Below are 144,179 nucleotides of genomic sequence, written 5' to 3'. Positions count from 1 at the left end.
CCACATCCACCAAATGGGAAGCGTAGCTGTGGAATGAGAAACACATCGGACTGTCCTTGTATCGGACTCACTCAAGCCCTCCTCTCAGCTCTTTCTCCGATACACTGATTGACCATAAGGCATTGCTTCCCATGCCAGACTCAAAGGTTTCATTGCCTTTGCTGCCAACTTCCACTCTGCTCTCTCTTCTTGACAGTTTGTCTCTTATCAACTGCTCCAGCTCAGAGGATAAGTTAGTAACTGCTTTCAATAGCAGCCTGGAGCATCAGAGACTGAGGGAGGTTTGATAGAGGTTTTTTAAATAATGAGAACCATTGATGGGATAGACAGTCAGAACCCTTTTCCCAGCATGGAAATATCAAGCGGTTGGAGGACACAGCTTTATGACGAGAAGGGCAAAGTTTAAAAGAGATGTGTGGGGCAAGTTTTTTTACACAGAGGATGGTGAGTGCCTGGAACACACTTCCAGGGAGGCAGATACAAAAGTGGCATTTAAGAGCGTTTTGGATCAGCACATAGATATGCAGGGAATGCAGGGATATGAATCATGTGCAGGCATGGGAGATTAGTCCAACTTGGTATCATGTTTGTTGCAGATATTGTGGGCTGAAGGGCCTGTTACTGTGCTGCACACTGTTCGATGTTTGATGTATAAGCCCAAAGCTAATTCCTGTAATGGGACGCCATGTGACTGGAGGAATGTCAATGGTTGACGGTGAATGGGGGGTAGTTGGAGAGGTTAAAAACAAAATGGTGGAAATGTGAGATGCACATATCAGTTGTTGGTAATCGAAATAAAAGAGAATGTTGAAGTATTCAGGGGACCAGGCGGCATCAGTGGAGAGAGAAAAGCAGGAAACTAAATTTGATGTCTCATGGATAGGCAGCCCCTCTGACAAATCAACACTCCCTCAGTATTGCATTGAAGAGTCAGGTCAGACTTTAAGTTCAAGAGTCTGGTATCTCATGGGTGACCCCACAACTTTCTGAGTCAGTAAATTCACCATGAAGCCACAGTTGGCCATTGACCCTGGGACCTTCCCAGTTATATGGGGGAGATTTCTCTTCAGTCTCTTAAAAAATAAAAGAGTTCATCTTATTTCCACTAGAACCCACCCCATTACATCTTAGATCAATTCAACCAAGAAATTAATCCTTTTCAGATTATGAGATTTTAAAGACTGTCAGTAGCCCAGGAACAATTGGAGGCAGCAACAGTGAGAAGATTTCACAAGCCATAAAAATGAGGAGTACTGTAGTAGATTAGTTTCACCCGTTATTAGTTTTATCTCTCTCAGGAGGAAATGGGAGTCTTAAAAACCACTCCATGAAATCTTTTAATTATGACACAGAGGTTCAGTTCAAAGTATAAATTGCAGTGAGCTCTGTGATAAAATAACATATAATTTACATTAAAGAATCAGGCTATCCAGCTCAGGTAGTGTATTCTGTTTCATGCAAGCCTCTCTTGCTCAATTTCAGCTAAACTTACATTCATAGAGTCATATAGCATATCAATCATGCATTTAAACTAATCCTACTTTAATCCCATGTTTTAAATTCTTCCCACATTTCCATCAAATTCCCCCAGGTTTTACCACTGCCCTCCGCAGTAGTGGTAACGTACAATTGTCAAATAGTCTACCAACCCACTTGTCTTAGAGAAACTGAGCACTCGGAGAAAGCCAACGTGGTTTCAGAGAGCACGTGCAAACTCTACACTGACAGCACCTGACGCCTGGATTGAACCTGGTTCATTTGTACCTGTGAAAATGAAGATTGCATGCATCCTATATGTAACTCTTACCCCTCTTTAAAAAAAGGCCATTGGCACAAAGGATGCATTTGGAAAACAAGTACATGGCAGTGCAAGAGGTGGTCCACAGTGTTCTGTTGCCGAAGTAGGATAAGGGTTTTGTAGGCCAGCTCAGGAACTAATAAGCCCGAGTAAAATAATTTCGTAAATAAATCACAAATAGGTAAATGGTTGCATCTGCCGCCTTTTCTCAGCACAGTGGCGCAGCGGTAGAGTTGCTGCCTTACAGCGCCAGAGACCCAGGTTCAATCCTGCCCATGGGTACTGTCTGTACGGAGTTTATAAGGGGTTGGATGCGGGAAGATTGTTCCCGATGTTGGGGGAGTCCAGAACCAGGGGTCACAGGTCACAGCTTAAGGATAAGGGGGAAGTCTTTTAGGACCGAGATGAGAAAACATTTCTTCACACAGAGAGTGGTGAGTCTGTGGAATTCTCTGCCACAGAAGGTAGTTGAGGCCAGTTCATGGGCTATATTTACGAGGGAGTTAGATGTGGCCCTTTTTGCTAAAGGGATCAGGGGGTATGGAGAGAAGGCAGGTACAGGTTACTGAGCTGGATGATCAGCCATGATCATATTGAATGGCGGTGCAGGCTCGAAGGGCCGAATGGCCTACTCCTGCACCTATCTTCTATGTTTCTATGTTCTCCCGTGACCGTGTGGGTTTTCTCTGGGATCTCTGGTTTCCTCCCACACTTTGTAGGTTAATTGGCTTCAGTTGGAATTGTAAATTGTCCCCAGTGTGTAGAATAGTGCTAGTGTACGGGGTGATCTCCGGTCAGCGCGGACTGGGTGGGCCGAAGGGCCTGCTTCTGTGCTGTATCGCTAAACTAACCTGAAGCTTAGGAAAGTTCCAAGAAAAACCTCTGGCTGAGTTTTGAGTGCTCCAGGTCAATCTGGCATGTGTTGCCCGATATTAGGATTCCACTACACTTTCTCCAGCACAATACAACTCCCATCCACACCCCCATTGTGAGTGTGGGACACTGTTCACCACTGGAAGCACGAGCTTGCCCTCTTGCTGTGGATCTACATATCATTGATTGTAAAGTGTCTGGGCTCATACTGTAGATAGGATAGACAGTCAGAATCGTTTTCCCAGGATGGAAAAAAAATCAAATACTAGAAGGCATAGCTTTAAGGTGAGAGGGGCAAAGTTTAAACAAAAGTTTAAAACAAAACAGAGGGCTGTGAGTCCCTGGAATGTACACATAGGTTAGTGAGTTAAAAGACTTTTGCACAGACATATGGATATGCAGGGAATGGAGGGATGTGGGTTATGTGCAGGTAGATAAGTGATGGGCATGACAGACATTGTGGGCCGAAGGGCCTGTTCTTTTGCCGTACTCTTCTATGTTTTACGTTTTACCCCTAGAACCTTGAGAATGAAGCCAAGGTCTTTGTTAAAGGAAGTGAAGCATGAATTTATAGAATGAACTAACACTGAACACGTTTCTGCAGTTCATGTTTATTTTAGAAACTCATTCATTCCATCATGGAAGGAAGTGGAGATGCCACATTTCAATGCAATTTCTCTGTTATTGAGAGCTGCCCTTGACACTCAGCATTATTCTGCTTTGCTATTAAACCTTGTTAGATTTGCGCTTTCACAGAGGGTTCACTGGCAAGACAAAGTACATCAAAGTACATCAAAGTACATCAAAATCATGACTCAGAACAAGGAAAATCAGTTTATGCTCTGTTCACTCTGAATCTACATTATTCATGTACACCACTTGAGAAGTTTTTTTGCCTTTCCCTAAAAATGAAACTTTCTAATGGACAATGTATTCAGAAAAAAAAAGTAAATTAATCTTCTTCTGCTTCACCCACACACAGACCTATCGTAAGACCTGATCGATTAAAAATTAATTTCATCCACATAAAACTTTATTCCTTTCTTTGTTGCGTGCTCATTCAGATCTCTCTCAAATATAACTACGGCAAGGACCCTCAAATGAAGCAACAGGATCAAGCTCAAGGCCAGCCTGTAGGAAGGGAGCCTAGTCAAGTTGCAGAGGAGACCGAGTAGAAGGAAACTTGCACACAGACCTTGCTGTGGAAATTCCCTCCATTCGAGAGTGGAGAATATTTTAGAGAATGGTTTGGTGAAGAGCATGGAGATGGAGGCAATAGACAATAGACAATAGACAATAGGTGCAGGAGTAGGCCATTCAGCCCTTCGAGCCAGCACCGCCATTCAATGCGATCATGGCTGATCACTCTCAATCAGTACCCCGTTCCTGCCTTCTCCCCATACCCCCTCACTCCGCTATCCTTAAGAGCTCTATCCAGCTCTCTCTTGAAAGCATCCAACGAACTGGCCTCCACTGCCTTCTGAGGCAGAGAATTCCACACCTTCACCACTCTCTGACTGAAAAAGTTCTTCCTCATCTCCGTTCTAAATGGCCTACCCCTTATTCTTAAACTGTGGCCCCTTGTTCTGGACTCCCCCAACATTGGGAACATGTTTCCTGCCTCTAATGTGTCCAATCCCCTAATTATCTTATATGTTTCAATAAGATCCCCCCTCATCCTTCTAAATTCCAGTGTAGGCAGGATAGGGCTATCAGAGAGAAGGCGCAAGAACGTCGCCAAAGAAAGGATTCTGGAGGTTATCAGGAGTTTGGTGGGGTGTCAGATTACTGGGGGGGGTCTGCATATAAAGTGGGTTGGTAACATTGGAAGGGAGGGAAGATGGTAAGTCAAGTCAAGTCAAGTCAATTTATTTGTATAGCACATTTAAAAACAACCCACGTTGACCAAAGTGCTGCACATCTGACTAGGAAAAAAAGAAACATACAGTGGCAGTAAGGTAATGATGCAGAGTTAAAGAAGAGTTGGACAGCCCTGTGGTGGCTAGATCCACATTTACACTTGTGGTAAAAGAGTTTCTTCTAAGTTATCAATCTACATTCTAGGTAGCCACCTTATATTGACGACCTCCAGATTTGTTCTTCATCACAAGTATCACTCGTGGAAAAAAAGCTGTTTTTATGTCTGTTTTTAAATCAAAAGCAAAGCAATGAAGTTGCTGGAAATGTAATGAGATGGAATGTCTGGTTTTCTCTTTGATAGGAAGAATTGAAAATTAGTATATTCTTCAAATGGCGTGTGACCAAAACTGAACACAATACTCCCAATGCAGCCTTACCTACGTCTCGTACAGCTGTAACATAACATCCCAACTTCTATAGTCAGTACTCTAACTAATGAATACCAATGTACCAAAAGCCTTATTGACCACACCATCTACCTGTGATGCCACTTTCAGGTAACAATGTCGTTAGTCAAGCTGAGAAAGTTGGGGATATGTTATTACCTAGTCTGCCTTTCAGCAGCCGAGCACTAAAGATCATGTCAACATTTCTGCAAAATTACACTGGCTGAAATATTAATCTTGAATGTTATATTCAAAGTATGACTGGTGTGAGAATCCGCTGTTTATCTGCACGTTTATAATGAGCTCATTACTATTTCTCAGCACATAGCTTATATCCCCTCACTTCTGCTCATACGGGGAATGTCAGGCTCATACGAGGAATGCCTGAAGTAACCTGATAACACTTCTTCCTTACCCAAGTCATGCTTCTGGGCCCAGCAGGTACAGCTACCAACGGATTTGAAATGCTCTTCTGCCAAGAAATTTGCACCTCAGTTTATTAACTGGAAAGTTTCGAATTTAGATCCAAATGAAAAAAACTATTTCAATTCTAACATGTAGAACCAAAGAACTGAAGATGCTGGTTCATACCAAAGATAGACACAATCACCCATCCTGGGGGAGTCCAGAACAAGGGGCCACAGTTTAAGAATAAGGGGTAGGCCATTTAGAACGGAGATGAGGAAGAACTTTTTCAGTCAGAGGGTGGTGAAGGTGTGGAATTCTCTGCCTCAGAAGGCAGTGGAGGCCAGTTCGTTGGATGCTTTCAAGAGAGAGCTGGATAGAGCTCTTAAGGATAGCGGAGTGAGGGGGTATGGGGAGAAGGCAGGAACGGGGTACTGATTGAGAGTGATCAGCCATGATCGCATTGAATGGCAGTGCTGGCTCGAAGGGCTGAATGGCCTACTCCTGCACCTATTGTCTATTGTCTATTGTCTATTATCCTTCTTCACCAGAAATGCTGTGTGACCCGCTGAGTTACTCCAGCACTTTGTGCCAATCTTTCATTTCTGAAATACTGTTCATGCCCTTGGATCACTCCATGGCTTAAAACTAACTGAATTGGTCCGTTTTTAATTGCAGAGTTGTTACTCTGAAAGAACTGCAGCCAATTTGCGCAGAACAACAACAATGAGGTAAAGAGTAGCCAACCCGTTTCAGTGAATTTGTTTGGGGGAAAATGTTGACCATGAAGTTGTTACCTGATCTTCTTGGATTAATAGCTCGGCAGAAGTTAATGGGCAGGTCTTCAGTCCAACATTTCGTCCAGAGGACAGTACGTCCAACAGTACAGTACCATCTGCATGCTATAATGGTGTATGGTCACATTTGTTCAGTTTAGAGATACAGCGTGGAAACACGCCCTTCGGCCCATCGAGTCCACGCCGACCAGTGATCCGGCACACTAACACTATCCTACGAACACTAGTGACGTTTTTACAATTTACCAAGCCATTTAGCCTACAAACCTTTACGTCTTTGGAGTGCGAGAGGAAACCGGAGATCCTGGAGAAAACCCATGCAGATCACGGGGAGAACGTATAAACTCCATTAAGACAGTACCCATAGTCAGGATCGAACTTGGGTCTCTGGCGCTGCAAGGCAGCAATTCTACTGTGGTGACACTATGCCACCCTATTTACTAGAGTAATCTTCACCCTCGCCCTTCCAATTTTACCGCTAAACCAAGGTTGACACCTGTCGCTCGGGGAGGCAAGTTTAGAAATTGGGGGACACAAAGTAATTCAACAGGTCAGATAGCATCTCTGCAGAACTTGGATAGGTAATGTTTTGGGTCGAGACCCTGCTTCAGACCGATTTAGAATTTGGGGATTTAGCAAACCCACCATCCACCCATTTTCCCCATTGGAATTGCCCCCTATCAAAGAGATCCCCCTCCTCATACAGTCTGATCCCACTTCGCAGACCAGAATGCCTTTTTATTTAAGCAACCAACTTGTTTTCTTGGAGAAGAATGAATTGAACCTTGTTCAATGATAATCCAAACTGGCAGCACCTCGGAAGGAATGTGGCTTAGTGGCTGAAATCACTCGAGCAGAATGTGGTTGGGCAAGGGTTACAGTAACCGAATTAGGCAGAACATTCTGTACATCAAAGCTATGCTGCATTCTGTACATTCTGTACATCAAAGCTATGCTGGAAGCATCCATGCTGAAGACAGGTATTCATTAACTTTTACATGTTGCTGCTGCAGAGGAATTACATCAGCGTAAACCAGTTCAAGAATAAAAATGAAGAACCAAGTGTCTGTTTTGGCCATCATGAATTGAAAGATGAATCATATTATTATGATATTTAATAGTTTACAATATGCAAACTAATCCACAACAGGGCAATTGCTCTTCAAGTAAAGGCAATGATTCTCAAACATATTTGCTCAAAGAAATAATATTATGTTGTATTCATAATAAGTGAGTGATAACTGTTTTATTTGCCACGAGTGGAGAGGGATGAGGAGACTGGGAATTATCTGGAAGCTCCCAAATGCGTTGGGGACACAAAGAACTGCAGATGCTGTTTACAAATAAAGAAACAAAGTGCCGGAGTAATTCAACATGTCAGGCAGCATTTCTGGAGAGCGTGGGTCGGTGACTTTTCAGGTCGGTACCTTTCTTCAGACTGATCGCCCAAATGTATTGAGAGGCACACTGGATCAGCGATAGAACTGCTGCCTTACAGTGCCAGAGACCTGGGTTCAGGCTCTGTCTGTATGGTGTTTGTACGTTCTCCCAGTGACTGCGTGGGTTTTCTACGGGTGTTCTGGCTTCCTCCCACACTCAGATTTATAGGTTGATAGACGTCAGTAAAATTACAAATTGTCCCGAGTGTGTAGGATAGTTTAGTTTAGTTTAGAGATACAGCGCGGAAATAGGCCCTTCGGCCCACCGAGTCCACATCAACCAGCGATCCCCACAAATTAACACTACCATGCACACACTAGGGACGTTTACAATTATACCAAGCCAATTAACTTACAAACCTGTACATCTTTGGAGTGTGGGAGGAAACCGACGAACTCGTAAACCAATGCAGGTCACGGGGAGAATGTATAGACAGCACCTGTAGTTGGGATCGAACCCGGGTCTTTGGAGCTGCAAGCTCTGTAAGGTAGCAACTCTACTGTTGCGCCACCGTGCCGATAGACAATAGACAATAGACAATAGACAATAGGTGCAGGAGTACGCCATTCAGCCCTTCGAGCCAGCACCGCCATTCAATGCGATCATGGCTGATCACTCTCAATCAGTACCCTGTTCCTGCCTTCTCCCCATACCCCCTCACTCCGCTATCCTTAAGAGCTCTATCCAGCTCTCTCTTGAAAGCATCCATCGAACTGGCCTCCACTGCCTTCTGAGGCAGAGAATTCCACACCTTCACCACTCTCTGACTGAAAAAGTTCTTCCTCATCTCCGTTCTAAATGGCCTACCCCTTATTCTTAAACTGTGGCCCCTTGTTCTGGACTCCCCCAACATGGGGAACATGTTTCCTGCCTCTAATGTGTCCAATCCCCTAATTATCTTATATGTTTCAATAAGATCCCCCCTCATCCTTCTAAATTCCAGTGTATACAAGCCTAATTGCTCCAGCCTTTCAACATACGACAGTCCCGCCATTCCGGGAATCAACCTAGTGAACCTACGCTGCACGCCCTCAATAGCAAGAATATCCTTCCTCAAATTTGGAGACCAAAACTGCACACAGTACTCCAGGTGCGGTCTCACCAGGGCCCAGTACAACTGTAGAAGGACCTCTTTGCTCCTATACTCAACTCCTCTTGTTACGAAGGCCAACATTCCATTGGCTTTCTTCACTGCCTGCTGTACCTGCATGCTTCCTTTCAGTGACTGATGCACTAGGACACCCAGATCTCGTTGAACATCCCCTCTTCCTAACTTGACACCATTCAGATAATAATCTGTCTTTCTATTCTTACTTCCAAAGTGAATAACCTCACACTTATCTACATTAAACTGCATCTGCCATGTATCCGCCCACTCACCTGTCCAAGTCACCCTGCAGCCTTATTGCATCTTCCTCACAATTCACACTACCCCCCAGCTTAGTATCATCTGCAAATTTGCTAATGGTACTTTTAATCCCTTCATCTAAGTCATTAATGTATATGGTAAATAGCTGGGGTCCCAGCACCGAACCTTGCGGTACCCCACTGGTCACTGCCTGACATTCCAAAAGGGACCCATTTATCCCCACTCTTTGCTTTCTGTCTGTCAACCAATTTTCTATCCATGTCAGTACCCTACGATAGTGTTAGTGTATGGGGTGAGCACTGGTCGGCAGAGACTCGATGGGGCAAAGGGCCTGTTTCCACACTGTATCTCTAAAGTCTAAAAAAATCTAAAGTGGATTCAGAAAAAATGCTTGACAAGTAGAAAGGATTTGATTGAGCGACACAGGGTGAAATGTACCAGAAGATACCACAGTGATAAAATACCTTTTACACCTGGGATTTTATTGCACGGTGCCATTTGAACTACAGGAAAGCAGACAATATCGCAGGACTGTGCAAGGGAATCCACACCTTGCCCATAGCATTAATCTTTGGCTTGTGATTTCTGGACAAGTTCTCTGAGCAGAATCGTTCACCTGAGTGAAAAGCTAATTAACTTCCACAACTGTATTTTAATCATCCAGCTTCCTTGCTAGGCTTTAGTTTAGTTTAGAGATACAGCATGGAAACAGGCCCTACAGCCACCAAGTCCACGACGACCATCGATCACCCATTCACACCAGCTCTATGTTATTCCACTTTTTCATCATTAGGGCAAGTTTACAAAGATCAATTACTGTACAAACCCACACGCCTTTGGCATGCAGGAAGAAGAAACTGAAGTGAAACCTGGTGAAACAGTCACAGGGAGAACGTGCAAACTCCACACGGACAGCACCCGAGGTCAGGATCAAACCTGTGTCTCTGGCAGTTTGAGCCAGCAAACCTTGGATGCAAACCAAAGGATTGATCAGAGGTAAGAGAAAGCTTATGACAGGTACAGACAACCTGAGGCGGGTGAGAAATATTGAGGGTATAGACGAGAACTTAAGGAGTGAAAAAAGTTGCCATGAAACATGCTGGGCAAATAAGATTAGGGAAAATCTCAAGGCACTCTATAAGAATATAAGGAACAAGATGGTAGCCAGGGAAACAGTGGGACAAAATGGTCATCTATCTGTGGAGGCAAGGGTTGTGGGCGATCCTAAATGTATATTCCTCATCTGTATTCACCAAGGAGAAAGATGTAGAAAACAGTGAAGGAAGGGGTATGTGAAAAATCTGAGGCATGTCGGTATTAAGACGTTCGAGGCATTAGAGGTCATGGAATGTACAGGGGTGGATAAATCCCCAGGGTAGGATGAGTGGGGAAAGCTGGAGGCAATGGAGGTACACAGGGTGATGAAGACGGTGTATGGGAAGCTTGCCTTCACAGGTTGAGGCAGAGAATAGAACAATTGGAACGTTATGGTGCAACTTTACAAGGCATTGGTTACTGCACTTGGAGCATCATGGACAGTTCTGATTGCACACTATAGGAAGGATTTGATTGTGCTGGACAGAGTGCAGAGGATGATGCCTGAATTGGAGGACTTTATTTACGGGGAGATTGCGTAGGCTGGGCTTGTTTTCCCTGGAGTGAAGGGGGCTGGGGACTGCCTGGAAGAGGTATATAGATAGAGGTATATTAATTTCTAAGAGACACAGATAGAGTAGATAGTACAGGTATGTAGGTTAATTGGCTGGGTAAATGTAAAAATTGTCCCTAGTGGGTGTAGGATAGTGTTAATGTACGGGGATCGCTGGGCGGCACGGACTTGGAGGGCCGAAAAGGCCTGTTTCCGGCTGTATATATATGATATGATATATATATGATATAGTCTAAATCTTTTCCCCATGGTTAGGCTATCAAAGACAAGAGGGCAAAGGCCTATGGGAAAGGCCTAAGGTGAAGGTGAGGAATTTTAAAGGGTATTTGAGGGAAAGCTTTTTTCTACACAGAGAGTGGTTGATATCTGGAACATGCTGCTAGTGGAATCAGAATCAATAACTATGTTTAAGAGGCATTTAAACAAAAATGTAAATAGGTAAGGCATGTGAGGATACAGTTCTTATGTGGGCAAATGGGATCAGTGCGAAAGGGCAAAATGGTTAGCAAGGATATGATGGGCCAAAGGGCCTGTTTATGTGCAGAACTACTCCATGAGTCTGTAAATGGGGAAGTAGGCACAAGGGGCTAAATGGCCTACTCGCATCTATTTCTAACACTCTGATGTTCTGAAGTGTTATGACAAATATCAAATCACTCACAGTATGAAGCACTAATGTCCGTAACATATTAATCTCTCATAAATACCACAATAATCAAGTCCATTGTCCAATGGTGATTTATAGTCAGGCAGCTAAGATAGACTAATACAAATGGAGTTATTTCCAGAAATGAAATACTGAGGATATTTGATACAGATCAAAAATAAAAATACAATATCTAAAAGAAATAAAGATGGCATGAGACCATAAGGGATTAGAATAATATAATTTTAAATAGATTGCTTACATGTCAAGTTTTGCAACAACAGGGGCGATGGGCACTTTGTGATATACGGGGGCTACATAGTCAAGTCCATGGAGTCCAGCTGTCAGCTCAGAACTGGGCTTGAATGAGGAAGGTGCTGATTTGTATCAGAAATAAATTCCAGGTTAGTTTATTGTCACGTATGTCAGGTACAGTGAAATGCTTTTTTGTTACGTGCTAACCAGTCAGCAGAAAGACAATACATGATTACAATCAATCTATATACAGTGTATAGATACATGATAAGGGAATAACGTTTAGTGCAAGGTAAAGCCAGCAAAGTCCAGTGAAGTATAATCCGAGGGACATCAAAGAGGTAGATAGTAGTTCAGCACTGCTCTCTGGTTGAGGTAGGATGATTCAGTTGCCTGATAACAGCTGGGAAGAAACGGTCCCTGAATCTGGAGGTGTGCGTTTTCACACTTCTATACATTTTGCCTGATTAGAGAGAGGGGAGAAGAGGGAGTAGCCAGGGTGCGATTCATCCTTGATTATGCTGCTGGCCTTGCCGAGGCAGCGTGAGGAATAAATGGAATTGATAGAAGGGAGGTTGGTTTGTGTGATGGCCTGGGCTGCGTCCACAATTCGCTGCCGTTTATTATGGTCCTGGATGGAGCTGTTCCCAAATCAAGTTGTGATGCATCCTGATAAAATATTTCATGCAACATATTACGGGACATTTCCAGGACCTACTCAAATGGTGGACCTCTATCCCATCACTCAGAACTGGCCAGCCCAGGATAACAGTGACCATTCAGGGCAATCAAGTGCGTTGCTTCCAGCTCGATTCTAACTAAGAACTAACTCGAACTAGGGTTCTAACTCAATGATGTCAAGCTTTGCTGTTAGAGCTTCCTTCATCCAATGAAGTGAGGATGTTCCATCACTCCCCACGAAGGCCACGAGGAATCAGTCGCCACAGGATACACAACTCCTGACCAATTTGTTTCACCCACACAATCAAGAAGCACGTTGGTCTATGTTGACCCTAAGACTTTGATGTGAGGGGATTTGGTGATGGTGATAGGAAAATGATTAGATTCATTTTAGTTGAAGCTGGTCTGTGTCAGGCACTAGACTGTCACAAATGTTATTCTGCATTGAACTGGTGCAAACTTCGATACTTAGAATAACATCATGATGCTCTATACAGGATGGCATCTAACATTAAGCAGCATGTATAATAGCACCGAACAAAAACTACAAATGCTTTCAAGGCTAATGGAAAATAGTCATTCAATTAGCTAGGGAAAACAAACATCAAAACTTGTTTTTTAAATTAAAATAAGAAGATGTACGTGAACAGCATAAAAATAGCTTCCTTAAAAACTGCAGAAACAGTTGTGTTGGTCACTGCCCTGCTGCTGATTATACATTTATGCATCACTGACCTTCACTACTCCTTATCTACTTAGCTCTTCCCCAGCCAGCACCTCCATCCTTATCCTTGGCAACCACCTGAAATCAAACCACATTGCCTGTCTGTCACCTTGGAGTCACATGATAACTCAGGCTGAGTTTTACATCACATTTCATGGCCATTTCTAATTCTGTTTCCTCCCCACCCTTCATATTGTGCTGCATCTGTCTCCGCCTGAATATTTTTGCTGGTGAAATCATTATCCATATTTTTGCAACCTCTGGACAGACTTTTCCAACACCATCTGCCCCCCCCCCCCCCCCCCACCACCTCATTCTACTCTCCTTAAACTTAAAGTCACCCAAAACTCGGCCCATCCAAACTCACATGAAATTCCAAGCATGCTCTGCCCCTCTTACTAACTAACCACACTCACCCGATTAAACAAAGGCTGGATTTTAAAATTCCTTAGTAGACACTCAGAACCCTTTTCCCAAGTTGGAAGAATCAAATACAGCGCTGGAGGACATATCTGTAGTTTTAAGGTGACTGGGGCAAAGTTTAAAGATGATGTGCAGGACAACATTTTTACACAGAGGGTGGTGCGTGAATGGAAGGTGTTGCCAGGGTTGGTGGTTATATCATATCATATATCATATATATACAGCCGGAAACAGGCCTTTTCGGCCCTCCAAGTCCGTGCCGCCCAGTGATCCCCGCACATTAACACTATCCTACACCCACTAGGGACAATTTTTACATTTACCCAGCCAATTAACGTCTTTGGAGTGTGGGAGGAAACCGAAGATCTCGGAGAAAACCCACGCAGGTCACGGGGAGAACGTACAAACTCCTTACAGTGCAGCACCCGTAGTCAGGATCGAACCTGAGTCTCCGGCGCTGCATTCGCTGTAAAGCAGCAACTCTACCGCTGCGCTACCGTGCAGTTGGGGCAGATAAGACAGCAACTTAATGAGGCTTTTCGATAGGTACATGAACATGCAGGGAATGGAGGGACATTGATCACATGCGAGTAGATAAGAGATGGTCATAGTATCATGTTCAGCATGGACATGTAGGCCAAAGGGTCTGTTCTTGTGCATACTATTCTGTTTTTCACGGGTTCAACACCTCCCCGTCTCTGTAATCTCCTCTGGTTCTATAACATATACCTGCACTCATCTCATTTTATTCTGTTGAGCACCTCCTGATTTAATTACTCCAACCATCATGTGTCAAAGCACAAAATAGCCAAATTCTCTTCTTGAACCCTTGAACACAGCTGCTTTGCAATTGCATCCTTTAGCTCACACGCTCTGCAACCAACCTGCGGACTACCGATCTGTCAATTCTTCTCTGATTATAGTCCTCAGGAGGTGGTGGGATTATTTTATTGTGTTACCAGCGCTGCGAAATATGTTGCTATTTTATTTATTAAATGTTCAATTCACAGCAGTTTGCTCTGACAATCTTGGATTTTGCTACTGGGTCAGATGAACTGAGAAACTGTAGGATAAGCTAAATGAGCCAAATTACATTCATCAGCCCTGAATTGTTTTCTAGTATCTTCACAGCTTAACTGAGTGCTTATTGAATAAAGTGGCACATGAGTGGAAAGCCACAGGTATGGACACACTGGTATGGGAGTGGTTGGGAATTTCGATATATAATAGTGAGCATTCTAAGAGAGCATGTTCATCAGAAGGCAATGGCTCAGTGAATAACCAGGTGCTTGTGTTCATGTTAGTCCCTACACTCTCCAGAGCATCTGACGTACCCACTGACCTCTGGGACATGCATCACTGCGGAGGTGACATCCCCTATTGCCTGCATCCACCTTGCTGAGCTTGGAATGCGCTGCCCCTCTGTGGCACACTGCCCTGCATCACCTTGTTCACTGGTGATGAGTTCGATACCTTGTTCACTGAGACTGAAACTGACCTCCCCCCCCCCCCCCCCCCCCCCCACCCTCTCCAACCTTCCCCAACACATCCCCAATCCTTTCCACTCGTCACTTTAATTTCATGTTTCATGTATTTGGGGTTTTGGGGTTTTTATGACTGTTGGCAGATCAATTTCCCTCCTGGGATAAATAGAGTTCTATCGTATCGTGTTGTACCGCATGCATGAGTCAGCAGCTGAGAACTTGACTCACTTACCATGGACGTGCGAGTAGCTGAGCTGGGGAAAAGGGCTCAGGTGTTGTGTGACGGTGCAGCCTCAGTGTGCAGCTACACGATAGGTCTGACAGATGAAGATCCTGGATGAAGTATGTACTTAAATCATAATTATTGAACTAAAGTTATTATCATCCACAAGATTACTTTTTATTCCCTACCGACTTTAAATCCAGGTGTGAGTGCAGTAAGTGGGACAATATTAAATGTAGAACCATCCTCCCATTTCCCCTTGTAACATTGCCTTGCACTCCAATCCGAAGTTGCCTCCAGGCCTCCAGGTGTAAGAGGTGCAGAGACATCAACAGTTCCCACTGCCTGGTTGTTGTTGTTCGACTCTCGTGTCCTGTGAGAAACAAATTAAAATACTCTTGCCGATAAATTCATTGTCACAGCACCCAACGAAACGATGCTGAGCAACTGAGAGTAGGACTAAGGAAGCCCACTCTGTGGGTTTCCCTGCCTGCCCAGAAAAACCTTGTTTTCCACCAGAACCATTCCCCCAGCAAGAGCATTCGCCACCTCCCCTCCCCGATTCAATGCATCCAAACGCTCCAGCAAACCCTTCAATCTCACTGGTCGAATCTCAATTCCCGATTCAATGCTCCAGCAAACCCTTCAATCTCACTGGTCGAATAAATGTTGGTTCTTATTTACTCTGAGAATAATCAGGCTTCACCAACCTTGATTCCCTGAAACTGTCATCTAAAGTATCATAAAGCAAACAATTGTTTTGCCAGGATGCTCCAAAGCATTATGTAGCTCACTACTCACTCTACACACTGCTCACATTTATCACTGAACTTTCCTGGTGTCTTCAACAACTCTCCATCTCCATCTCCAAACTGACCCAATGTCCCAACACATCTCTTGCTGGAAAGCATTAAAATGGACCACGGCCATCAGAGACATCACATGCAGCAATGGGAGCAGAGAGGGAGGAAGGGAATTATTACTGAAAGCCTATCCATCCTGAGTTAATGTCTAAGTTCCAAAAGCTCCACCGGAAAGGTAGAGGTTAACTGGGTCTCTCTCCACAGAGACTGGTGAGGGCCTGGAACCCACTGCCAGGGGTGGTGGTGGAGGCAGATTTCACAGTGGTGTTTAAATGGCAAAGTGGCACAGCGGTAGAGTTGCTGCTTTACAGCACCAGAGACCCAAGTTCAATCCTGACCTTGGGTGCTGTCTGTAGGGAGTTTGCACGTTCTTCCTGTGACCACATGGGCTTTCTCCGAGGCTCAGGTTTCCTCACACATTCTACAGACACGTGGTTTCGTATGTTAATTGGCATGTGTAAATTGTTCCTAGTGTGGAGGATATAACTAGTGTAAGGGGATCATTGGTCGGCACGGATTCATGGTTTCATGGTGATTGCCACTGGAGCTATCTTTCTTAATTCCAGATTAGTTTAATTAGCAATTTAAATTCTGGAGCCAACACAGTTAGATTGATCAGGACTGACCTCTGGTTTATTCAGCCAGTAACACAACCAGCAGACTACTGTTTTTGTGCCTACAGCCACTGCCATTCAACGTTACAAAGAGCATATTACTGTTTGCATCATTCAGTCTCTGAGGTGTTTGGATGTCATTGCCGATAGCATTGTGTAAATGCTTTAGTTATTAATGTCAATCGTTTCAGGTGGCTGGCTGGTCTTTGTCACTGACAAATATCAGAATGATACTGTGTCTTTTACCCTTTCCAAGTACCATCTATCTCCTGCTCATCTGAATGTCAGGGCATCTTGACTCATTCTCCATTAAACGGGCTATTTGAATCAAAGTTAATGTAAACATCAGTTATTTGACTTCAGTGTCGAACGTCGAAATCATGGCACAAAACTAACGTTCGCTGCCAGCAAGGCATGCGGTTTCCTCCAATGAATGCAGGAAAAGATAAAAAGGTCCAAATGAAAATTAACATTCCCATTAGCATTTCTGAGGTTGTCTCAGGTAGGTGTGGAGACTTCATCATTGCCCCAGTCCCACAGATTGTTGATGTTGAGACCGATGTCTGCTTGCAACAATATAAACTAAAGCTGAAGAGAACCACGTAATGGCCATTGGGGAACAATCTCAGTGGAGCTTGGAGCTGGTGGCTTTTCTCATCATTTGAAGGGATGGGGTTTGACATCAGGGCAGCTGCAGAACTGGCTGTGGGCTGATCAAACACCTCCTGAAGGTGACAGAGTGAGCCAACTTACCAGTGAGTACTTTCGCAAGCATTTAACTGCTAGAATTTAACAGGGAAGCTGGGACCGGAGACAAAGACAAGGTCATCCATGAAGAGCCTGCTCCTGAGCCTGTTCAATGAGCAACGGATTCAACATTTACCGAGAGTATAATCAAAGAGGTATTTGATAGAAGGTGGACACAAAATGCTGGAGTAACTCAGCGGGACAGGCAGCATCTCTGGAGAGAAGGAATGGATGACATTTTGGGTCGAGACCTTTCTTCAGACTGAGAGTCGGAGGAGAGGGAAACTAGAGATTTGGAAGGTTTCAAAGAGAATGTAAGGTGTGTCTGTGGGACAATCTCTGAGCCTACTTTCATGCTCCAACTTGTTCTCTCAATGGAGGTCAAGGTCACGTTGATTCTCTGCATCTTGGCTACTGGATCATTCCAGGCAGCCATAGAAGGTCTCTGCCTCATTTTCTAATCTGTTGCTCAACACAGAATTATAGAGGACACCAAAGGAAGGGCTTTCATCTTTCTCAAGATCACCAAGGAGAAAGTGGCATCTCAAGCATTGGTATTACCAATGTTAATGGCTCCCCATTGCTCCCACCATTAGCTGCACTCCTTTCCAAAGGCATGGAACTAGGAACTAGGAACCTCATGAGGAACTAGGACCTCGTTACCAACAGAAAATGTTTTCACTCCCTGAATGTCCAGCTAGTTGTGGATCATGAGAAGATCTTGAAGATAAATACCATGTTCTCATGACCCGTACCTCCATGGTGAGTTCACTCTGCTGGACAGATTCAGCAAGGGGTACCTGGGAAGTGTCTTCTGGTGAATGCAGGTAGGTGTGGAGACTTCATCATTGCCCCAGTCCCACAGATTGTTGATAGCATCTGGCCTCAGAGGAAGAGTAGCAAGGAGACCCAAAGGCTAAGGCCCAAGGTGCAGAACCAAGTGACTAGCTGGAGAAAGAGGTGCAGGAAGACAATGAAGACTATACCAAGGGTCATCCCTGGCTTTGCACCATCAACCTCGTCTCTCAGATCAGCAGAGGAAGCAACCATTGCTTAGTTGGGAACGTTGGGCTTACCGACAAGAGACACTTGTCCAAAGCCTTCCTCAGAGTCATTGACCCAAGGCTGAAGGTGGGCTGTGAACATTTTAGAGTAGGCGGATGAATGTTGGTCAGGGTCTCTGTGTGATGTTGGAGGGGAGGTGGTGAGGGAGTGGGGGGGTGGGGGAAAATAGTTGAGTTATGGTCGGTGTCCACAAGAGAGCGTTGAAGGGAGGGGATGAATGGCAGGCAGTGACCCAGTAAAGTGGTGGGTAAGGTGAATGAATGTGAAAGGGCCCAGATCTGGTTGAGGTGAAGCATCTCTCTATTCAGAGGTGGTGCCAGCCATGCAGATGGCATTATTAATTGGTCAGTCATAGAGTCATAAAGTCATACAGCATGGAAACAAGCCCTTCTGCCCAACTTGCCCACATCGACTAAAATCACAAATCTACACTAGTCCCACCTGCTTGCATTTGTCCCATATCCCTCTAAACATGTTATATTAATGTACCTGTCTAATTGTTTCTTAAATGTTACCTCAACTACCTCCACTGGCTGCTCGAAGGTATCACAAAATGATGGAGTAACTCAGCGGGTCAGGCAGCATCTCAGGAGAGAAGGAATGGGTGACATTTCGGGTCGATACCCTGCTTCAGACTGATGTCAGGGGAGGGGGCGGGACAAAGAAAGGATGTAGTTGGAGACAGGAAGACAGTGGGAGAACTGGGAAGGGGAGGGAAAAGAGAGGGACAGAGGAACTATCTGAAGTTAGAGAAGTCAATGTTCATACCGCTGGTGTGTAAGCTGCCCAAGTGAAATATGAGATGCTGTTCCTCTCGTTCCATATGCCCATCACCCTTTGTGTGAAAAATGTTAACCCTCAGATTCCTATTAAATCTTTTCCCTTTCACCTTAAACCTATGTCCTCTGGTTCTTGGTCAATGGTCCCTTGCACTGTTTCCCCAAGGGAGGAGTAAAGGTAGAAAGCAGCACCAAGAACGATGCATCTGACAGCACAGGGCAGCCCAGGGAGCTCTGGAACAGGCCCCACTCCCTCCTGTGGGAGCAAAGCCTGCAAAATCTCAGCTTTGGCCACCCGCGCCACGTGCTGTCGACACACCATCATGAACGTGGAGTGCAAACAAAGACCAAACTCGTGAAAACTCCCTTTGCAAAGGATGTCAGACTTATCAAGGTGATTGGCATCTTCTGCAGCTGCTCACCCAAGCCTGCAAGGCCCAGTTTTCAGGCCTGGGAGCTGGCAGCACGGCACCTAGTCTAAATTTCCATTAGAAGTTTGTTTGGATAAATATGAATTGTTAATATGCTAACCTATTAAATTTGAGGATGAATCCAAGATCAACCAACGATTGTGTTCACTGCATCAAACCCCCTAGAGTCATAGAGTGATACAGTGAGGAAACAGGCCCTACGGCCCAACATGCCCACACAGGCCAACATGTCCCAGCTACATTAGTCCCACTTGCCTGTGCTTGGTCCATATCCCTCCAAACCTGTCCTATCCACGTACCTGTCTAACTGTTTCTTAAATGATGGGATAGTCAACCAACCCTCCTTCCTCACTCTCTGCCTTTCTCCTGCCTATTCTGTCCACTAACCTTTCCCACACCACCCTCCATACCAACTTCTAACCTCTCACGTGCCTCTGTCCTGTATGAGATCCCACCCCCCTGCCAATCAAGTTTAAACCCTCCCGTGTAGCATTAGCAAACCTGCCCGCTAGGATGTTGGTTCCCCTCCGGTTAAGGTGCAACCCGTCCCTTTTGTGCAGGTCGCCCCTGCCCCAGAAGACATCCCAGTGATCCAGAATTGTAAATCTCTGTCCCCTGCACCAACTCTTCCTGTTCTTACCTTCACTAGCACGAGGTACTGGAAGCAATCCTGAGATCACTACCCTGCAGGTCCTCCTTTTCAGCTTTCTACCCAATTCCATAAACTTGTGGTGCAGAACTTCCTTCCTCTTCCAACCTATATCATTCGTGCTAACGTGCACAACAACCTCCGGCTGCTCCCCCTCACTCTTGAGGATGACGTGCGGCCGCTCCGAGACGTCCTGGACTCTGGCACCAGGGAGGCAGCACACCATCCTGCTGCCCACAGAATCTCCTGTCCGCACCCCTGACTAGTCCCCCACCACTTCGGCTCTGCCTGACGTCACTCTTCCCCATTGAGCTTCAACATTTGAAAAGCAGACTTTAAAAGCAGAGGCTGGCCCTCTGTGAGAAACTGTTCTTGTTACACACACACACACACACAATGATCAAAGCAGCAGCCAGCAAACATCTCTGCAAACTCAGCAGGTCAAAGCATTTTTATTGTCCTTTCTCCAACGTGCCTTTGATATGGTAGCTTCACCTTAATGGATGACTTGCAACCCCAATAAGTCTTTACATGGGTCTTTTGTTGCCTGCAGCTACTGAAGAGTTTCTTAAAACACCCTCAAGTTAAGGTTAATCATGAGCAAATTTCATTCAATAACATTTTGAAATCTTACAGCAAAAGGAGGAATCATTAGCCTGTCCTTCCTTTGGGAGTATGGAAAGAAACAGCAGAAACTGTCCTTCATTTGGGAGTATGGAAAGAAACTGCAGATGCTACTTTAAACTGAAGATAGACATAAAATGCTTGAGTAACTCAGCGGGACAGGCAGCACCTCTGGATAGGAGGAATGAATGACGTTTTGGGTCGAGATCCTTCTTCAGACTGAGAGTCAGGGGAGAGGGAGATACAGAGATAAGGACGTGAAAGGTGTGAGAACAAGACATCAAAGGGGGTGGAGATCAAAGTAAATGTAGAATAAATAATTGTTAGCTAGGAGAAGATAACAACAAAGCAAACAGAGAAAAAATGTAATTGGGGACAGTCAGACTGGTCGGAGAATTGGGAAGGGGGAGGGATGAAGAGAGAGGGAAAGCAAGGGTTAATTGAAGTTGGAGAAGTCAATATTGGGGTGTAAGCTGCCCAAGCAAAATATGAGGTGCTGTTCCTCCAACTTGCACTGGTCCTCACTCTGACAATGGAGGAGGTCAAGGGCAGAAGGGTCAATATGGGAATGAGAGTTACTCCAACATGTTGTGTCTTTCTTGCCATGGGAGTGTTGTCCCACTGATATGGTTTTTTTAATTGAACTCGCATCGTTGTCAAAAATTCTTTAATTGTACACCTGCTTGAAAGCCCGGACTTCCAAAATTAAGCAGAGCTTCTTCCCCACTGCTATCTGACTCCTAAACCAATCATCGTTTTCACACTGCCTTCCTGGAGGTACTGCCACTTACTCTTACTCTTAATTCTACCTCATTTACTTATTCTGTCATTGCACTTTCACATGTTTTTGCACTGCTTCAGGTTGCACCATTGTGGCCCATTGTAGGTTCCACCTTCCCCCTGATCATCATTGCTGGCTTTGATTTGTCCATATCATGCCTTTCATTCATTTGTTCTTTGCACCATTTCGTATCTCTAGTTTCCCTCTCCAATGACTCTCAGTCTGAAGAAGGTTCTCGAACTGAAACTCTTCCTTTTCTCCAGAAGTGCTGTCTGATCCTTTGAGTTACTGCAGCATTTTGTGTCTATCTTGTACCATTCTGCTGTTTTGCATTTATCATTGTGCTTATAGTTGTATCTTTCATTTTCATGTATACAATGTACTCTGAGAGCTTCATGCGAACAAGGAATTTCATTGCACCTTGGTGTACAGCAATAACTAATCTGAATTTGAATGAGATGAGTCTTGCATGTGAACTCCAAGGTATTGTTGATTTTCTTCAATGAATCTTAGAAGACAGCAATTATAGTTACCTCTGAATGGAGGCTTCAGAAATCCCTGAATACTTTTTTAAGTTCCACAGTTGCCACAACCGAATTTGACCCCAGTTCTATGGATGATCAGTCTGATAACCTAACCTCCACACCGCCCCCACCCTTGTACTTAGTGAAGTTCATAAAGTTCATAAGTTCTTGGGGCAGAATTAGGCCATTCAAACCATCAAGACTACTCCGCCAATCAATCATGTCTGATCTATCTTTCCCTCTCAACCCCATTCTCCTGCCTTCTCCCCATTAACCACAATCACACTGAGAGCTGGCCCTGCCCGCTGTTCTACACAATGTCTCCATAAATGTTATCTTTTAACCCATGAATCTGCCTTCTAACGCATTTGACTCAACCCTCCTTCCTTTATTCGATCTCCCCCGACTCTCCATCTGAAGAAGAGTCTTGATCTGAAACGCACTTGTTCATGTTTTCCAGAGATGCTGCCTGATCTGCTGAATTACTCCGGCATTTTGTGTCTTTCTTCCTTCATTTGAAGTCTTGTTATTTGATCAATCATCCCCAGCAGTCAAGGACAAATCAGCCCCTGAGGGAATGCTGTTCAAATGCCACTGGCTGAGCAAATTGCAGCCAAACACGCAAGCATGCTATTTCCTACCTTTGAATACCGTCAGAATTGAGCAATTGCGCTTTGCTGTCAAGATGCAGTAAGCAAATTGAATTCATCAGCCTGTGGCTGCTGAAAATACTCACACACTCCATTGGGTAATGCAACGGTAATGCAGGAAGCATTTCAGTAACGAATTCCTGACATCCTGAGAGGACTCTAGAGAGTGCAGGGGCAAGACATCAGAACTCTGAGACGCACAGAACAGGAAATTGGTTCAGAAAAATAGCCCCAGGCTTCACAAGTGCAGATCACAAAGCATTTTGGATGTGGAATCTTGCTGCCAATGCTCAATCAGGTCTCAAAACAAAGGTACTTTAAAATTTGGTTTGAAATATGAAATCCCACAGAAAACAGAGCTCCTGTGTCCGGAGGTCCTGAGCTCCATCAGCCCAGGTTCAATCCTGACCTCGGGTGCTGTCCACGTGGAGATTGTATGCGCTCGCTGTGACCACGTGGGTTTCCCCCAGGTGCTCCAGTTCCCACCCTCATCCCAAAGATGTTCAGGTTGGGACATTAACTGGGAGGTTTATATTATCCCTGGTGTGTATATGAGTGGTAGAATCAGCAGGATGGAGGGGTAGGGAGTTGATGGGAGTGAAAGGAAAATTAAATTAAAGACAATTATAAATAATTAAGACATAGGGTAATCATTTGGTCAGATCAAACCACCTTTAATTGCACGAGCTGTGTGGGCGTGTGTGTGAAAACCCTAAACTCAGGAGTTGGCTGCAGGTCGTGGGCAGGAAGCAGGGGCTGGTACTCACTCACATCACTGAGCGGATGAGGTAGGATCGGACCTGCCTTGGAGATCAGGGTAATGGGGCTGTGCAGCCAGGAGTGGGGGAGGGGATGGAGGAGGACAGGGTCATGGTGGACCGGAAGGAATGGAGGGGTTCAACCCCATCAATACTGAAAACCTCTACCTCTTCCAATCCATTATGACCCTGACTGAACAAAAGAAGCAGAATCTGAGGGATTCCTGAAATCAACACCATCCATACTGATCTCAGTAGGTTTTTTACTCACCTACATCTGCAGAGGTTTAAGGCCTTGTTGCGCTGGAAGAGATCTTCCACAGATATCCCCAGGAGAGGCTGGTGGGACTTAACTCACACAGCATTCCATGCAAGAACCAGGAGTGCCATCATAGAAACATAGAAAATAAGTGCAGGAGTAAGCCATTTGGCCCTTCAATAGACAATAGACAATAGGTGCAGGAGGAGGCCATTCGGCCCTTTGAGCCAGCACCGCCATTCAATGTGATCATGGCTGATCATTCTCAATCAGTACCCTGTCCCTGCCTTCTCCCCATAACCCCCTGACTCTGCTATCCTTAAGAGCTCTATCCAGCTCTCTCTTGAATGCATTCAGAGAATTGGCCTCCACTGCCTTCTGAGGCAGAGAATTCCACAGATTCACAGCTCTCTGGCCCTTTGTTCTGAACTCCCCTAACATTGGGAACATGTTTCCTGCCTCTAACGTGTCCAACCCCTTAATAATCTTATACGTTTCGATAAGATCTCCTCTCATCCTTCTAAATTCCAGTGTATACAAGCCTAGTCGCTCCAGTCTTTCAAAATATGAAAGTCCCGCCATTCCGGGAATTAACCTAGTCAACCTACGCTGCACGCCCTTAATAGCAAGAATATCCTTCCTCAAATTTGGAGACCAAAACTGCACACAGTATTCCAGGTGCGGTCTCACTAGGGCCCTGTACAACTGCAAAAGGGCCTCTTTGCTCCTATACTCAACTCCTCTTGTTATGAAAGCTAACATTCCATTGGCCTTCTTCACTGCCTGCTGTACCTGCATGCTTCCTTTCAGTGACTGATGCACTAGGACACCCAGATCTCGTTGTACGTCCCCTGTTCCTAACTTGACACCATTCAGATAATACTCTGCCTTCCTATTCTTACCATCAAAGTGGATAACCTCACACTTATCCACATTAAACTGCATCTGCCATGCATCCGCCCACTCACACAACCTGTCCTAGGCACCCTGCAACCCCATAGCATCTTCCTCACAGTTCACACTACCACCCAACTTTGTATCATCTGCAAATTTGCTAATGGTACTTTTCATCCCTTCATCCAAGTCAATGGTAATTTTAATCCCTTCGAGCCAGCACCGCTGTTGAATATGATCATGGCTGATCATCCAAAATCAGTACCCTGTTCCGGCTTTTTCCCCATATCCCTTGATTCCCTTAGTCCTAAGAGCTAAATCTAACTCTCTCTTGAAATTGGCCTCCATTGCTTTCTGTGGCAGAGAATTCCACAGATTCACAACTCTCTGGGTGAAAAGGTTTTTCCTCATCTCAGTCTTAAATGGCCTACCCTTTATTCTTAAACTGTGACCCCTGGTTCTGGACTCCCCCATCATCCCGCACATCCCTGATGTGGTATCAGGTCTAGGTTGGACTCACACTGGGAGTGCCCGGCCATACTTGAGCTCAGGAAGATCAATGCGAGGAAGGCGGCTGGTCCGGACGGCATCAGCACGAGGCTCCTCAAGTCGTGCAGACCAGCTGTGCGGGATAGTGGAGCATGTCTTCAATCTGAGCCTGAAACTGGGGAGAGTTCCACAGCTGTGGAAAACATCCTGCGTGGTACCGGTACCAAAGACGCCGCACCCGAAGGAACTCAACAGCTTCAGGCTGGTGGCACCGACATCACACCTGATGAAGACACTGGAGCGTCTGGTCCTCGCCCATCTCCGCCCCCTGGTGAGACCATCAATGGATCCGCTGCAGTTCACCTGCCAGACTCGCATCAGGGTGGAGGACGCCATCATCTACCTACGGAACAGAGCTCTTTCACACCTGGAGAGGCCGGATAGCACTGTGAGAATCATGTTCTTTGATTTCTCCAGTTCATTCAACATCATCCAGCCGGGGCTTCTGGGGGGCAAGCTGGAGTGCACAGGAGTGGATCACCACCTCACATCCTGGATTCTGGACTACCTCACCAACCGACCATGGTATGTGAGGACAAAGGACCTGGTCTCGGACAGGGTGGTCTGCAGCACTGGGGTTCTGCAGGGAACAGTGCTAGCTCCATTCTTGTTCACCCTGTACACTGCAGACTTCAGGCACAGCTCTGCAGACTCCTATCTACAGAAGTTCTCTGACAACTCTGCCATCGTCGGCCTCATCACGGGCGACGAGGACAGGGCATACAGAGAACTGATCAAGGAGTTTGTGGACTGGTGCCAGCGGAACCGCTTCTGGATCAACACGGGGAAAACCAGGGAGATGCTGGTGGATTTCTGCAGGTGCAGCCAGGTCCCCCCGACACCGGTGAACATCCAGGGAATGGACATCGGGAGGATGGACTCTTATATGTACCTGGGTGTTTACTTCATTAATAAATTGGACTGGACCAAAAACACCGATGCGCTATACAGAAAGGGCCAGAGCAGACTTTATCTGCTAAGGAGACTCAGGTCCTTTGGAGTGCAGGGGGCACTCCTAAGGTTCTTCTACAACACGGTGGTTGCATCAGCCATTTTCTATGGAGTGGTCTGCTGGAGCAGCAGCATCTCAGCGGCAGAAGGGAAGAGACTCGACAAGCTGGTCAGGAAGGCCAGCTCCGTCCTGGGTTGCCCCCTCGACTCAGTGCAGGCGTTGGGAGAGAGGAGAATGATGGCAAAGTTAACATCGCTGCTGGACAACGACTCCCACCCCATGCAGGACACTGTCACTGCACTGAGTAGCTCCTTCAGTGACAGACTCCTTCACCCCAAGTGCGTGAAGGAGAGATATAGGAAGTCCTTCCTTCCCGCTGCTGTGAGACTGCACAACCAGCACTGCTCCCAGCAGACGAGTCAACAGTAACAGTTACAATTTATCCTTGTCTTTACTTTTATTTATAATGAATGATCTCTTGCTATCCACTTTGCTGCTGTAACACTGTAAATTTCCCCGGTATGGGACGAATAAAGGAATATATTACTTCACCATTGGTGCACTTGATGTTGGCCATGGCAACATATGAAGCTTGGTTCATTCCAGGTTAAACTAATTTTCTATCACACTGTACCGACGGCAAACGAACCCAGCAAAGTGTAAAATACCAGGTGTTGCTCCAGTCCTTTCTCTTCTCCTGAGTAATACAGTCTCTCTGGCCTGCAGGAAGAGAGCAAGAAGCAGATTGCGGCCCTGCCCACTGCTCAACTGTAGGCTGAGATCCCTTATGTTTGGAGTCGGTAAAACCCTGATCATAAACCTATACCAATGGATGGTAACACTCGGTTAAAACCGTGAAATATTATTTCAGACACAAGGTAGGGCTGCACGTTGGCACAGTGGTAGAGTTGCTGCCTTACAGCGCTTACGGCCCCAGAGAACCGGGTTTGATCCTGACTACGTGTGCTGTCTGTACAGAGTTTGTACGTTCGCCCCGTGACTGCGTAGGTTTTCTCCGAGATCTTCGGATTCCTCCCACATGCCAAAGACATGTAGGTAAGGTTATTGGCTTGGTTTATGTGTAAATTGTCTCCAGTGTGCTTAGGATAGTGTTACTGTGCGGGGATCGCTGGTGGGTGTGGACTCGGTGACCCGAAGGGCCTGTTTCCGCGCTGTATCTCTAAACTAAACTGCAGACGCTGGTCTATAAAAAACTACTCAAAGTGCTGGAGTAACTCAGTGGGTCCAGCAGCATCGTTGGAGAACATGGATAGGCAATGTTTCAGGTCAGGACCCTTCGTCAGAATAATTCTCTCACTTGTATTCAGAGCTACAGTGAAGACCACTGAGATCCGAATTATGTTCCCCAGTGTACGGCCTACCCCACTGCAACACACCCTGACATCCTGCATGGCACCCCATCCCCCTACTCCACATGGAAAGAGTACCCCATCTCTCGCTCCTGGAGAGACCAGGAGCCCGGAATATGGACGCAAAGGAGAGCGAGAGATTGGATAAGGCATTCAGCAGGTCGTAGAGTCACACAGTCATAGATTCATTGAATCATACAGCATGGAAACAGGCCCTTTGGCCCAACTTGCCAACCAACATGCCCCGCCTAAACTCGTCCCACCTTCTTGCTTTTGGCCCATATCCCTCTAAACCTACCCTATCCATTTTCCTGCCCAAATGTTTCTTAAGTGTTGCGATAGTACCTACCACAACCACCTCCTCTGGCAGCTTGTTCCATACACCCACCAACCTTTGTGTAAAAGGTTTAGAGATACAGCACAGAAACAGGCCCTTCGACCCACCGAGTCCGTGCTGGCCAATGATCCCCCAGGTATCACATGGTCAGATTTTCTGTCCTAATAACATGCGATGAACCTTTCAGGAATGTCTCTCACCAGTACTGGCTGTCCTGTTACAACTTCAACCCAACAAATCAAAGAGTTGGGAGAAATCTGGTCACCAGCAGAGTCGTTGTACTTTACATTAACAAGCTGCACCCTCACTTTTAACTTGGTCAAAAACTTCTGCCGGCGTCTGTTAGTTTTCCTGAGCCCATGACATCAGAAGAACTCACATGATGGTATTCTTGTACAGTGAGATCTCTGTGTGCAAGATACATCTTCTGGATGCACTGGGACGCATCCTCAGTGATGTGACCTGGGGTCATCGGGTGTTTTGGGTCTCACAACATCAGACACCCTCGCCCAGGCGACCCAGCCGGGATTGATCAGGCCCCGACTTGCATCGCAGCAGCAACCGCCCATGGATCAGCCCTCTTAATGCAATGCCACCTAGTGGCTTTCTCTGCGACTTCGCTTGCGGATTGAATGGCCCTCTTCTTTGCCAGCCCCGTAATGCCCAATTGGTTGAGGACTTTGCAGAGGGAGCGTCCTGCAAAGCCTCGACAGCCCACCGCTATGGGCTCATAGCATGTCTTCCAGCCTCCGTCCCGGCACATCTCCACCAGTTCCGGGTACTTTGCGCGTTTCCTCTCGTACAGTGAGATCTTAATGTCTACTGTTAATAGTCAATAGTCAATTTATTTGTCACATACACATAAATGTGCAGTAAAATGAAAAACTACCCGCAGTTCAACAATAAGACCAATAAGAATAATCAATAAAAATGCAATAACACATACAATCATAAACTAACACCAAACAAAAGAAACATCCATCACGGTGAGTCTCCTCCAGTCATCTCCTCACTGTGATGGAAGGCCAGAATGTCTTTTTCTCTTCCCCTGTCATCTTCTCCTGCGGTCAGGCTGTTGGAGTTGCCACGTCGGGGCGAATTCATCAAAGAGGATTCATCAAGTTCTGCTGTTCTTAATACTTTTCAGTTATTTAACTTTGATATGATTTTTCAGTCTGCTGCAGACATAGGCATCTGTTCATCTAATTGAAGGACACTGCATTGATTTGTTCCTTCACTTGCTTTTGTCATTCTGCATTTGTTCTTTGTTTGCCAATTCTGTCCATTTGGTTTTCTGGGGAAGTAAAGAGCTTAGCTTATAATTTATACCTTTGCCAATGATGCTAGGTTCTTAATGTCAAAACATTATCTTGGATGAAACATTTACCTTTTTTATGTCACCCACAGGAGCAACATACTATGGAACTAATCAATTAGTTAAGTGAAATATTATCGACATTTCGTTATTTATAGCTGGATGGATGATGAGACTATTTATATTTCTTGAAATTAGTAATGATGTGTTAATGTCAAGCCCTTGTAGATTCATTAAGAATTTACGCGTTTGAAGAGTTTACAACAGATGACTGGGGAAACAAAATACGTTACTGCTTTGCATTCAAATCCCAAGATTAATCAGCTCCTTGAATCCATTCCATTACACCAAGTTAGAGGTATGGAATCATAGAGTCACATAGCACAGAAACAGGCCGTTCATCCCACCTCATCTATGCCAAACAACTTGCCCATCTAACACGGTTCCATTTGCCCACATTTGACCCATATCCCTCTCAACTTTCCTGTCCAAATTTCGTTTAAGTTATGCATGTTCATTTCTTGTAGGTTTATTTTTTTTTAAAATAATTCGGGGCCATGTAAGTATTAGAGGTAGAATAATAATATCAATTCAATTGACAGGGTGGGCAGGAACAGAGCAGGGAGCAAGAAAATTTCATTTATTTCAATGCTGAGGCCTGACAGGTAAGATGGATGAACTCAGTGTGTGGATAAGTACTTGCGACTGGGACATTATAGCCACTATGGGTATGTGTCCGACAGGCAGATAGAGAAGTGGGTGAAAGTGGAGGGGAGTTCTGTATTGATTAAGAACATCCTTAACCTCCATGACAGGCAGAGTGTGGCTGGAGTGTGTGTATCATTCACAAAATACACAAGTTACTCTGACAGCATTTCTTAAGCTTGTGACCGCTACCACCTAGAAAGACAAGGCCAGCGGATGCATGGAAACACCATATCATGCAACACCTCCTCTCATTCACACATCTTACAGACTTGGAAATATACCATCAGTCCTTTATTGTCACTGGGTCTAAAACCTGGAGCTCCCCAACAGTGCTGTGGGAGTAACTTCAGGACTTTGGACTTTAGAGATAAAGCATAGAAACATAGAGGTAAGAAGATGTACTTTATTGCCTTCCATCACAGTGTGGAATGTGGGGAATCCACTGTGGTGGATGTTTATGTTACCTTTTATGTAGTTGTGTGTCTTGTTGCTTTTTTTTTAGTATAGCTGTATGGTAATTCGAATATCACTGTACCTTAATTGGTGCATGTGACAATAAAAGACCTTTGAAACCTTTTCAGCCCACCAAGACCAGCGATCACCCCACATACCCTGTACTATCCTACACACTAGGGACAATTTACAATTTTACTTAAGCCCAATTAACTGAAAACCTGTACATCTTTGGAGTGTGGGAGAAAACTGGGGGCACCAAGAGAAACTCCACGTGGTCACAGGGAGAACATATAAACTCCATAAAGACAGCACTCTTAGTCAAGATTGAACCTGAGTCTCTGGCACTTAAGGCGGCATTTCTACCGCTGTACCGCTGTGCCACTGTGCCATGAAGAATAAATGCAGCCTCCAAGAAAACTGCTCACCACCAACGTCTCATCGCAATCAGTCTTATATAATTGTATCAAAGCACAGTCCTGTAGCTGTGGTGGCATGGTTACATAGCAGGTAGTTGCTGCTACGTCATAATAGCAGTGAGCCAGCTTCAATTTGATCTCCAGTGCTGCCTATGTGGAATTTGCACAATCTTCCCATGAATGTGGTCGTTTCCTATGGGCACTCCAGTTTCCTTCCACATCCCAAAGATGTGCGGGCCGTTAGCTTAATTGGCCCCTGTAAATTGGCCCTCGTGTGTAGGTGAGTGATAATGTCTAGATGGAGCTGATGAGAATTAAAAAATTGAATTAATGTAGAATTAATATAAATAGGTGGTGATAGTTGGCACAGATTTAGTGGACTGAAGGAACTTCTTTCATGCTGAGTCTCTCAATTACTCCACAAAGAAAACTATGCTGTTGCATTTATTTGTCTCGTTGACAGTAACTGTCTAAAAACTATGCTGCACCGATGATTTCAGTTTCTAATGTAAGCTAGAGCTCTTTAACAAAGAAATTACCGCATTGCGGATGGCCGTATTCCAAAAGAAATCCTCTGTGGAGAGCTGACATCTGGGAGGAGAACCATCGGCCGTCCCCAGCTACGTTACAAGGATGTCTGCAAGAGAGATTTGAAGGCGCTCGACATCGACGTGGAGTCCTGGGAGAGCCTTGCAGCTGACCGTACGAGGTGGAGAGGTATCCTGAACCAACATCTCAAAACGGGGGAAGAGAAACTGATGAACGCAGCGGCAGACAAGCGGGCACGCAGAAAGGAGCGCAGCAACTTCAACAGACCAGAGACCACACACAAATGTGACCTTTGCGACAGAGACTGTCACTCCCGCATTGGTCTTTTCAGCCACAGGCGACGCTGCTCTAGCCGAGGTGTGGAGCAAGCAGCTAACAACTAGGATGCATCACCCATGGTCAGCCATGACCGAGGGGGGCCTAAGAAGAAGTGACAGTAACTGTCTAAAAACTGCTGCACCGATGATTTCAGTTTCTAATGTAAGCTAGAGCTCTTTAAGGAAGAAATTAGCAAGTTCAACCATTGTTAAATCAATCTAACTATTGTTAGAAGGATGAGAGGAGATCTTATCAAAACGTAAAAGATTATTAAGGGGTTGGACACGTTAGAGGCAGGAAACATGATCCCAATGTTGGGGGAGTTCAGAACAAGGGGCCACAGTTTAAGAATAAGGGGTAGGCCATTTAGAACTGAGATGAGGAAAAACGTTTTCAGTCAGAGTTGTGAATCTGTGGAATTCTCTGCCTCAGAAGGCAGTGGAGGCCAATTCTCTGAATGCATTCAAGAGAGAGCTGGATAGAGCTCTTAAGGATAGCGGAGTTAGGGGGTATGGGGAGAAGGCAGGAATGGGGTACTGATTGAGAATGATCAGCCATGATCACATTGAATGGCGGTGCTGGCTCGAAGGGCCGAATGGCCTCCTCCTGCACCTATTGTCTATTGTCTATAAGGTTAATGTCACTGCCCTTGTGTTTATCTTTACACAAAACTCATCTTGCCTGTTACCAAATTATTAAAGTCATGAATTGAATATGATATTTCGGTAAGTGTGTCTCCGTTAACACTACCTAGGAGGCTTCATGCATACTTTAATCATTCACACCTTAATTTGCTTTGGAGATAATAGAGTATATTGAATTCGTTTCTTTAAAGACTAGAGGCCAGCCATAAAATAATGAGCACATCGGAGATTATCGCAGGCTTCATCAAGCAGGAGTAGGAATAACCTCTGTCTGTCCTGTAAGTGATATCCATTTCTCTACTGGGTTAGAGAAGATTGCTGAAGGTTTGGTCCATCATCACATTGACTATTGGCCCGCAAGACGCACTGGTGTTGGGTAGGATACTGACCGGGTATTGGGTGGGATGACTGACTGGGTGTTGGGCGGGTCTGTGGTGCTGGGTGGGAGTAGACTCATTCCCGAGTTCCTTCGCACCATCAATAGGTCTCTTAGGCTCTCTCGCACTCACACTGACTCCTGCACTCTTCAGTCCTCAATCAGATGCCCTCCCTCCTTTTTTATTCCCCCTCTTCATTCCTTCCCTTACCCTCTCATTACTCAACCAGCCTGTCCCTGACTCCTTACTTTGCACCTTCCGGCTCAGTAAACCGGGGGCTGATGACAATTTATTGTCATTTCTTGAAGCTCACTTTCTTCCCTCCCGCAGCACGGACAACTTTCCACTGCTGGCTTTGCAATTCAAGAACCGACTTTTCTATTTCTGCTTAATATTATGGGATAGTGGGGTGATAATTAGCCCACCGTTCTCTAGTAACAAGTTAGCAAGAGATTTACCCGCACAATCCAACTTCAACCGCCATGAGACTCTCACAATTACAATCCATTCACATCCTATTGGTAAATGGAAGGCAATTTGATGCTGAACTCTGTAAATATAGATTAGCATGCATGTGTTCTCATTAATCCCTCTTATCATCAGAAGCAATTTTTCAACATTTCACTTTAAAGTTGAAGAACTCATCCAAAGTATCTTAATATAGAACATAGTTGTGCCCTTCGGCCCACAATGTTTGTGCCAAACATGATGGCAAGCTAAACTGGTCTCATCTGCCTGTACATGACCCATATCTCACTATTCCTTGCACTGCCATGTGCTTATCTAAAAGCCTTTTAAACACCACTGTCATATCTACCTCCACCACCACCCCTGGCTAGGTGTTCCAGGCCCCCATCACACTCTGTGCAAAAATTTTCCTTGCACATCTTTATTAACCTGGCAAGTTGTACCAGGCCCTCACCATTCTCCATGTAAAAAAACAGACTTGAGGGGCCGAGGGGCCCCACTCTTGTTCCCAATTCCTACATTGGTAGTCATTGTTCCATGACTTTCTTATTTTATAATCTACACCTAAACAATCTAAAGACTCGTTATAGCGGCCAGCTTCTCATCTATCAAATTAGCTCCCAAGCTGCTGCATACACAGATTAGGTGAAACGATGTTTAATCACACAAGCAATCGCAATAACAGAGACCTCCATGATGATTGAATTAGTTAGTCGTCTTTATTTGAAGTCGCAATGTGACATATTGCCATATCTCCTGTCATCGACTTGTTATTGTTTCGCTTGGTAAAAATCTATATCCTACCCCAATCTATGCAATTGATACGAACTGCCAGATCTATCTTCGGCGAAGAGTTCCTACTACTCTTCTTGTCAGTAAGATCTACAACCGATTAAATCTTGGCTACGGGTTCCTTTTGGCTAGACTACTATCAGCCCCTTCTTGGCTTCAACTGGCGTAACACGTCGAAACTGCCCGTTCTCTGGCCCATACGTAAGCATAGCATTAACCTTTTAGTGTCCAAAATACAGCAGGATACAAGGTAATATGCAAAAATAACTAATAAACGCAAAATGGCTCCTACACTCGTGTTTCAACTATTCAAGTTTGTTGGATGGTGCCGATTAAATAGCCGGACGCCTAGGACTGAATCGAAGGCTCAACAATTTATCATATCATATCATATATATACAGCCGGAAATAGGCCTTTTCGGCCCACCAAGTCCGTGCCGCCCAGTGATCCCCGTACATTAACACTATCCTACACCCACTAGGGACAATTTTTAATTTTTTTTTTAAAACATTTACCCAGCCAATTAACCTACATACCTGTACGTCTTTGGAGTGTGGGAGGAAACCGAAGATCTCGGAGAAAACCCACGCAGGTCACGGGGAGAACGTACAAACTCCTTACAGCACCCGTAGTCAGGATCGAACCTGAGTCTCCGGCGCTGCATTCGCTGTAAAGCAGCAACTCTACCGCTGCGCTCCCGTGCAAATTTATTTCTCATACTCCAATTACTGTACCATAAGCAGCAGTTACAGGTAATGTCCTTCTGATCGATGTTCAGAAGGACACTGCAAAGCTGTGAGTGACCTCCACAGAATGAAAAAATGACAAAACCTGGTGTCTTGTGAATATGTTCCAATGTATAAGTAGCTTGGACGTTTAGACAGAAAAAAAGCCTGGTCTGGTCTGATTCTTGACATCAATATAAGATTTGAAGTAATCCACAATACTCTCATTCCTCACCAATCAATGCTGACAAACAAAAAGACGGAGTTTTTCAATTAAATCGCATCGTACCAACTTTTTCCAAAAATCTCTGCAATCATTTCACACAATCATATTGCTGAAAAGTGCCAAGAAATAATTCTGTGCCCGGAACAACCTGACACAAAGCAATTAGGATTAACTTGTCTTGGCAGTGGCCCAAAGAAGTTCCTATTGTTGTTGATCAATGACAATAATAAATCAAATACCAATACATTGATTTATTCTCTAACAGAGATGGGGCGGCACAGTGGCACAGCGGTAGAGTTGCTGCCTTACTGTGCTTGCAGTGCCAAGGACCCGGGTTGGCACAGGTGAGGTCTGCTGTTCGATCCCGACTACGGGTGCTGTCTGTATGGAGTTTGTACGTTCTCCCTTTGACCATGTGGGTTTTCGGTTTTCTCCCACACTCCAAAGATGTACAGGTTTGTAAGATAATTGGCTTGGTATAAATGTAAATTGTCCCTAGTGTATGCAGGGTAGTGTAAGTGTGCGGGGATCGCTGGTCGGTGCGGACTTGTCTGGGCCGAAGGGCCTATTTCTGCGCTGTATCTCTAAACTAAACTAAACTATTGTCAAATGATCTTAATGGAGTGCATATCTGGATTATGAGCTCAAGTGAATAGGGACGTAGATTTTTCAGAATATGTGTTTACCATCAGAGCATTCCTGCCAGCTGAATGTTTAAGGGGTAGAAAGGAGACTGCAGCTGATAAGGGAACAAGCAAGGGAGATCATCCCATCATAACAGAAGGAGCCTTGCAATATTTTTAATTCTACCCCCATATGATGAGTGAATGATTAGACCAAAAGGAAAAGTGATGGCAGGAGCCAAATCTGAGCACTGTTCCCCCCTCCCCTCCCCCAATCCCCCCCATTACCCCCAGGAGGGGAAAGGCTTGATTAGGAAGTGAGATTAGCCTTGACTTGCAGAGGGGAGAGGGGCTTCTCAAAGTTATCAGAGGAAATAGTTAAATGTGAGAGATAAAATTAGAATTAACTGAGTGGCAACGTCAAAGAGATTTGATTTCTGTTAAATAAAAGTCTGCCATTGCCAATATTCATGGAATAACGATAGATCTGGGAACCAAATCAAAATATTGGAGTCATTGACTAGCATATCACAGAAGCAGGCACTTCTGTGCCTGTGCTGCCAAGAAGTATCAGCTGTACAACCCCAGCATCGAGCTCTCATTCCATCGCCTTCCTTGTCTTCCTTCAATGTTGTGAGATGTATCTGCCTCTGCCACTTCCTCAGGCAATGTGTTTCAGATTTCAATCACTGGGTGAAAGCATTTCCTCCACTAATCTCCTCTTATTTTCCAGTACCTTATCTTAAACATTCTTTCTGGTCATAGACACCTCTCCCAAGGATAAATGTTTCTAACTGTCTACTCTATCTATGCCCCTCATACTTTTACATACCTCTGTCAGCTATTTCTGCTCTAAAAAACGAAACACAGCGTATCCCCAGCTTGTAACTGCAAGGCTAGATCTCAGGCAACAACCTGGTAAATCCCTTCTGTACCAGTGCAATAATTCTCAAAGGGGGTGGGGGGGACTGCTGCCAAGTGCAGCGGCAGGCAGTGGGTAAGAATGTTCAGTGAACTTTTGTAACTTTGTTGGGCCAGCCACGTGGCACACTTGTACTGCCCAGGTGAGGTCTGCTGTACGATGTTACCTGGTTGTCACGTGTACTGCCCAAGTGAGGTCTGCTGTACGATGTTACCTGGTTGTCACGTGTACTGCCCAGGTGAGGTCTGCTGTACGATGTTACCTGGTTGTCACGTGTACTGCCCAGGTGAGGTCTGCTGTACGATGTTACCTGGTGTCACGTGTACTGCCCAGGTGAGGTCTGCTGTACGATGTTACCTGGTTGTCACGTGTACTGCCCAGGTGAGGTCTGCTGTACGATGTTCCCGGGTTGTCACGTGTACTGCCCAGGTGAGGTCTGCTGTACGATGTTACCGGGTTGTATGCAAAACAATGCATTTCACGGTACCTAGGTACTTGCGACAATTATGTATCATTGAATCATTGCTCAGCTATACATCCTGTCCAGCATGGATGGATTGGTCCGATAGACCTGTTTCCGTCCCGTATAACTCCATGACTCTCGCCTGTCCTATACTTCTCCAGGAATGCATGTCCTCCTCCCCTTGCCTATTGATTGGCCATGTATCCCCATGCATGGACATCTCAATCCTTTCACAGTGTGCATCTATGAAGTAACAGCATGTGGTGATCCACAAACCTTCAATGTTTAAAAGGTCAGTGGTACCCAAAAATGTTGGGAACCACTTACCACAGTGAGAAACTCCAAAGGCGGTGTTCTGGGCCTAAGATGACCATCTTCCAACAATCACATTGTTTTGTGCAGCACCAATCATTGGAGTGCTCCCCATTACATTGTCGATCATGGTGGCATTTAAGAGACTTTTGGATAGGCATGAGTATGCATGGAATGGAGGGATAGGAATCATATGAAGGCATAGAGGAGGTTAGTTTAACTTATCATCATGTTTGGCGTAGACATTGCGGGCTGAAGGGCCTGTTCTTGTGCTGTACTTGTCCATGTTGCCATTGAACTCAGTTTTAACGTGTGACTCAATGCCTCACTCAATCAAGGGCATTCACTCTTACTCACCTCCGAAATACGGCTTCAATTCCCAATAAATTATATATGGCACTGAGGCTAAAATGTTAAGAATATCATTTTCCAGTTTCTATCGTCTGGTAGGAGGAAGAAATTGATGTTTTAAAAAAGGAATCATGAATATAGTTTTAAAGAACTGTGGAATTTTAATGATTTACATTCAATCCAATTGCTGCACTGAAATTGTTTAAAGAAAGCCTAAAAGTAAAATCTAAAGTTAATTAATCAATTGTTTTCTTTGGAAAGTCACATTTATGGCAAAGTGTGACAAAAGGCACAATTACATGTGGTAAAGCACGGTGAGGTACAGGTGGATAACCAGGGAGATCGTATCGATGAGATGGGAGTAGATGGTGGGAAAGGAGTTCGGTGGGGGTGGGGGAGTGAATGATGAAGGGAGGAGATGGATTATAAGGTAGGAATGGAATAGCCGGTAGATAGAAGTGGATATTGAGATTGGACGCTGGCAAGAATCTGGGGGGAGGTGGTGGGTGGGGTTGGATAGGGAGGAGAGGGTGGATAGGGGAGTGGAGGTGGATGGGAAGTTGGGGGTGGATAGGGGGTTGGCTTGGGGTAGATGGGAGCAAGAGGGTGAATAGGAAGGAGGGAGTGGATGAGAGAAAATGGTGGATGTGAGGATGGGGTTATGAGTTGGGGGAGTGAGGGAGAGGATGTGGAATGGGTGATGAGAGAAGAATATGGTGATTTAAGCCATGAGGGGTATGGATGTTGGATGAAGCTGAAGATGTGGTAGCGGACACTGAGCTGGGAAGATCATGAATGATACTTTATTCATGAGTGATCGTGAATCTGTGGAGAAGCAAATCAGTCAGGGCAATTAGATAGTTACAAGTAAATCACACAACTTCCTCAGTGATTACTACATTGGAGTATTAAAAATGAGCAAGCAGTGGTGAAGGTGCTATCCCTCCTCACTCAGAAAGCCACCATGGAAGTGGAGAACAAGCGCCAAAATTTAAGGAAGGAATGAAATCACTGGAAGTGGCTGGGACAGGAAAACATGAAGCTCAATCTTACAGGTCAGAGGAAAGAGAGCGACCAATCAGTATGGCAAAATTGTCACAGAACGATTTACAGTTCTCACACAGCTGACCTTGTCTCCATATCAAGAATGAGCAACAACAAGATCACCTAAAATCACACAATGGACCCTGCATACGGGATGTGATCAGCTAATTTGATCACTTTGATAAGCTTAGAAAATAGTTGCAAGTGTAGAGCAGTACTGATATGAAGCTGAGATTGTCACATTAATGTCATTACAACTAGCGTTTACTTTTTTTTAAATGTAAATATATAAATTGTAGCTATATAAAACCAAGATATAGGTCAAAATATATCTGGACTGCAAAATGGTTAATATGGAAATGTGAGGCTGTTTCCAATCTGGAGAGAGAACGGGTAGAATATATTCTGATGGAAAGACTTAAATCTCACCCCTGTGTTCAAAACCCAATCAGCCAAATTTAAATATCAATTAATAAGACATTTCCCATAATTCAAAACCCACTACATTTCATCTCCATGGTCAGCGGTCATTTCAGAAGAGCTGCGTTTAGTCCAGAGTGAATGCCCATGTTCAGGGTCGAGATCTTCAAGGATTGTGATGTCCTTGGAAGCGGTGCCATTCCTGAGCAAAGCATCAGACGCGCCAAGAGAGAGACTTCCAAAGACCCCAGTGAGTTCATTGTCGTTCACAGTTTGGACCTGTTTGCTGACCATGCCAGTGCCCTCCAAAGCGAGCTGGTCTTTATGTTCCTCCTTCATCCCTGCTGAAACGTCATGCTGAGGCTTGGCCAACATATGACGCACACGGGTTGACTCCACATTGTGCAGAGACCTAGAAAATACTATAAGGCAAATCCAATTTTTGGTTACCTGTTTATGCAGGAAGAAATATAGTCATTTTTATTACCAAATGAAAACTAGACAGGATGGATTGTGGAGTTTGTTAATGCTCCAAAATAGTTTACTGTTCACTATTGTTCATCTGATTAGTGATTTGTCTGTTTAGAAGCCACCACCGAGCTAGTGAAATTCTCTATCACTGGCAATTGCTTTGGTTAGGAGCAAGCGCGCAGGTGAGTTCAGATTGAATGCTTATGTGTGTATTCCAGAAGTTTGGTTTAGCTCCCTTGAAACACAATCCATAGCTTTTGCGCAACATTGAGGGAGTGCTGCAATGTCAGTGGTGCCATGTTCCGGATGAGCTCTAACTGAGGCTCCTTCATGAACATTAAAAAGATCCATTGACCGAGTAGTTGGACGAGCAGTGAAGATGTCCCCAGTGACCTGACCAATACTTACTTCTCCAACCAACATCACTAAAACAGATCCATTTTTTCAACTAAATGAACAAATCGTTCGACTGAAGATTGGTGTCTGACCGAGTGCTTTCTATGCACACATTGTTGACAGAATTTCTTATTACAGTAATCATTGTGCTTCAACCGATTCTCAATTGGTTCTAAAGAACTTTGGAACATTCCAAGCTCATGAATGGGGTGTTTAAGTGTGAGCGTTCATTCTTGTTATCTGTGGATCTTATCTAAGGTCAATTTGACCGCGTTTGCCAGATGGAATGTTAGGTTTTGATGTCAGTTAAAATTAATTTGCTTTTTTTTCAGTTTTCTGAAGAGGGTTGAGGTAAAATTGCTCCTGCAGTTTCAATATTTGTGAAACATAAAAAAGATCAGTCATAAAAAATACCTGGTGCTGCTTTCTGCCATATTGGCGTCTGAAGACTTTCTTTCCCAAATGTATTTTTATTGTTTCTTTTCTTGTGACCTTTGTCCAATGCTCAGTCTAGCGTTGCAGAGATCCCTTCTACACCTTAAAATTCTCACATCATCAACTGAGTAAATAAATAAATAAATTTGATTGAAGACTCTTTCTATCAGTGCATGATGTTGGAGTGTTAACCAAATCAACCAGTGCTGACTTAGTGTGGGTACTGTTGCTTACCTCTTATCGGAGTGAAGTCACCTTCATTTGCAGCCTTACTGGAGCTGAAGGACCTGAAGCTGGGGAATATGATCAGACTGAAGGACAACACCAGCACCTGGAGAGAGAAAAGATCCAAATTCATGGTTAGCATAGGGGGAAGGGCAGGAAGACCCAATGGTTTCATTATTGAGTTTCCTTGTTGGAAGAGGGACTCTGAACGCACTAATTTCTCCCCTGCCTCCTCCCATCCACCACATGCTTTCCTCTACAATCAAAATTCACAACTTTTCTATCCTTATCTTACACCTTTTGTCTTTTCATCTCTGGCCTTTGTCCAACCATCAACCCCCCCCACCCCACCCTCCTCTCAACTGTATCCATCTATCACTTGCCAGGCTTTGTCTTGCCACTCCTCTCTTCCAGCTTTCTCTCCCTCCCCCCAACACAATCAGTCTGAAGAAGGGTCCCACCTATCCATGTTCTCCAGAGATGCCACCTGACTTGCTGGGTCACTCCAGGTCTTGTATCTTTGATCATAAACTAGAATCTGCAGTTCCTTGTTTCTACATGGCTTTAAAGGACATTGCCTTTGTTACAAGAGCAGAAAGAAGGACCGGAATTAGTAAATGCCACTTTGTTTTTACTCTCCTCAGCTAACGAAGTTAATTCCATGATAACTCAGTACACCGTGGGTGACCACCTTTCAGGTGAGATCGTATCAAGGTTGCGCCTGCCTTTCGTAGACATACAGTGCCGTTGTAGTGTATTTGGAAAAACCAGGGAAGTTTTCATCCATTGTTATGACCAATATTAATTTCACCAAGCAATGTGACATAAAACTGATACAAAGAATTGGGGTATTCTTTTTAGAATGCATGGGTTGGGATTGAGGAGGAATATTGTTCTTGGTTGCATATATAACATTAAAAAAAACAGAAAGATCACCTTGCATATGCAGCTAGATGAATCTTGCTGCAACCATATTTTTGGTATTTCCCAGTGATTTAACCTGAAATCCCAATAATATCAGGATCACCACCTTTCACCTGGTGTGTGAATTGAATAGTTTTAATCTTGTGTTCCAGTACATGACAAGGTGTGAAAATCTATTAATATTATATGTGTGCATGCACCATTTTCCTCATTGCATCTCACAGCATTTTGTGGATTATTAGTACGGTGTACTGAGCTATCAAGGAATTAACTCCTTTAGATGAGTAGAGTAAAAACAAAGTGGAACTCATTAATTCTGGTCCTTAACAAAGGCAATGTCCTATATAGCCATGTAGGATCAATGAACAGCAAATGCTAGATTACAAAAAAACTCTTTTTTTGGGTGAAGGGCAGTTTATTCTGGGGATTTTCTAACAATCTGCTCACACTTGGTTTGTTGGCTTTCTGGGATGAGTCTGACACATGGCATAAATTCTTCAGAAACCAGACTGGGTTGAGCTGGAACATCCAGAATTTCACTGCTACATGTACAGACCTGTCGATGAAGCTTTGCTGGTCATTTCACCCCAAGGTCAGTAACAGAATCAGCACTAGGGACTTGAGGGGTGAGGAGGTTTTGGAGGTAGGTGATGGGATCTCTTAAGAGTGAAGGCCACTCAGATTATTGCAAGACATGTATGGACCATCATAATAGTAAGTGGAAAGAATGATTGCAGAGGACAGTATTTCCAAGCATGCTGTTAACGTGGATGTACAATGAACACAAGTGTTAATTGAGCACAGAGACTAATTGAATGCATCGTGGGCCCTGTATTTGCCATGCATGCACCAAACGTTGAATTCACAAGAGTGTGTGAGGTATAAGGCACTTTAATTCTTTAATTCTCATTGATATTTTCTTTCTTTGTCATCACAGAGATCTTCCATCTTCAAATACCCCATAAAACAACATGTTCTCCGGCTTCTATCATCCGGCTCTTTCACCCTTTGTCTAATCATTAATCCCTCAGTTTTTGACAAATTAATGTTCCTTCTGACACTGCTTTCATGCAAGTGACATCAGCTGACAGCTCACTGCAAGTGCCATCCTCTTTTTAATATTCAATCCCCACCTATAAATATGGTTACTCGCCCTGTTGTTTGGTATTCTGGGTGTTACATCACACGAACCCACAACTTGTTTTTACAGATTAACATTCCTTGCCCTCGCACATGTTTGTGGTGATTTAACATTCAGTTGCTCATCCCTCTTATCTTAGAACCTGGTACCTATTTTACTATACTCATGTATGGTATGGTTTGGCTGGCATTTTACACTGTATCCTGGTACACTTGACAACAACAAACCAATCCCAATTCCTTCCCTGTGGCTCATTAATCTATACCAGACTCGGATTTCTACTTCCGTGTGATCATCATCTGGAAGTCACCTCAATTGGGACACAGGCATCCCGTAGTGGGACGATCCTGATATATTATTGGGATTTCAGGTTAAATCACAGGGAAATAGCAAATTTGGCTGCAGCAAGATTCATCTAGCTGCATGTAGAGCTTTTAGTAGCAATGGCCTCTAACAAATTACAGGTAAATTATAGGTAAGTTCCACATATAAGATGAAGCTGGAGTGTGGCAACTCACTGACCCCGGTGGACCTACTTGCATCTATTGCAAATGTAGTTTGCAGTTAATGACTAATCAGCCACAATAATCATAAAAGCTGGCTGGCGCGAAGGGCCGAATGGCCGAATGGCCTACTCCTGCACCTATTTTCTATGTATCTAGGCGTTGTGTCAAGGGTGAAATTGAACATAGGCCAGAACACTAAAGAGCTGGGATCTCAAGCGCTATGGGACAAGCCCAGTATTCATCCCATTGGGGTAAATAGAACTGAATATTGAACAGAGGCTATCAATGTCCCCGATGCAGTTCCTCCTGTCCACACCAGCCATGTCTAATTTCACCCACCCTATAATCAACACACCAAAAGATTACTCTTCACGTGTACATGTTGTGCAAACAGGACTATGGAAATGATATGTCTGTCCATATACCATAATGCATGTGCTTGTCTGTGCAGACTTGCCAGTAGAGTGCATGACCAAGGCTTGGAGTTTTCTCAGCTGCTGCAGCAATGTCCTGTGGGAAGCAAGCAGTGTTTGAGATATTGGCTTACTGTATTTAGTCCTAATCCTTTTACAAATGATTAATGTTTCAGACTTTCAGGAACACGCTGTGCCAGGGCACCGTCAGCACTTGCTGTACTGCCCAAGGGCAACGATTAACCTGTGCCTTAACCAGTAATCAGCAACGCAACCCCACTGGGTTTTCTACACCCCCTGGGGTGAAGGCACAAACTCCATAATTCAACCAAATATTTACATTCTTTTTAACAAGCTGCTGTGATCAGTCCTTTTTTTAAATTTTTCATTATTTCTCCAAATATACAAACCTCCCAGTATTCTACAGGATTTCTTACACCTTTCACAATCATATTATTTATTGGAGCTGATAGTCAGTGGCACCAGGAATGTTTAATGCAAGAATGAGACTGGTATAGATGGTTATTACCAAGGTAAGAGTGAGGCAGGAGCATGGTTTTAATGAAGGAGCAATCTGATGGTGCATTTTACCATGCTGTCCCTCTCACTCTCCCTGAGATCTTTGAGCACTCACCATACTGCTTCAGAGTCTCTATACATGGAACTGCCTCCCCAACACTCCCGCAGAGGTACTTTCCCCAGACCACTGCAACAATTTAAGAAAGTGATCGCTACCACCCCCTAAGGAAGGGCAATCATTCTGTCTACTTAATTTGTGGCACTGATTCACAGTCACAGTTTCTTAATAACCAATTAAGAAATAATTCCTAAATAATTAATCTTATCTCATTTCATAAGATACAATCTAAAATATCTTGTATCCTAGTTGCTTCAAAGATTTATAGAACATCGAAAATGTGTCTAGATTTTGACTTTCGTGACCCATCTCTGGTGTCGACTTGGAATTTGGCACATGTTAGATAAAAAATCGTGGAGAAGGAATTCATAAACTCATCAGTGCAAAATGTTGCACGCTAATTAATTAAGCTAATTAGGTAAAGTCAGCCGCTGGCTCTGTCGATCCGCGAGACCCCGCTCCGGCCTGCTCCGGTCCCGGCTTCTCCGCGGCCTTCCGGGAGCTGAGAGAGAGATTTCTAAACACGCACTGCAGGGTTTTGCCAGGATTTACTGCAGAGATATTCCGTTTGTGTTGATATGAAAACTAAATTGGACAGAGAACTTCTTAATCTGTGAATTTGCGTTCTTAAATTTGTATCGGTGAATGCACTCTTTATTTAAAACATTCATTCAAGGGCTGTGAGCATCACAGGCTGTGCCAGCATTGAGTAACTCATCTCCAGATGCTCTTGAGAAGGTGCAGGTGAGCTGCCTTCTTGAATCGCTGCAATCCTTGTGTTGTTCGTGAGTGAGTGAGTTCCAGGATTTTGACCCATCAACATTGATGGAACAGCGACACGTTTCCAAGTGGGGATGTTGTCTGGCTAGCAGGGCAACTTCCAGGTGGTGGTGTCCCCATGCTTTGGCTGCCCTAGTCCTTCTTATGGATTTGGAAGGTGCCTTCTCAAGAGTTTCAATGACTTGCTCCAGAGCATTCTGTAGATGGTGCAAACTGCTGCCACTCTGTGTCAGAGGTGGGGTGAGTGGATGAATATGAATGGGTGTCAATTAAGAGAACCACTGTGTCCTGTTTGGTATCAAAGCTCTTGAGTATTGTTGAAGATGTGTTCATCTGGACAAATGGAGAGTATTCCATCACGCTCCTGACTTGAGCTTTGTCGATGGGGGGACAGGTTTTGGGAAGTTAGGAGGGGAGTTGCTTGCTTTAGTTTAGTTTAGTTTAGAGATACAGTTTGGAAACAGGCTCTTCGGCCCACCGAGTCCGCACCAACCTGTACCTCTTTGGAGTGTGGGAAAGAACCAAAGATCTCGGAGAAAACCTACGCAGGTCACGTGGAGAATGTACAAACCCCGTACAGACAGTACCTGTAGTCGGGATTGAACCTGGGTCTCTGGCAGTGCAAGTGCTGTAAGGCAGCAACTCTACTACTGTGCCACCATGCCACCCTGCTTGCTGCATGATTACTAGCCCCTAACCTGCTCTCTTAACCACTTTGTGTAAATAGCCAATCTAGTTCAGTTTCTGGTTAATGATAATCCCCAGATATCTATATTGCGGATTCGGTTAAGTAAATCCAAGTGAGTGTCAGGAGATGATAGTTGGATTTTCTCGCTTGTTATTGTCACAGCCTGGCACTTGTGCGGGTGAATCTTACTTGTCGCCTATCAGCCTATTGTTAGACAAGGTTCAGATCTTTCGGCATTTGGACGCAGAATAGCTTCAGTATCTGTGGAGTCATAAATGGTGCTGAACATTGTGCAATCATCAGCGCACATCTCTCCTTCTGATCTTACAACTGAAGAAAGGTAATTGATGAAGCAGCTGAATGTGGCTGAGCATTGGACACAAAGCTGAGGAACTCCCGCAGAGATGCTTTGTGGCTGAGATGACCTCCAGTCACCACATCGATCTTCCTTTGTGCTCGTGTGCAGGAAGGAACGGTAGATGATGGTTTAAACCAAAGATAGACAAAATTCTCTCCGCCCCGATCCCAGTGGGCTCGCTGCCTAGCTAGCCCGAAACAAGCGCAGGATTGGTCAACTGGCATCCGACTAAATGACAAGCGTGCTTTGATTGGACAATTACTACTCGGAAAATTGACAAGATTTTGGAGGTTTTTCCATATTTTAAAAATATGTGCAGATTTTGTTCTTGACGAGTTTCAGATATAATTTCTATAATTTTTTACACAATATGTTATAAATACAGGTAGATATGGGATGTGGGTCACGACATGAAATGAAAAGGCACCTCGGCCCACGGTCTATTATTGGTGTGGGAATGTTTTCTATGAACTCATACTTTAAAGTGCTTCTGACAACTTGATTTGGCCAATCTAGATGAAGAATATTGTGTTACCTGTGCTGCAGGCTCACCATATAATCTTGAGTAATACTTTTTCCAGTTACATATCTTCTCCTGTCTCCACACTCCACAACCTCTCCATCACACAGAAACCCTACTTGTGCATCCAAACTATTGTCTGACTCACCCCTCTACTGCTGAAATCTTCACACACAACCTCAAGGCTCCGCCCACTCATGCTCTCCTCACGAGACTCCTGTTTTTCCCCCTCTCAGCAGATAAACGCATTGATTACACTGCTACTCATTCATTACCTGGCATTAAGTTCTATTCAGACATCACTTTAGCGAGGGTGACACTGACTCCTGAATCCTCCAAACATGCAAATTAAAATTCTCACCCCTTCAGTTTAAATCCCTTGTTAGTCTCTCACCTACCTACCTACATATCCATCTGTAAACACCTTCCCTAAATGTTCAAAATTCAGCATTGCTCCCCACTTCTTTGATATTTTCATTTGACCCTATGTGCAACAGTGTCGAATTCTCTCCCCAAATCATTATTGCCCCATGGCTTACTTATCCTTTAAGATCCTCCTTATGATCATAATCATAATTTATTAGCCATGTTTTACAACATACGAGGAATTTGGTTTGCCAGTCATACCAAAAAAGCAGCAAGACACACAACTACATAAAAATTATGACATAAACATCCACCACAGCGACATTCCGCCACATTCCCCACTGTGATGGACGGCAATAAAGTCTTATCTTTCCTCGTTTCCATCCGAGTCGAACCATCTGCAGCCGTCGATCGAGCACCCACGTCGGGGCGGTCTAAACTCTCACATCGGGATGGTCGAAACTCCTGCTGCTTGGAGTCCCCGAAGTCAGTCCCTAAGCAGGGACCGCGAGCTCCACGATGTTGAAATCCGCAGCTCCCACAGGTTGGAGCAGCAAAGGCTGACCCCGTCAAAGCGATCGCCCGCTCCAAGGTGTTAAAATCCGCAGGCTCCACGGTTTTGGAGGTCTAGAAGTTCCAAACAAGAGGCCGCCAACTCCACGATGTTAGGCCGCAATGCAGATGGAGATATGACACAGAAAAAAATCGCATCTCCATCGAGGAAAGAGATAGGAAAAGTTTCCCCCACTACCCCCCCCCCACAAATACAAAACTAAAGATAAACTAAAACATACATTTTACAACAAACTAAAAATACAAAGAAGGAAAAAGACGAAGACAGATCGTTGGCGAGGCTGCCATCGTGCTATCACTAGATGCTAGCACCTATCACTTCAAGATGTTGGTCAAGCCTCCTAATATTGTCTTTAACTCATCCATTTTTAACTGTGATGCCTTTATGATGCCTTGTTTGCATGTAAAGTTGTTGTTTAACCTAGTACGAGACATTAATGCTGAAAGGAACGTTGCTTCAATAAATACCACTAATATGGCAGGCACATTATCAGTGACAGGAATATATCAGAGAATGATGGCAAAGTGTTCCAGTCTCAGCCACACACAACGCGATTTCCTGGGTCTACCGAAACTTGTGTTGGTATCAGATGTGCACCCAGTCTCAGTTCTTCAGTCTAAAGAAGGGTCTCAACCTGAAACATCACCCATTCCTTTTCTCCAGAGATGCTGCGTCCCGCTGAGTTACTCCAGCTTTTTGTGTCGACTGTTTAAACCAGCATCTGCAATTCTTTCCTACACAGATGTGCATCAGTAGATGGGTTTCAGATTCAGATTCAGATTCAAATTAGTTTATTGTCGTATACATCAGAGTACGATGATATTCCTTGTTTAGTTTAGTTTAGAGAATACAGTGCGGAAACAGGCCCTACGGCCCACCGGGTTCACACTGACCAGCAATCCCCGCACATTAACACCATCCTACACCCACTAGGGACAATTTTTACATTTACCAAGCCAATTAAACGACAAACCTGTACGTCTTTGGAGTGTGGGAGGAAACCGAAGATCTCAGAGAAAACCCACGCAGGTCACGGGGAGAACATGCAAACTCCATACAGACAGAACCCATAGTCGGGATCGAACCCGGGTCCCCGGCACTGTATTCGCTGTAAGGCAGCAACTCTACCGCTGTGCCACCGTGTCTGTATGAGGCTCACAGAGTATTCAGTTTACATGATAATGATAGATACATTGATAAATAAAACAGCGAACGTAAAACAGCAGAATGATACAGATTGGAGTGCAATCTAAAGTAGCGCAATAAATATCTACTAAAGTGCAATAATGGAATAACCAAATGAGTTATAGATGTGACAGCATCTCCAGGAAATGGGTATGAAACAGATGACCGGTTCAGTAATCTGATAGCAGTTCTTATGTCTGGATGTCCAAGCTCCTGTATCTTCTCCCATCAGGTAGAAGAGAGCAAAGAGAATGGTTAGGGTGGCAGGCATCCTTGATGATACTTCCAGCCTTCCTGATACAATGCACCATGAAGATGGAAGGAAGTGTGCCTGTGATGCGCAGGACTGTGTTCACCACTCTCTGCAGGTTCAGGCACCCAAGAGCAGAGCAGTTGCCACACTAGGCTGAGATGCTTCCCATCAGAAAACTTTCTATACCACAACAGGTTACCTTACATTTCTTTTGAAATGGAATGATACATTTATGGAAGTGAAATATCAAGCGGAAAAAACTTCTACATTACCAGAATCCTTCTCACTGGCAATTATAACCGTAATTTTTAAAAAAGGGAAAGACCCTTTAAATGCATCCTCTTATAGACCAATATCATTGTTGAATGCAGATTATAAAATAGTTGCTAAACTTTTGGCAAGGAGATTGGCAGAATATTTACCGAAGCTGGTTAAAGAGGACCAAACTGGATTTGTCAAAAAAAGGAAAATATCTGATAATGTAGCAAGATTTATAAGTATTTTACATTTAGCACAGAAAAGAAAGGAATTGAGCGTAGCAGTTGCTTTAGATGCTGAAAAGGCATTTGACGGGTTAGAATGGGATTTTTTATTTAAAGTATTAGAGTACGGATTGGGAAATGGTTTCATTAACTGGGTAAAAGCTCTTTATAAACAACCTAAAGCCAAAGTGGTGACAAATGGCCAATCTTCTCAATCATTTAATTTGGAAAGATCTAGTAGACAGGGATGTCCCTTGTCACCGGCTTTATTTGTATTGGCCTCTGGCAGCTAATAAGATCATATTTAGACATTGAAGGATTTAAAGTTAATCAGGAAAATCACAAAATTACTTTATTTGCAGATGATGTTTTAATTTGTCTTACTAGACCATTGGAATCTTTAAGAAAATTATATTTCAGACTGGAAGAATATGGGAAAGTATCAGGATATAAAATTAATAAAGATAAAACTGAAATAATGCCTCTTTCTGAAGGTAATTATGATCAATGTAAAAGAGAAAGTCAGTTTAAATGGCAAAAAGAAGGCATGAAGTACCTAGGGGTTAAAGTAGATAATAAGTTAAATAATCTGTATAAACTAAATTCTAAACCACTAATTAAAAAAATTGAGGAGGACTTGAAGAAATGGATGAATCTTCCAATTACATTGCTAGGGAGAGTGAACTGTATTAAGATGAATATTTTTCCGAGGTTACAGTATTTATTCCAAACACTGCCTATACCTTTACCAAATAATTTTTTTCAAGAATTGAATAAAATTGTGAGAAATTTTCTTTGGAAAGGTAAAATGCCAAGAGTGTCTATGGAAAAATTAACATGGAAATTTGAATTAGGTGGACTGCAATTACCAAATTTTAAAAATTACTATCTGGCAGCACAAATTAGTTTTATTTCATCCTTTTATCAAGAGGGTGGAAAAACAGCATGGGTTAAAATTGAAATGGATAAAATAAAAGAACTATGCCCAGAAGAATTTATCTATAAATGGGAAGCGAAGCTATTAGTTAAGGATCAAGTCACCTTTGCTAAAACATTTAATTAATATATTGTTGAAAACAGTTAAAGCTAATGATAAAAGATTTTTTCTAACAGCTAAAACTCCATTAGTAAAAAATAGATTACTGCCTTTTGCTTGGAATAATCAAATATTACAAGTCTGGGAACAGAAGGGTATTAAACATATGGGAGATTGCTACGAAGGAAATAATTTTTTGACATTTTCTCAATTGAGAAACAAATATCAAATTCCAGGGAATAGTATTTTTTTCTATTATCAATTACAATCTTTTTTAAGGGAAAAGTTAGGTAATTCAATGTTTTTATTTCAAATTAAAGGAATTGAATCCCTGATTCAGGACAAGGGAACTAAAAAAATTATATCTTCAATGTATAAATTGTTACAAAAATCTAGTCCAAAGACAGGAATTCAAAAATCAAGACAAAGATGGGAAACAGATCTGAATATTAGCATTGATGAACCAAGTTGGGAAAGATTGTGTTTAGAAAGTATGAAAAATACTATTAATGTGAGATATAGTTTAGTACAATACAATTTTTTACATCAACTATATTTAACTCCGAAAAAATTAAACAATTTAAATCCAAATTTGCCTGAAATTTGTTTTAGATGCAACCAGGATGTGGGTACTTTTTTACACTCCACATGGGCATGTCCTAAGGTAACTCCTTTTTGGAAAGACCTAAAAAACTTTTTGGAACAATTGATGAATAAGACCATACCATTGGATTCAAGGTTGTTTTTATTGGGAGATACTAAAGGAATATTACCAAGATTAATTTTAAATAAATATCAGGAAAGATTTCTCAAAATAGCAATAGCAATAGCAAAAAAATGTGTGGCGGTCACTTGGAAAGATCACAATGAAATAAGAATTGCAAGATGGTATGCAGAAATGCGTAGTTGTATCCCATTAGAAAAAGCTACTTATAATCTGAGAAATAAATATGATTTCTTTTTGAAACTTTGGAACCCATTCACTTTAAAACTAGGATTAAGAATTGGAAATATTTAATTTTAGGATTGTTTTGATACCCCTAAAAAGAATTTAATAAGAAATTAGCCGGAAGTGTTTCCTTCTTGTCTCCAGGTTTCCTTCTTTCTTCTTTCTTTCTTTCTTTCCTTTTTTATTTTTATTTCTTTATCTTTCTTCTCCTTTTTCCTCTTTTTTCTAACTGGGGGTTGTGGGTGGGGAGATAATACAGAACAATACAGGTATAATCGAATTTAAAATGTATAATCGAATTTATAATGTAGGTACCATCGCGTACTATGAGTTCATACATGTATTTGTTTTGTTAAAATTTAAATAAAATTAATTTAAAAAAAAGAAATGGAATGATGGAGGTTTCCTTGAAGCAGGTGAGGACAATAGGCTGCTGAAGTGAGAAGTTGAAGACGTCTGTGAAGACTGGGGCCAGTTGATAGGCACCTGATTTCAGAAATCGTTCACAAACTCCAGCTGGATCAGCTGCTATCCGAGAATTTACCCTCATGTAAACAGAACTGACCTGCTACCTACATATATGGCACAGAGCCAGTGGAGGATGGAGCTATGTGCCTTTGTGGAACTTTGTTTGCCTGTTCAAATCGAGTGTAAAAGGCATTGTGCTCATCAGGGTTGAGATAGATTTTGCCAGAGACTGTCCCCAATTTCATTCTTGTAGCTGTCTAGCTTGTTTTGGAATGTTCTTTTGGCATCCCTGACAGCCTTGTTTGGTCTCTTGTACAGTACTGGCTCATCCTTGTTGAAAGTCTTGGATGTGGACTTTAGTAGACAGTGAATCCCTCTGTTCATCCAAGCTTCTGGTTGGGATAAGGCCCAATTGCCTTGGTCGGAACACAGTCATCGATGCATTTGTTGATGTTACTGTACCACAGACCAAAGTAAAATACATTTAGCAAGATGACTACTCACGTATTTTGCTTCTCCAAATGGATGACCTTCCTCTGTAGCTCATGGTTCTGGGCCGTGCAGGCAGCCATCCTGAAGGTGAAAGAAAAATGTAGTGGTTCCGAAGTCGTACTGGTTCTCCAAATTCGAACACACTGCCATCTCCTTGTTCAGACACTGAGTATTGGGCAGTCTAAATTACACACGTAGTATACCTGATGCCGGATCAGATGAACAGAGCACTGAATGTCTTTTTTCAGACACTGAGCTCTGGGACTCCGAGCTCAGAAACAACCTTCTGCTGGGTATATTTTAATCCTCACCACTTTAAGGCACTTTGTGGTTTACTTTTGTCACCTATCCTTCTGAGAATTGGTATTTCTTTTTCACTCTGATAATTCCCTTTGAGAAACATTGGAAAGTTTTACTACATGACCACCGCTACATGAACACAGCTAATCTGCTGTAATGCAATAGTTGCATCCCTAAGAAATCTCATATTATAGAAAATTGCCGTGTCAATGGGGTAAGGGGGTTATAGGCTAGTGTCATTCAGACTCGCAATAACAACGTTATTTTTCTTGAAGGTTTTTTCAAAATAAAGATATTTTTAATAACTGTAGTTATTTTTGTTACTGCAAGCTAAAAGTACAAATAGTTTAATAGAGCTTTGTTGCACAAGTGCCATTAAAAATGATCGCTTGTCAATTTCAATGATTACTTGCAGTGAAACTAGCAGTTGTGTTCTTAAGAGACAATGATTTCTATGGAAACAGTTTTTTTCCCCCAAGACTGTTGTTTTACTAAGACAGCTTTTTTTTCTACTTGTCTATTTCCAAATTAACTTTTAAGTGGTTCTCTGGTTCCTGCTCGAAATTACGTTGTAACCAATTCAGCCCACATAATATAATGTTCCCTAATTCATCAGTTACGTTGAACTACCTTTATAAATGTTCCTGTTATTTCCAGTGGGCCTGATTTCCCACTGAAGCCACTTAACCACATTCGAGAGTCAACTTTGTTTGCTCAGTTCCTAAAGTCTGCCTACCCCCCCCCCCCCCCCATAAAACCCCACTGAGCTGGTACATGGATGATCTCTTGTGCTACCACATGGCAAAAGGCCCTGGGGTTAGTTGCTGTCTCATGGCTCCAGCAAACAGGGTTCCATCCTGACCAGCATTTGCACATTCCTCCCATGACTAGATGGGTTGACCATGGATGCTCCAGATTCCCATCACTCATTCCAAAGGAGTGTGGATTGGTAGGTTAACTGCCCATCATTGCATCGTGTGTGGGTGAGTGATAGAATCTGGGGGAATTGATGGGAATTTGAGCAAGAAAGGGATACGTGTAGGATTAGTCTAACTCAATGTTTGGTGCTGGCATGGACTAAGTCAGCTGAACAGTTTCTTTCTATGCTGTAGGACTTTATGATATCCCTCACCTGTTTTCTAAGCCATCGATATACTCCTTTTTCTTCTTGCGACTCTCCTGAGCAGACTGTTTATTCCGGATCTTTCTCCTGATCTTCTTCAAAACCCGTTCTTCTTGCTAGAGTGGGGCAAGAGCTCAACTTGTCAACCTGTCATAGCTTGATTCAATTACAGCTCAGAAGCTGAAGTAGAGGGGGATGAAAACATGGGTTAGGGTGGGAGAGAGATAGGGAGAATGAGAACAAGATGGATAAAGTAAAAAAGGGGAAGGTGAGAGCGAAAGAGAAATAGTGAATACTGGACAGACTGTGCAGGAGAGGTAGTACTAGAAAATGAGTGAGATTTTTTTTAAAAATCGGCTCCAGTATTTTGAAACAGAATGTGGCAACTCAAATAACGGCCTCATCTAGAAAGAGCTGTTATTTTATGCAGCAATCATCACATGCTATACCTGGCCATCCTTCATCACGACTCAGGTAGTTTCAACCCAGAAAATGAGTCAGAGTAAGCTCAGAGTGAAACAATGGCAACCTAGTGCACATACAATGAGACCTCTGGTGTTTCCATTGGGATTCAGGTCATGGTGGAAAATGCCATTGGTTTCCGGAAGATGAGATTCCATTGCCTGTGTCAGGCTGAAGGTCAGAGAGGGGCAAGAGATCCTATTGTACATGCAGAATTTTTATGGTTTGCAGTTTGACATAATTCATGAGATCATGGTGTCACACTGGTGTCACTACTGAGGCAATCATGCAATGAGAACCTCAGCAGAGAAATGCTTGGGAAGATATTTACAACCAGGTTAAACAGTGAAAATTGTCTGAAGAGCCTGCAGTCAGTGCTGCACGGAAAGGTCTCAGTCTCAGTAGAGAGCTCCTTTAAATAGCCAGAGTAGCACAAAACCAGCATGGATACTCCTTCTTCACAGGAGACTGTTTTCAGTGTGTAACATTGAGCAATGTATGCAAGTATAAGCTGAAATGGCCACTATGCAAGTACTGCCACTGACAAGTCATCAGGTATGTTAACACGGATGATGTATTGTCCAAGACTGTTATTATTTCCCCTGGAAATTATTTCTAGCAAAATTAAACAGATAGAATAGATACTTGAGCATGTAACAGCCTTTGTCATCTAACTTCAAGGTCTGTATCTGAAGAAAACAACAAAGACCACTCCAATAACAAACCCCTCTTCACCCCACCCGCAAACACACCATTGTAATAGTGAGGAAATAGTTACAAGAATGTATCCCAAGGGGGTTGAGGACAATGAATGATTACACGTTGGAATTATACCAGTCAGTTCTGGAGGAAAATACAGATAGGGTCAGAATCTAACCAAGTGGTGTCCACCGTGTTGCAATCTATCAAGGCACATCTAGAAGCACAGACATCCTTCCAAAGACAAACAGAGGGAAATGTTATACTTGCCAGGGCAACCTTTGCCTGTCCTTCCCACATCCCTCACCGCACATTGCTTTGTTGTTCGCATATCATACAAGTCCCACAGGTTTCAATACTTTGGTTGCTTCCACCTCTATCCAAATCTTCTCACCACCTACACTGATACTTCATGTCCCTCCATTCTCCCCAATGCCTCTTTCAGTGCTGGAAAAGCCCTGGAGGAAGAGAGCCATTATTTTCCCTAAAACTAATACTGAAAACTCAGGGGATCCAGTCACCATCTGAAAACTGAGAAGTGACAGTTTGTTTAAGGAGGCATTTTTGGTTAAGTCAGATCATTATCCAAAACATTAAGTCACCTTCCCTTCGAGATGACGGGGGGTGTGTCATTGAAGTTCGGTATACTTTCTTTTGCACTCTTGCCTAGTCATCTGCAGTGAAACATCAAAGTCAGCAACAAAACTGAGGCGGGAATTTCATGTTAATAAGAGCAGATGGACGCTATTTAGCCCATACTACTCACGCCAGACCATCTGTCCTGGTCCCATAATTGATATTTTACCTCAATAATATTCAGTTTATGATGTTCAAGCCCTCCAGCATCAGCAGGACCGTTGGGAGTGTTCCAGATTCCCATGACCCTTTGTGGCTTCACCACCAAAGAACCAAGCTTTAATTCTGTATCTCCTTCTGGACTCTAACCCCCAGAGAAAATAGTTTATCTCCTTTATTCAACCAACACCCCTCCAATCGCTGAAATATTCAAGATAATTATCCTGCTTCAAATAACTCCACTTCCAAAGCTGCCTATTCTTTCTTGAGGTGAGGTGTTGGGACTAAATGTTGTGCTGCATATAAATTATACGTGCAACATAAATCCACCCCTTCGGTCCTTGAGATAAAGGAAAGAGTTTTGAGAATCACTAGCCATGCATTGACTCACTCCTATTAATAACATATGTGCTCTTGTTGGAATCCACTCAGTCTACACAGCGAGGCATTGATATACCTTAGTCAATGGCAGCTGTGATGGAAGAGATGTGCCTTCTTTCAACAGCAACTTCTTCTCATCTTCGTTGAGCACCAGCTCCCGGGCATGGTATGGCTGTGGTGGGTTCTGCTAAGAAACAGGAGAAAGTAAGAGGAGTCTAGGATGTCTTGGATGGAGTGCCTCAGTTATGAAGTGGGACTGGATAGGCATGACTAGTTTGCCTCGGAGTGGAGGAAGCTGAGGAGTGACTCAATTGGGGGAAGCAAAATTATGAGGCTGACTCCAGAGGGTGTAGCTTTAAGGTGAAGGGCAGAAGGTTAAGAATGGATCTGAGGAATTATATTTCCACCCAATGGACTCCACCCTTCTTGAGGTCATCTGTTGCCAACCTTGTTTTGTTCTGCCTTCTGCTTCCAACCCGTCACTCTATCCTCCCTTGCAAAGCTTGTCTCCGCTATGAAACCTGCAACCTGCCCCCTTGATCCTGCCCCCACTGCCCTTCTGAAGGATGTCATTGCAATAGCCGGTCCCAGCATCCTCTCTATTATCAACAGTTCTCTGGCCACTGGCACTGTTCCAACCAGTTTCAAGCACGCGGTGGTCCAGCCCCTACTGAAAAAACCTAACCTAGACCCCACCTTGCCTAGCAACTACAGACCCATTTCCAAACTGCCATTCCTGTCAAAAGTCCTTGAAAAGGCAATTCTAAACCAATTAGTGCCCTACCTACACCAAAACACCATCCTGGAAAGTTTCCAGTCAGGTTTCAGAGCCCACCACAGCATAGAGTCCGCCTTGTTGAAGGTACACAATGACCTGCTTCTCGCCATCGACACCGGCGACTGTGCAATCCTGCTCCTTCTCGACCTCAGCGCAGCGTTCGATACAGTGGACCACACCATCCTTATTGACCGTCTCCGGTACACGGTTGGCATTGATGGCACTGCCCTGAGCTGGTTCGCTTCGTACCTCAAAGATAGGAGTTTCGCCATCAACATAGGCAGTTATTCCTCTGCTCCAGCTAGCCTCTCCTGCGGAGTTCCACAAGGCTCCATCCTAGGCCCCATTCTCTTCTCTCTATACATGCTCCCCCTTGGCCAAATCATTCAAAGGCACGGCATTTCTTTCCACTGCTATGCCGATGACACTCAGCTTTACCTCCCCCTGAAACCCAACAACCAGTCAAATTTAAACAGCCTCTCACACTGCCTTGAGGACATAAAATGTTGGATGGCACAGAACTTCCTCCAATTAAATGAGAGCAAGTCTGAGGTCATCCTATTCGGCCCCCCCCCCCCCGACTCCATCAAATTGATAACAGGCAGTCTTGGAAGCCTATCCTGCCTAGTCAAACCGCATGTCAAAAACCTCGGCATGATATTTGACTCTGCATTAAAATTTGATAAGCAAGTCAACGCTGTGGTAAAAGCCAGCTTCTTCCAACTTCGAACCATAGCTAAAATCAAACCTTTCCTCCAATTCGACGACACAGAAAAAATCATTCACGCTTTCATTTCCTCCCGCCTAGACTACTGCAACTCCCTTTACACTGGGATCAGCCAATCTTCCCTGTCCCGCCTGCAACTGGTCCAAAACGCCGCAGCGAGACTCCTAACGGGTACCCATAAAAGGGACCACATCACCCCGATTCTGGCCTCTCTCCACTGGCTCCCTGTACGGTACAGAATCAACTTCAAGCTCCTCCTATTCACGTATAAAGCCCTAAATGGACACTCCCCCCCCTACATCAAAAATCTTCTAACCCCCCTCTCTAACTCCAGGTCCCTCAGGTCGACCGACTTGGGGCTATTCACTATCCCGCGGTCTAGGCTTAAGCTCAGGGGTGACCGCGCTTTTGCGGTTGCAGCTCCTAGACTGTGGAACAGCATCCCTCTCCCCATCAGAACTGCCCCCTCCATCGACTCCTTTAAGTCCAGGCTCAAAACCTATTTCTACTCCCTAGCGTTTGAGGCTCATTGAGGAGGCGCTGTGAACTGTTTGCGTGCTACTGTATGTTTTCATTTTTTTTCTATTGGAACCTAATCAGATGTACAGCACTTTGGTCAACGTGGGTTGTTTTTAAATGTGCTATACAAATATAATTGACTTGACTTGACTTGACTTGCCTTTTTTCCATCTTGCAGTCTGAAAAAGGGTTCTGACCAGAAACATCATCGATTTCTTTTCTCTAAAGATGCTGCATGACCTGCTGAGTTACTCCAGCATTTTGTATCGATCTTCTGAGCTTTAATTTGCTTATTTCTCTGAAAAATAACACCTCATGCTGACAGCAGTCCCACAGTACTGCACTGGGCCATCAGCCTGAAGCATGTGCTCAAACTGAACGCATAGGCTCAGAATTAGAGTGAGATGTTCACTAACAACAGCTCCTTCCAAGAGAATAGGAACATTGTCAATATATCTTATTAGGAGTTAATGCTCACTGTGTCACTAATTACACATTTGTTTAAATTAGAACATTTATTCACATATCATGTATTTAACCATGTACTGATTAAGAATACATTTGGATTCAAACTGGCGTGGTTTGCAGTTGAAGTTTGTGAAGAAGCTTGTGTAGTTATAATAGTAGCATTCAGCACAGGAGGAGACCATTCAGCCCATCGTGTCTGTGCTAACTCTATGCAAAATTAATCACGCGGCCATATTCCACACATTCTGACATACATTAAATCTGTAACATCAAAATTAATTTCCCACTCAACCTCATCTTCAAATTAAAGACAACATGTAATGCAAAGTAAATAAATACTGCACTCTTCAGGACAGAAAATTCATTTGAAGCAACATGTTGACATGGGACACCCACAGACTCACCTTCTCCGACATGTTTGAGAGCAGTAGGTCCTTGACAGTGAGTGTGAGGAAATTGTTCAGAGCAGGCTGTTTTGGAATGTTGCGTGCTCCTTCCTCAAGCGCCTCAGTATTCCAGTCACCTGGCAGAATAAATAAAGCATTTGTACAGGGATCTCAGCATCAGTTAGTGTCTGTGAATGCACAATGCAAATATAGCAGAACAAGCAAAAAAATCAGTCTTTAAATGCAGCAAGGGATGTCACAGAAGCATTATTATACTTTAAATACTCATTCCTTTCACCACCAGTTCACAGTGGTTGTGGTGTACACCAGCTACAAAATCCACTGTAATTACTCACACAAGCCACTCCAGCAACATCTCCCAAACCTCCAATTCTCCCGTCAAGAAGGACAAGGGCAGCAGGTTCATGGATACGCCGCCAGCCCCCAGGTTGCGCACCATTTTGAGTTGGAAATACATCACTGGACTGTCATCATCACTGGATTTAATTCCTTCCACTGGGCGAGTACCTTCACCAGAAGGAACACAGTAGTTCAAGGTGGCAGTTCACCACCACTTTCTCAAGGAAAGTTAGAGGTGGCAATAAATGCTGCCTTTGCCAGCAAACCCAGAAATTAGTATATTTTAAAATAATGATATTGAGCACTGACTAAAGGTTTTGACAAAGTGGCAGATGTGAAAGGAGATGGAGGTGGGGAAGCAAGATGAGTTAGGTTAGGAATGCCAGAGCAAGGCCTGAAGACCACAGTATTGGGACATATAGAACAGATAATAAGAAAGAGCAGACAAATTTTGCGACTAAAGGGAGTTTCAGACATAGACCAGGGTGGATTGGAGATAAACACTGGAATAGACTGGTTGGATCAAATGGCCTGTTTTCATGCAATTCTAATTTTATGTAGGGAGAGATAGAAAAAAAACTTGCATTTACACAGCACCTTTCAGTCCTCAGGACAGTCCAAACCACTCTTCATAACGTGAAGTATTTTTGAAGTAATTTTATAACACCAGATAATTTCTGCGGCCTCAAAGAGCATTAAGATTAAAGCACGCAAAGTAAGGAGATCAATGGAACTAAATATTTTGAGTCGTAGTTGAAGAATTAATATTAGGCAGGACACTGAGAGAACTCACTGGTCCAATCTTGAAATGTAACTTTTCCATCCACCCAAGAGAACAAAAAGGTGTCTTCAATGTAGTTGTTTCAGATCAAATTTCTTTCATGATTCTGCACACAGAAGTACAGGTGTACATGCCCAGGAGAAGCAACTAGCCACCGCATAACATGTCGCAGAAAGAAATTTGTAAGACAGGTCACGCCAAGAGAAATAAACTCATTGCTAATGTGGTGCCAAGAATGAGTCAACGAGAGCAATGCAGGGAAATGGACTCGCAGTGAACCTGCCTGAGTGTTCTCTTCTTTGTTCATGGATTAAAATCAAAATAATGAATAAGGCCAACAAAAGCCAGAAAATACATTAATCACTCATTTCTGCTTTTGCCTTTCATTTGTGTGAGGGCAAACATTCTTTAAAAACTATCACCTGCTGCCACCTTGTGGCCACGTTACTTCAGGATCAAATCACTAAGCCTTTTGCGATGTTTTCCCTGAAGCATATGCAGCAAAGTTATAATGTTTCTTTGGTGTCTTCTTAGGCTTCAGGAAGTCCCAGGCACGAAGATCAAGGATCAACATAGATGGGCATCTGGACAGGGCCGTTTTTACAGCATTATGGGCCCCCGGGCAAAGCAGTGTACTGGGGCCCCTACCGTTACTCTCCCCCACCCCCCCTTTTCCTACCAGCCCCCCCCCCCGTCGTGCCGGCGAAAAGCACTTACCGAAAAGCACTTAGCGATGGACTTAGGGTGCTACATTGTTGCGAAAAGCACTTACAGATCGCTGTGAGAAGCACTTAGGGACCGAAAATGTTGCGAAAAAAGCACTTATTGAACCTACATTTTTAAAGTAGTATTTATTTATTGCAAGTCACTTAACATACACAGATCAGCATGGGGCCTCTATGCTCATGGGGCCCCGGGCAAGTGCCCATCAGGCCCATGCGTTAAGACGGCCCTGCATCTGGGTCAGTGTGGACATCGGTTCAAGGGACTGTTTCTATGCTGTGTGACTCTGACTCAAAAATTTCCATTGCGATATTTTTGAACACCTGTGACCGTGGCGATGTTGCAGCCATCACCTCTATCTGAATCGCCCATGAACCGTCATCACTCTCCTCACCTGAACTTCAATCTTCAGCCTTCATGCTGCAGCCCACCTTGAGGGTGTGGAAGGTAAGACCCCTGGTTCTCCTTACTGGTCTTATGTCCAAGGAGGTCGCCAAGTCTTTGCAACCTCCGGTTCTTGGTCTCCATCGTCTCCAGGGGCGGGTAGGAGACGAGCCTCAGACCCACTGCAGATAGGGTCCCCGGTTCCGCAGCTAGCGAGCCAAGCTTGCTGCCAGAAAATGGTAGCAGCCCATGGTCCTTCAGGAGCTTCGGGACTAAGTACTGAACAAACAGAACTTCTCTGCCAATATCAACGTTAGGGGGTCCTTAAGTACACCTGACTGAGAATGAGGAACCTCTGTTTAATATGCTATCTCTTGTAGTATCACATTCCATAGATGTTGTAGGAAAAATATGCACAAGACTCTAGAACAGGACTTGAAGCCACAACCTTCCTACAACCCATGAAAATTGAGACACAGTTGAAGGCACGTGGGTTTAGAAATCCCTGCTTTGAGCCTAAGCCAGTTAAGAACTGAAGAAAAAAAATAAAACATAAGAAACAGGAGCAGGTTGAAGCAATTCGTCCATTGAAGCCTACTTCACCATTCAAAAAGAATTGATCTTCTACCTCAACCCCATTTTCCTCATCCAGATTCTTTTAACATCCCAAAACCTCTCGGTCTCTGTTTTGAATGATTGATTTCGCACAGCTCTCCAGGTAGAATATTACAAAAATACACCAGCCTTTGAGTGAAGGAATTTCTCTCATCCCCTAGTTCAATATTCCTCAGCATGCGAAAACATCCTCTCCACTCCTATACTGTGGAGCTTCCTAAGAATTTTGTACATTTAAAGGTCATAGCTCATTGATCTAAACTAAAGAACAGAGGAACGAGAATTGATCTAGTTAACCTCTCCTCATTTGACACAGCTACCATCCCAGAAACTGTTTGGGAAATTCTCATTGTACTCCACGTCTTAAACAGAAACCGTGGATCGACAAGAGATTCACTCTCTGTTGAAGTCCAGATCCGAAAAGGATGACCCCGTACTGTACAAGAAAGCCAAGTATGATCTCCACAAGGCTAGCAAGGATGCCGAAAGAGAATTTTATAACAAGCTAGAGGCTCAATGCAATCAGACATTGAATTGGCTCAATTGAGTAGATTGAACTTAATCTAGGGAATCTGGCAACTGTGATAGGACCCGAATTCCATCATGGGCTACAAGCTGAAATCAGGGGCGATCTCTGGCAGTGACACATCTCTACAGGATGTGCTTAATGCTTTTAATGCCCATTTTGAACAGGCAAACAAATTTCTACCAAGACACATTCCCCTACTGGCTCTGTCCCATACATCTCATCAGCAGAAGTCACATCTGATTTCATGAGGGTAAATTCTTGGAAAGCTACCGTCTCAGATGGTATCCCCTGATGGATTCTGAAATTGTGCACCAATCCAAAGGCCACAGTCTTCATGGACATCTTCAATCTCTCACTTCAACCACCCGCGGTTACCCATCTGTTTCAAGGAAACCTCCATCCTTCCAGTCCCCAAGAAGAATAAAGTGACTATCTCAATAACTGCCTCTGAGTTTATCTAACATCAATTATAATGAAGTGCTTTGAAAGATTGGGAATGGCCCACATCTATGCCAGTTTTCTGGACCATCTAAACCCTCGCAATTTGGATAAGGAAAAATAGGTCTCAGGAGAGTGCCACCTCTCTTGCACTACATGCAGCTCTCCATCCCCTTGGCACTTTGACCTTGTTTGAGTACAAACGTTGGCACATCATGATGCAGCTGTACAAGTTATTGGTGAGAGCACATTTGAAGGACGGTGTGCAGTTCTTTATTGTTGTGTTCACACTAAATCACCTGGATACTTCCAGAGTTAAAAGGCAGCTTACCACAGTTAATAGAGAAATCCACATCTGGGTATGTCACATCTGGAACTCCTGGACAAGGGTCTGGGCAGCAGGACACTGGGCCAGGATGAAAAGGCAGCTCCCTGTGGAAACTCTCGATTTCTCGGGGGCTGTTGAATGGCTGCTGTGGGCTGTCCAACTGATCAGACAGGTGGTCTTCAGATATCCCACTGTCACTGCCAGCCGAGGACCAAAGCGGGGAGGCAGGGACAGCTTCTGCCAGAATGGAGGACAGGATCTCTTCGTTACTTCTCCCATTGTGAATCTGTGGCAGAGTAAGGAGCTTGAGGTGAGAGATGAGATTAGTTACCTTGAGAGGTCCATTAACATTTTAGCAGTGGTGATGTGCGGCTTGCTTCAGGTTATCATGTTTTGTGAAAGGGAGATGACCTAGGTTAGAATTTTCTGTATGTATGGGGTAACCCAGGTTACAATGCTATGTGTATGCGTGCACGTGTGTGTGTGAAGTTACCCAGATTATAATGTTCCATGAATGTGAGATGATGTAGGATAGAACACTTTTTGATATAAAAAACAGAAAATGCTGGTAATACTCAACAGGTCAGGCCACATCTGTGAGAAGAGAAGTGGAATCGGCATTTCATATTGAAGACTTTTTATTTTAAATTTTCAGCATTTGCAGTTTTATTTTAAATTTTCACTAGAATGCTTCATTGGTGCAGTAACACAGGTTACAATAATCTGTGTGTGGGAGAGATAACCAGGCACAGGATGCTCTGTGTGACCCGAGTGACCCTGAGTGACCCTTGCGGAGTGACCCTTGAGTTATGGTGCACTGTTATTGTAGTTACCCAGAACTATGACCTGCAGTTACAATGTTACTTCAAGTAATCCTTGCTTTCCCTCTCTCTCTCTCCATATCCCCCCCATCAAAGTTCTCCGACCAGTCTTATTGTCTCTGATTACATTTTATCTCGGTTTGCTTTGTTGTTGTTTTCTCCCATCTAACAATTCTACATTTTCCTTGATCTCAATTTCCCTTTGCCCTGTTTTCACACCTTCACACCTCCTTATCTATCTATCTCCCTCGCCCCTGACCTCAGTCTGAAGAAGGGTCTTGACCCGAAACGTCACCCATTCCTTCTCTCCAGAGATGCTCCTTGTCCCGCTGAGTTACTCCAGCATTTTGTGTCTATCTTTGGTTTAAACCAGCATCTGTGGTTCCTTCATACACGTTACAATGTTCTATGTCTGTGTGGTGATATGACACTATAACTCTCCTTACACTGGGCTGTGCCATCTCCCAGCACTCTGTACTCTCCCTGCCATTTTCCTGGAAGTTTTCATGGCAAAGAATCCCATCCTGTTGGTCAAAGAGTAGATCCAGGAGCTCCATGCTGTCCAGTTGAGGGGTCAGGCATTCTCCCGGCATCTGGTGGAGGAAAATACAGAAAATGTAATCCCATAGTGAAGGTGGAGACCCAAACATCAGCCCAAGATAATATACATAGGTGATCAATAGCAGCCATAATTAGAGGATATAAGTTATATTAACCATCAATACAAATAAGAACAAGGCCTCAAACTGCTTCCAAATGTAATTTATAGATAATAATCTGCTTTGAAAGTTAGAGGATAAATAAACTCTGCTGTCTGTGAAGGGAGCAGGCTGTTGCTCACAGCAAGAGGCCTCTTAAGCGAAATGCTTTGGAAACTGACAAAGAAATTACTTGGGGAACTAGCACTCACAATGCTGTGGTACGAGAATGCTACAGCCAATTGTCCTCAGCCAATTGTCCTCATACCAATGCAAACTACCATGCAAGCTTGTTTTCTGTAAAGACAGGTGCTAACACTACTGAGTATGACATTAGCAATATTGAATGTACAGATAAGGATATAATGAGTTTTTGTACGTTTTTTGTTTTGTATATATTTATTACAGGTAAATTTTATTTCTGAAATGAAAAAAACAAAGGAGTTTTAATATTCAGAGTTGGTACTGTCAGTTAGGATGTATTCCCAATGTAAATGTATAATTTAATTAAACCATTTGTGTATACCCAAAATATTCAGGTGAACCACACATTGAAACCTGTTTACATCCATACCTCCGGTCTTCACATGGGTCATTCAAAGTCACAACGGTAAGTAAAAAAGATTTACAAGGATTTAAGACTCAAATAGCAAAATGACTGCAGCTGGTAGATTTCTCTCTCACTTACAAGTCTCGGAGCTTGTATATTTAACCCTACTTCAAGTGAAGTACCGAAGAACTGCTGAACCCTCAACAGTGCCAGCTTTTGGCTGAGATATTGAAACACATTCCTCTCTGGCAGGTGTACAAGTTCCAGGAGCACTAATCACAAAGAGCAAGGAAATCTCCCTGGTGTCCTAAACAATATTTATCCCTCATTTTATTTCACTAATAAAGGAATGGCCACTTGACATTGTGAAGATTCTCCACAATGTCAAGTTATTGCTTTACAATAGCAAATGTGTTTCAGAGGTAATTTATTGGTTGTAAAGTACTTTAGGATAGTGCTGTTGAGGCTGTTGTAGAAAATAAATGTACAATTCCTGTAAATGGGTGATTCGTGGTCAGCACAGTCTCGGTGGGCCAAAGGGCCTGTCCGCAAGTTATAATACCATAACTTGAAGTATTAGTTATGGGTAGTGGTAGATTTGGAATCTGCATGTGTTGGTTATAATGCGAGTTGTTATAATGCGATTGATGGTTTAGGGAACGTTATTTGCATTATCCAGGCAGCATTGTGAGAGCACTGTTGTGACCGCTCGAAAGCTCATCGGGGCCCGCCCGAAGGCTCATCGGTCGGCGGGACTGGGAACCTGCCAGAAGTCTCGTAGGTCATGGGACCAGTAAACCCACCCAAAAGCTCATCGGACAGTGGGACCAGTAACCCACCCGAAGGCTCAGCGGATGGAAGTGAACTGGACACGTCGGACGCGGGTGGGCTGGTAGGAGGGTGACCCGGGGTAATGCCTCCAGCGCCTTCAAGGTTGGCTGCAGGAGGCGCCCCCGACCGACAAAGATGGCCGGGCGAGGAGAGGGACGTTGGTTTGTAGGAACTGCTCCAGTAGACCAAACTTGTGGTCCGACCAGACTTTGAACTTTGAATAATGGTGCCAAAAATGGTGGTGCCTGCATATGTAATATATGCAAAAAGAGTTTCACTGTGTAGTTGCATATGTGACAAATAAAATAACCATTAATTGACCATTGACTGGAAAAAGTGGTTAAAATCTATAGCTTGAAGACAACAACAGCCTGTTATGCTATAATCTTGAAGTATTAGTTATGGTAGTGGTAGATTTGGAATCTGCATTGGAAGATACAAATTAAACAAGCAATGGCTAACATTTAAAGAATTAATACATAGCCTGCAGCAAATGTAATGAATTGCCAAAATCCAAGAGAAAAAGTGGTCAAACTAGGGGTTATAATGTTGCCATACGCCTGAGGATGGAAAACAAAAATCAGAATTCAACCAAAGAGGATCAAGACATTGATAATGAAACCACAAGTAGAATTCAAGGATAAACCAGTGAGAAACATCTGAACAGATTTTAAAAACTTCCATGCTTCAGTAAAAAATAAAAGATTAGCAAATGTAAAGTCAATCCCTGGCAAACTGAGACAGGAGAAATTATTTGGGAGTCAAGGAAATGGCAAAGAAATGAACAGTTATTTAGTGTCTGTCTTAATAAAAGAGGAAACAAAAACCTCTAGAAGTGGGGTACAAGACCAGGCCTGAGAGAATATGAAAGAACATAGAATGTAGAACATGGAACAGTACAGCACAGGAACAGGCCCCCTGGTCTGATAAATATGCTGCACGTTTTTGAGCTTGTAACTAACAAAGTAGATAAGGGGACCAGAACTCACCATGTATTTAGATTTTCAGAAGACCTTCAATGAAGTGCCACATTACTTGCTATTACTTAAAATTAGAGTCATAAGATCATAAGTTACAGGAGTAGAATTAGGCCATTCAGCCCATCAAGTCTACTCCACCATTCAATCATGGCTGATCTATCTATCACTCCTAACCCCATTCTCCTGCCTTCTTCCCATAACCTCTGACACCTGTACTAATCAAGAATCCATCTATCTCTGCCTTAAATATATCCACTGACTTTGCCTCCACAGCCTCTGTGGTAGAATTCCACAGATTTACCACCCTCTGGCTAAAGAAATTCCTCCACATCTTCCTAAAAGAACGTCCTCTAATTCTGAGGATATGACCTCCACTCTATCCAAGCCTTTCACTATTCTGCATGTTTCAATGAGGTTCCCCCTCATTCTTGCAAACTCCAGCTAATATAGACCCAGGGCCATCAAACGCTCATCAAATGTTAACCTACTCATTCCTGGGTTCATTCTTGTAAACCTCCTCTGGACCCTCTCCAGAGCCAGCACATCCTTCCTCAGATATGGTGCCCAAAATTGCTCACAATTTTCCAATTGCGGCCTGACCAGCGCCTTATAGAGCCTCAGTTTTTGTATAAAATCCCAGTTTTTGTATACAAGCCCTCTCGAAATAAATGATAGTATTGCATTTGCTTACTTTACTACTGATTCAACTTGCAGATGAACTTTTTGGGAATCCTGCACCAGCACTCCCAAGTCCCTTTGCACCTCCGATTTCTGGATTCTCCCCATTTCTAGTGTAAATCTAGTCATAGAGTCAGAGTCTAGAGAAATACAGCATGGGAACCCACTAAGTCCCTGCTGACCATCAATCACCCCTTTACATAAATCCTATATTAAGATAATTTTTATTCTCCTTGCATTCTCACCAATTCCCAATTCTACCACTTACCTGCAGTCCGGGGACAATTTGAAGTGACCTACATGTCTTTGGAATGTGAAAGGAAACTGGTGTTGGGAAAACCCATTCTGTTACTTTTGGGCAGCTTTTAACAAATGGTACAAGCTGCTGGAGGAAGTGGTTGAGGCCAGCGCAATAACAATTTTTGAAAGAGATTTGGACAGGTACTTTGATAGGAAAGGTTCAGAGGTATTTGGGTCAACACATGCAAATGGGACTAGTTTAGATGGGCATCTAGGTTCGCATGGCTCCATGCCTTTGATCTGCACCCTACTACAGACCTTCCTATTTTTTTACTTTGTATCTGTCTCTAATTTAAAACTCACTTGTCTTTTCACTTTTACAGTTCTGATAAATATTTCCTGACCTGTAACATTAACCCTGCTCCTCTCTTCATAAATACTGCCCGACTTGGTGAATGCTTTCAGCATTGTGTGTTTTGTTTCAAGCTTGGCCAAGGATTGCAATTGTTTTCATTCAAGATATCTATTCTAAGTATTTTCATAGATGGTCCCAATAAAATCATTATCTGTGGTAACAGGTTGGACAATGTCACACAAAACACGATTTTTATACAGCATTGCGCATAACATTTTGTGGAATGTATATATTTTTATTTAATGTGAATCCTTTTTCAATATAATTCAGATGATTTTTTTGTCAAGTTCCATTATTATTATAATTATATTTCCCAGAAAGGCATATTTAAATGAGTTAATAGAAAATTATAATATTGGGGTGTGAACGATCAGACTTGAATTAACCACGTTAAAATCAGCCAAACCAATAGATGAAGAAATTTGCATAAATCTGAATATATTTGTGTCCGATTAGGATAGATTTATGTGTGACCAAGCATGCGAACTAAACAATTCCGAGAAGCGTGATAGAAAATGTGTTGCAGTAATTGTTGATGACACAAAATATTTGTAAATTATATACTCAGTTATCATTCCAGTCAAAATTATTTTTGCCAAACATAAATTAGGGAAAGGTTCTTGAATAGAATAGGATGTTAAATAAAAAATGTACAAATGAAAGGCACTAATAAAAAAGCTTTAAAAAATGTAATTGTTTTTCATTTTACGTTTATTTTGTTACAAAATGGAGAAAATGTGTACTGTGCTGATGCAGATGCCTAATAATCATAACAATGTTTCAAGGATTCTGATCTGAAAAGTAGACAGAGAAATGAACAGTTTAAGGCCTTGGGACACAATGATTGATGAAGAGAGAAGCAGTGTAAGTGTTGGTTCTGACAACATGAGGAACTCTTCAAGAGGAGCCACCCATATTAAATCTGAATTAAGAGGCAAGGTGTATTTCTCTTGTATATTTCTCATTGTCTGGACTTAACAAAGCATGTCCCAACCGATTACCTACTTTTGGTGTGTAGTCAATTGTATTTTGTACAGCAAAACCCCATACATAGCCAATAATTACTAAATTATGGTCTGAAGAAGGATCCCGACCCAAAACATTTGTCTACATACTCCCTCCACAAACATTGCCTGACCTGCTAAGTTCCTCCAGCACTTTCTGTTTTCCTCAAGTTGTCAACATCTGCAATTTCTTGTGCCTCCGAGTTATGTTCTGGTTTGAAGATAAACACTGGCTAGGAGAACTCCCTGCTCTATTTTAAAGTAATTTCAAAGTAATTATATGAAAAATCCTCAGAGGCTAGATTGGGTCTTAGCTTACCATCTTGGATTGAAATTCATACACAAAAATTCAGGAAAAGGTATTGAAGAACCAAAAATAAAAACATCTGGGTGTCTTTTTACCAATTTGAAAATTCTCAGCAGAAATCACCCCATTCATCTGAGAAACAGGATTCTTACTCCCTCACAGAACAATCCAGTTTCACTAACTTGGGTTCTCTTAAAACTGTGCCAGTTTAAGTGTCAACAGGCAAAGTGCATTCATGATCCTCAATGCAATCAGTGGTCTGAATCTGTGTGTGTTGGCTGTTTTGCCAAATGAAATCAGGATTACTTTTCCCTTTCAGCTGCTCATTAGAGGGTCACAAACTCTATACTCAAGGAGAAAAGACTTCACCTACGTATCCTTCAATCCATAGGAGCAAGTGGGTTAGGCATGGTACTTGCCTAAAATCTAAACTTCTTCAAAATACAGGTATTCATTGTCTTCCGACAGCCACCACCGCTGTAACCCTGAAAGGTCTCTGAGCCCTCAAACTAAGAATATGCTTCCTATGGGCACTTTCTTCATCAGCCTGTCCGGGTCTTTGTGACCCCTTTAGCATTCTCCCACTTTCCTCCCATCAATGCAAGGTTTGATGAAAGTAAAATTCTAGTGTTTCAAAATACAGTCTGGTTAGTGGAATTTACTATCTGCAGGTGAAAAGCAGGTGTTACTGCCGACAGATTAAGACAATATACAGACAATAGATGCATGGCAGATGCAGTATAATGTAGATAAATGTGAGGTTATCCACTTTTGTGACAAATAACAAGGATGCAGATTATTATCTCAATGGTGTCAGATTAGGTAAAGGGGAAGTGCAACGAGACCTTGGTGTCCTTGTACATCAGTCACTGAAAGTAAGCGTGCAGGTACAGCAGGCAGTGAAGAAATCTAATGGCATGTTGGCCTTCATAACGAGAGGATTTGAGTATAGAAGCAAAGAGGTCCTTCTGCAGTTGTATAGGGCCCTGGTGAGACCGCATCTGGAGTATTGTGTGCAGTTTTGGTCTCCTAATTTGAGGAAGGACGTCGTTGCTATTGAAGCAGTGCAGCGTGGGTTCACAAGGTTAATCCCTGGGATGGAGGGACTGTCATATGAGGAAAGATTGGAAAAACTGGGTTTGTATTCACTGGAGTTTAGAAGGATGAGAGGGGATCTTATAGAGACGTATAAAATTATAAAAGGACTGGACAAGCTAGATGCATGAAAAATGTTCCCAATGTTGGGGGAGTCCACAACCAGGGGCCACAGTCTAAGAATAAAGGGGAGGCCATTTAAAACTGAGGTGAGAAGAAACTTTTTCACCCAGAGAGTTGTGAATTTGTGGAATCCTCTGCCACAGAAGGCAGTGGAGGCCAATTCACTGGATGAATTTAAAAGAGAGTTAGATAGAGCTATAGGGGCTGGTGGAATCAAGGGATATAGGGAGAAGGCAGGCACAGTTTACTGATTGAGGATGATCAGCCATGATCACAATGAATGGCAGTGCTGGCTTGAAGGGCCAAATGGCCTCCTCCTGTACCTGAAAGGGGTGCGAGTCCAGGTGGGGCACAGGGAAGAGAGGAGAGAAAGGGGGTGGGAAGGAAGTGTGGGCAGGGGTTGTTGTTCAGCTAAAATTGGAGAATCCAATGTTCATACCACCAGGCTGTAAGCCATCCAAGCAGAATACAGGTGCTGTTCCTCCAGTCTGTGTGTGGGCTCACTCTGGCAATGGAGGAGGCCCAGGACACAAAAGATATTATGGGAATGGGAAGGAGAGTAATAATTAATAGCAACTGGGAGATCCAGTAGGCCTTGGTGGAATATATTTGGATACCTGAATGGGTTGGCCTTATGCATCTCTTTGCTGCATTTATTTCTGAGAATAAACCTGGATTCTTTTGCTGCTCATATACAGCTATACCACAGCAAGTTAGAGGTTTTTGCACTGGTTCAGAAGAAGCACACTTGCCTCCAAAACAGATGTTGGGAGTTCAACCCTTCCGGTGTCTGGACACAATCACCTAGCTTAATGCAGATACTCCAGTGCTGTACTAAGAACATAAGATAATAGGAGCAGGAGTAGGCTGCTTGGCCCATCAAACCTGCCCCAATATTTCAATATGATCATGGCTGACCTACCTCAGGCCTCAACTCCTCCTCTGCACCAGTTCACAATCCACAATCCCTAGATCTTTCAAAAATAACCCCAGGTTACAAACATTTACATGTTAGATGGAACTACAGATGCTGGTTTAAACCGTAGGCACAAAAAGCTGGAGTAACTCATCGGGACAGACAGCATCTCTGGAGAGAAGGAATGGATGACGTTTTGGGGTTAGAAAGCTGGAAGAGAGGAGAGGCTGAGCAAAGCGTTGCTGGTAATAGGTAGACACAGGCAAGGGGCGTTTTGATAGGTGGATGATTGCTTCTTGGCCCACTGAGTTACTTTGTGTACTTTGTATCCTCCCATGAGTGTTATTAAATACAAATGAGAACTAGCCTTATACAAAAAAAAGCCAGTTTGCATGTAACCTCCACTCTTAAAACCACAGGCTACCAGTTTCATCGTGGGAGGCCACTTGAAAGCATTGTATTACAAACTGACAAGTAACCACTCCTATTATACTAGTGCAACAATACTCTATTAAACAATGTATAAACCAATGATGCTTCAAGCCCATCGAAACCAACCAATGAGCGTGGGATATCCTTATCCCGGCCATTCTAACCAGGCAGGGAAAGAGATAAAAGAAATGATCTTTTTAATTGGCCCTCATCAATACCATTCATTGCATTACCATCAAGCTAAGACTACCGTATTGAGTGATTTTGTGTATTTTCCAATTTATGGAGAAAATCAACCTCCATTCGTAACTTGGGGATAACCTGTACCTACGCTTAAATAAATATAATAATCTAGCCTCCACAACTTTCTGGGATAGAAAATTCCAGAAAATTCCAGCGATTCACCACTGTCTGTGAGAAGCAACCCAATATCTACCTTCTTGTTATACCCCCTTAGGATCTTATGTTTCAGTAAGATCACCATTCATTCACCTAAATTCCAAGGAATACAACCCGTCTCGCCTCTCTTAATAGGACAATCCTCTCATCCCAGGAATTAGCCTGGTGCATCGCTTCTTGGAGTGCTTCCGATGATACCATACCCTTTCTTAGGAAGGGAACAAAGACTGTGCACAGAATTCCAAGTGTGGGAATACCACCTTTCAGATTATTGACTACTTGGCCATCTCATATGTTAAGGGTATAGTCCTGATCCCCCAACCCACCTCATGGCAATTCTTGCACTTTTTTAAAATCTGCACTTTCTCTGAAGTTGCAATGCTATAATGCTGCAACACTATATTCAGCACTGTGGTATTTTTCTCTTTGCACAATCTGTTGTGTTTGTGTAAGGAATTGATTGTACTCATGTACAGTATACTGTAATTTGACTGGGTAGCATGAAACAAAAAATTTCACATTCTCGGTACATATGACAATAATAAACCAATAACAATACTAAAGGGACATAGAACATAGAACCATACATTACACCACAGATACAGACTTCTGCCGATGATGCCTTTGTTGACCATGATGCCAATTTTAACTACTTCCACCTACTTGCACATGGTCTGTATCCTTCCATTCCCAGGCTATTCATGTGCCTGCCTAAGTGCCTGTTGAATGTTGCAATTGTATTTGCTTCTACCACTTTCCCACGCAGCTCATTCCAGGCACCTACCACTCTCTGTGAAAAACACTGACATTTAAACTTTCCCTTGCTCACCTTAAAGCCAGACCCTCTAGTATTTGACATTTCCTCAATAGAGGAAAAAAGACTCTGACTATCTACACTATCTGTACTCGTAATTGTATTTACTTCTCCAAGCTCCAGAGAAAAGAATCCAAGTTTGTCTGACTCTCCTTATGTCTCTAATCCTGGTAAACCGCTTCTGCATCCTGTCCAAAGCTGTCTCATCCTTCGTATAATAAGTTCATAAGTTCACAAGTGATAGGAGCAGAATTAGGCCATTTGGCCCATCAAGTCGACTCCGCCATTCGATGATGGCTGATCTATCTTCCCCTCTAAACGCCATTCTCCTGCCTTCTTCCCATAATCCCTGACACACATACTAAGCAAGCATCTATCTATCTCTGCCTTTAAAATATTCATTGACGTGGCCTCCACAGCGTTCTGTGACAGATTTACCACCCTCTGACTAAAGAAATTCCTCCTCATCTCCTTCCTAAAGGAACGTCCTTTTATTCTGAGCCTATGACCTCTGGTCGTGAAAACATCCTCTCCACGTCCACTCAATCCAGGCCTTTCACTATTCGGCAGGTTTCAATGAGGTCCCCCTTCGTCCTAAAATAGGGAAATCAGTCCAATATTCCAAATAAATTCAATGCTTTCCTATAATGGATGTAAAAAATCCACTTAAAGAATCTGAAAATGGAAGGAGCATTCTCCTTTGTGTTTTGGTCAACATGTATCCCCCGTGACCATATAAGATTACCAGGCTATTATCCTACTTGTGCCTAAAGCACTTGGTTGTTTGTAAATTACCCGCCATGTTTCCCAACAATATATCATATTTCTTTAACATAAACACTTTTCTCATGTTGAGATTGTTAAAAGTCTTAAATTAAACCAAAAAAATTCAAAAGAATACATTTTATGAATAAATACACTTTAAGATGTCAGAGTATATAAAAGGTTTCAATCTACCACCCTGAATTCTGTGCTTTAATCTGTGTGTGAACTTTGTCCTGCTTTTTAGAGTTGGAACAGATCTGGTAAACAAATGATAAAATCAGATCTTTTATTTTCTAAAGGTATTTAAATTCAAATAAACTTACCCTCCCTGTGACCAGTGTCATTTTCGGAAATGTAAGTATGGAGTTCCTTGGTTCTTCTGCTTTTTGGAAGTTTTTCCCCCTCCACTCGCCGATTCACCCTCACTCTTCCTTTGATTTGACCTGTGACTAAGTTGAAGTCCAACCAGGGAAAAATAGGTCCAAGTATTGCAACACCAGCAGCCCTTACAATTGGCTAGAAAGGGACTGTTATCTGACCTGACTGTCATGGGAAGGCAGTGATTGATTGCTGAATATCATGTAGATTGTTGAGAATGCCAGGGAGTCATGCAGTAATTGCCAATTGCCCAATAAATAGGGGAGGAGTAAAGGGGCTCACAAAGCTGTGCTTTTACATAAATCAAAGTACCATATAGTAATCTGAGATGAACTTTAGACCATGATCTCAACTCACTGAAGAAAGTGCATGTTTCAATAATTGCTTGATTAATTGATCACTACAGCAGCACAAAAACATGCTTTATTAGATAATTGTAGGTATGAGGACTCCCAAATTCTTTAGCACTGGAAATATCTTGTTAAACTAGAGAAGTGTAACAGACTAATGGGTATCTTGCACATGGCCATATCAATATAAAAATTGATTATGGATAAAGTCTGAGGCATACTTTTTGTGTCGTTTTTAGTTTTAGAGATACTGCATGGAAATAGTTGCAGAATCCATGTCAGCATCGACTACTCATTCACACTAGTTCTATGTATCCCACTTTCTCATCCAGTTATTACACAATAGGGCCAATTAACAACAAACCAGTACGTCTTTGTGATTATGGGAGGAAACCAGAGCACTTGGAGGAAACCCGCGCGGTCACAGGGAGAACATGTAAACTCCACACAGACAGAACCCGAAGTCAGGATCGAGCCCAGGTCTCAGGTGCTGCGAAGTAGCAGCTCTACCAGCTGCTTTTATTGTGTGCAGTAAAACCAGCTTTTCGCAGATAAACACGTACAAAGTCCTTTCCAACGGATTGGGGAACACAGCTGGGTGTCAGATAATAATGTCAAGGCATGAGGGCTGAGACCATGGAGGAGGTAGGTCCTCTGAATGGGCTGTCAATTGGAAGAGAAGTGGATTTGGATTTCAGTGGTTGAGGGATTTGGTGATAAACTGATGAAGATGAAGAACAATCAGGTTCGATACTAGCTAACCCAAGCTGTCTTTACTGCCTCAGAATTTTTTCAATAATTTGTATACCACTGATATCCAACTGATCGGTCTGTACTTTCTTGCTGTTTAATAGATGTTGCAACATTGGCAATCTTCAAGTACTCATTCACAGCAGTAAAGTCACTGGGAATGTCATAATTTAGACCATTTGAGGATGGTGATGAGTCATCTGCCTGAACTGTTACAGTGTATGAGATAGTAACCCCCCCCACCCCACAACACTGCTGAAGGCTTGAGAGCTTCAGTAAGCCATCCACATGAAAATGAAAGAAGAGCAATGCATCTCCAAGGGAAACTTGAGATGATGTTATTCCAATATGCCTGCTTCTTCCATCTTTTGAGATGAAAGAGGTTGCAGGTTTGGGAAATATTTTTAAAGAATCTTACTAAGTTCTTGCAGTGCAAATTGTGAATGATACACACCACAGCCATGTTGCAACACTGAGGGACAAATGCTCAAGTGATGGATGAAATGCAAAACAAGTGGGTTATTTTATCTTGACTGAGGTTGAGTCTCTTGTGTGCCGTTAGTAAGCTTATGCAGACAAATACAAAATTAACAGTGGTGCAGCGGTAGAGCTGCCTTACAGCGAATGCAGTGCCGGAGACCCGGGTTCGATCCTGACTACGGGTGTTGTCTGTATGGAGTTTGTACATTCTCCCAGTGACCTACGTGGGTTTTCTCCGAGATCTTCCGTTTCCTCCCAAAGTCCTACTCCAAACAGTAGGTAAATTGGCCAAAATGATCACAGATCATTCCTTTTGTTCTTTTCTCCTCTCCCAATATACCCTCATCCACTTAGACTATTTAAAACCTGCTACACCTCCACTTTTTTCAAATTCTAATACAAATCATCGATCTAAAAGATTAATTCTGTTTCTTGTGTCACAATGCTGCCTGACCTTCTGAGCACTTTCAACCTTTTAATCCAAAAGGATTAAACTCTTCATTAAATTCTTGAAGTGCCTTGTTGGTGATAGAAAGGCTTGAGGAAGTCAGGAGGTGAATCAATAAGACACTGAACAATGTATCTATGTGAAAAATAAGGGGAAGATATAAAATGAAGCTAGTAGTGCACAAGTATTGTCAATGTCAGAGGGATTTTGAATAGGTATTTGTCATCAGAAGTATCTTTAGTAAAGTTTGTACCAAACTAAGGAATAGAAAAATGGAGTCAAAGGATCCTTCTCAATAGTTAACGTTATAGAGTCATACAGTATGGAAATAAGCTCTTTCGCCCAACTTGCCCAAATCGACCAACTTGCCTCAACTACCTCCTCTGGCATCTCGTTCCATACACCCACCACCTTTATTGTAAAAGGTTACTCCTCAGATTCTTATAAAGTCTTTCCCCCTTCACCTTAAAAAATTCTTACAAGTTGGATCAAAGTCTGGGTCATTCGTTTTAGTTTAAGAGGAAATGTGCATTTAAATCAATCCTTGGAAATTGAAAGCCATCCTCTCTGACCAGCTCTTTCAACATTGCCCTCTTATCTTCAAAAAATTATTTACTCTTTGTTTAAAAGATGTAATGATCTGTGTCTCAATCTTTGTGCAAACTGTTCTATGTTCAATTGACTCCCTGCACGAAGACCCTCTACCAACCACCCTTGGTTTTAAATGAATGATCCCCTAAACTGATTTTCCCAATCAGAGGAATTACCCTGATTCTATCAGAATTGATAGTTTCTTAAAAATACAATGAAATCTCATCTTAGCTTTCCACAATCTTGAGGAAATACGCTTTCTCTATTAATTCAAAATCTGCTTACTTCAATTGATAGTTCCTTTATTAGATTTTTTCTTTTGCTATGTTACTTAATTTACTTTGTTTAGAATGGTAGATAATTAAATTTCATTGCTGCAACAGCAAGATTTTGAAGTACAAAATAAATTGTATCTTTCAATTAATTTTGCTACGCCGATCCTCACAATTACTCTTTATTTCATCCTTGGTGATTTCAAATACCCTAAAACTTTTTTTTAATATTGCCGTCACTGCATAATGAAGAAAAAGATAGCAACCAATTTGGAAGGAAGGAATTCAGAAGGAATCCAACTGTTCTTCTTCAGATTGTTGCATGGGATTTCAGGCATTTACTTGAACGAGTAAGAGCTTTAGCACCCTACCCACAAGGCTGCCTGTTGTAATATATGACACTCTCAAACCCTGCGAGATTAAATTATCAGTCAAGATCATGTGCCTACTCACAATGAATCTACAAACATCTGACTCACTAGGAAGTCTGCCATTGTTAAAGGAGGGGTTGCTTATTCTCTACATTTCATAATCATAACTTAAATTAAATCTCAACTCTCAATGTATCATCTTCTGTGTCACCTGCTGTTGCAATCCTACGCACCACAATGAATTACGAACACAAGATCACCAGGCAGGTGCCATTAATTAGAGGAACTACGCATCTCACCTAACTACTAAGTTTAGAAATTGCTTCACATTATTTTCTTTCAATGTGGGTCACCCCATTATTGTTTGCAATTGGTTCATTGAAAGAGCAACAACAATTTTGAGAATCACAGAACAGAATTGTCAGTTTCCCTCCACAATGCTGTGCTGGAACTGACATTGTTGGTTTCTGTGTGATTTTCCCTATTGATTGCTTGTACATTCTTGTTGATCTCATCAGGTACAATCTTAAAGGAACAAAGCGCAACACAAGTACAATTCCCCTATCCACTGGGTTGCGTTGTTGCTGAATGAATGGATAAAAGTGGAGGAGTTTGGGAGAGAGATCTGTACAAGTTGGTGAAGAATGATGGCCACAGGGGGCAAGAGGCATTGACTTTAGTTTAGTTTAGTTTAGTTTAGTTTAGTTTAGTTTAGTTTAGTTTAGTTTAGTTTAGTTTAATTTAGTTTAGTTTAGTTTAGTTTAGTTTAGCTTAGTTTAGTTTAGGTTAGTTTATTGTCAAGTGTACCGAGGTACAGTGTAAAGTTTTTGTTGCGTTACTTCTTTCAGGACTGGAGTGCAGTCTGTACTTGGGAAAACATGCAATGCAGATAAATGCCTGAACCAACTTTGTTCGGTACTGTGGCTGAAGAAAACTAGGTGAAATCTCCTCTCCTCAAGCATGGAATTTGCATGGCTTGGATTTATGACATAGACTTTAATGCAAAATTAATCGACTCCAGATTAACCTGATATTAAACCACAAAGCACATTTTATGTTGTTATGTGAATTAGCCCCAGTTCTGGTGTAAGCAATGGCTTCTGACAAATCACAAAACAGCTTTACTAATATTACGCACCAACCATATAAAAAGCAACTAATTACACTAATCCTTCACCAAATTCATTTTTAAAATTCTCTCAGCTCTTCACTTGCCTGTTGAATACCAAGGAGATTTATTGCCTTCCAGCCAAAATATTAAGTAGTTAACCTGACATTTTAATGAATTATGCAGCTGGACCATTAAATCTATTTTGCATTTCCACATAACGAATGATCGCTCTCTTGTCCATGTTGAAATAATTTACCACATTTTTCCCTATTTTCTGAATCTATTTTGATTTAATACTTTCAACCTCAATATTTACAATGCCATCAAACTTTCAAGTCTTTGACAGATTTGAATATATGGCTCTCTATCCACTGGTGAAACCCAATATAACCCCCAGAGGGCCACCTCTATAATATACTACCAATGTGAGTATCTGCCCATTAACCCCATTCTCTACCTTCAGTTGTTCACACAATTTCCCAAGTCAGATCAATATTGCAAGCTGATCCCATGAGATCTGATGTGAGTACCTACATTGAATGACTTCTATAAACCCATGGACATATCCATTTAGTCACTTCATCTTTACAAATATCTGCTGCCTTTCTGATTAAAATATTCGAGATGTTCAAAAATCCTATCCTTAATTGTAACTCCTAGTAATTCCCCAAGAACAAATTGCGGGATAACTGAGCTATACTTGCTTCATTCACTCAATAAGAAGAGATCACCACCAGGCACATGACAAGAAATCATTCAAGCTCGTCCATTCTCTCGCTTGGAACAGACATTGCATCAAACACTGTCTGCTGCTAAAGCTGATTCATGTTTGGAGAGCCTTGCACATCCAATAGCTGTATAGTATAGTTACCAGTTGAAAATAGAAATTCCTTTCAAAATGGATCAGTTACGCTACAAGTATAAGAGTATAAGTATAAGGGCAACTGTTGAGCAAAATGGACAGACAATGTTTTGGTTTAGGACTCTTCATCAGCCTGACCTTCAGTATGAAGAAGGATTCCGCCCCAAAACATTGTCCATATCCCTTCAAAAAGTACATATACCTGGCGTATGTCCTTCTTGAGTCCTATAGGGAGCTGTACTCAGAGCAGTTCAAGTTCTGCTACAGACTTCAGAATCCCGTAGGCAAGAAAATAAATTAACATTGTCACATCAGTAATGCTTGGATTGAATTGTGCATACAATGATCCTTCATTTATTGTTCGCATCAAGTTAAAATGAGAGTACGTCACATTTACATTCATCACCAAGTATCTGGGAAGCATGTATTTCCCCAACAGCCAGGCTGATGCAAAATGGTGTTGTAAACTGACCTCCAGCACCATTTATGGTCTGTGAGATTTACAGAAGGCCACCTGGTTTCTCCCCCTTTTCCTGCAAGAGGGAGTGTAATGGTATATTATTCAATCAATCAGTCACGTGATGTCGACTCGTAACAGGATACAGTTTTTCAAAGAAAATGGAAGAAAGAATAGCAAATATCTGGCATAATTATTATTAGAATTATTAAAGACAATACAACCAAAGAAACAAAATTCAAAATTTAAGAAAAATCATTCACCCCATCCAACTTCCACACAACCTGCAGTTTTCATTCAATATTTATATTTCAAGCTAAATGGAAACATTGCAACACTGTTTGCAGATGACACAAAGCTGGATGGCAGTGTGAAGTGTGAGGAGGATGCTATGTGGATGCAGAGTGACTTGGACAGTTGTGTGAGTGGGCAGATGCATGGCAGATGCAGTTTAATGTGGATAAATGTGAGGTTATCCAGTTTGGTGGTAAGAACAGGAAGGCAGATTATTATCTGAATGGTGTCAAGTTAGGAAATGGGGAAGTATAACGAGATCTGGATGTCCTAGTTCATCAGTCATTGAAAGTAAGCGTGCAGGTACAGCAGGCAGTGAAGAAAGCTAATGGAATGTTGGCCTTCATAACAAGAGGAGTTGAGTATAGGAGCAAAGAGGTCCTTCTGCAGTTGTACAGGGCCCTAGTGAGACCACACCTGGAGTATTGTGTGCAGTTTTGGTCTCCAAATTTGAGGAAGGACATTCTTGCTATTGAGGGCGTGCAGCGTAGGTTCACGAGGTTAATTCATGGAACGGCGGGACTATCATATGTTGAAAGACTGGAGCGACTGGGCTTGTATACTCTGGAATTTAGAAGGATGAGAGGGGATCTTATTGAAACATATAAGATTATTAAGGAATTGGACACACAAGAGGCAGGAAACATGTTCCCGATTTTGGGGTGTCCCGAACCAGCGGCCACAGTTTGAGAATAAGGGGTAGGCTATTTAGAACAGAGACGAGGAAAAATCTTTTCACTCAGAGTGTCGTGAAGCTGTGGAACTCTCTGCCTCAGAAAGCAGTGGAGGCCAATTCCCTGGATGCTTTCAAGATAGAGTTAGATAGAGCTCTTAATGATAGCGGAGTCAAGGGATATGGGGAGAAGGCAGGAATGGGGTACTGATTGTGGATGAAAAGTCATGATCACGGTGAATGGCTGTGCTGGCTCGAAGGGCTGAATGGCCTACTCTTGCACCTATTGTTTATTGCCTATTGTTTATCAGATTCCTTTTGGTGCAGACAAGGAGTTCACTCATTTACAAGTCAGAATATGCATCTCCCTCAACAATAAAAGTAAAAGATTCCTGAAAAAAAGCAATATGCATGTGCAAAAAAGGATGCATACACTGTTCATAGAGTCAAAGAGTTGTGCAGCATAGAAATAGGCCTTTCTGCCCATAATATCCCCATGCTGTCTTTTGTACCTATTAAACACTGATCCCATTTACGCACATGAAGATCGACAATGTTCTACACCTTGGGGATTCAAGCACTCATCAAGACCTTTCCTTATTGCAACGAGAGAATCTACCTCCACCACCTCTTCAGACATCCCATCCCAGACTCAGATCCTCCCTAACTCTTCTACCTCCCACCTTAAACCCGTGATCCTTTGTTTTAGATGTACCCAGCATGGGAAAAAGATTTTTTACTATCCACCCTCTCCATCTCCCTCAAATTTATATACCTTTATCAGGCCTCCATGGCCTCCTTTGCTCCAAGGAAAACAAATTAAGCCCGTCGGATCTCTCCTTATGGAGACACAAAAGACTGAAGATGCTGGAATTTTGAGCAAATAACGAAATGCTGGAGGAACTCAGATGGCATCTGTGGAAGGGATGTACAGGCAACGTTTCAGGTCAGCACACTTTCTTCAAACGGATTAGTATGGAGGAAAAAGCTGGAAAAGAGAGATAGGGGTGCGACAAATCCTGGCAAGTGATAGGTGGAACTGGTGAGGGATGGAGTAAGTGACAAATGCTAGAAGTGAAAAGGAGACCAAAGGACGCCAAATAAGAAGAGGAGGAGTGATTCACTCAAACTCTTAAATGAAACATTAAACAGAGATCCTGTCTTCTCAGAAAAATATAAAAGACCTCGTGGAACTGATCAAAGCAAAGAAGAAGAATTCTCCCTGGTGAGGAAACCCACGTGGTCACAGGAAGAATGTGCAAACTCCACACAGACAGCGCTGCTGGCTGCGCCACCAATTATAAGGCAGTGGATAGAATCACTAAAATTGATTGTAAAACGTCATGAATAATCATAAAACCATGTAAATGATTTTACCTTAAATGGCCATGAACTAGTGCTTGTCACTAAATTATATAAAACCCAAGTCTTTATGTTGATCCATTCCCCAACAGCAAGCACCATGTTGGCGATACTATTTGAGGGTTCTTGTTTGACAGAAACAGGTAATACTTCCCTGAAAATTGTGGATACAAAGTGTTCCAATTCTCACCATCAGCAAGGACCATAATCTATCTAAAGGGCCTTAAGAAGCATGAGTGCTGGGAAAGCTGCGTCATCAGTTATTATCGTATGTCAAATGGTAGGCACTGTCTACCATTATAAGGAAGTTCAGAACTGAGAATAACACAAACTCCCTGCAGTGTCCTCTACTGCCCCATCCCACGGACTGGGTAATTTGAGAGACACAGCAGTGAGAGTTGGAAGTTTTGGAACAAAAAAGGTCCAATGTCCAAAAAACAGCTCAATAAAGTCAACAGAGGTTGTAAACCAGTCGTTTATGATTAACCAATCGTAAGCATGATGTAATTTCTAAAACTGTCCAAAGAATGCCAAACCTGATATTAAAATTTTTAAATGTTATTTTTGTTTTCATATCATATCATATCATATATATACAGCCGGAAACAGGCCTTTTCGGCCCTCCAAGTCCGTGCCGCCCAGTGATCCCCGTACATTAACACTATCCTACACCCACTAGGGACAATTTTTTACATTTTACCCAGCCAATTAACCTACATACCTGTACGTCTTTGGAGTTAATTTTGCCAGAAAGAAAACTTTTGGTTTAACTTAAAACAAATTTCTCAGGGTGAGTAAAGCCATTCAATTTTGATCTGACAAAAGATTTTCAACCTGAATTATTAACCCGATTTCTCTTTCTGCAGACACTGCCTGAACTACAATATATCTCCTGTTTTTATTTTCTATATGTTACACTTGTCCCCTTATCTAAATCATTGATATTGACAATGAACAACTTGGGACCCAGCAGAGATCCCTGCAACTCTTAATCAGATATAGCCACCCAACCCAAAAATGACCTTTACAGCCAATTAAGTATTTTATGAAGCATGAATACAAAGAGCTCCTGGGGTTGAATTGGTGGAGAAAAGATTAATGAACAGAAAATCGAGAATAGGATTTAATAGAGCACTTTCAGTTTATTTGCCACAGCAAGCAATATTTGGAAGAGTAAAACACAATACTTTCCTCTCATAATTTGATATATGAATGTTAATGTACAGAACAACTTTGGGCACTAGTTCATTAATTTAAGAAAATAAATATCCAGAGAGTAGCAAACAATTGGGCAAGCAAGTGGTATCTTGACCTTTACTGCAATGAGCCAGGAGTACCAAAATGTGGAAGTCTCACAGAAATGGTGAAGGGAATTGGTAAAACTGCATTGGAACACCATGTAAAATAGTCTCCATATGTAAACGAAGATATGGCTGCCTTGGAGTCAGTACACTGCAAGTTTACTCAATTGATTCCTAGAATGAAGGGTTCATACCATGATGGTGTTTAAGTATAAGAAAATAACTGCAGATGCTGGTACAAATCGATTTATTCACAAAATGCTGGAGTAACTCAGCAGGTCAGGCAGCATCTCGGGTGACGTTTCGGGTCGAGACCCTTCTTCAGACTGATGTCAGGGGGGCGGGACAAAGGAAGGATATAGGTGGAGACAGGAAGATAGAGGGAGATCTGGGAAGGAGGAGGGGAAGGGAGGGACAGGGGAGCTATCTGAAGTTGGAGAAGTCGACGTTCATACCACCGGGCTGCAAACTGCCCAGGCGAAATATGAGGTGCTGCTCCTCCAATTTCCGGCGGGCCTCACTATGGCACTGGAGGAGGCCCATGACAGAGAGGTCAGACTGGGAATGGGAGGGGGAGTTAAACTGCTGGGCCACCGGGAGATCAGTTTTGTTAATGCGGACCGAGCGCAGGTGTTCAGCGAAGCAATCGCCGAGCCTGCGCTTGGTTTCGCCGATATAAATAAGTTGACATCTAGAGCAGCGGATGCAATAGATGAGGTTGGAGGAGGTGCAGGTGAACCTCTGTCTCACCTGGAAAGACTGTTTGGGTCCTTTGATGGAGTTGAGGTAAAGGGACAGGTGTTGCATCTTGTGCGGTTGCAGGGGAAAGTGCCCGGGGTTGGGGTGGTTTGGGTAGGAAGGGACGAGTGGACCAGGGAATTACGGAGGGAACGGTCTCTGCGGAACGCAGAGAGGGGAGGGGATGGGAAGATATGACCAGTGGTGGGGTCCCGTTGTAGGTGACGGAAATGTTGGTGGATGATATGTTGGATCCGCTGGCTGGTGGGGTGGAAGGTGAGGACGAGGGGGATCCTGTCCTTGTTGCGAGTGGGGGGAGGGGGAGCAAGAGCGGAGCTGCGGGATGTGGAAGAGACCCTAGTGAGAGCCTCATCTATAATGGAGGAGGGGAAGCCCCGTTTTCTGAAGAACGAGGACATCTCGGAAGCCCTAGTGTGAAACACCTCATCCTGGGCGCAGAAGTGTAGTCCAGATAGCTGTGCGAGTCGGTGGGTTTGTAGTAAATCTTAATGTAACTTAGAAGAATGGGCTATGATCTTACTGAGTAATGAATCTGAGAGGGATAGACAGGGTAGATGCTCTAACATTACTTTCTTTAACTCAAGAGTCTTTGGAATTTTCTACCTCAGTGGGCTGTCAATATTTAATCATGAAGTACATGTAGTACTGTTATAATGCGATCATTGTGATAGTTGCAATCCTAAGTAATCTTGTGTAATAGAAAATTGCATTATAAAAACAATTATAGTGCCCTCCATAATGTTTGGGACAAAGACCCATCATTTATTTATTTGCCTCTGTAATCCACAATTTGAGATCTGTAATAGAAACAAAAATCACACGTGGTTAAAGTGCACATTGTCAGAATTTATTAAAGGGTATTTTTATACATTTTGGTTTCACCATGTAGAAATAACAGCTGTATTTATACATAGTCCCCCATTTCAGGGCATCATAATGTTTGGGACACATGGCTTCATAGGCATTTGTAATTGCTCAGGTGTGTTTAATTGCCTCCTTAATGCAGGTATAAGAGAGCTCTCAGCACCTAGTCTTTCCTCCAGTCTTTCCATCACCTTTGGAAACTTTTATTGCTTTTTATCAACATGAGGACTAAAGTTGTGCCAATGAAAGTCAAAGAAGCCACTATGAGACCGAGAAACAAGAATAAAACTGTTAGAGACATCAGCCAAACCTTAGGCTTACCAAAATCAACTGTTTGGAACATCATTAAGAAGAAAGAGAGCACTGGTGAGCTTACTAATCGCAAAGGGACTGGCAGGCCAAGGAAGACCTCCACAGCTGATGACCGAAGAATTCTCTCTAAAATAAAGAATTCTCTCTAAAGAAAAATCCCCAAACACCTGTCTGACAGATCAGAAACACTCTGCAGGAATCAGGTGTGGATTTGTCAATGACCACTGTCCACAGAAGACTTCATGAACAGAAATACAGAGGCTACACTGCAAGATGCAAACCACTGGTTAGCTGCAAAAATAGGATGGCCAGGTTACAGTTTACCAAGAAGTATTTAAAAGAGCAACCACAGTTCTAGAAAAAGGACTTGTGGACAGATGAGACGAAGATTAACGTATATCAGAGTGATGACAAGAGCAAAGTATGGAGGAGAGAAGAAACTGCCGAAGATCCAAAGCATACCACCTCATCTGTGAAACACGGTGGTGGGGGGTGTTATGGCCTGGGCATGTATGGCTGCTGAAGGTACTGGCTCACTTATCTTCATTGACGATACAACTGCTGATGGTAGTAGCATAATGAATTCTGAAGGGTATAGACACATCCTATCTGCTCAAGTTCAAACAAATGCCTCAAAACTCATTGGCCAGCGGTTCAATCTACAGCAAGACAATGATCCCAAACATACTGCTGAAGCACCAAAGGAGTTTTTCAAAGCTAAAAAATGGTAAATTCTTGAGTGGCCAGGTCAATCATCCGACCTAAACCCAATTGAACATGCCTTTTATATGCTGAAGAGAAAACTGCAGGGGACTAGCCCCCAAAACAAGCATAAGCTCAAGATGACTGCAATATAGGCCTGGCAGAGCATCACCAGAGAAGACACCCAGCAACTGGTGATGTCCATGAATCGCAGACCAAGCAGTCATTGCATGCAAAGGATACGCAACAAAATACTAAACATGACTACTTTCATTTACATGACATTGCTGTGAACCAAACATTATGGTGCCCTGAAATGGGGGGACTATATATAAACACTGCTGTAATTTCTACATGATGAAACCAAAATGTATAAAAATGGCATTTATTAAAATCTGACAATGTGCACTTTAAGCACATGTGATTTTTTCTATTACAAATCTCAAATTGTGGAGAACAGAGGCAAATAAATAAATGATGGGTCTTTGTCACAAACATGATGGAGGGCACTGTATGTCAAGGGGTTGGGGGCTGGAAAGGTTCAGACGAATGAATGAATGAATGAATGAATGAATAAATGAATGAATAAGTTTATTGGCCAAGTATGCATATATAAGGAATGTGCCTTGGTGCTCCGCTCACAAATGACAACACAAACATACAGTTAACAATTAAGAATAAAGTATAAACATATCAAAACAATAAGGATACACCATTATGGTTTAAACATGTGGGTGAAAATAAACCAGAGCAAAAAAGAGACTACAGACTTTGGTTATTGAGTAGAACTATCGCTCGTGGTAAAAAGCTGTTTTTATGTCTGGCTGTGGCTGCCTTGACAGTCCGGAGTCGCCTTCCAGAGGGAAGTGCTTCGAAGAGTTTGTGGCCAGGGTGAGAGGGGTCAGAGATGATCTTGCCCGCTCGCTTCCTGGCCTGTGGCAGATTGTGTTTCTTCAGTTGCCGCAGGAAGTACATCCTCGGTTGGGCCTTTTTTGACTGTGGAGTCGATGGTGGCCCCCCATTTAAGGTCTCTGGAGATGATGGTTCCAAGGAACTTAAATGACTCCACAGATGTGACCATGGTATTGTTGATGGTGAGTAGGGGGAGGGGAGAGGGATCTCTTCGTAAGTCTACAATTAGTTCCACTGTCTTGAGAGCATTGAGCTCCAGGTTGTTGCGATGGCACCAGGACGCCAGCTGTGTCACTTCCCATCTGTAGGCAGATTCTTCCCCATCCTGGATCAGTCCAATCAGGATAGTGTCAAACTTGAGGAGCTTGACAGAGGAGTCTATGGAGGTGCAGTCATTAGTGTAGAGAGAGTAAAGGAGAGGGGAGAGTATGCAGCCTTGTGGTGCTCCTGTGCTGAGGGTCTGCAGTGCTCCTAGGCTGAGGGTCAATAGCAAATTTACTTTCTTGTAGAATTTTCAAAAATAAAGCTATAAGTAGCCGTAAGTTTATTTTTGTTACCGCAAGCTAAAGGTACTAAAGCCTGTCTGTTACATTGGTTAATAATGTTGAATGCTGAGATAACTAGGTTTTTGGGCACTTAAGGAGATCAGACTATACAGAAACAAGCCAGAAAGTGAAGAAGACCACCCATGATCTCACTGAATTATGGAACTTGTTTTTTGGGCACTTAAGATTAGACGATATGGAAACAAGCCAGAAAGTGAAGAAGACCACCCATGATCTCACTGAATTATGGAACAGTTCAAAGGGCTGGAAGACCTCATTCTACTTCTATTTCCTATATTCTAATTTTACATCCAAGCTCATTCATTGATTGCCAGAAAACTCTGGTAAGTGTTATCCTTTCCATAAGCCCCCAGTTCCTTTTATAAGAGTCCTTTACACATGAGACGCAAGTAACATTTTCCATCTCATTTGAGCATTTTAATTATGCTGGCTTTCGGGAGCCATAAAAAAAATCCAATGTCTTTTATAATGGGAAAATATGATGAGGAACTTTTAAAATGGTAACACTTTTTACAGTTTTGTTTATCAAGACAGTACAAGTCTGAGGATAGCTGAGCTGGTCAACACTGCTCCGGTCAGATTATGTTTTAAAAATCAGCATCCAATTTCACATATCATAAACAAGGGGAACATTCAAGTGTGGGAGGCAGTACAGAGAGTAGCTGAGCAAGGGGTTTCAATGAGGAAAACAGAGCCAAAATGCAAGCTATTCCAGTAAAGTCTGAGGGCTGATCTTTAAGAATAAAGTGCACCCACTTAACAACTTTTGACACCTGAAGTATATTTTATGTGCAGTTAGTTACTGCATAATTTAAGGATATAAGCCAGGGAATTGCTTTCAATAATTGTTAATAAATTTTATATTGTATTGATTAGTTTGGAATACCGTTTTAAACATTTAGGAAGAGGACAACATACATGAAGCCATGGAGTATAAAAGCAAGGAAGTGATGCTGAAACTTTACAGAACTGGATCAAACCAGCCTAATGTAGAGTATTTTGTCCAATGTTGGTCATCTAATTCCAGGAAGCTTTGGAGAGGAGATCTACAAGAAAGGAGAGCAGCAGTCAGGAATAGGATTGTGGAATAAGATTTTTTCCACCATAGTGTTACTCATTTTAACCATTTGAATGTTTATATGTTAATCAAAATTCCCATTCTATCTCTATCCCATTTTAAAAAAATACACTCCTATCAATCTATACAACTTTCATTACACTTTATTCCATTGTAGATCCCCATGCATTTACTTTGAATTGGATTCTCAGCTTCAACGGTCATCCTGTGCTTTCAAAACTGGCCACCAGATGGTACCATTGAATCTTCTCCGGTCAACCTCTCTTCCATGTGCACTTTGGCAGCTGCAAAGAAGAAATTTGGTTGAGTGTCAGATGATCAAGTGCTCAATAACGCATTCCTCTAAATTCATTTTCCCTACAACAGACTTTTAGTTTCATCCTTGGCAAAAGCTCACAATGAGCCAATGAACCACAATGCAAGTGTTTTAGTTCTGAAGTTTGAAAGATATTCAATTTCTGATATTCTTTTAATTTGTTTGCATTCCTCTCAGGCTAGAAAAAAACAAGATCTGGAGTCTGCCACTTACCTCCTGGAGCCTGCACCTCTCTCCACCTTCAATTTAAGTTAGTTTAGTTTAGATTAGATTAGAGACACAGCAGGCAAACAGGCCCTTTGGCCTACCCACACCAACCATCAACCACCCGTTCAAGCTAGTTCTATGTTATCTTACTTTCTCATCCACTCCCCACACACTAGGGCCAATTTGCAGAGACCAATTAACCTACAAACGCACACGCCTTCGTGGGAGGAAACCGGAGCACCCAGAGGAAACCCATGCGGTTTCAGGGATGACACCGATAGCACCCAAGGTGAGGATCGAACCTGGATCTCTGGCACTGTGAGGCATCAGTTCTACCAGCTGTGCCACTGTGCTGCCCCAGCTTTAGCTCTATCCCCATACCCTTTCTAGTGTAAATGCCTCTTCGTTTCTGTCTTGAATACATTCTATTATGCTTCCACAGGCTTCTAAGGTGGAAAATGGCTGTCAGCCTTCAGTAGACTGTCAACCTTCAAAGACTGTCAACCTTCAAAGACTGTCAACCCTCAGTAAGAAACTCCTCCTCATCTCCCTGTTTCTGAGTAATGTTCACTGTCTCTCCCTTTAGTCTGAAAAAGTGGTAAAATCCAAGACGTTATCTGTCATTTTCACTCCGCGAATGCTGCCGAGAGTGCCGAGTTCCTCTAGCACTTTGGCCACAGCAAAGGATATCTCAGAGCAAATATTACAAATCCCTTTCCTGTATCGTACCCATCTTCCACAGCAACCAACACCTTCAGTCATCTTCCAAAGCATTCCCCCATCACATTCCAAAACAATACTCTAACAATACTATAGCAAAACAATACTTACTCATTTGCTCCAGTAACCCACTTCCAAATCGAAGAACTCCAATCCCTTCCATGAAGCAATCCCTTCCCTGAAGCATTCAGACTTCATCTCTGGATGTACTGGCCTCTCATGCCCGCTGTTAGGTTCGATGCTGTTGTCCAAGAATTTGCGTGATGGGTTTTTCTTTGGTTTTAGTAGTGGCATCTGAATGAAAGTCCATGAAGAACATAAGATGTGTTGAAAGAGTTCCCCTATAAAGTGCAATCTAACTGAATGCAACATCGCACTGAGCTGAAGAAGGACAAACCTTTCATAGATTGCAGCACTGGAGATATTTCGCCAGGTGAAGGTCCAATACAGGGCAGATCCAAACCTCAACCCAAAACATGTAGTGCCGCAGCCAGGACAAACAGACCAACAAGGCGAAGATAAGACTCAATATTTTTTAACAACTTGATACTTGAAAGTTAGAAGATGGTGCCGGAAACATGGCGACTCTGTGTGCAGCTTCAGAAGTATATTTTACACTACAATGATTACACTCTTATGCATAATTGTACTTATGTTTAGTATGATTTCACTGGATTATGTACGAAACATTTCACTGCATCTAGACAGGCGAAACAATAAAAGTACATATTGAATTACTGAATCAAATTTTCTATTCCTATTTCAGCCAAACACCTTCTCTTCTCCAAAAAATAAGATGCTGGATGACCTTGTTTATTGCACAGGATTCCAGCATCTGCAATCTCGTGTCTCCACCTTGCTTTCTCTGACCGTTGAGAAACTCCCACAGCTCCCACAGTAATTGGCCCTCCTCCTCACATCCACAGCAACCCAAACCTCTCCCATCTCCCAAACAGCCGTCACCCTACCCATAACAACGAGGCATAACCTTTACCATAGCGACCAGTCACCACCTCCTCCCACAGCAACCAGGCACCAACCCCTCCCATAGTATTCAGGCACCACCTTTGCCACAGTAACTGGCCCTCCCCTGTTACTTCCACAGCAAGCAGGACCTTGCTCGTATCCTAACAGCACCACCCATCTCATAGCAATCGGACACCTTCCCTACGATAGCATTCAGACATCTCCTCTGCCATTGCAACCAGAACAGGCACCAACTCTTTCAGAGTAACAAAGTACTCCCCCTCCCATAATAACCAGACACCACCCCATCCAATAGCAACCAGACACCACCTGTAGTATAGCAAACCAGACATCACTCCCTCCCATCGTAACCAGACACCAACCTCACCCATAGCAACTAGGTACCATCTCTACCATAGTAACCAGACACCACTCCCTCCCATAGTAACCAGACACCACCCTTACCCATAGCAACCAGTCACCACCCGTCCCGTAGTAAACAGAAACCACCCCTACCCATAGCAACCAGGCATCACCTTTACCATAGCAACCAGACACCCCTCCCATAGACACCAGGTACCACCCTTGCCCATAGCAACCAGGCATCACCTTTACCATAGCAACCTGATACCACCCCTCCCATAGTAACCAGCCACCACCCCGACCCATAGCAACCAGGCAACCACCCCTTCCATAGAGACCAGGTACCACCCCTGCCCATAGCAACCAGGCATCACCTTTACCATAGCAACCAGACACCACCCCTCCCATAGACACCTGGTACCACCCCCTCCCATGGAAACCAGAAGCTCCTTTACCTATCAATTTCCCGCAGCAACCAGGCTCATGCTCCGTCCAGTCGCGTCCCATGGCAACAGCGGTCTGGGCTCTTCGCCTGTCTTGACAGGCCGCCATGAAAGCCCCGCTGACCCGGAAGCAGTTGACGGTGCTGATCCTGAACTTCCTTCCGTGTGTCGGAGTCGCCAGCGCCAGTGAAATTCAAATGTAAGTGAGTGAAAGGTCGGCGGACCGAGGAGAGGAAGAGCAGAGAAGGCTGAGAGCACACAGCGACCATGTTCGCCAAGCGGAAGGCAGTGTTGCCCGCTCTGACCATCACCACCACGGTCGGGGAAGGACCGTCCCCCACCAGAGAGGATACTGCCGAGTAAGTGGGGGCCGGGACGGGACGGGTGGGGTGACTGGAGAGCGAGCGAGGGAGGGAGAAAAAGAGAGAAAAAGAGAAAGAAAGAAAGAAGTGCGATGCGGAGGGGGTTGTGATGAAAGGAAGGGGAGGTTGGGACTGGAGGGGTTGGGGTGAGGGTCGAGGACTGAAGGGAATGGGGTGAGAGAGAGAGGGGGGGGGACAGGAGGGTTTGGGGTGAGTGGGGGAGGGGGTAAACTGGTGGGGTTGGGTTGAGTAGGGGTGGAACTTGAAAGATTGGGTGAGAGGGGGGAACTGGTGGGGTTAGAAGGGAGGAACTTGTAAGGTTAGGTGAGAGCGGGGGGGACGAGGGGTTGGAGTGAGAGAGGGGAGTTTGGGGTCAGACGGGGGGAATGGGAGGGAGGATTAGAGAGGGGCAACTGGAGGGGATGAGTGAGGGAGGGGTCTGGGGGGGAAGAACCGGCAGGGTCTGGATGTGGAGAGGAGGGAGGAAGAACCGGAGGGGTCTGAGTGTGGTGGGGAGGGGGTGGGAGAACAGGAGGGGGTAGGAAGGGGAGGGTGAGAACCAGGATGTTTTGGGGGGGGAAACTGGAGATCAAGGGACGGAGGGGGCCCAAGGACCGGGCATGGCAATTGGGTGATCTCCCTGCTGCCTTTTTCCAGAAATGTTGTTGTTCTTTTAAGTACTTCTTGGCAAACTGTAATCTGGCCATCCTATTTTTATGGCTAACCAGTGGTTTGCATCTTGCAATGTAGCCTCTGTATTTCTGTTCATGAAGTCTTCTGCGGACAGTGGTCATTGACAAATCCACACCTGACTCCTGAAGAGTGTTTCTGATCTGTCGGACAGGTGTTTGGGGATTTTTCTTTATTTTAGAGAGAGTTCTTCGGTCATCAGCTGTGGGGGCCTTCCTTGGCCTGCCAGTCCCTTTGCGATTAGTAAGCTCACCAGTGCGCTCTTCTTAATGATGTTCCAAACAGTTGATTTTGGTAAACCTGAGGTTTGGCTGATATCTCTAATAGTTTTATTCTTGTTTCTCAGTCTCGTAATGGGTTCTTTGACTTTCATTGGCACAACTTTGGTCCTCGTGTTGATAAAAAGCAATAAAAGTTTCCAAAGGTGATGGAAAGACTAGGTGCTGAGAGCTCTCTTATACCTGCATCAAGGAGACAATTAAACACACCTGAGCAATTACAAATGCCAGTGAAGCCATGTGTCCCAAACATTACGGTGCCCTGAAATGGAGGTACTATATATAAACTATGTATAACTTCTACATGGTGAAACCAAAATGTATAAAAATGGCCTTTAATAAAATCTAACAATGTGCACTTTAAGCACATGTGATTTTTTTCTATTACAAATCTCATTGTGAAGTACAGAGGCAAATAAATAAATGATGGGTCTTTGTCCCAAACATTATGGAGGGCACTGTATTCTTGGTGGATAAAGTGGAAAGGTTGTTTATGGAGGGGAATTTCAGAGCTTTGGACCTTGGCAGTGGAAGGCACAGCTCAGAGATGGAGTTATTAAAATCTTGCTTGTGCTGGATCCAGAATAGTGATAAGCAAATATATTTTGGGCATTGTAGTTTCAGAAGAGGGTGGGTGAGATTGTGAATAGATTTGAAAATATGCAAATGTTAAAACTGAGGCATGAGCCATGAGCATATTCCGGTTATTGAAATTAGGGGTTTTGGTGATTTGGACTTGTGAAGTAGGATGCAGGCTGCAGAGTTTTGAATGACTCCCCCCTTGTTTAAGAGATTAAAACTGAAATGTGGATAAATTAAATAGATGCTGATAGGTGCTTGTCAATGGCTGTCCTTTGATAATTTAAAACAGAAGTATGGGTGATATGTGACATATCCATATTTTGCTTTGAGCTTGGGGGAGGTATGGAGTCAGTAACTTGGGAATTAAGTTTGTGATGGGAATCAAAAATGGCGAGTTTGTTTCATAGGGGAAAACTAATTTTCCTCTCTGAGAATCTGACAATTTAAGGAGCTGAGAGAGATGATCTCTTGACCGCCGAATACTTGTGCCATGTGGAAACGGACAGGCTTTCGTGTGAAATAGAAAGGGACCAAAGGGATCTACTTGAAAAGTAATGGTGATAGCGGTGTGGTCTGGGAAATGATTCACTGGCAGTAATTGAACAGATATGAATGGTAGAGGTGAGTGTAACTGTTGATTAATAGTGGTGGGAAGATGTCGGCTGCTTTGTCAAAGACTGCAGACTGGTTGATAAGGTTTAGGAGAAGTTAGTTGCCTTTGTCACAATTGTACAGGATCCCATAAGTAATCTTGATGAGAGAGGTTTTGATTCTGGGCCAAGAGCAGAAATGTTTTAGTTCTGTTGTCATCCATTTGAATGAACTTCAATGTAACCAAAAATGTTCCTGAAAAGTAGAAACATGATGAAACTAGATAATCTTTGGTTAAAAGTAACCAATACTGGAGATGAAGGTTTTTACTTGGATGATCTTTGAATGTCTCAACATAAAGAAACAGATCTAATCTCACTGAAGCTGGAAGAAAAAGCTTGGCACAGGAATCTGTGAGAATTCACACAGATTATTTTCAGCCCTAAGAAATGGAATTGTATTGCAATTCAAAGTTATTAAGAAATACCAGATAGTTTTCTTAAAAGGTTCCAGCATTATGGAGATAGTAGATTTGTGATTAAAATATTATTAGTGTCATGAGCAGGCTTGATAAGTTAAGCAAGAACATTAGAAAAAGTTGGTATATTAGATCATGCCATCCCTCAAACCGTTCAATAAGATCACAACTGACCTCTGGAATTTTACTTTCTTTGCATCCCTTTTATTTGTAATTCCAACTCTTAGATTGGTACATTCTTAGATACAGTACATTCCTGGGATGGACTACATCTTTGTTAATCTTAAACTGTTATCTCTTGGTGAGCCATCTAATTGCAGCAAGTATAAACAAGGAACTGCAGGTGCTGGTTTATAAAGAAAGGCACAATGGTGGATTAACAGTGGGTCAGGCAGCATTGGAGAATATCGATGTGCCGTTTAGGGTCAGAACCCTTCTTCAGACCCATATGAAGAAGGGTCCCGACCCAAAAAAGCACCTATCCGTGTTCTCCAGAGATGCTGCCTCAACCGCTGAGTTACTCTTGCACTTTGTGTCTTTTTTAAAAACTGCAACTAGGCTAGTTGTTTTTACGTCTCTTATACAGACAAAAAAATAAAATTGATATTATTCTTCTCAACATTTTCAGTTCAATCCTATTAGCATTTGCATTAGCCACTGTTAGTTGAGGAATGGTTCATTGTTATTGAACAGTTTGTTGAAATATTGTAGTTTTGAAGAAGTGCGGCAAAACGTTCCACCACCTCAATAGAATGCTTGCCGTGTATTGATGAGTATTACAGCGTTGTTTAGGATTGATTTAGTGATTGCATTCTTGCCTCAGACAGAATGTTGCAGGTTCAAGTGCTTTTCCAGACTTTGGCCAGGACACAATAGACGACATTTTAGTGCAGTGCATTTGACAAGTATGCTACCACACAAGTGAGAAGTTAATAGCAAATAAAGACACAAAGTCCTGGAGTAACTCAACAGGTCAGGCAGCATCTGTGGAGAACATGGATGGGGGATGTTTTGGGTCGAGACCTTTTTTCAGACTGATGGGAGGGGGTTGGGGGTGGGAGAAGAAACTTGGAAAAGAGGAAAGGCAGGACAAAGAGTGGCAGGTAATAGGTTGACAGGCAAGGTTTTTTTTTGACGGCCAGATGGCTGGTGCAAAAATACAGGGATGATAACAGTAAGTGTGAGTCAAGTTTCAAGAGTTATGGATTGTGAAGTCAGGGGAAGGAAAGTAGGGTATGGGGAGAGGGGTGGGGTGGTTGGATAGGAGAAATAGCTGGGAGTCCAGGTGGAGCATCGGGGAGGGAAGGTGTAGGGTGGAAGAGAGGGGAGTGAATGGAGTTAGAGGTGACCTAAAATTAGAGAATTCATATTATTGGGTTCTAAGCTACCCAAGCAGAATATGAAGTGCTAGCAGATCTTTGCCTGTTTTTGACACTATTCTGAAGTGATTAGACAATTGCAAGATGCTATGATTAATATCTGCAGACCAAAATCAGACTTAATTGTGCAGTCATCTCATTATAGGTGATATCCAATTGTTAAATTGTTCAGTGTTTGCCCATAGAAGAGTGACAGCTTTGAAGCAAGGCTTACACAATCTTTTGGGATGTCCTGAAAAGAGTTGTGTAAATTCAACATCCTTCTTTTCACTTATTACTGTAGATCAAAAATTGTTTTACTGGGTTTGTCACTGAGCTGCAAAGTTTTCGGACGTTAAATAACTTAATGCTGCTGCTGTCCAGAAGCACATGGAGAAATATCATTTCAACTTTCTATTTGAGCTAACCTATTTGAATTATAAAGAAAATCAAAAATCTGCAGATGCTGCAAATCTGAAATGAAAAACAAAAAATGCTGGAACTACCCAGGAAGTCGGGCAGCACCTGTGGGAAGAGAAACAGTTTATGTTTCAATCTTATTCTATCATCTTAACCTTTTACATTTTACTGTATCTGTAGGATTAGTATATGTTTATAAAAGGTTGCTTGATGATTAGCATGGACTCAATGGGCCGAAAGGCAGTAAAACACTCATGCTCTCTGATGTGTCCAAGACTTTGTACATTAGGAAGTCCTTCACCTGGATAATACTCTAATCCCATTCTTTATCTGTATTCTTTCATGAAAACTTGGTTTATAATCATTTGCCTCCATTTCATTTGTTTGTTCCCTGCCTTTTCAAAGAGCATCGGGAATCTGTAACTCGGTAACCAACAGGGTAGTGAAGATAGAAAACTTCATGTTTAAAAGTACATAATAAACATTTGACATGTCATACTCTGCAAGGCTACAGATGCATATGGAAGTATGGTTAGTCTGAATAGCTTTTTATGGCTGTTAAAGACTTGGTGGGCTGAATACGTTCCTATGTCATATAAATTTGATGCAACTATTTTAGTATTTATATTGGCCATATTGAAGATTTTTTTTCTCCACAAACAAAATTCTGTTGATTTTTTTTCAGATGTTTTTTTTTGGGCAAAGCTATTTTTGTTCATGCTTAGCAACAGCTTTTGCTGCATATGCAGTTGATGCCAACCTGCCAATTCTTGTCACACTGATCCACACATTTTCCAAGATTTATTTTGTTTCTTGCGAATGTTTATAAACTAAGAAATATGTCCTTTATTGTCAGCCTTATCACACTCTCCAGTATGGTACATTCCTTTTGTTTCTTTTAGCAGTGATTTATTAAAGTCTGTAAACAGTGAACATTTCAAATTAAAATTATTGAAATGTAGTGCCTATTTCAAGTTTATTAGTTGTATGCATTTACCTGGTCTGGGCATTGACCATCAATGTCTAAATGCTAGTTCCTCCTTTTGATTTTGTTAACACAAATACAGTTTGGAAATTTTTATTTTTATGACTGAATATAAAAGGCTCCAACTCAGCAGGGCAGTTAGCTTCTATCCCTGGTCATTGTTTATCCTCAATTAGTGCTTCTACTTCAGGTAATCTTGGTCAGCATCACATCACTGTGGGTGCTAACTTTGTGGAAATTGACTTTTTTCATTACATTAGCAATTGCAAATCAAATTAATTCATTGGGCAAAATGATTTAACCTCAGATTAATGTAAGAAAATAACTGCAGATGCTGGTACAAATCGAAGGTATTTATTTCACAAAATGCTGGAGTAACTCAGCAGGTCAGGCAGCATCTCAGGAGGGAAGGAATGGGTGACGTTTCGGGTCGAGACCCTTCTTCAGACTGATGTCAGGTGGGTGGGATAAAGGAAGGATGTAGGTGGAGACAGGAAGATAGAGGGAGAACTGGGAAGGGGGAGGGGAAGAGAGGGACAGAGGAACTATCTAAAGTCAGAGAAGTCAATGTTCATACCGCTGGGCTACAAGCTGCCCAAGCGAAATATGAGGAGCTGTTCCTCCAATTTCCAGTGGGCCTCACTATGGCACTGGAGGAGGCCCATGAGAGAAAGGTCAGACTGGGAATGGGAGGGGGAGTTGAAGTGCTCAGCCACCGGGAGATCAGGTTGGTTGAGGCGGACTGAGCGAAGGTGTTGAGCGAAACGATGGCCGAGCCTGCGTTTGGTTTCGCCGATGTAAATAAGTTGACATCTAGAGCAGCGGATGCAATAGATGAGGTTGGAGGAGTTGCAGGTGAACCTCTGTCTCACCTGGAAAGACTGTTTGGGTCCTTGGATGGAGTTGAGAGGGGAGGTGAAGGGACAGGTGTTGCATCTCCTGCGGTTGCAGGGGAAAGTGCCCGGGATGGGGTGGTTTGGGTAAGAAGGGACGAGTGGACCAGGGAGTTACGGAGGGAACGGTCTCTGCGGAACACAGAAAGGAGAGGGGATGGGAAGATGTGGCCAGTAGTGGGGTCCCGTTGGAGGTGACGGAAATGTTGGAGGATGATTTATTGGATACGCTGGCTGATGGGGTGGAAGGTGAGAACGAGGGGGATTCTGTCCTTGTTACGAATGGGGGGAGGGGGAGCAAGAGCGGAGTTGCGGGATATAGAAGAGGCCCTAGTAAGAGGCTCATCTATAGTGGGAGAGGGGAAGCCCCGTTTTCTGAAGAATGAGAACATCTCTGATGCCCTAGTGTGAAGATTAAGGTTATACAGCACTTAAATGGGCCCTTTAGCACACCGTCCATACCAAGCATTTTACCTACCCATACCAATTGCACCTATCCACATGAGGTCAGTAGCTTTCAATGCCATGAAAAGATAAATATCTGTCTAGATACCTCTTAAGCGCTGTGATTGACCTTCCTCCACCAACACCACATTTGGTTGTGCACTCCAGATATCAACCACTTTGGGTTTTTTTAACTTTTCCTTCTGAACATCCTTTCTCTCTTGCCTTAAACTTATGCCATCCACCCTCTTATTTTGAATATGTGAGGAAAAATTATGCTATCAACCCTATCTATTCCTCTCATAATCTTGTATGCTTGTCAGGTTACCCTTCCCTCCAAGGTTATCAAGCCCAGCCTATTCAATCTTGCCTAATAATTAAAGCTATCCAATCCAGGCAAAATCCTGATGAATTTCTCCAGCACAATCAAATCCTTCCCTCAATGCAGTGACCAGAACTGTACACAATACTTTGTGTGCTGCCAAACCAATGTTTTGTAAAGTATAGACAATAGACAATAGGTGCAGGAGTAGGCCATTCAGCCCTTCGAGCCAGCACCGCCATTCAATGCGATCATGGCTGATCACTCTCAATCAGTACCCCGTTCCTGCCTTCTCCCCATACCCCCTCACTCCGCTATCCTTAAGAGCTCTATCCAGCTCTCTCTTGAAAGCATCCAACGAACTGGCCTCCACTGCCTTCTGAGGCAGAGAATTCCACACCTTCACCACCCTCTGACTGAAAAAGTTCTTCCTCATCTCCGTTCTAAATGGCCTACCCCTTATTCTTAAACTGTGGCCCCTTGTTCTGGACTCCCCCAACATTGGGAACATGTTATCTGCCTCTAATGTGTCCAATCCCCTAATTATCTTATATGTTTCAATAAGATCCCCCCGCATCCTTCTAAATTCCAGTGTATACAAGCCCAATCGCTCCAGCCTTTCAACATACGACAGTCCCGCCATTCCGGGAATTAACCTAGTGAACCTACGCTGCACGCCCTCCATAGCAAGAATATCCTTCCTCAAATTTGGAGACCAAAACTGCACACAGTACTCCAGGTGCGGTCTCACCAGGGCCCGGTACAACTGTAGAAGGACCTCTTTGCTCCTATACTCAACTCCTCTTGTTACGAAGGCCAACATTCCATTGGCTTTCTTCACTGCCTGCTGTACCTGCATGCTTCCTTTCATTGACTGATGCACTAGGACACCCAGATCTCGTTGAACTCCCCCTCCTCCTAATTTGACACCATTCAGATAATAATCTGCCTTTCTATTCTTACTTCCAAAGTGAATAACCTCACACTTATCTACATTAAACTGCATCTGCCATGTATCCGCCCACTCACACAACCTGTCCAAGTCACCCTGCAGCCTTATTGCATCTTCCTCACAATTCACACTAGTAACATGATGTCCCTTCTGTCTTATGTATTTGATTTTTATTTTATTTTGATTATACTTTAAGTTGTTGTCACTCCTCTTGTTCTGGGTCACCTTCATTTTTAGCTCGATGGAACCTGAAAGCTCTTGGAACGTTTTGTTGTTAAAGCTGCTACAATAAAAAGCTGATAATCTGGCACCATCAGGACATTAGTAATACTGGATGTAGATTTTCCAGAGTATTGGATGTTACTTGTTTCAATACACAAATGGAACTTTTATTTCACATTTGTTTTACACAATAGTATTTTCCAGTGAATTTTAAGGTTATAGGAAGCATACGAGCACTCCCAATCCTGGCTATAAACCTACCCATCTTCCAAACCCCAACCCCAATTCTGGCCCCTCACTTGGTCACTGTAAATTGCTCCTGGTGTAAAGATGAGTGATAGGATCTGGGGGTTGTTGATAGATATATGGGAACATTAAATGGCTTTGAGTAGAATTAGCTAAAATGTATGCTTGATGGTCAGCACTTACTCACTGGGCAGCAGGGCCTGTTTTCATTCTATATCTCTCTGACTTTCTCCAAAAAAGGACTTCGAATGTATATAACGATAGAGAATTGGAAGAGATTTTGATGTTGTGACTGGATGAGGGATGTAAGGAAGATGTTTGAAATGGCTTTGTTTGAGACATTGTGGAGAAAGCCAACACTATAAACGAAGCTCAAGTGCCCATGATTATTCAGAATACATATTGAGGATAGGAGAGAATTGAAATCGCAGGAGAGAAAATAGCATGAACTGTGATTTTGATTGAAGTTGTTAATAGATTACTCACCACTGAGGCTATGTAAGGGAAAAAGGAAGGAACCGGATCACTTTCATGTATTTGAGGTAAATGCAAAATGTAAAACATAATTTAACTTTTTCAGTCTAAATGCATCTTTCGACAAAGGACAGACAGTGAACTGTTCCGTCCATTCTTTGTACAACTGTTGCTATATTGTGATTTGCCAATCACTCATCCAATGTGACACTGGAGTAATCCAGGATTATAACTTGCCTGATTAAAGGTCAGGTGACACAAATATTCTCTCCATTCTCTAATATTCTTCATCGGATCTTTAAAAAACTTTTCTGACATGAAATCTTAACACCATGCTTCGGTCATCTAACGATTAAAATATCCACACAGATAGAAATTAGGTTTGCTTGAGTCCATTCCCTCCTATTAAGTGCAGAGCTTGGGTACCAAGCAGTACAGCCTAAGTTTAGTCAATCACAACAATGCAGCCTGCAGCCAAACTGAATCAGTAAGTTCATTTTTCTGCTGGCCTCTGCCTATCATTGGAGAAAAGTGGGGGAGTCAGCCATGTCAAAGACTGCACATCATTTTATTACAGATGAAGAGGGATAGATTTGTAATTGCCCACTTTGAATCAGAGTTATGTTAATAACATGGCAGGGATGAAAACCGCAATGGTTTGGATTTCCTTGTAAAATCAGCACTGGCATATCAGCAGGTTTGAGGATTCTGGCGAGGAATGGAATGTTGAAGATGGATATTTGTGTGCAAAGACTTGGTCAAGTGTTGTGTCTTTGAGATACGAGGAGAGTTGATGTGAAGGAGAGTGAGCAGTATTTTAAAAGAAACGACTTGAACAATTAATGTGGACTCGACAATAACGTGAATGACTAGAGGGAAACAGTTAAAGATAATGGAGATAGGATTAATAGAGTAGGAGGTGGGTCTTGTGAATAAAATGAGCTTGAAGAGAATATAATGGGAGATTAAAAATGCTAACCTGTGTGCAGAGTCAGAACTTTTTGGTCGAATCGCCTATGAGCTCCTTGCATTTGTGGGCGTGGAAGGAAAAAAGGTTCAAAGAGAATTTGCAGTTCAGCCATTTTTGTTTTTTGTCAGAGTTACCAACCTTTAGTGAGTTCTGTGCCAAGATCTCTACTCAAGTGCTGATCTAAATGATCAATTAATGGTAACTCGTCTCAAACAATACAGTCAATACAAAACAATAACTCGTCTCAAACAATACAGTCAATCAGTGATTGACTGAGGTGGTAATCTCCTACTGGCATCTACACTGAGTTCCCCAGTTTACCCAATGCATGGGGTTTTCCAGTACTGAATGTTTTGAGTAGTCATTAGCTAGAGATTACCAAGAGACAGTGGGATTTTTCATGATGACTTTGGCACCACAGTAGAGTTGCTGCATTACTGTGCCAGAGACCCAGGTTCGATCCTGACTACAAGTACTGTCTACACGGAGTTTGTACGTTCTCCCTGTGCCGGCTTGGGTTTTCGTCGGGTGCTCCAGTTTCCTCCCACATTCCACAGACAAGCAGGCTTGTAGGTTAATTGGCTTGTGTAAATTGCCCGCAGTGTGTAGGATATGAAACTGGGGTCATATAGGACTAGTGTATGGGTGATCATTGGTCGACGCGGAGTGGATCATTTGAAGGGCCTGTTTTCACACTCTATCTCAAAACTAAACTATTTCCTTTCTTCACCTGCAAATCATTTGCTTTGACAAAGCTTAGAATAAAATGTCTGCTTAAAAATTCTGATGTCAGGCATGTGAAGGACGTGGCCTGCCCATCAAATGTGATCATGATCTCTATGCTGTTTAGGAGAGGATTATCAATCCGGTGGATTTGGAGGGTTTTGTGAAGGCAGTGTTGATGTATCTCTACAATGCCTTTGGAATGCCTGCTGTAGGTAGTCCATGTCTGAGAAGCATAGAAAAGAGCCTGAATTACTAGTGCCTGACAGACCGTGAGCTTTCTGCTTTTCTACATTGGATCCCTTAATCATTACATAGTCTGTTCCTCAGATGGCCAAAGATTGCAGGTGCACTAAATGACACTGGTGAATATGCTAGATTCCAGGAATGCCTGTCAGTAACATTCTATCACAGTGGGCTATGATGTGTCAAGTCACTAAATATTTTTTATAAGGTTTATAAGTTTCTAGACACAAATGTATCAAGGAACCGGGGAAGACCATAAATGAAGCATTGAAACAGATGATCAGCCTAGGTAGTATTGATTAATCTACTATTTTCTGTGCCCTTGCGGAGAGGGTGGTAGAATGGACAAATATTTCCAATACTTGAAACACTTCAGAATTGTACAGAATTTTGTACAGTTGTGTACAGAACTACTGAGCACGTATCGATGAAGGCACCAAATCGTGCATATTTACTTGTCCTATGGTGTCTATTTTATTTATCGACTTTCGCCAACTGCTTTTTGGAACAGTAATAATACGTAGGACAGGAGCATTCTTCCTGCACTTTGGCTTGACAGTCTCAAAACTCTACTGTCTTGTGAGCAGCAAGTTCAGTTTTAGAAAGATTAATGCAAATGCTTCTCAATTGATCATTGATGTATCATAGAAACATAGAAAATAGGTGCAGGAGTAGGCCATTCGGCCCTTCGAGCCTGCACCGCCATTCAATATGATCATGGCTGATCATCCAACTCAGTATCCCGTACCTGCCTTCTCTCCATACCCCCTGGTCCCTTTAGCCACAAGGGCCACATCTAACTCCCTCTTAAATATAGCCAATGAACTGGCCTCAACTACCTTCCGTGGCAGAGAATTCCACAGATTCACCACTCTCTGTGTGAAAAAACTTTCTCATCTCAGTCCTAAAAGACTTCCCCCTTATCCTTAAACTGTGACCCCTTGTTCTGGACTTCCCCAACATCGGGAACAATCTTCCTGCATCTAGCCTGTCTTACCTCTTAAGAATTTTGTAAGTTTCTATAAGATCCCCCCTCAATCTTCTAAATTCCAGCGAGTACAAGCCGAGTCTATCCAGCCTTTCTTCATATGAAAGTCCTGCCATCCCAGGAATCAATCTGGTGAACCTTCTCTGTACTCCCTCTATGGCAAGAATGTATTTCCTCAGATTAGGAGACCAAAACTGTACGCAATACTCCAGGTGTGGTCTCACCAATGCCCCGTACAACTGCAGCAGAACCTCCCTGCTCCTATACTCAAATCCCCTCGCTATGAATGCCAACATACCATTTGCTTTCTTCACTGCCTGCTGCACCTGCATGCCTACTTTCAATGACTGGTGTACCATGACACCCAGGTCTCGTTGCATCTCCCCTTCTCCTAATCGGCCACCATTCAGATAATAGTCTGCTTTCCTGTTCTTGCCACCAAAGTGGATAACCTCACATTTATCCACATTATACTGCCTCTGCCATGCCTTTGCCCACTCACCTAACCTATCCAAGTCACGTTGCAGCCTCCTAGCATCCTCCTCACAGCTAACACTGCCCCCCAGCTTCGTGTCATCCGCAAACTTGGAGATGTTGCATTCAATTCCCTCGTCCAAATCATTAATATATATTGTAAATAGCTGGGGTCCCAGCACTGAGCCTTGCGGTGCCCCACTAGTCACTGCCTGCCATTCTGAAAAGGACCCGTTTATTCCTACTCTTTGCTTCCTGTCTGCCAGCCAGTTCTCTATCCACATCAATACTGAACCCACAATACCGTGTGTTTTAAGTTTGCATACTAGTCTCTTATGTGGGACCTTGTCGAAAGCCTTCTGGAAGTTCAGATATAACACATCCACTGGTTCTCCCTTATCCACTCTACTAGTTAAATCCTCAAAAAATCGTATAAGATTCGTCAGACATGATTTCCCTTTCATAAATCCATGCTGACTTTGTCCAATGATTTCACCACTTTCCAAATGTGCTACTATCCCATCTTTAATAACTGACTCTAGCATTTTCCCCACTACCGATGTTTGACTAACTGGTCTATAATTCCCCGTTTTCTCTCTCCCTCCCTTTTTGAAAAGTGGGGTTACATTAGCTACCCTCCAATCCTCAGGAACTACTCCAGAATCCAAAGAGTTTTGAAAAATTATCACTAATGCATCCACTATTTCTGGGGCTACCTCCTTAAGCACTCTGGGATGCAGCCTATCTGGCCCTGGGGATTTATCGGCCTTTAATCCATTCAATTTACCTAACACCACTTCCCGACTAACCTGGATTTCACTCAGTTCCTCCATCTCATTTGACCCCCGGTTCCCTGCTATTTCCGGCAGATTATTTATGTCTTCCTTAGTGAAGACAGAACCAAAGTAGTTATTCAATTGGTCTGCCATGTCCTCGTTCCCCATGATCAATTCACCTGTTTCTGACTGCAAGGGACCTACATTTGTTTTAACTAATCTTTTTCTCTTCACATATCTATAAAAGCTTTTGCAGTCAATTTTTATGTTCCCTGCTAGTTTTCTTTCATAATCTATTTTCCCTTTCCTAATTAAGCCCTTTGTCTTCCTCTGCTGGACTCCTCTGCTGAATTTCTCCCAGTCCTCTGGTAGGCTGCTTTTTCTTGCTAATTTGTACGCTTCATCTTTTGTTTTGATACTATCCCTAATCTCCCTTGTTAGCCACGGATGCACTACCTTCCCAGATTTATTCTTTTGCCAAACTGGGATGAACAATTGTTGTAGTTCATCCATGCGGTCTTTAAATGCCTTCCATTGCATATCCACCGTCAACCCTTTAAGAATCAATTGCTATCTTGGCCAATTCACGTCTCATGACCTCAAAGTTACCTTTCTTTAAATTCAGAACCGTTGTTTCTGAATTAACTAAGTCACTCTCCATCCTAATGAAGAACTCAACCATATTATGGTCACTATTGCCCAAGGGGCCACGCACATCAAGACTGCTAACTAACCCTTCTTCATTACTCAATACCCAGTCTAGAATAGCCTGCTCTCTCATTGGTTCCACTACATGTTGGCTTAGAAAACTATCCCGTATACATTCCAAGAAATCCTCTTCCTCAGCACCTCTGCCAATTTGATTCACCCAATCTATATGTAGATTGAAGTAACCCATTATAACTGTTTTACCTTTGTTGCACGCATTTCTAATTTCCTGTTTGATGCCATCCCCAACTCTACTACTACTGTTAGGTGGCCTGTACACAACTCCCACTAGCATTTTCTGCCCCTTAGTGTTTCGCAGTTCTACCCATATCGATTCCACATCCTCCAAGCTAATGTCCTTCCTTTCTATTGCGTTAATCTCCTCTCTAACCAGCAACGCTACCCCACCTCCTTTTCCTTTCTGTCTATTCCTCCTGAATATTGAATATCCCTAGATGTTCAGCTCCCAGCCTTGGTCACCCTGGAGCCATGTCTCCGTAATCCCAACAATATCATATTCATTAATAACTATCTGCACATTCAACTCATCCACCTTATTCCGAATGCTCCTTGCATTGAGACACAAAGCCTTCAGGCTTGTTTTTACAACACTCTTACTCCTTATACAATTATGTTGAAAAGCGGCCCTTTTTGATTTTTTCCCTGGATTTGTCTGCCTGCCACTTTTACTTTTCACCTTGCTACCTATTGCTTCTACCCTCATTTTACACCCCTCTGTCTCTCTGCTCATGCTCCCATCCCCCTGCCATATTAGTTTAAATCCTCCCCGACAGCACTAGCAAACACTCCCCCAAGGACATTGGTTCCATTCCAGCTCAGGTGCAGACCGTCCTGTTTGTACTGGTCCCACCTCTCCCAGAACTGGTTCCAATGTCCTAGAAATTTGAATCCCTCCCCCTTGCACAATTTTTCAAGCCAGTATTACATAAGTTGCAGTCTTACATAAGTTGCAACCTATGTGACAAACCAAATGTTATTTTGTTATAATTGCTCAAAAATATTTGTGAAGTGTTGCCTGGGCTTTGGCTCTTCCAGTCCTTTTGTGGCCATGGCTGCAAATGCTGATGGAGAGAAAGATATCCAACAAGATGATTTGAATCAGTCCTCTGGTGATTATACCAGACCAATTTCTGAGAAGCATGTGCATCAGTGGTCAAAACACAGGAAAGATATTTTGTCTGTGAAGTGTCACAATTCCCCTCCACACCCCGCCCTTTCCCAGAGCCTGCAAATTCTCTTCAACATACGCCCAGCTCCCTTGTCTGCAGCAGCTTCCATTCACCCTATATGCTTAAATAGTCTTAAATTTCCTCAGTGTTTGATTTGTGATTTACTGCACAGTTGGGATTCTATTACGTTTGTGTCAAATGGACTCCACTGCCTCTCAATAAAAGGAGCAGTGAGAAAACTACCATCCCATAGGTGTGGCTGAATCTATAGCAAATTCTAAACATGCCTACTCATTCAAGCATTTTAAGTGCTAAATAAATGCATGTGGGAGTATCAACTGAATAAGTGTCTATTTTATTAGAAAGCAAAAACCAGTTGCAAATAATATTAAAAGGACTACATTGGAAACACCCAGCAAGTCAGGCAATATCTCTGGAAAGAGAAAATGTTTTTGTTTCAGTTCGGAGATGTAATATGGTGTATTCAAATAATACACTTCAAAATAGATTGTTAATTATTCTCTCGCTGCACGATAAATCTATCCATGGACAGCCAGAAATTCACCAGCCTTTTCCTTCAATAACTTAAAATAGCATTTTGCAATTTGACGTTCTCCCAGAATCCAGTACATGAACCTTGGTTTAAATTTTCGCTTTTCTCTCATTGAGGTTTAATGTTTCATCTTTTAGTTAAAACTCACCCATCATAATCTCAACATGGTGATGGTTTTGATAAATGTAGGAGAAAATTGTTTTTTCAAAAGAAATCTTCACCCAGAAACTTGCTATCAGATTATTACTAATTATATGTTACATAACCATGAATGGTCAATACTGCATTAAGAAACAAAGTTCTACAATTGTGCAAAAGAGCATTGCTATTGCAAGACTATTTAACTCTACATCTACTCTACATCTCCAAAGACGTACAGGTATGTAGGTTAATTGGCTGGGTAAATGTAAAAATTGTCCCTAGTGGGTGTAGGATAGTGTTAATGTGCGGGGATCGCTGGGCGGCACGGACTTGGTGGGCCGAAGGGCCTGTTTCCGGCTGTATATATATGATATGATATGATATGATACATTAATAAGAGCATCAAAAAATCCTATTTAAAAAGATTGATTTGATTTCAAATGACCATATAAACAAATGACCAAACTAAACAAGTGTGCAAGCCAGAAGGTTGTTCAATGATACATGAGGAGAAACTTCCACTGCAATGTGTGTGTAAAAAAAAAAAAGTTCATACACACACAAATTGGCATGGACAATAAATTGCAACATCACTAACGATACCTTTATCCTGTGAATTTACTTTTTAACAAAGTAAACTGGTGTACTTTTTGACAAAACACTGGTTTAATATTTTGAAAATTGCCTTGAGAAATATTAAAAATGGGTTCGAGAGCTGAACATTATGGGGAAATTGGTTATTGAGTTGTTTGCAGAGAAGGTTAGCAATTTTCTACATTTATTTTTGCCACAAAAAGATGTGCACAAATTTCCCCTTTCAGCAAACAGCCTGGTAGATAAATATTGATGTGCTTAACTTGTTTGCCTTTAACAAGATAGTAATTTCCTGTGCCTAGTGTGTACTGGTAAGATAACACTGATGTGCAATTTGGTTTTAAGAGTAGACTCAGAATGAACTATGGCTAATGTGGATCTAAAAATTTGGTTTCAGAAATGGGAAGTTCAGTAAATACAGTGGGTTGTTAAGTGACCATTGGCATAAAATGGCCACTTCAAAGGCACCCTAGCAATCTGTATGGCTTTGGTTTTAACTTGATGCTGTTCTGCACTACAACATACAGTATATTTGCCTCTGTGTCTATGATGGAACTGATTGGGCTCGGAAGAAACAATTCCAGCTTTTAATTATCATCTTGAAAGTATAGGACTGAACATGAAAAGATAACATGAATCACTTTCCTCCATGGCAAACATGCTCTTGACCATATAAAACAAGCATTCACCCTTGTTTGAGGAGTTAAATCTAAATCATGACTGAATTCTATAACCAACTAGCACAAGTGTGCCCGTTGGGCCCGTCCTCGTAGGGTTTCCATTGTAACCTGGAGTGGAGTGGGGGGGAGGAAAGGGGGAGGGAGGGAGGAGGGAAGTGTGGAGTGGGGAGGGAGGGAGGAGGGAAGTGTGGAGTGGGGAGGGGAGGGGAGGGTTGGAGGGTGGGTGGGGGGGAAGGGGGGGAGGGAGGGGGGTAGGGGGGAGGGAGGGGGTAGGGGGGGGGAGGGAAGGAGGGAGGGGGGAAGGGGGAGGGGAAGGGGAGGTGGAGGGAGGGGGGGAGGGAGGAGGGAGGGAGGGAAGGGAGGAGGGAGGGAGGGAGGGGGGAAGGGGGGAGGGAGGGGGGAAGGGGGGAGGGAGGGGGATCTCCCCTTTTCCCAGTACCCCTCTTTCCCCGTTGGGCCCGTCCTCATAGGGTTTCCATTGTAACCGGGAGGAGGGGAGGGAGGGAAGGGGGAGGAAGGGAGGAGGGAGGTGTGGAGGGAGGAGGGGAGGGGGAGGGGGGGAGGAGGGGGACCTCCCCTTTTCCCAGTACCCCTCTTTCCCCGTTGGGCCCGTCCTCGTAGGGTTTCCTTTGTAACCGGGAGGAGGGGAGGGAGGGAAGGGGGATGGAGGGAGGCGGGAGGTGTGGAGGGAGGAGGAGAGGGGGGAGGGGAGGGGGAAGTTTTAGTAATATACTAGAACAAGTGTGCCCGTTCAAAGCGGGCCCGTTGGGCCCGTCCCCACACCCCCCATTCTCTCCTCCCCCAGCCCCACTCTTACCCGTTGGGCCCGTCCTCCTGATCTGTGTATGTCAAGTGACCACTATAACTACCTTCTTTTTTTTTTCCTAATCAGATGTGCAGCACTTTGGTCAACGTGGGTTGTTTTTACATGTGCTATACAAATATAATTGACTTGACTTGACTTGACTTGACTTGACTTGACTTGACTTGACTTGCAATAACAAAAAACAGTACTTTAAAACTTTTCGAAACAATGTTCGAAACAATGTAGCCGTCACAAGCTGAAGACTAAATCTGCACCGCAGCGCCCCCTATAATTTAGGGGGGGGGGGGGGAGCGCTTTAAAACCTCTGTAACTTAAAAAACAATTTTGCAGCAGATAACCGCGTGGTGATTAAGGCGGTGCAAAAATCGTGGCGCTACGGTTCACCGTTTTGACGAAATCAGAGAAACCGCTGTTACGCGCATATATATATATATAACACAAGATCTGAGTTTTAGTAGTATACTAGAAAAGAGGGCCCGTTGGGCCCGTCCCCACACCCCCCATTCTCACTCCCCCAGCCCCACTCTTACTCTCCAAGTGTGCCCGTTGGGCCCGGAAAAGAGGGCCCGTTGGGCCCGTCCCCACACCCCCCATTCTCTCCTCCCCCAGCCCCACTCTTACTCTCCAAGTGTGCCCGTTGGGCCCGTCCTCCTGATCTGTGTATGTCAAGTGACCACTATAGCCTTCATTCTTTTTTTTTTTCCCTAATCAGATGTTTGTTTGTTTTTTCCTAATCAGATGTGCAGTACTTTGGTCAACGTGGGTTGTTTTTAAATGTGCTATACAAATAAAACTGACTTGACTTGACTTGACTTGCAATAACAAAAAAGACTTCTTGGAAGCTTTTCGAAACAATGTAGCCGTCACAAGCTGAAAACTAAATCCTTGCTGAAAACTAAATCCTTTTCTGGAAACTTTTGGAAACAAATGTAGCCCCTTGAAGAAAAGGGTTAGAAATGAAAAATTTAAACTTTAATATCTCTCTAGCTTTAAAAAGGTAGCTTCAATTTGAACGAAAGTACTTACAATAGTTGCCCAGGTTAATGGTGAATACGGCGGTACAAAAATCGTAGCGCTTTGGTGTACCGTCTAGGAGGAGTAGGGTTTGTAAGTAATCTTCCGTACATACACATATACATACATACATACGGAATGTTGGACCGCAGAGTTTTAGTATTATAGTAGATAGTAGATAGATAGATAGATAGATAGATAGATAGATAGATAGATAGATAGATAGATAGATAGATAGATAGATGGGTGGGCTGAGGCAGATTTTGGTAGTGGATTTTGAAGAGTGGATATGTGAAATTTGTTGGCTATTCAGGACCATGCAGGATCATTATTTTAATTGACAAAGTTATTTTGTGTTCTAGAGCTAACCTAGAAGCCCTACAAAAGAAGTTGGAGGAACTTGAACTTGATGAGCAGCAGAAAAATAGACTTGAAGCCTTTCTTACACAGAAGGCCAAAGTTGGTGAATTGAAAGATGATGACTTTGATAAGATCTGTGAGTTGGGTGCTGGTAACGGTGGTGTTGTCACCAAAGTACGTCATAAGCCATCGGGACTTATCATGGCAAGAAAGGTAAGCTGTTTTTTAGCAGAATATGTAGCTGCAATTTTGAATTCAGAACTTTGACAAAAAAAATCAAGAATTGCAATACCTAACTAAGCACAGAAGGAAGTTTCAAAACTGGCACAAATTGATTTATTTGACAACATTGACCTCAACAGATTGTTTGAATGAATCTTGTTCTAATTAAATAATTGTGTCGGAAACAATATAGTGCCATTTACATTATCCCTGCTAATATTCTTTAAGCTGCTCACTGCATTGCACGCTGTACCAGAATTGGGAAAATGGAATGCGAGCCAGTGGGTGTTTTGCCACAACTGGAAAATAGATCAGAAATCTGACAAATTGTGAAATATCTAGGAATCTGATTTTCTAAGAATTATAAAAGCCAGTATGATTCAAATGCGAAATATTATAGAAACTTTTTTTAAATCTATTGAATTCAGGTGATCATCAGCATCTTATTCTCCATTTCTCTAGCTGATTCACTTGGAAATAAAGCCTGCCATTCGCAATCAGATCATCAGAGAGCTACAGGTCCTTCACGAATGTAACTCTCCGTATATTGTGGGCTTCTATGGGGCATTTTACAGTGATGGTGAAATCAGTATATGCATGGAGCACATGGTAAGTGTTAAATGGGTAAATAGTGTGAGTGGATTTTTCCATTTAAAGTTTCAATATTGGAGTATATGTATTAGACCTTTCAGAGTATAAACCAGAGAGCTATTTAAAGGCTTTTTGAAAAGAGAGGGGGTAGGGGATGGGGGAATGTTTAAAAACCCAGCTTGTATATTTATTTAATTAACTTTCCAGGATGTGGGTAGTGGGTAGGTTATGGATTTGGGAAGTCCTGTTGAAGTGGCCTAGACAAGTAATTCCTGCACATTTCACAGACAGTTTTCAATTAAATGGGCCACAATATTTGTACGGAATTGAGTTTATAGAGTGTTGCTGGAGCTGCGTGCTCCAGCAACAGGTGGAGAATATTCTTTTGTGCTCGGGATTTATGCATTGCTGATAAATCCTGCCTCCTGATTTACAATGGTGGAGAGGTTTGAAATACGAGTTGAGTCAGTTTGTGGATATGCAGTCTCTGACCTGCTTCTGTGTAAACTAAATATAAAAGCTTTTTATTCTGTTTAAATATAAAGGCTTTTTATTCTGTTTAAATTCAATTCTCTATCAAGGTAATGAATGTTTATACTTAAATTTATATGAAAATCTTAATGTGTCATTGATTGTCAATGTTATGACTGTTCAATCTGTGTGTCAGTTTTCATCTTGTGTTTCTTTTTCTTGTGGATCAAGTCTTATTTTCAATAAACATAAAATGCTGGAGTGACTCAGCGGGTCGAGCAGCATCTCTGGAGAAAATGGATTGGTGATGTTTCGGGTTGGGACCCTTCAGACTCTTCTTTTCAGTCTCTGTATTCTCTACTTGTGATTCATCAATCCTAATTGCACTATAAAGGGCATTTAACCCAATAATGTGAGACACAAACCATTTATCCAATGAAAGATTCCTGTCTCCCTGTAGACCTCAACATTTCACAGTTCCCCCCCCCGGTTGCTACAAGCCTTTTCCATGGGATCTTATGATATGGATGACTTAATCCTGTACTTTATTTTGATATCTGGCAGCCCTGTTTAGGACAATGTAATGTGCTGATTATGGCAAGTGAAAATTGCTGCAAAGGCTGGAAATTTGAAATAAAACCTAAAGGTGCTGTTAATACTCGGTTTTAAAAAGTTAATTATCTGAAACAGCAATTCTGTTTCTCTGTGGATGCTGCCTGACTTTCTGAGCCTTTTTACAATTTTTTTGTTTCTCTTTTAGATCTGATTTTTGAGTTTGATGATTCAGTACACTGAATGTATCCTAGTAAGCATAGATTAGGTATGTGAGATTGCAGTGAAAAGATCGGAGTCAGTTTAAAGATACACCATGGAAACAGGCCCTTCAGCCCACTGAGTCCATGCTGACTATCAATCACCAGTTCATACATGTACTGATTTACTCGCAACATTTTGCATCCAGAAAATAATTGTTATTGCCTTCTCTAAGCTTCCTGTTAGGCAGCCAAACTTCTTGGGATCCAAGTTCATAATTCTCTGAAAGCATATGGAATGCTCGGCTTCATTGGTCAAAGCATTGAGTATAAGAGCCGGGAAGTCATAGTGCAGCTTTATAAGACTTTGGTTAGGCCGCATTTTGAGTATTGCCTGCAGTTCTGGTAGTCCCAATACAGGAAGAATATGGAGACTTTGGAAAGGGTGCAGCGGAGGTTTACCAGAATAATGCATGATTTAGAGGGTATTAGCTACAAGGAGAGGTTGGACAAACGGATTTTTTTTTCTCTGGGACTCTGGAGTATGAAAAATTATGAGAGGCATAGATAGGGAAGCAGCACTGCGTGTATACTTTATGTTCTTGCAGTTTTCTAATACTCTAGTTGTCTGGTATTTCTCTGCTGCTGTTTTTCCAAGAATGTCCGGATCGGAGATGGCAACACACAACATTTCAGTTATAAATTGCTGAAGTTCTGTCAACCATGTTCTGTTAGAAGCAGAACATGTATAGGAAAGGTTTAGGGGGATATGGGCCAAAAGTGGGTAAACGGGACTAGCTTAGATGGGACATCTTGGTTGGTATGAACGAGTTGGGACAAAGGGCCTGTTACCCTTGAGATCCACAGCTCTGAGCCTTGTCCTTGGCTAATTCTTTTCACTCTGATATCAGGGGAGCATTGGACACAAAGCTTATAGGGTCAGACAATATCCTGACTAAAGACTTGCACTCCAGAACTAGCTGTTCCTATTGCCAAGCTCTTCAGTACATTATAGCACTGCATTCAGAAATACATTCTTAACAGTCACATACAACATTGTGCTGAAATTCTCAGATCAGAATTCAACTCCATGGCATATTTGCCATTCTCCTAACACTTACAGATAAATTGGATTAATGTCTACAAACTTCTGCTGCTTGATATAATAAGTGCCTGATCCCAGTTGATGATAGTGGCTATCACAAGGGCAGATATTTGCCTAAAGGAAAGAAGAGCCAAAGTGGTGTAAAACCCACATTTATTTTCGATGTAGGATTGAATTTTCATGCTTAAAAAAGGCAGGAAAATAGAAAAGACTGAAAGCCAGTTCTGCCAAGATTACATAATTGGAGAGGCTGCCATCTAGAGTTGCATAAGCATTTTTTCATGATCAGACATTGGAGAGGTCTGTCTACGAAGGAACTGCGGATGCTGGTTTAAACCAAAGGTAGTCACAAAAAGCTGGAATAACTCAGAGGGACAGGCATCATCCAAGATGCGGACTCTTGTACATCAGTGAGACCAAAGTAGATTGGACGATTGTTTCGCTAAACACCTTCTCAGTCCGCCTGAACCGACCTAATCTCCCGGTTGCTAAACACTTACATTCTCCTTCCCATTCCTACACTGACCTTTCTGTCCTAGGTCTCCTCCATTGTCACTGAGGCTAAACACAAATTGGAGGAAAAGTATCTCATATTTTGCTTGAGCGGCTTACAGCCCAGTGGTATGAATATTGATTTCTCTATCTTCAAGTAACCCCGGCATTCCCTCTCTATCCCTCCCCACCCAAGTCACACCAGCTTCTCGTTTTCACCCAACAATCAGCGAACAATGGCCTGTTTCCTTTATCATCGTTACTTTTTTGCATACCTTTCATTAATTGTTCTTTATCTCTCTACTTCATTGTCTATATCCCTCGTTTCCCTTTTCCCTAACTAGTCTGAAGAAGGGTCTCGACCCGAAACATCACCCATTCCTTCTCTCTAGAGATGCTGCCTGGCTCGCGAAGTTACTCCAGATTTTTGTGTCTATTGAGGGAGATGTTGATCTTTTTGTGTTCTTTTGTCATGGAATCCTATGAACCTTTGTCACATTTACCCTGGTGGACTGTTGTGCTACATAATTAATTGTATTGATCTCTGGTCCTGTCAATGTTTTCCTTGCTGTTATTTTTTTTTTTATATTGCAAACCAAGATTGGAGTTCTACCTTGCATTTATTTTAAGCTTACATTTGTTGTCAAGGCAATTTTAAGCATTGAATTCAAAAAGAGAATCTTTTTTCCTCCCTTAAAATTATTTTGCAAAGTAGCGTTATTCCATATGAGCTGCTAAAAACTAAGTCAGTGGTGCTCACGATTTATGTGAAACTAAACCGAGAGAGCCAGGTGTGTGCATAAATGCATACCTTTGTTAATTGATTTATAGCATGTATTTTATATCTGTGCTGTCATTTTGATGTATGGCTAACTTTCTAAAACACAAGCTCCATTAACTTGGATTCTATGCTTGAGATAGCAATTTGAAAGGATTTGGTGTGTGGAGAAAAGTAGATTTTGCCAGTTGCTTTCAATCCTTGATTTTTCAAATTAGGTAATTGAATAGTCACCAAATATGTTTGCCTCCACTACTGAACTCGGAAGAAAATTGTTTCCATCCCTCTTTAAGAGATCTGCTTTTCTCTTTGAATTTCATATTTTATTTTGCATTCAGTATGTTTGAGTTTGTGCATACCTGTTGAATGCTAAGACCCACCCATTCAGGAATGTACCTGAATGTAGTAGCATTCTAATTGTGTTTTGAATTGATGCCCTGGTGTTGGCAGTGTATAATGGGCAATGTAGTATAAATGCCTTAATCACAAACAGCACAGAAATAATCCCACCGAGTCCCCACTGACCATCAATCATTCATGTTTACGCTATTCTGCCCAAACCTATTTTCCTTGCATTCCCATCAACTCCCCACCCACCCCCAGATTTTACCCAATACCTACATACTGGGAGCAATTTACAGTGGCGGATTAAACTACCAATCCACGTGATTTTGTGGTGTGGGCGGGAACTAGAGCACTTAGAAGAAACTATACGAAGTCCCTCTACTCCTAAACTTTCAGTCATGGTCCTCCTCCAGTGCCATAGTGAGGCCCACCGGAAATTGGAGGAACAGCACCTCATATTTCGCCTGGGCAGCTTGCAGCCCAGTGGTATGAACATCGACTTCTCCAACTTTAGATAGTTCCTCTGTCCCTCTCTTCCCCTCCTCCTTCCCAGATCTCCCTCTATCTTCCTGTCTCCACCTATATCCTTCCTTTGTCCCGCCCCCCCTGACATCAGTCTGAAGAAGGGTCTCGACCTGAAACGTCACCCATTCCTTCTCTCCTGAGATGCTGCCTGGCCTGCTGAGTTACTCCAGCATTTTGTGAATAAATACCTTAGAAGAAACTATACGATCAGAGTGTGCAGACAGTAAATGTCTCATTCCAATACAGAAATTGGGTCTTTAAGAGCCATAAGCTGTATATTAAATAGCCACGTACTGCTTGAGCAGAGATCCGTGTACTGTATCTCCGCTCTAAGGGTTGGAACGTGACATTGCATTCTTTATTAATATTTCAGTTGCACATGAAACAAATGTAGCATTGTATGTGAATATTCTTGTAGAACTCGCCATCTCAACAAGGTCTCAGCACATAAAGTAACTTTCTCTTTACAAGGATAATATCAGCACTAAGTAACATCTTTTCCAATAAAGAATAACATTACAGTACTGTACAAACTTGCCAAACCCCAGTTTGTCAAGCTGAATGCTGGTTTCAAATTCTTTTAGAATGAGCTTTCTTCCAGGTTAACTTAATTTAGATATGTAGATTGTTAAGAGCAATTAGAAAGAACCAGTAACAGTTTTCCAACAATTTGCCATTGAGTTATAGAACCACTATGACTGAGAAAGAAACCATTTTAACCTTTTGAATTCATTAGATTTCTATACAGTACTTTGTTCCCAATTTCATAAAGTAACATGAACAAACATAAACAATTAAGCATCTGTTTCCGATCTCCTCTCCACCTTACCCTCTGTGCATGATTTGATGCTTCTCTCTTAAATATGCCAACCCCCTTAGGACCTGTGGAACAAATGTCATTAAAAGCCACTGTAAATATCAGTTCACATTTATACCATCTTCGCTTAAGTACTACAGAAGTATCTAAAACTACGTTTTCATTTGGTCTAAAAATGTGAGAAACTTTGAAGCACTTTTAGCTTAGTGCAACCAACCTGTAGCAGATAGGAACTACATTTCTTCCATGACAAGCAACAGTGATGACTTATAATCAGTCCTTAATGCACGGTCACTTTTCCCTTTGTATCATTCATATTTTCTCTGGCAGAGATCAGCAGACTAGTTATTTTGAAGCTAGGAAATTGAGTGATTGTGGCATTTTACCTCCACAGCTAAATAAGTCAAAACAGACAAAGGTGTCTTTGCAGTTGGAGAGGGTCATAGATCTCGATAAGCGTAAAGATTGTGGTTTGAGAGGTGTTTTAAACAGCACTCCGTTGGTGGAGTTGAGCAAAAGCTGGGTTTTTTTGAGTAAATACGGTTTACCAGACAAGACATTGAAAATCTCATGGCAAATGAATGTTGCATTGCTGTTAGTGTAATGGGGAAGGGTGATGGTGGCAGGAGGAGGGTTGCGGGTGAGGAGAGTTTCATGTCAGAAGTCAAATTTCACAAACGGTGCTAAGACAGCCAAAAATGTGCCTAACATTCCTCTTCTCTTTTAACTTTGGATTGTCTGAACAAATGTCAAGGTTACAATATTTACCTGTGTTCAGTAGCTGACTTAACTGTTGAATGTCAGAACTTTTCAATGTAGAAACATAGAAACATAGAAAATAGGTGCAGGAGTAGGCCATTCGGCCCTTCGAGCCTGCACCGCCATTCAATATGATCATGGCTGATCATCCAACTCAGTATCCTGTACCTGCCTTCTCTCCATACCCCCTGATCCCTTTAGCCACAAGGGCCACATCTAACTCCCTCTTAAATATAGCCAATGAACTGGCCTCAACTACCCTCTGTGGCAGAAAATTCCACAGATTCACCACTCTCTGTGTGAAAAAAAACTTTCTCATCTCGGTCCTAAAAGACTTCCCCCTTATCCTTAAACTGTGACCCCTTCTTCTGGACTTCCCCAACATAAATGTATACAATTATAAAAATCACTCTCCTCATTTAAAACTCTGAAGGCAAAAGTTTCAGATGGAGACTGGTACTTGTATTCTGGACCATCTCAGTCAGTTTTGGGGATAAATTAGGATGTAAAAAGTTCAGAAATATAGGTTGTAAATGGAGAGTGGAAAACCCCTGCCAGATTTTTTGTTTCTCCTTTGATGGAGTTTATGTAGTTCTTCCAAGAAAGGATGCTTGTAGGTTTGTACCCTGTGAAGGTGGGACAAGACTTGGCTCAGCCATGATTTTATCACTGTCAAGAGGCTGAACGTACTTGAATGGTGTCCATTTTGAATAAGGTGCTGGGTATTTCTCGTTTAAAAGGGCAGGTACTATAAGGTGAGGCGGAAATAATTGCACATAGTTTACAGCTTTTAAAAGATTTTTTGCAATTAATTTGTATTTTAAGTAACTTGGGTTTTTTCATCAATCTTCGCCATTTTATCCCAGACAGCTAAATTCGAGAATCAAGAGGGTAGAACTGGGGCAACATTGGTTTCTAGTGTTCCAGGAAGTTGCACAAATAGTAAAGACAAGTGGAAAATTATTATTGAAGCATTGCTTGATTGCGAACTAACATGGGTCAGCGAGCATGGGAGATGGGTGACTGGGGTTCAGTGTCAATTAGAAAGCCAGCAAAATGTTGGCTGACCTTAGGTTTATTGCTGTAGAATTGGGTGATCAACGTGGAGGGTTTTTAATAATCTAGAGACTCAGAATATATGATTAGTGTTTCAACAATAGATGAACTTAGGCAAATGAAGAGTTGGACAAGATTGGAGGTATGAAGATACGAGGTCCAAAACGCATTGTATGGTCAATTATGAGACCGTAAGAAGGTGCGAACCAGAGGCTGCGAACCTTCTGATTTTCCTGGCATCAATCTGAAATTGAAAGATGAACTCTCGCGAAAAGCGACTTTAGTTTTAGTTTAGAGGGAGAGCATGGAAACAGGCTCCTTGGCCCGCTGAATCCATGCTGACCATCGATCATCTGCTCACACTAGTTCTATGTTGTCTGACTTTATCATCTGCTCCCTCCATACCAGTGGGGGAATTTACAGAGGCCAATTAACCTACAAACCCACACATCTTTGGAATGTTGGAGGAAACCAGAGCACCAGAGCACCTGGGGGGGAGAAAACCCACGCGATCACTGGGCAAACGTGCAAACTGCACACACAGCACCAGAAATTAGGATCACAACCTGTCTCAGCCACTGTGAGGCACCAGCTCTGCCAGCTGCACCACTCTGCTGCCCTTGTATCCTTAAGTTTATTGCGGTAAAATTAGACTGGAGGGATCAGACAGTTGATAGTTTCTCAGTATTCAGTAAGGCAAGGGAAAGCTGTTTTCTAAATGTTTTGATTTTTCTTCTTTCCATGTCTTGTTCAGGATGGTGGTTCTCTGGACCAGGTGCTGAAAGAAGCGAGGAGAATTCCAGAGGAAATCCTAGGAAAAGTCAGCATAGCAGTAAGTAATATGGAGTTAGAAGTATGATATGACCTGACATTTATTTAAAGTGAGAAACTATCTAATTCTAACTTATAATCCATAGAAATTTTCTTTCTTTAACATGAAAAAATCGACATTTTGTCTAATGATTAGGTTCCAAATAATTAACATTCTGTTTATGTAACATAAGCTGGTTTAAGATTTCTCTGATAATACAAGTTATTTTGTTGCCCTTCATTCTTCTGCGCTATAGACCTTTCTCTGTAATCCTATGCACCTTTTAAACAATTCTCTGGAGCATGAGATGAATGAAGCTTTATATATAAAATTCTTTACCTCTCACCAGAATGGAGCACCTGCCTACACTTGGAGATGATGAGATAGGGATTTTGCTGTGGTGTATTTCTATCTTGTCCTCTAAGTATGGAACATTTAATGAATGCTACCTGTTCTGTGGACATCAGCAGGTTCCTGATTTTTTTTTCAACAGGTCGGGCAGCATCTCTGAAGGACATGGATAGGCAACCCGGCTGAAGAAGGGTCCCGACCCGAACATCTCCTATCCATGTCCTTCACAGTTGCTGCCTGACCCACTGAGTTAATCTAACACTATTCTGCACAAGATTCCAGGATCTGCAGTTCCTTGTGTCGCTAAGGGCTATATATCTATAGCTTCTATTTCCATCCAGTTTACATGGAGTTGCTCCAACCTTTCTTACGTACTTCAGGAACTAACTAAATTAAATTTAAACCAGTATAAATTGTTAACACTCAGTGTCACAGTGACTCAGTTCCACACGGCTGACTATATTTAGACAGCTTGATCAGAATTATAAATTTGATTTTGAAATAAGTAACTCAGTATAATATTTTGATGTTGTGCTTATCTTCAGAATTGTAGCAAAGATTTCTTGATTGTTGCACATTAAGGTTGCTTGTGTACACTCTACTGTGGTACCTGCAGTTGGGTCTTTTGCAGCTTTGAAATGAGGATAACTGGTAATAATAAATGTTATGATGGGTGCTGGGGGTTGCTATCTATTCCATGCACTGTCCATTCTTGCTGCACCTCCAAGCTTAAGCTACTGTCTCCTTGAACAATGTTTTAAACATTGAAATATCTCATTTTCTGATTTCACCCGGTTTAACAACTTGAATACAGTTACAATGAGATAATGAGTTGAGAGTAACCCAAAGAATGTGGAATAAACTGGTGACTGGCTAGAATTTGTGGTAAACAATTCTGTAGCCTTGTATCCAAAGACTGTTTCTTTTGGGTATTCCTAGAAAATGGCTGCAATCGCTAAAATGTTAAAGAGTTTGTACTTCAGAACTTTTATGTTTCTGGATGAATTCCAGAATACAGATTTCCTGAAAGTTATGCATGGAAGTAAATATTATTTTGCAACAAAAAAAAACAAATTCAATCCTACATCTATTATTTACAACTGTCTTAGCAAAGATCAATTTTCATCAAAGTTAAAATGTGAAGAATTCATATTATCATGAATTTCCAGGAAAATATCTTATTAACAAAATAATAAACCACATGAATAGACACATCACCAAACTTGTTCAGTGTACCAATATGAAATCTGTGTGAATTCCATTTTTTTAAGTACCAACCTATCAGGTTTGTGAAAAAAACGTAATTATGCATGACAGAAACTCTATGATGTAGTCCCATGTTCTAATGCTCGTAGATCATGAAACATTGAGTCTATCCTCACTCTGAACACTGGATTTAAGATTTGTTTTTTTTATGGTAGGGAATTGAGGAATGCAGTGGAACAGAGGGATCTGGGAATAACTGTGCATTGTTCCCTGAAGGTGGAATCTCATGTGGATAGGGTGGTGAAGAAGGCGTTTGGTATGCTTGCCTTTATAAATCAGAGCATCGAGTATAGAAGTTGGGATGTAATGTTGAAATTGTACAGGGCATTGGTGAGGCCAAATCTGGAGTATGGTGTGCAGTTCTGGTCGCCAAATTATAGGAAGGATGTCGACAAAATGGAGAGGGTACAGAGGAGATTTACTAGAATGTTGCCTGGGTTTCAGCACTTAGGCTACAGAGAGAGGTTGAACAGGTTGGGTCTTTATTCTTTGGAGCGTAGAAGGTTGAGGGGGGACTTGATAGAGGTTTTTAAAATTTTGAGAGGGACGGACAGAGTTGACGTGGGTAGGCTTTTCCCTTTGAGAGTGGGGAAGATTCCAACAAGGGGACATAGCTTCAGAATTGAGGGACAAAGGTTTAGGGGTAACATGAGGGGGAACTTCTTTACTCAGAGGGTTGTGGCTGTATGGAATGGGCTTCCGGTGGAAGTGGTGGAGGCTGGCTCGATTTTATTATTTAAGAGTAAATTGGATAGGTATATGGATAGGAGGGGATTGGAGGGTTATGGTCTGAGTGCAGGTAGATGAGACTAGGTCAGGGAGAATGGTCGGCGTGGACTGGTAGGGCCGGACAGGCCTGTTTCCATGCTGTAGTTGTTATATGTTATATATATATATATATATATGTTATAAATACAGTCCTTTGTTTTGTCATTCAGTTAAAATGGGTTATTGTACTAAGGCCACTTGACATAAACTTTGAAAATTATAATAATAACACGTTGTCCTGCAATAAATGGAAATTTTGGAATATTTCTGAAGATTGGTAATTGAACACTTTTCTGTTTTTAATTCCCATGTTTTTACTGTTACATGTATATCTCTTGTAATTTCCTAGTTATAATTTGCACCAGCATTAGCTGGTATTTTGCATGGCTGAGAGGGAGGGTAAGTAAAGGTGAGGGGAGTGATGGTGGCAGGAGCTGACCAAAGGGAGACTGAAATGCTCCTCCTAACTCCAGCAACCAGATCTGATGGACCGTTATGGGGAGCTGGTTTGCCTTGGGCTCTCCTTAAAAGGAGAAAATATGAATGATATAAGGGGGAAAGTGGCTGTGGATTAAGGACTGATCATAAGTCATCACTGTTGCTTGTCATGGAAAAAATGTAGTTCCTATCTGCTACAGGTTGGTTGTACTAAACTAAAAGTGCTTCAAAGTTTCTCACAATTTTTAGACCAAATAAAAGCATGTAGTTTTAGATACTTCTGTAGTACTTAAACCAAGATGGTATAAATGTGAACTGATATTTACAGTGGGTTTTAATGACATTTGTTCTGCAGGTCCTGAGAGGGTTGGCATATTTAAGAGAGAAACATCAAATCATGCACAGAGGTAAGATGGAGAGGAGATCGGAAACAGATGGCTTAATTTTTTTCATGTTTGTTCATGTTACTTTATGAAATTGGGAACAAAATACGGTGCAAGTTTTAACAGATGTAGTAAACCTCTAGAATTCAGGCATGTCACAGCCATCATTGTGTAATCCACTAGAAAGTGAAATATGCAGGGATAAAGCATGCCAGCTGACTGGTTCCTAAATATTTTTTGGTGCTTGTACTCTGGTAGACATTTTAAATGCCTGCAGGAACAGCTGAGGGGGAAGTTTTAAAACGTTTCCTTTGAGAGCCAAGAGGGTGGGTGGGGGAGTTTGCCACAGGAAAGTTTTCCCCCCAAGAGTAGATGGGAAGCACTGAATGTAACCGTGGTCTCTCCCTTGACCTATTCATTCTATATTTCTGGCACATAGAAATTTGATGGATTCAGCTTGAATGGTGGGTGGTCAGAGTTGCCCTTTGATCTTTAGATTGCATATCATGCTAAGGGCCAGGAGGATCCATTTGATGATTGAAGAGGCTGACAGATGATACAAAGAACACAGATTACCACAGCTGCAAAGTTTAGTAGAATGATTCAATGTTGTGGTTGGTTTAATGAGTTTTTTCAATGTAGAAAGAGAAAACATTAAACTACATTTTGACATTGTTTATCAATGTCCCTCATCTCCTCTCTATTTATCCATATCCTCAGTTATCTGTCAAACCACCACTGACATTCAACCTTGTATGCAATATCATTTTTGTCCCTCATATTTAAAATGATCAAATATTCTCCTCCAATCCATCAGTCTTATGAACTATATGCCAGTACTTTCTCACCTTGATCTCTTCGCCCACAAAGAGATGAAGACAGAGAACCAGAGGTGGCTCTCCAGCCACTAGCCAAATAACACCTGCAGGTGAGATGGTTGTGGATATCTCTGAAATCATGGCCAATATACGCTCAGATTCGAGTCTCTCAGCTCTCTGGAAAAAAATCTATTTTGTCCAGCAATGTTGCATACAACATTCAGCTCGTCTGCTGTGGATATTAGTATCAAGTGGAAAATGATTGTGCATAATGGAAACCTTGACCTTGCAAGCCCAGAATCTTTATTCTCCAATGTCTTCACATCCGTGCAAAATTTGCAGCAGGATGATAATTCCTTTATAGGAAGCCACATACTCATTGTCGCATGACACATACTAGAATTCAGCAGTAAAATTCCTTGAGCATGAGTAGGGCTGATAAGGCAGATGAATAACTATTATGTGCATCTCTCTCATCACTTGAACAAGAACAAACATGTGGAGGTGTTGCAAGTCTGTGATGGAGAATCCTCCATGCTCTATAAGAGGAAGCTGAGGTCCAACAGGTTACTGCTAGTAGGAATACAAAGAATTGCAGCGGTGTGAGCCATATTTTATCCAACTGAGCAAACACCAGAAGTGGCGACCAAAATACACAAACACTTTACAAAGATGTCTTGGCCCATGTTTATGGAGCCCAACTGCATGGAGTGTAAAAGTGTGGCAATCCAACACGTGCATGTAGGCTGCTCCCCAAGTTGCAGATTATGACGGGCGTTTCAAATATCGTAGGGCCTCCAACCAAAGGTGGGCAGTTATATGCTCGGTAGTACATTGACAGCAGTAGAGTGCAGAAATGTCATGAAAGGGATTGTATTGAGGGCATGTGGAAAAGGGAGCTGCAATCAAAAAGCTTCCTCCTTTGTTTTCCCCTCTTCCCCCACCCCCCAATCCCCCTGCAAAACCAGTCAGAGACCTGCATGCTGACCAATATTCTAATGAGAAATTCTGCTTTTGTACCACTGCAAGTGAAGCAACATACCTACATACATTGCGGCTCCCCAAGGCACCAAAGTGCAGAAGACATGTCAAGCATTTCTTCAATTGTAGCACAGATCTGAGCAACCTCCCTCTGTTCAAGCTACAGAAAGTGGATCAGGTTGGACTACCAGCAAGAGGGGAGAATAAAGGTACAAAGCACCACAATACAATTAGGTGCTTTGTTTTGAGTCTACATTTTTAATTGTCCTAAAAATAATTATTTTGATGCAGTTTTCAGGGTTACAATAATTAAGCTAATTCATAGCAAGCAGCTGTTTAACTTGTGCAGGGAGACATGGCCTGCACATCTGACCAATGCAGTTGGACAAGGCATATACAGATCTGTGTGGGACTGGTTTGGTGTGGTACATGGCAACAATGGGGTATTCATTGCTATTCCAGGTTGTACATACTGCTACAATTTGTTTGAACTTTGTACATGATTTTTATCTCTTAAGATCATGTCTGATCATCTTCCTCACTATTGGGTTCCTGCACTATCTCCATATCACGGATTTGCCTTAATGTCCAGATACCTATCACACTGTATTTTCAATAAGCACAATGAGTCTCCATGGCCCCAAGGCAAACATTCAAAGGTTCACCATCCTCCAAGTGAAGAAATGTCTCCATCCCTGCCGAAACTGACCTATTCCTATAATTCTGAAATCCCCTGCCCCCTTCCCGGTCTGTCCATCCTAAATTCCTCAGCCAGTAAAAATGCCTTCACTGCACTTTGCTTAGCTTTACTAATTTTGTATTTTTTAGTGAGTTCTCACATTCTTGTAACTCGAGAATCCAGTCCCAGTCTGTTTCTCCATACAGAAAAACAGTCTATTGTGCTCCCTCTCTGGCAAGTACATTTTTTAGTTAAGGAGACCAAAACTGTACAGGTGTGGTCTTGCCAAGACTCTATGTAATTGCAAAAACACTTCCTTGTATTCAAACCCTCCAGTAGGAAAGGCTAAGTTACCACTAAAAAACAAAACTGCTGGAAGAACTCAATGGGTCAGCAGCAGGAAAATGAACAAAATTTTGGGTCGGGGACCCTTCTTCAGAAGATTTAATGTATCAGAGAGAGTAAAGTGCTGCAGGATAAATCACTCTGATTGCACCACACAGAAGAGGGAATTTCTTATGGTTGCAAACCAGCTGAATGTTGATGGAACCCTTTCCAATTCAAAGCCCCTCCAGGATAAATTGGGGTTTTCTTTATTGCCATGAGTACAATCAGTGACCCCTCCACCTACCTCGGGAAGTGGTCACACACCTGTATGACCTTTGGTTCTGAGTGCCTCAAAGGTAGGAGAATTGATTATAATGCCAGCCCTGAAACAAGTCGTGGTCATCCGTGAGATGATAAAATTCCACAAATGTATCCACTAAAGCACAGTACTTGAGATGGCGTTCACTCCACCAGGTGCTGTGATAGCCTAATTCTGCCTATGAAACTGACATTTCAGCGTAGTGAACTAGCCATCCCATTGCACAGGCTATGCCCTCGTGTCTCTATCATGAGCTGCTTTCATGCAGTTGCAGGTGGGCATGAAGATGTCTATGGTTTAGTTTTAGTTTAGTTTCCAAGTCCGCACCGACCAGCGATCCCCGCATATTAACCCTATCCTACACACACTCGGGGGAATTTACACTTATACCAAGCCAATTAACCTACATACCTGTACGTCTTTGGAGTGTGGGAGGAAACCAAAGATCTCAGAGAAAACTCAAGCGGTCATGGAGCGAACGTACAAACTCCATACAGTATAGCACCCATAGTCGGGATCGAAGCCGAGTCTCTGTAAGGCAGCAACTCTACCACTGTGCCGCACTGTTCATGAAGCTCCTGGGCTTGATATTCCCCTTCCACCTATGGATCTCCTGGTGTTGTTCCATTCTAACTGCAGAAGATGTGTGGACAGGTTTAAAAATCTTGTAACTGATAACAAAGTTAATGTTTGCACTAATCTGAAAACTTGGCCAAATGAAGAAGCAGTACAGCTGTGCAGTAAATCTTTCTTGGACTTGAACAAGATATTAGCTATGAAACTGCAGTGTTTGTCAGGTTGGATTATCATCTCAGTTGATGTTCAGCCCCATTCTGCTCCTGCATTAGTTTCAAAGACAGGTTTCCTGGAACACGGGAAACAAGTACACCCTGGCACTCAATCTACTGGTAAATTCATTTTAATAAGCAATTAACATTTTTAATTGGAACTTATCTCTCCCCTGGGAGCGTTTCTTAATGCTGTCAGCAGCTTTGCACAGGAGCACATTTTTCCCTTTGAATTTAAACCTCCTGTTGCAAAGCACTTGCTCTGGTTAAATTCCTGCCTCTGGAGTGGGAGGGGGAAAAAGGGAAATTGGAAAGTTTTTCACCATAAATTAAATGGATCTACAATTACATTTGAGATTGTCAAAACAAAAAGTGAGTTTTGGAGAATCATCTGGTTGTTAAGATTGAACGCCTTACCACAGATGGACAATGGAAGACAAATAAGTTTCTTCAAGCACAGGAGAAGCACTGTGAGATGGGATTTGGTGAATAACTTTGGGAGCTGGCACAAATGTAAAAACGGTACCACATTTTGTTTAGTAAAAGTCTACCACTCTGTTTTGTCATATTCATAAGACTGATGGTGAAATATTTCAGGAGGTTAAATATTTGATTGTTTGTGATTCTGAAGCAATAGCCACACCTATATGATTGGAGTGATAGATGCTTTTTTTTTTTTTAACTAAAAAACAATTGAAAATCGCCAGGATCTTGTTTCTGAATGGAGGCTCTACCTAAATGTTGCTGTTGGTGAGGGAGAGGGGAGAAAGATTTTGTATCCTCCCATGAATAGTTGAGGACATGCTGTTACAAAACCGATTACAACTGAACTGATTTTTAATAATTAAACTTGTGTCAATGTGCCTTTATTCTGAAATTGTGATTTAATATGATTATTCCTGGAAAACAATCTGGTTTGATGGAGGACTGAAAGATAAAACACCCTCACAGAATGCAGAATAAGTTCAAAGGACATTTTAAAACTAGGCTGTTTGCTAGCGTTTAGGTCTGTGTGTGATGGTGACCATTATTACCTGTAATCAGTCCCTGGTCTCATTGCTGTGTGGTACTCCCTATAGACTAAGTTGGGTGATCTTGATTCTAGTATTTTGAGCGTAGGAGAGGTAGAGTACTTATTTTTCTAAGTACTTAAGCAAACAGGTTCTCTAAGCAACATGGCAGCATGTTCTTAACCGGATATGTATAATTGATAAATATATGTGCATAGAAACACTGTCTCCTTTATGCTTTGCATACCATAAATTCAGTGTTTATGAAGCTTAAGTTACTGGAACTCTTTTCAAGAGCCCTTCTGTACTTCACAGGAGTATCATACTGTTTACTTTTACTGCATGTGTCTATTACAAAAGATTTTCCAGGAATTGCATCCAGGTTTACATCAAACCAATGTTTTGTGAGTGTTAAATTTTCCATATATTTTGCAATGATCCATTGTGATTTCCACTTCAATTCAATCAATGTAACCCTATAACAAGCTTTAAGAAGTGTCCGAAGTAAAGCTGACAATTTAAAATGCATGAAAAAGTAGATGCAAGTCAAGGTAAGATTTATCAAATTAAAATTGTCAGCTGAGCTGAATTGATATTAGAAAGCATTTTTGATGCACCTAACATTAAATCGTTTACAACTCTATATCTAGACACATGTGAAAAGTGGCAGGGTGCGTGTTCGGCCACTGCCAGCATGTACCAGTGACACTGCAGGGAGAGTGCTTTAAGAAATACTAAAGCACTACAGAAACTCTAAATGAAACTCTCTCGTCATGCAGAAACCAACTAAACTACTACAAAATAATCTCTTCATTTCCTAGGTGGATCTCACAGTATTTCTAGCAAATGTAAAATTATTTTTAGCAAACCATTGAAGGCAGAAGAGATTAATCTTGGCAACAAGGCCTTGCATCATCCAACAACCACTTAATATGCAGCTCGTTTTCCTTTTTGCCATGTTAATGTCTTGTACATCTGCGAAAGGTGGCGGAAGTATCAGACAATATAAGAATGGTTAATATGTTCTTTATGATCATTTCCTATGAGCAGATTTTTTTCCCTCCAATAATTTTTCAGTTTTAATTTTTTTTTAAAGAAATTGTATGGCTACAAGTGAGTCACATAATTATGGTGCTTCATGTAAAACAGACTTGGTCGAACCTAATATTTTTTCTAGGCTCAATTTTTATCTGTTGCATTCATTTCACAAGTGAAGTGATTGCTCAATCATGAGCAAAGGGGAGTCTGTGTGAGAGTTGTCTAATAAGTAGCAATGTAGTAAGTAAGACATTCAGAGGATTTAACTTTTTACCTAATATTAATATACCTAAAGGTGAAGTTTCCTATAAGTTAAAAGAAATAAATGAAAGGTCAATTTTTAAAATGGGCACTGAGGGAGTTGTAGTGTGCCAAAATGCTTGCACCATTTGTATTCCCTGAATTATGTTGTCTTCTATTTCAGATGTGAAACCATCCAACATTTTGGTTAATTCTCGTGGTGAGATAAAACTCTGTGATTTCGGAGTAAGTGGGCAGCTTATTGACTCGATGGCAAACTCCTTTGTGGGGACTCGTTCTTACATGTCTGTAAGTCTTTTGTTTATATTTCAAGCTTTGCACAATTTTTTTAAATGACTGGCCATTTATGAATAAGGGAACCTAATCGATAATTTCAAACTCGTGCTTAAGATGTGGCCATTTGTGTGATGCATGTATAAGAAACTTGTGTCCTCCTAAAGTGCTGTGGTCATTCAAGTTGTACTCTAGCGAGGTCAGCAGTGTAGAAAGATTGTGGTCTCTTATTTTAGAATTGCTTTGCCAAGAGAACTAGTTTATTTACATTCTTCAGGTTATTTTAGACAGGAAAACATGTTACCAACCAAGAGGTTCTGAACTATTTTAAATTTCAGTGTAACTCTTACTATGAGGCCACTTGAGTTCTCTGTGGACTGATTTTTGTTAATCATTTACTCTCAACACAGCCGTAAGCTTGATGAATGAATCAGTTAATAGTACTGGTTCTTGTCATGTTCCTTGCAATCAAAGCTCCCTGGTGGCTCAGAAATAGTCTTTGCAGCACGAAATATTTTAACTATGTGTAACCATTCCTCGACGTATTATTAGCCTGAAGAAGATCCCCGACCCGAAATGTCATCTGTCCATTCCCACCACGGTTGTTGCTGCCCCGTTGAGATCCTCCAGCACTTTATTTTTTTTATTCAGGGTTCCAGGATCTGCAGTTTCTTATGTCCCTCCACACGACCAACATTGAGTGCCTGTGAAGACTAATTTACAGAAGGCAAAATCACACTGGTCGTCCTCTTCTAAAGAATCAAATGCAGTTTAGCAGAAATTGCCAAAAACTTCACTTTAAAGCACGTTCAAACTTTTTCTAAAATGGTGCAGTGATAAAATGGAGGGGAAATAATGATGGACCTCTAACATTAAATTGTTTGGCCTTTGTACTAAATCACCTTCCTCCTCTTTGATTGTGCCTCTTAAATAATAGACGTGTTTATATTTTGGCCCACTATTTCATTCAGTTATGTTTACTATGTACTTTTTATTTCTTCGATTTAGAAAAAATGTTTGAAATTAATACATCTTACTTAAAACTTACCAGTGGTTCATTTTAAAAAGGATATTTTTTATCCTTAACCAGTCTGGACCTAGAGCAACGTGGCGAATGCTTAATCAACCTTGGGAAATGCTTGCAAAGACATTCTGTTTGGGGGCATTTCTGATTTAATAACAATTGCTGGTCTTGTTGAAAATGTCCACATCCATGAACACAGTTAGAAAAGTTTAAGTTGGTTATCTATTTATGATATAAATAGCTCTACTATACACTTGTTTCCTGGCAGCCAGAGAGACTCCAAGGTACCCATTATTCTGTGCAGTCTGATATCTGGAGTATGGGCCTTTCCTTGGTGGAGATGGCAATTGGAAGATATCCTATACCCCCACCTGATAAGAGGGAGCTGGAGGCCATCTTTCAGTGCCAATTAATGGGTGGAGCAGGAGGAGGGCAGCATAGCACATCACCCAGATCGAGAGCTCAAGGACGCCCCATCAGTGGTAAGTACCAGTCAACTCTGCTGCTTAAATAATGGTTTCCACAATATAATTCCATTTGTTGATCGGTTTGTGCACATTATTTAAAATGTTAATACAAGGAGCTGCAAATGCTGGAAGCTTGAGCAAAACAAAGTGCTGCAGTAACTCAGCGGTTGACTGAGTTACCCCAGCGCTTGTGTTTTGCTTGTTAAAATGTTGCTCTTTGCTTTGTGCAATTGCACAATAATCTCTTTGATTGCTGTAGTATGTTTAGCAATCCTGAAAAAAGTTCTTCATTTAGGACTTGGAGGTAGTTTTTCTGTTCATCGTGCCCTTGCAGAGAATATAGAATCTTCCCAACCCCTTCACTGGTTAACCTGCATTCTGGCTAATGTTAGGAAGGTAAGATTTTGTAAATGTAAGCCAAAATGGGGTTTTTTCTTTGAGGAAAAGCCATTTTCTTCCCCTAACGTTTTTGTTTTGCTGGCTTTCCAGTGCCAGAAACAGACAATATTGCAGGTAGCCTCATCATAGGAAACTGTGAATACAGTACAGCAACCTTTTTGAGTTACGTGAAAATGCAAGAAAAAAATGTTCATTTGCTCTCCAGTCTTTATTCCCATCTTCTACTGTTTTTCACTTTGATGTCAATGTCCATGTATAGGAAAAGAAAAAGTTGAAAGAAAGTTAATTGCTGATATGCTCAACAGGTCCAGAGACCAAGGATAATTGGGCCACATATTCAAAGAGTGTTGATAAGGATATGGGGAGAGGAATCTGGCAGTAGGCTCGTCAATCACGATTCAGATCATTGATATGAAACAAATTTTTGTATCAGCCTCTCTCCCTACAAATGCGGCCTAACCTGCCAAGTATTTACTTCATATTCTGTTTTTGTAGGTGTCCAGGATTTTGCCTATGAACAGCTGGTTCACAGATCTGCTCTTGTAACATAGAATCGTTGGTATTTGGGCTGATTTGTTCCCATTCTATTATACAGGGCATGGAATGGACAGTCGACCAGCTATGGCTATTTTTGAACTTCTGGATTATATCGTTAATGAGGTTTGTACTTGTTTTTAGTAATGACATTTTGTCAAATCTTATCAAATTGGTAAAATAAAGGATAAATGTTGCATGATCTGTAATTTATATGAAACATTGTTCCCTTTTTATAGATGGAAAAAAGCTCTATTTAAAATCTTCCAGGTTACAATTCTGCTTTCATACCCTGCCTGACATAGCCATATGGTGATATATTTGGAGAATTAGAGATATTTCCTGTTGCATAATTAGAAAAATGCCAGGTATGAAATAGAATTTGCCTGTCCTGCCACAGCTAATATCTTGCAGTACTGCAGATCAGCACCCTGAACAGAGCAAATCTTGGCAGAAAATTAACATTTTTTGTAAACAGCTAGTTTTAGTTTAGTATTATTGTCACATGTGTGATGTGAAAGATACACCTGGATGAGCTGGGACGCATCCTCAGTGATGTGACCTGGAGTTATCGGGTGTTTCGGGTCTCACAACATCAGACGCCCTCGCCCAGGCGACCCAGCCGGGGTTGATCAGGCCCCGACTTGCGTCCCAGCAGCAACCGCCCACGGATCAGCCCTCTTAATCCAAAGCCACCTAGTGGAGTTAGGCCGTTTGCGTGGTCAACACGAGACGCAGTTGGCTTGTTCTGTCGCCACTCCGTACAACGGCCACAGGCTGCACTCGGTCCATTTTCTCACTCAGCTGCTGCAGGGCTTTCTACGGCCACCTCAGCCACCAACCGCACTGCAAATGCGCCATCAGCAATCGCCCCTCCACTTCCGTGTATTACGGCCACCATGCTCCAAGTCCCAATCCATTCATGGAACATTAACGCCCATTCCGAGGATGCGGGATTTGTGGGCCATTCACAGCCGCTGACCTTCCCCATCACCTTTCACTATTGCCTGCCATCTTGAATTGGCTCAGTTAAATTTCCCAGTGCCTTTAGAATTTGGATTCCTCTTCTCTCTTCCTTGCACCCTCAATAATGCTGAGAAATCCTGGCACAACTGGCAATACTGAATGTGGCATTCAATAGTGGATTGCTAGCAACTATTACTCGGCTGGTTCTTGACAAGGTGACGGAGGTCTGGGATCCACTTCCCTACAAACAGCTAAACACGGGGAACAGCTCGTGTTCAATTCATGTAGTAAACTCAAGGTGTTAACTTGGGTACTCTCCGAGATCTTCGGTTTCCTCCCACACTCCAAAGACGTACAGGTATGTAGGTTAATTGGCTGGGCAAATGTAAAAATTGTAGGATAGTGTTAGTGTGCGTGGATCGCTGGGCAGCGCGGACCCGGTGGGCCGAAGGGCCTGTTTCTGCGCTGTATCTCTAAATCTCTCTAAATCTAAAAAAAAAAGTCCATGTAAATGCATCCAAACGTTTTCAATATTTTTAGGCAGAGATAGCCATTTTTGATAAGGGGCGAAAGGTTACTTGGGACAGATGGGAAGGCAGTGTTTCGGGTACATTCAGATCAGTCGTGATCTTATTCACTGGTAGAGTGGGCGTAAGGGGGCAAACCACTCCTGCCCCATTTCATTTGCTTGTAACATACTCTATTATTCTCATTCTAAGATTATAACCCAGTGAATAATTATCTGGAATTGGTTATTTAAAACTATGTTTACGCGTGACCGTTAATTCAAAGCTAGAAGTTGAGACAGAATACAAATATTGCGTTTTACATCAACAATTTAGAGGTTGTCCAAAGTAACAGGGTCGAGAGGGGAACAAGGCCACTTAAAAATATTACTTGAAATGGTCCTGCGTATTGGTGCGATTCAGACTTGAACTGCCTGCTAAGTGTATTGAGAGAAAATGACTGAAGCTGCTCACACACTTCGCTACTTTTTTTTCCAGCCTCCTCCTAAACTCCCCATTGGTGTATTTTCACAGGAATTTCAGGAGTTTGTAAATAAATGGTAAGTAACTGCATCACAAGCCTGTGTTTTTAAATTACGGGGCAGACAAGTAGTGGCTAACAAAGCTGGTGGATCTCCTAAATGTACAAATTGCAAAGGGTACAATTCCTAAGGGAAGTCCCACCTCAGAGTGTCTTATTCACCAGAACCTGCAAGGTTCGATTCATTAAAAACCAGCTTGCAAAAATTTAATTGTAAAATTTGCTGTTAGATGTTAAATATGACCAACTTATCATCAATTGATGATTGACTCAGGATGAACTGAGTAAGTTGGTCATAGTTAACATCTAAACTTGTTTTCACAAACAAAGGACAAACTTAAAATGGATGATACTTTCTGTCTGCGCACAGGACCTCACAGCTCTGGAAGGCACTTTAAGGTGTCACCAACCTGATATCTATTCCTGCTTAGAAAGACATTATTTGACCATTCCTGCTGACCAGCTAGCTTATCAGAACTGCCACCTGGGAATGCAGCACATAGCAGTTTGATTTTTTTTTAGTACATTGCAATTTCTCAGTGTTCAGGCTTTGTGGAGCTGTTCAGAATTGCATGGGACTTGATGAGGTGAATAGGGGATTTTTTTTGTTTTCTTTGTTGAGTGAGTCAATAAGGGGGCATAATTTATCCCCAAAAAAACAAACCATGGTCAGAAAAGCACTTTACAAGATTGTTATTATGGCAATGAGCTGACTAAACAGTGTGACGCCTCAAATATTTAAGGGAATTTGGGATGTCTGAGTCTGATGGGGAACTTATAAGTGAGATACCTTATGAAATTTTGAGGTGGTTTTAAGTTCATGTTGAATTTATAATATCTTCTGTATTCATTCAAAGGTGGGAAGGTTGCACAGACAGTATGATGTGAATATTGGTGCTCTGTGAAAGGTTTAATGGTGCTTTTATGACTGACAGTTATTACTATGTTTTTTACCAGTTTAAAAAAAACACCAAAGATGGCAATAGCTCTGTAATTTAGAGTTTCCATTCACCATGTTTCACATGACAGTTGTTCTAGAAGCATTTTTTTTAGATGTACAGTGTAGGGTTACAGGCATTTCTTTGTAAGCTCTCAATTGCCATAGATATATAAATTACTCTTGACTGTTATTAGATACAGTTAGGACTACCTTGATGTTTCCATAGCCTAATATAATCTTGCTTTGGCTTTTTCCATTTAGAATCATATGAATGATGTTTTCATCACTGTGATTGTTTGGGAACATGTGTTACCAAGGAGTTAAATCTGGGCATTGTGTTCGGGCCACCTATTACAGAACATTTTATCGACCTGATACTTGTGGCTGAAATTTTCTAGTTTAAACCGCTATTAAATTGGACTTTCATTTTCTCTGTAACACGTTAATAATGTTGGTTATTTGATTAAATTCAATGAGTGTATGTGCGCTTTCAGTATTGAGATTTCAAGGAAATGCTCAAAATTATATGGGGCTTTGATGAGGTGAATGAGGCATAACTATTATTTTTGGTTAATAAATCGTTGATCATAAGCCAGAGGGCATAGATTTATCTGAAAGAGAGGTGCTTGAAGCTAAAGATCAATTTTTTTTTAATGGAAGACTGTTAGCACAGCAAATGCCTACCAACAAAACCTGCTAAGCCATAACCACTTTTTTAAAATAAATATTTAAAAGGAAAATTATTATACGGTGCAAGTTTCGATTGAACTTATCTGCCATTTTCTTGTGCCTCTGCATCCCACACTTGGCCTCTGAATCCCACACTTGCCTTAGCTATCTTAGTCTCTTGCTGCTGGTTCTTCAAGAGCTCCCTGACCTCTGGTCTACCACTATCCCTTACGATGTATTCTGCAGACTTTGATTTAGTATTTTCTTTGATCTCTGCTGTTAATCACGAATACTTCATCTTTCTTTTGTCCACAATTTTTTCTTCCATGGAAGTTTTGCCGAGTTGATTCGTCCAGTCAATATACAATTCCCATGATAATTGCAGTTCCCATCTTGCATGCTTTTGAAATTTCTCCATTTATGTTTTGCCCAATGAAGAAGCAACAAGAAGGGTTGTCCTCACCCTTGCTATTCATCATTTTCAACCAAACCAATTTCACATTGCTGTCCATTGTATCTACATCGCAACTCGGTACTTGCCTTATGATTAACAAATCTAATATGCCATCTATTAGAACGGAGATGAGGAAAAACGTTTTCAGTCAGAGGGTTGTAAATCTGTGGAATTCTCTGCCTCAGAAGGCAGTGGAGGCCAATTCTCTGAATGCTTTCAAGAGAGGGCTAGATAGAGTTCTTAAGGATAGCGGTGTCAGGGGGTATGGGGAGAAGGCAGGAACGGGGTACTGATTGAGAATGATCAGCCATGATAACATTGAATGGTGGTGCTGGCTCGAAGGGCCGAATGGCCTACTCCTGCACCTATTGTCTATTCCTTTTTGCCTATTCTAAAATCATAAATTGTTCTGAAATATTGAGTTCCCAGCGCTCGTAGCCCTGCAACCTTGCCTCTAACCGCTAATAGATCATCCTTGCATGTTACTGTTTGTGTTGTTCAGTCATCTATCTACCTTGTTACAAATGCTATGTGCATTCAGATAACGAGCCTCAATTTTTCTGAGTTTTTATGCTAATTATTACTTCCAAGTTTACTTTCTGCCCTTTTTGACACGTTTGGATTTTCATTTTGTTTGTCTCTCACTCTCTCTCTCATTTAGTAATGATTGATTAAACTCTACATCACTAGAACCCAAGTCACTGTAACCTTGATTGTGCAGTTCTCCAGAACATTGGTCCTCACATGGTGAAGCCCACACCAAAGGAACTGTTGCCTTCCCCATTGCAAGTGCCATGCCCATGAATTGCAACCCATTTCACCCACACCAAGCATTGGTTTGTTTTCTGCTAGGGGCAACTTTTTATTTGTTGCTAACATCCCCAGCAGTTTACTAATTCAGGGACTTAAATACACCCCATTTTTTTAACAATGTAGGAAATCTACAGCTCATCAACTCTAGAAGAAGGTCTGAAGAAGGGTCTCGTCCCAAATCGTCACCCATTCCTTGTCTCCAGAGATGCTGCCTGACCCGCTGAGTTACTCCAGCATTTTGTGCCTACCCCCGCTCATCAACTCTATGCGGCTTGCGCATTCCCCCACTAATTTTCCCTAAAACAAATTCTCCTCACATTCCCATCAACTCCAGAATCTACCGATCACCTCGAGTTGGGGCAATATATTGTAGCCAGTTAACCCACCAACTCACTCATCTTTGGCATGTGGGAGAAAAGCAGAGCACTCCCACGTAGAAAAAACCCATGTGGTCGCAGAGAACGTGCAAACTCCACATTGACGCATTAAAACCCAGTAGTGAACCTGAGTTACTATGCTATTCAGATGCACGTCAACTGAAATCCCATGACTCTTATAGCTCTTAATGTATCTAATGTTTCTAAAATGCCTTCAGATGGGATGCAGCAATTAATACATTGATGGCCTAATTTTATTAGTCCTTGTACAATGGACAATGAAAGCTTAATACTTTTGAGTGGAAAGTGAAATAGTGATCTGCAGATCCTAACTTCATTGGTGCTATAGTAAATTGACCTCTGGACAAACTGCCTTTGGGACAAGATGAAAATAATTGGTTTATTATATTTTTCACCCTGTCCTGGAGAAGTGAAGTCATAGATACATGCAATGTCATAAACATTTTGAGTACATAACCCATGCTTTTGTGCCTGAACCTAGACCACGAATGGCATGGAGCATTGTAACTGAAACATGCTTCCTGTAAAAAGTTACATAAGTAGTGTGACTCAAGAATGGACGAGTGATGTGCTGCCTTATTGGAGTTTGCTACACTCTGTTCATTCTAGTTATCCTTATTGTGAATATGTCACAGTGTGGCTTTTCAGGATGTAATGAAAAATAGCCACTTAAAGCTCAGGTTTTATTTTACATATATAAACCATTTCCCTTTCTCGCCTTGTTTGTATTATTTGATGCATGGAATTGGATTTTAGAATTTCATCTTCATGATTGGAGTTAATTTGGAGGGGTGGATTGGAGTTAATTCTTCCTCTCTGTAAATTGTCAGTTTGCGCATGTTGCAAACACAGTGGCTCTTCAAGATTGTTGCCGGATATGATTAATAAGAATTTCCTGGCTTCTGTTCAGTGTATTGAGAAATTGGTAGTTTTAAACAGCTCTTTGGAACATTTAGCCATTTTTAAATTATCATTTTATAATATTGATATTCATACTTTTAAATAAGTAATTTGTAAAATCTGTTACATAGATGTTTTCATTTTGAATGCCATTCTGTTTATAAGCATACAGTCATGCAAGTTTTGCTGATTTATCACTGCTTGTGAAGTTGGTACACCAAAAGAAAACTTTGGAGAATGTAATTAACTGTGTATGCTTTCAGTGCAAGTGTACAACTGGTCACCGAGATACAAAAGCTGGAAATATTCAGCGGGACAGGCTTTTGTTAAACTAACTGCTGTTTCGGGTTGTTGACTTTTCATCAGAATGGTCACAGCATGAGCCTATGTTTTCTTGCTCCCAAATAATGAATTAAATGTGTTATTTTATTTTTAATTGTAGTTTATTCAAGAATCCAGCAGAACGAGCAGATTTGAAACTACTTACGGTAAGTATGTTAGCGTCAGCACCTTCATTTACCCCCAATACATTGATTTACGGACTCATTGGGGTCTTTTAACATGGTTGCAATCGCACCTGTCATTATTCAATTAAAGATATCACGAGCTAGAAACGATAGTAACTTGCATCATGGTGTCTAGTTTTGGAGATGGGTTACGACATGTATTATGGGGGGATAAATATGTCCTGCAAAAAATTTGGAGAAGGGAGTTTTTGATTGTGTTCCAATGCTACTGCTTTCACGCAGGATTTTCTATTGATGTAAATGATGGCCACATTTCCTACCCTATTAGTAAACAGTTTGGGGCTGTCCAGTTATTGTGTACAAGGTCTAATTCAGTGTTTCTTTTATAAATCGGTTATGCCGCATTTGATCAGGTTCTATTTCTGTGTTAATTGGGCTGTATGGTAGTCTTTCATACAGTTAAGGTGCAATCATGGCCTATCTTCATTTCTGTAGTGAATCATGTACGATGAGTTTACACAGACATGTATTGCTCATTTTATCAACACAAGCACTCCACAGATTAAGGTTCTGCTCCTGAGAACATCCTTTCTCTGTAGTTGCCCCGTATCACTTCATTCTACTTGCTATAATTCTTTTATTTCATTAAAAAAGCTTGACATTTTCTTGCTTTTTCACAGAGCCACATGTTCATTAAGCGGTCTGAAATAGAGGAGGTGGATTTTGCTGGCTGGTTGTGTAAAACCATGGGGCTGAACCAGCCCAGCACCCCAACACGCATCACTGCGTGAGCAACACCAGAGAGCCGCCGTCCTCCTTCCCCCAGAACTCCCATTCATCTCTGCTGATGTCAACCACTACTGTCGTGCCTGTGGCGTAAAAAGGACTCTCCCTGCACTCAGAAACCGCATGAGGAGGTTTGCATTCAGGCAGCATTGGCACTTCTTTCAAAAGAACCTTTGTCTTTCTTTAGCTGGTTAATTCGTAGTTGGGCATGGTCGTGGGTGTTGATATTAATGGTGACGGTGATTTAGACCTGCTCGCAACTTGATAGAAATCTGTCATCTAAGGTACAAAATTCTTTGTCAATGAGTTCCATTTGTTTTCAAATTACAACAGCTAATTTCAAAATATTGCATCATTGAATGATTTTAATCGAATCGAGCGAAGATCCACACCATACTTGGTGTGTTTGATAGTTTTTTTCTTAATCACAGTAGTGTCATGTGGAATTGTCTTCATAGTGGAATACAGCTTGAAGCAGCGTATTCAGAATTTGTTCAGGATATGGCTCTTGGGTATTGGCTAGGTTGCAAGACAAGGTAGGAGTTATCATGAACAGATTCTGAATTACATTTTAAAACGGAATGGTATCCTAAACTAGTTGAAGTTTTCAATAATGGTCATTTTTCTTATACAATATTTATTATAGCATTCGGCCAGTGATCAAGCAAGTGATTTAAATCCCTATTATTTTTCTTGCATTTCTTCCAAAGATAGTGGAAGGTAACTAGAATTAGGGGCTTATTCTTTACAAACAACAATACTTGCATATAATATGTTAAAGGTGTTTATACTTTACAAATAAAAGCAAAGTTAATCAGATTTCCTGTATAGTTTGAGTCTAGAAACAGATTAGTGGTGTTTCACTGGAACAAATGTATGTTTTGAGACCAATTTAAATGATTTGCCAAAATGCTGCCCTGACTAATGCTGTCCTGTCCCAAATATTCTTTAAATTTAGTTATAGATCCTTGTTGGTTATAGGTGTTTAGAGGTAGGTGACAGTAAGTTTCTTTTTAAGTCTTTACGAGTGCAAAAGCCTCAAAGTAATGAACCAGGCTGGATGGAAGGCAAGTCCTTTTATTTGTTTAGTTAGAAGTATAGCTTAGAAGACTTACTTCTGCATGTTATAAATTGAAGTTGTTGCATTCAGACTACATATTTCATTATAAGAACGTTTAGCATTTCTGATACTTTTCAAAATGCCAACAGGGCTAGGAAATGTACTCGCAACTCAAAATAAAGGGCAGAGAAATGTACTTGGTTTGATTTGGAATTTTTTCAACAAATGAAGACCTGCCCACTGGATGTTACAAAAGGTTTTGAAGCACTATCAATGAGCTTGAGTAATATGAAGAATTGGTTGAAAAATATTGCTAAAGGAAATACAATTTTGGAATAAAATAGGTACTGCTTAACACCCTCCTTGATCTTTAAATGGGCATTGTCCTTCAGACCATACATCTATATTAAGATTTGTTACTTTGAGGGAATGGTGTTTAAATTAATCATCTAAAGGAAGACACTGTTTTCTTTTTAAAATCCAGCTTGGCCTCTGAGTTGTAAATTGTAATGTCTTAGTTTGTTTTGTTTTAAAGCAAAAGATTTTACTTTTATTTCCATTCTTAGGTCCACTTTTTAGTTCATGTTTGTTAAATGTTTAATTTTGCTGCTTCTCTGCTAGACATGGCTTGTTTGCTGGGTAAGAGCCTGTTTCTGATGAATAGTGGTTTGGTCTTTGCAAGCACTGGCTTTCTAAATATTCTTAATATTGCAGGTAAAAATACGTTCACAATGCTCCTTCCCCCCCCCCCCCCCCCATACCCAATAATGTTCATAAGTTCCTGAAAGGTTATCCTGTCTTTTTGTTCATAGAGTAACTACGTCTTACAGTTTCATTTACTGTATTCAGCGAAAAGTTCTGGAATGACGAAATCTAGTTCATATGTGAGGTTTGCTTTTGGTAGAATTTAGTGCAGCTTGGAATTGGGCAGTGGTGGTGCGGAGTTTGGTTCAAGGATGTTATTCACAACTCCATGGCCTATTAACTAACCTATTATTGTGGTTATGATATAATCCTCTGTATGGCAACTAAGCCTTCAATTTCACCATCTAACCACTCCAACAGCCAGTCTACCAATCAAAGCAACGCACGTGATTGTCACCATTTACCGGAAAAGTTAAATGATAAATATGGATGAAGTATTTCCCTGAATGATCATGCCATGATTCCCAAAACCCATTTGTTTTTTGGAACGCACCTTCCACTGAAGGTAATATACGGCCAGTCTGATTCTTTCATTGTTTCCATTAGAACACATCCAGTTCAGAATCATGAAATATAATGCGGACGTTATGAGACAAAAAGAGCAAAGTTGGTGTTGTATTTTACATACTAAAAACAACAATTGAAATAATTACTTGTGAGGATTCAGAGGTTTTTTTGCTTCTGGCTTGCTTAATATTTTTGACACTGAACTATATAGCGGCCATATGTTTTTGACACAAACTGCACCCCGAATGTACTTCTAAGGGAATGCAAATCCATTTTAAGTGCCTCGAGGATTAAAAATAAATTTAATATAAGAAAATACATGTGAAACCAGTTTATTACACTGAGGCGTCGAAGGTAAAAGAAACTCACTGTGATTAGAATGATGGAGTCAATTTTTGTGTTGGGATCTCAGTTGTCTGTGTTGTGCTCTTGTATTGTCAATGGATTGTATATGCCTTTGCCTTTAAATAAATAAAAATACATGTAAGCTGTTGTTGTTAAGGCACTTGTGCATATTGGTGTATGTCACTATATCAGGTTTATGATGTTGGTCTGATGCACTTGTTCCCTTTTGTGAAGCCTGCCGGCATTTTGTGCTACTGGTTGTGTTACACTCTTCAACAAAGAAAGTAATTTTGCAATGTGTAAAATAGATCTGGCTTCTTACAAGAAAAATCACCAATAGCACAAGGACTGTACTGATTGTTTTGAGCTTTTAAAAAAAAAAAAAATAGCAAAGTAAATTGTGAACTGAATGTATAATTTAATCAACTGTTGCAAAAACTTATTAAAACTGAAGTGGCAATTGTTTTGTGTGAATTAGAAGCAATGTACCATTTTGTCTGAATTATGTGTACCAAGGGGAAAGACCCTTTCCCTTTTACTGAAGACCAGCACAGACTTTGTTTTATAATGGACTGCTTCCAATGAGAATAGCCGGGTTTGCTGGAACTGATGTGCTTGATCGTAAAGTGAAAGTGGCATGTTCACTTAAAATATTCTGTCGGCGCATATTTTTAACTCAGAATGAAAACATTGTAAATAAATGGCACTTTACATTCAATTGTTCTATTGTACAAATGATGAGTAACAATGGTTAGCAACCATTCTCGTTAAACTTGCACTCAAGCTTTTAATTGTTAAATCTTTCCACACTGCACTTTATTATCTAAGTGAGGTGTTAAGATTTCCAGAGAAGAGATGGGAAGAGAGCCTAACCTGTCCCTTGAGAGAATACACTATATTATAATTCCAGCTTGCCCAACTCGCACTGTTCTTAGGACAGTTTGGTAAGCAATCCTGCACTTCCCACAAACTGAAATTTGAATGTTGTGCATGTTGTGGATGGGTTGAGGAGTAATACTTATCCTGTGCTCAAGTTCCAATGAAAGAATATGTGGGATTCTAAATATGCTCTCTGAATTTCTTTAGTACAGGTCGTTCAGCTATAATGTAATAGTTGCATTCCTACGAAACTTAGTGTGAGAGAAAATAGGGTTATAAAAACAATTGCGTCTTTGGGGAAAGGGGGGGGGGTTAGCGAGTTGGACTTGCAATAACAGTTCTTTTTCTCCCACAGGATTTTCAAAAAATAAAGGCTTTTTAATAACTAAGTTTATTTTTGTTACTGCAAGCTAAAATACTAAAGGCTGCATAATATGTTGTTTGATAGTATCAAGTGTAAATGGAAGTGATTGCTTGTCGATTTCAATGGCTTCCTGTGGTGAAAGATGCAGTTGTGTTTTTCAGAGATAATGGTGTCCAATTACTGCAGGAAGACCATAACCAATTCATCATTTGCATGATATCAAGTTTCCACCTGTGGAAACACGAATAATAGGAGAACTACCTGTCGGCAGGAAACCTTAAATATTACTTTTCAATCCTTTTCAATCAAAAAATAATCCTTTTATTTTAATCTTTTCCCAAATAAATACAA

The 144,179-nt window shown here is 42.1% G+C and overlaps 2 protein-coding genes and 1 long non-coding RNA gene across 4 annotated transcripts; 1 reads left to right on the top strand and 2 right to left on the bottom strand.

Moving 5' to 3' along the window:
• Window positions 1-37,783: 37,783 nt before the first annotated feature.
• LOC144607061 (cyclic AMP-responsive element-binding protein 3-like protein 3) lies at window positions 37,784-74,671 on the bottom strand. Of its 2 annotated transcripts, none has more exons than XM_078423634.1 (10): window positions 74,556-74,671; window positions 64,432-64,578; window positions 63,168-63,450; window positions 59,025-59,143; window positions 56,205-56,315; window positions 53,801-53,907; window positions 52,381-52,449; window positions 43,593-43,677; window positions 40,606-40,702; window positions 37,784-39,491 (listed from the first exon to the last, which is right to left on the bottom strand). In XM_078423634.1, exons 1-10 carry the CDS (start codon window positions 74,574-74,576, stop codon window positions 39,151-39,153), a joined length of 1,380 nt encoding a protein of 459 aa, XP_078279760.1. In that variant the 5' UTR covers window positions 74,577-74,671; the 3' UTR covers window positions 37,784-39,150. The 2 variants fall into 2 exon arrangements, with proteins under 2 accessions (XP_078279760.1, XP_078279761.1); XM_078423635.1 differs by having other exon boundaries at window positions 56,205-56,312.
• Window positions 74,672-87,308: 12,637 nt separating this feature from the next.
• On the bottom strand, window positions 87,309-92,248 carry LOC144607186 (uncharacterized). The gene is made up of 4 exons (XR_013549077.1): window positions 92,153-92,248; window positions 90,480-90,662; window positions 89,299-89,409; window positions 87,309-89,093 (listed from the first exon to the last, which is right to left on the bottom strand). It is a non-coding gene; the product is annotated as an uncharacterized LOC144607186 (long non-coding RNA).
• Window positions 92,249-92,290: 42 nt separating this feature from the next.
• Window positions 92,291-143,821, top strand: map2k2a (mitogen-activated protein kinase kinase 2a). Its single transcript, XM_078424241.1, has 11 exons — window positions 92,291-92,499; window positions 111,683-111,893; window positions 112,365-112,511; window positions 120,348-120,425; window positions 123,583-123,634; window positions 129,995-130,119; window positions 131,397-131,610; window positions 132,590-132,654; window positions 134,499-134,560; window positions 139,158-139,203; window positions 139,863-143,821. The coding sequence occupies exons 1-11, from the start codon at window positions 92,408-92,410 to the stop codon at window positions 139,971-139,973; spliced, it is 1,203 nt and encodes a 400-aa protein (XP_078280367.1). The 5' UTR covers window positions 92,291-92,407; the 3' UTR covers window positions 139,974-143,821.
• Window positions 143,822-144,179: the final 358 nt, after the last annotated feature.

This window comes from Rhinoraja longicauda, chromosome 28 (genome assembly GCF_053455715.1).
Source record: "Rhinoraja longicauda isolate Sanriku21f chromosome 28, sRhiLon1.1, whole genome shotgun sequence".
NCBI classification, from domain to species: domain Eukaryota; kingdom Metazoa; phylum Chordata; class Chondrichthyes; order Rajiformes; family Arhynchobatidae; genus Rhinoraja; species Rhinoraja longicauda.
The sequence above is the reverse complement of the archived record's forward strand: the minus strand, read 5'-3'. Positions and strand labels throughout refer to the sequence as shown.

What these genes read in the sequence shown, in the direction of transcription:
- LOC144607061 (XM_078423634.1), bottom strand. Translation starts at nt 74,576, where the DNA reads ATGACACTGGTCACAGGGAGG. An exon ending in TGACACTGGTCACAGGGAGG is followed by an intron (nt 64,579 to 74,555) that starts GTAAGTTTATTT and finishes TTCCTCCACCAG; the next exon opens with ATGCCGGGAGAATGCCTGAC. An exon ending in AGACAAGCACATGCATTATG is followed by an intron (nt 40,703 to 43,592) that starts GTATATGGACAG and finishes TTCTCTCTCCAG; the next exon opens with GTGCTGGTGTTGTCCTTCAG.
- map2k2a (XM_078424241.1), top strand. Translation starts at nt 92,408, where the DNA reads ATGTTCGCCAAGCGGAAGGCAGTGTTGCCCGCTCTGACCATCACCACC. An exon ending in GACTTATCATGGCAAGAAAG is followed by an intron (nt 111,894 to 112,364) that starts GTAAGCTGTTTT and finishes CCATTTCTCTAG; the next exon opens with CTGATTCACTTGGAAATAAA. An exon ending in ACATCAAATCATGCACAGAG is followed by an intron (nt 123,635 to 129,994) that starts GTAAGATGGAGA and finishes CTTCTATTTCAG; the next exon opens with ATGTGAAACCATCCAACATT.